Genomic DNA, 144,179 nt, shown 5'->3' with positions numbered 1-144,179 from the left:
TTGAAAAAGGGTAGATACTACTCGGTAAATTCATATTACTAATATGCTATGTGTAACACCCTCAAAGTGGGCCTAGCTGTTAGATTACTATTTTGCCCTCAGGTTGTGTGGTGTTATTATATGCTTTTATTCTAATTTTATATTTTGCATTATTTAATGTTGTGGATATGACCAGTTTGTGATAAGGGTCACAGAACATGTTCGTTTATTTAATTTGGACTTCGTTTGGGTTGCCAAACGATGTACAAAAGATATCAGATAACTGAAAAATACCCGTGTGTCACACATTGTGGGAATTATTTACAATTAAGTGACTAGAGGGCTGTGTTCTTGCCATTTCTAGACCCTTCTTCTCAAAACACTCCTGTACTTTCCTTTCACCTACAATCAAACCCTAATTTCTAATCCTTGTTTTAGAGCTCGAATCATTTACATCTTTGTGTTCCTTATGATTTACTGATTCTAACAAGGTAAGATTCATAGCTTTTCATGCTTTAATCTTCAAGAAAATGGAGTTTTTGTGTTAGTTTTTATAAAGTGCGTATTTTGGGTCAAAATGGTTAGGTTTGATGTTGTTTGAGTCCAAATCTTGTGGGTTTATATTTCTACATGTTTAGTGTCTTTGATTTGGTCAGTTTTGAGGTCGTAATCGAGCTCTAGAGCAAAAATTGGTCGATTTTGGGTGAAACCCGTCACTTTGTTCTTCAGCTTCTGTAGATAAACACAGTCGGCCGACTGTCTCTTGACAATCGACCGACTGACTCGACCATCGGCCGAGTGTGTCTGTGAGAGACCATCGACCGAGTGTCTAGACACTCGACCGACTGTCTCTGACAGTCGACTGAGTGTCTTTGGCAGTGTAAAATTTTACTAAGTGTTGATTTTTAGACGTTATGCTACCCGTTTGTATTTTGATGATCATAATATTATAACAAACTTGTGAGTATTGTTTTCAGGTGATACAGATGAGGAGAAGACTCGGTGACATTAGACTACCGAGTGATGTCAGTATCGGTGAGTGGGACTAACTGGAGAATATAGTATAGAGAAGCATGTTATAGTATGATTACCATGCTTGTTAGATATACTTATTAATGCGGTTCGTTAGTACATTGTGATGACTGCATGTTAGTTGATGCTTGTCTGCTAGAGCCCAGTGCGTCCCTATTGTGTGGTAGCCTCGGTAGGAGAGATCAACCTGCGGGTTGGGTTCCTCAAGTGGTAGCCTAGACAATCGTGGTGTATATATATGTGAATGACGCGTCCGTCGCGTGTGGATTATATATAGACATACGGTGGTAGAGGAACTTCTGGTAAGCCCCAGTCCGATCAGCTGGTGGTTAATGGTTTGGCCGAGCCGCCAGAGTCTCTGTAGACGGCACTTGGGTGATGTTTATGTGTTAGACTATGTGACATGATTAGTATGACGGTTCCTGTATACTATTGCATGTAGTTAGTTGCACTCACTTAGCTTCGTGCTAACCCCCCACATCTTCCCTGCAGGTTATGGATTTGTTGTATACTAGTTATCAGGGCGAAGATGGGATGTTGGAAGATATGTTTGACAAAGCCGGAAACTCTGATGTCGCGTCTTTTCTATTAAAGATGTATTTACGTTTTAATATAACACCTGGTCGTTTATTTATTAACGTGTTATCATTAAGTGGATTATATATATATATATATATATATATATATATATACATTTTTAACTTATGTATTAGTTAAATTGGTCTTCCGCTGTATTAAAAAAAAAATTCCGGGGTGTTATACGTTGGTATCAGAGCGTAGGTTTGGCAGCATGTGCACGGAAGTGACATGTTCCCAAACCGTGTGTCGAGTTAAACATATCTTGGGGTGGGTTAAGTGAGTGATGTAGGTATTGATGAGTTAGTTGGCGGAAACTAACAGATTATCTAATAAGCTTTGTGTGTGAGATGTTGTGTTAAGACAGGTATGAAGATCGATTTCACCCTACTGGTTGAAATGTCCCGTTCTTATTGATTAAAAACGTTCCATATTAATTGATTTCGTTGCGAGGTTTTGACCTCTATATGAGACGTTTTTCAAAGACTGCATTCATTTTTAAAACAAACCATAACCTTTTTTTTCATCAATAAAGGTTTAAAAAGCTTTACGTAGATTATCAAATAATGATAATCTAAAATATCCTGTTTACACATGACCATTACATAATGGTTTACAATACAAATATGTTACAACAAAATAAGTTTCTTGAATGCAGTTTTTACACAATATCATACAAGCATGGACTCCAAATCTCGTCCTTATTTAAGTATGCGACAGCGGAAGCTCTTAATAATCACCTGAGAATAAACATGCTTAAAACGTCAACAAAAATGTTGGTGAGTTATAGGTTTAACCTATATATATCAAATCATAATAATAGACCACAAGATTTCATATTTCAATAAACATCCCATACATAGAGATAAAAATCATTCATATGGTGAACACCTGGTAACCGACATTAACAAGATGCATATATAAGAATATCCCCATCATTCCGGGACACCCTTCGGATATGATATAAATTTCGAAGTACTAAAGCATCCGGTACTTTGGATGGGGTTTGTTAGGCCCAATATATCTATCTTTAGGATTCGCGTCAATTAAGGTGTCTGTTCCCTAATTCTTAGATTACCAGACTTAATAAAAAGGGGCATATTCGATTTCGATAATTCAACCATAGAATGTAGTTTCACATACTTGTGTCTATTTTGTAAATCATTTATAAAACCTGCATGTATTCTCATCCCAAAAATATTAGATTTTTAAAGTGGGACTATAACTCACTTTCACAGATTTTTACTTCGTCGGGAAGTAAGACTTGGCCACTGGTTGATTCACGAACCTATAACAATATATACATATATATCAAAGTATGTTCAAAATATATTTACAACACTTTTAATATATTTTGATGTTTTAAGTTTATTAAGTCAGCTGTCCTCGTTAGTAACCTACAACTAGTTGTCCACAGTTAGATGCACAAAAATAAATCAATAAATATTATCTTGAATCAATCCACGACCCAGTGTATACGTATCTCAGTATTGATCACAACTCAAACTATATATATTTTGGAATCAACCTCAACCATGTATAGCTAACTCCAACATTCACATATAGAGTGTCTATGGTTGTTCCGAAATATGTATAGATGTGTCGACATGATAGGTCAAAACATTGTATACGTGTCTATGGTATCTCAAGATTACATAATATACAATACAAGTTGATTAAGTTATGGTTGGAATAGATTTGTTACCAATTTTCACGTAGCTAAAATGAGAAAAATTATCCAATCTTGTTTTACCCATAACTTCTTCATTTTAAATCCGTTTTGAGTGAATCAAATTGCTATGGTTTCATATTGAACTCTATTTTATGAATCTAAACAGAAAAAGTATAGGTTTATAGTCGGAAAAATAAGTTACAAGTCGTTTTTGTAAAGGTAGTCATTTCAGTCGAAAGAACGACGTCTAGATGACCATTTTAGAAAACATACTTCCACTTTGAGTTTAACCATAATTTTTGGATATAGTTTCATGTTCATAATAAAAATCATTTTCTCAGAATAACAACTTTTAAATCAAAGTTTATCATAGTTTTTAATTAACTAACCCAAAACAGCCCGCGGTGTTACTACGACGGCGTAAATCCGGTTTTACGGTGTTTTTCGTGTTTCCAGGTTTTAAATCATTAAGTTAGCATATCATATAGATATAGAACATGTATTTAGTTGATTTTAAAAGTCAAGTTAGAAGTATTAACTTTTGTTTGCGAACAAGTTTAGAATTAACTAAACTATGTTCTAGTGATTACAAGTTTAAACCTTCGAATAAGATAGCTTTATATGTATGAATCGAATGATGTTATGAACATCATTACTACCTTAAGTTCCTTGGATAAACCTACTGGAAAAGAGAAAAATGGATCTAGCTTCAACGGATCCTTGGATTGCTCGAAGTTCTTGAAGCAGAATCATGACACGAAAACAAGTTCAAGTAAGATCATCACTTGAAATAAGATTGTTATAGTTATAGAAATTGAACCAAAGTTTGAATATGATTATTACCTTGTATTAGAATGATAACCTACTGTAAGAAACAAAGATTTCTTGAGGTTGGATGATCACCTTACAAGATTGGAAGTGAGCTAGCAAACTTGAAAGTATTCTTGATTTTATGTAACTAGAACTTGTAGAATATATGAAGAACACTTAGAACTTGAAGATAGAACTTGAGAGAGATCAATTAGATGAAGAAAATTGAAGAATGAAAGTGTTTGTAGGTGTTTTTGGTCGTTGGTGTATGGATTAGATATAAAGGATATGTAATTTTGTTTTCATGTAAATAAGTCATGAATGATTACTCATATTTTTGTAATTTTATGAGATATTTCATGCTAGTTGCTAAATGATGATTCCCACATGTGTTAGGTGACTCACATGGGCTGCTAAGAGCTGATCATTGGAGTATATATACCAATAGTACATACATCTAAAAGCTGTGTATTGTACGAGTACGAATACGGGTGCATACGAGTAGAATTGTTGATGAAACTGAACGAGGATGTAATTGTAAGCATTTTTGTTAAGTAGAAGTATTTTGATAAGTGTATTGAAGTCTTTCAAAAGTGTATAAATACATATTAAAACACTACATGTATATACATTTTAACTGAGTCGTTAAGTCATCGTTAGTCGTTACATGTAAGTGTTGTTTTGAAACCTTTAGGTTAACGATCTTGTTAAATGTTGTTAACCCAATGTTTATAATATCAAATGAGATTTTAAATTATTATATTATCATGATATTATCATGTATGAATATCTCTTAATATGTTATATATACATTAAATGTCTTTACAACGATAATCGTTACATATATGTCTCGTTTAAAAATCATTAAGTTAGTAGTCTTGTTTTTACATATGTAGTTCATTGTTAATATACTTAATGATATGTTTACTTATCATAGTATCATGTTAACTATATATATATCCATATATATGTCATCATATAGTTTTTACAAGTTTTAACGTTCGTGAATCACCGGTCAACTTGGGTGGTCAATTGTCTATATGAAACATATTTCAATTAATCAAGTCCTAACAAGTTTGATTGCTTAACATGTTGAAAACATTTAATCATGTAAATATCAATCTCAATTAATATATATAAACATGGAAAAGTTCGGGTCACTACACTGGTGCCCTGTTGACCCTCAGTACTGACAGAACTTCGGTGGATGCGTTTGATGCCGATTTGGATGAAGGACTTGACGCGTATTAGTTGACATGGCTCCAACGATGAGGATTCAGTTGCAGAGTTGATGAGGGTTAAGGGTGCGGGTGCGGGTGCGGGTGCGATCGAGGTGTTGATAGATACAGAAGATGTCATCTTATTCATAAAGGTACATTCTTGTTATATTGCTGTAATTGTTATTATTGTACCTGTAGATTGTGTTCATGCTTTTGTCTATTGTATGTTTGTTGTAATGATAATCTGTGACGATTAGTGTTTCAAGTTACGATTGATTAATTGTACTTGTAAGATAGAAGTAGATGATAGTTGATGGACACAGTTACGGTGACTGTGTCTAGAGCTACTCTTGCCACTATCGGGATTTTATTCCCTTAGACTGACTGCTATGTTCTGTGAGACTTTATAGACATGACCTTTGGAATATTGTGTCATGCTTTTGTGAATTGTTGTTATATGGCCTGTTGTACTATATGTGAGATTACTGTTGGCCTAGACTAGAAGAATTGAAGTGAATGATTTGTAGTATTAACAAAAGACGAATATGAAGTCATTTCCTGACCGTTGACTGATGGGACACACGTAGTGACCCATAAAGACTGATTAGAGTAGTGACCCCTTGATGAGTAGTGAAAGTCTCGAACCCTATTTTGTAACTATGTGAAGTGTAGTCTTCATGCTTGGCGACCGTGACTGAACCAGTAGATGACGGACCCTATGATATTATAGTATGACGGGACTTGTTGTGTTGGACTTAGGTGAAATGTAATTCTTTCCCATGGATCGACGGGACACACGTAGTGACCCTTAAGGATTGAAATAGAGTAGTAGTTTCCTTGTCTTCTCATAAGAGGATCTGGACCCTGTTTGTTGTTGTCATATGTAGGTGGTTTACGTGTCACGTATGATGTTGACTTTTGGTTTAGATGATTGTGGCCGTAGTAAGACTTTGAAGAATCGTTTTCCTACCATAGACTAATGTGAGTTAGTGGTGACCTTCTGGAAGTAAGTTTGAATGGAGTTTTCCATGTAGTCTTGACTGAAAATAGGAAAACCGTGTTTTGTCATTATGTGAGGAGTATTATTAGCCTGGATGTACTGTTGCAGGATTTGACTAGCTAAGTAGGACCTGTAGAGTTGTCCTGAGGAGTTGTTGATTTTTTTTTGTGAATTGATATGACTCATTAGATGTCAGTATGTAAGACGTTCGTTTAGTGACTTTCTTGAAAGTAGAGCAGACCTTAACGGGAATAGAAATTCAGTTCAAGCTGAATTATGATGAATCTTGACTAGGTCGGGAGAATTGATTAGAACATTGATCATATTACTGTTAAGATAGAAGCATTGATCTGGTAGTTTGATAGTGACCGTTGTGAATATTTTGTCTTTTAAAGATTTGAATATAAGGTCGAGGACGGACAATAATAGCATTTGCAAATACGACGAAGTAAGTAGGTATAGTTTATTGGATGTTGGATCAGAGTTACTAACGTGATTACTAAATAGGACTTAGTAGAATTAAGATCGAATTAGAACCGAGTTAGGTGTTTTCTTTCAAGACTTTTGCGGTTTTGATAGCCTTAGATTGTAAAATCTATTAGTTTGGGGATATAGTGGAGATTTATAACTACCGGTGACTTAAGAAGATAGGCCGTGTTGTTTTGATGAACTCGACTAAGATCTTGTTCCAAAATACTCGAAATGAAAGTGTGATTTAGAATGATGTACTACGTCTGGCCAACGGAAATACATTATAGTAAATCATACAGTAGTTTTGAGAGTCGAAAGAGATGTAACGAGTGTAGATCGGGTGTTATTTAACGATGAATGTGATTTTCGATGAACTGTTGACCGAGTGTAGACTTTTCTGACATAGTAATGTTAGTTGAACAATATTTGGACCTAGGCTATTGATGATCGAATAAGCCTTAGTTTTGAATTTTGATAAAGTTTGAAGCAAAATAAAGTCGATGCAGAGATAGTTTTAGTGGTGTCAAACGCGTGTATTGATATCATTTGACGGACTTAATTGTTAGATGGATGTTTATTGCTTGTGGTAGTGGATATTGTTGACTTGAAATCTATGTTCGAATGATTAATGTTGGGTTAATATTGCATTTGTAAGTGTTTCTTTTAAGGATGATATGAATAAAGTCATACTTTAAGTGATGAATTTTGGGTAAGTATCCACCTAGATAAGTGATTTATGACGAAACCCTTAAATATCGAACTTGAATTAGGTATTTAATTGTGTATTCTGGTAGCACTTTAACCAAGTGATGATCTTTCTGATGTAACTGTAGTAGTGTTGGGCATGTGTATTGATGTTACTTGAGGAAAATTAATACTTAGATATCTACTTTCAGAATGTGTGGACGATTATTCTTTACTCAAGATTTGTGATGTAATGATTGAATTGATTTGAAATTGGGTTGGTAATCATTTCTACTATGATTGAGTAGACCAGAATCACGATTTAGTCGTTGAATAATTGGGTGAATATTGAATCAGATAAGCGAATTTCAATGAAATTCTTGAATATCGGGATTGAAACAAGTATTAAATTACGGAGTTTGGGAAAATTAGTGTAATCCGAGTTGATTTGGCTATGTTGTAGTGATGAAACTAGCTAAGTTTGTGTATTCTAAGGTAAATGATAACCATTGTTCAGTGTTTTAGAGTGAGTTGATCTAGGAGATTCGATGATAGTGACTCGGGGATAACCTCAAATCATGATTGACAGATTTCAGGTAGTGGTCATTAGTAGTGACTCTAGAGTTAGTGTGTAAAATCTAGACATGAGATGAAATTTTTGTGGTATTTTGTAAGATTAATGATAGACCAAGTTTGGAATTTAGACGAAATTAGACTTGTTCAGTTATTAGATAGCGGTAGATTTTCAGCATTGAATTTCTTTAACTAGTGGTAAAGACTGTTTTCTAAGATCAGAATGTGAGGAACAGTGCAGATATCGTGTAGTGTGAGTAAGTAAGTTTGCAGATCGGTGTATGGCGGGTCTTTGACCCTTGGATAGTAGACTAGCAGATGGTGTGTTTGGCCTTAGATCGATAAGTTAGCTTTTGACCTACGAGAATGGACGGAGCTTTGTAAGGTATATGATCGTAGGATATGTTTTGACTTAGATTATGTTGTGGCCCGTTGTGGTGGTTTGTAATACCCATGACCTTTGTTGATTTGATGATGTAGAATTGTAGGCTTAATTGAGTTGTATCTTCATGCGACACGTGGGCAACAGACTGATGACTTAGAATAAATTGAATATAAGAGTTGATGGGTTAACTTTATGGGTAATCTCGAAATTTGATGGATTAGTCCGATTCAATGAAATTGACAGTGTATAACCGTTGGTATCTTCAGAAAGTGGGGTGTAGTGACAGTTTGATGTGAAACTTTTTGTGAAAGTCAATTAAGTTGATGATGGGTCTATATAATACTTTTGGGTTGTCTTGTATTTGAATGAATGTTGATTGCATCTAGTGTTGAATTGTTTAATCGTTATCGTCTTAGCATAGTGCTAGGATAAAAGATGAAGTGCACGGCCCTTGTTAAACAGTTGATTGTTGGTACTTGGTTACCCCTTCAAGAGATAATTGTGATGCTATAGACAATTGAGGGATAAATTATCTGAATGTTGTGTTGCATGATTGGAGTTGGTTGTAACAGGAAGGGTTAGCATTGACTTAGTGACGGTGAGTTTTAAATTAATGATTTTTGCTTATATGTTGGCAGATGAGAAAACTAATGAACCTTGGTAATGCTTGTTATCTTAGGATGTGTTTTGGTGTAGCTACAGGTGTGACCAATTATGTTGGTATTTGTTACTTGTGACCCGTGTTGGCTATGACTTAGTAGATTTCGAGGACGGAATCTCTTTAAGGGGGTAGATTTGTAACACCCTCGAAGCGGGCCTAGCTGTTAGATTACTATTTTTCCCTCAGGTTGTGTGGTGTTATTATATGCTTTTATTCTAATTTTATATTTTGCATTATTTAATGTTGTGGATAGGACCAGTTTGTGATAAGGGTCACAGAACATGTTTGTTTATTTAATTTGGACTTCGTTTGGGTTGCCAAACGATGTACGAAAGATATCAGATAACTGATAAATACCCGTGTGTCACACAGTGTGGGAATTATTTACAATTAAGTGACTATAGGGCTGTGTTCTTGCCATTTCTAGACCCTTCTTCTCAAAACACTCATGTACTTTCCTTTCACCTACAATCAAACCCTAATTTCTAATCCTTATTTTAGAGCTCAAATCATTTAAATCTTTGTGTTCCTTATGATTTACTGATTCTAACAAGGTAAGATTCATAGCTTTTCATGCTTTAATCTTCAAGAAAATGGAGTTTTTGTGTTAGTTTTTATAAAGTGTATATTTTGGGTCAAAATGGTTAGATTTGATATTGTTTGAGTCCAAATCTTGTGGGTTTATGTTTCTACATGTTTAGTGTCTTTGATTTGGTCAATTTTGAGGTCGTAATCGAGCTCTAGAGCAAGAATTGGTCGATTTTGGGTGAAACCCGTCACTTTGTTCTTCAGCTTCTGCAGATAAACACAGTCGACCGACTGTCTCTTGACAATCGACCGACTGACTCGACCATCGGCATAGTGTGTCTGTGAGAGACCATCGACCGAGTGTCTAGACACTCGGCCGAGTGAGTGTAGACAGTCGGCCTACTGTCTCTGACAGTCGATCGAGTGTCTTTGGCAGTGTAAAATTTTACTAAGTGTTGATTTTTAGCCGTTATGCTGCCCGTTTGTATTTTGATGATCATAATATTATAACTAACTTGTGAGTATTGTTTTCGGGTGATACAGACGAGGAGAAGACTCGGTGACATTAGACTACCGAGTGATGTCAGTATCGGTGAGTGGGACTAACTGGAGAATATAGTATAGAGAAGCATGTTATAGTATGATTGCCATGCTTGTTAGATATACTTATTAATGCGGTTAGTTAGTACGTTGTGATGACTGCATGTTAGTTGATGCTTGTCTGCTAGAGCCCAGTGCGTCCCTATTGTGTGGTAGCCTCGGTAGGAGAGATCAACCTGCAGGTTGGGTTCCTCATGTGGTAGCCTAGACAATCGTGGTGTATATATATGTGAATGACGCGTCCGTCACGTGTGGATTATATATATACATACGGTGGTGGAGGAACTTCTGGTAAGCCCCAGTTCGATCAGCTGGTGGTTAATGGTTTGGCCGAGCAGCCAGAGTCTCTGTAGACGGCACTTGGGTGATGTTTATGTGTTAGACTATGTGACATGATTAGTATGACGGTTCTTGTATACTATTGCCTGTAGTTAGTTGCACCCACTTAGCTTCGTGCTAATCCCCCACATCTTCCCTGCAGGTTATGGATTTGTTGTATACTAGTTATCAGGGCGAAGATGGGATGTTGGAAGATATGTTTGACAAAGCCGGAAACTCTGATGTCGCGTCTTTTCTATTAAAAATGTATTTACGTTTTAATATAACACCCGGTCGTTTATTTATTAACGTGTTATCATTAAGTGGATTATATATATATATATATATATATATATATATATATATATATATATATATATATATATATATATATACATATATATATATATACATATATATATATATATACATATACATTTTTAACTTATGTATTAGTTAAATTGGTCTTCCGCTGTATTAAAAAAAAAAAATTCCGGGGTGTTATACTATGATGTACATCCTTCATTAAACGACTTAACCATCGTTAACTACAATCTCTATTTCAACTCAATGAATTCCATTTCATAATAAACCAAGCATATTAATCAATTACATGTTTGATTTTACACTTTCATCTTCGATGTATTCGAAACTTTCTAGAAAACATCATTCGTACCTTGCGAAGTTCACAAAATTCCACAAGCACTAATATCCTTCACCGAGGAATGTCAATAAGAATAGATAATGAAGTATTGATGACATTAGTCAAATACTCCGCGAAGATTATGTAATCTCTAATGTATTAGAGATTATTCATTTCTAGTCCCAGCCGAAAATCAAATGAGTTTAATAGTATATTAGCTCATTAAATCTGTATTACATCTGAAGAAAGTATACATATATATATATTTTCATAAAGACTGTAGTAAAATTCTATTTTATAAAAATATTAATTGTGAAATTTTTTTAACGGGTAGGTAATACCCGAGAAATATATAAGTTCACAATTAATATGTTACACTGTACATTCTTAAATTACTTGATAATCATTAACCATACTCACAACTTTCATAACAATATATATTCTTTTATAGAAATCTGAGCAACCATACTCATTCAAATCCAATTACATATTCTGATTTTAACATATCAGAATCAAGTCGAGATATAACCGATATCATCACTCTAAAATCTCTACATCTTTCAAAGCCCTACTTTGACTTCAAAACTGTGATAGAACATCACATTTATTCATAAAACCCAGAAAAAATATTCGTGTCATTCAAAATTCTAGAACATCATATGTATATTGAAGATTACAATCTGCGTTCAAACTCTTCATGATTCTTGAAAACCCCTCAATTAAGAAACAATCGAGAGGATGATCCAACCACATGTTATCCACAGTCATGCACCTGGAAAACTCCTGGAACCTAAGTAGAAGTTTAACACAAATCCGTGACCCATTGGCGTTGTTATTATCGAAAATAACTTTACAATCCCTCTCCAAGGTAGCCAATTTTGTCACACCTCCAGCAAATCAACTTTGACTTTTCATTCAATATAACCTTATTGTAACCTTGATATATACGTCTGCCCTTTTCGTCATCGTTACCGGGGAACCGTTTATGTTCCACCACATTAGCAGTAAACTTACCAACAACTGTATTGATCTTTGACTTTCCAAAAACTCATTATATTTATCGAAACCTCATCATTTACTTATCTGCATCTTGTAACAAGAACTGCCATGCCAATTACCGGGAATCAGCAATCAGTATTTTGAAATCTCGCAGCATGTCTACATCAATAGTTATATGTATACATATAACATTTATCTCTTAGAATTATGATCTTCCATTTTGAAATTCTGAAAAGCACCCAGTCTACGAATCAATACTCTGAATGTTGAAAAAGTTAAATGAAGCAGCAAAAACTGTAAACGACCTTAGAATGATAAAGAATAGTGGCTGAAGAAGCTCAGAAGATGAGAAAATTTGGTACTGAAAAACGGATTGAACAAACCATGAATGAGGCTGTAGACAAATCATAAAGGCTAAACCTGCCTTCAAAGAATCCAAATGACTCAGCATCTGTTGAAGTCATTAACGAATACCTTGCTCCTAACTCTAAACCTTTGCGGACATATTTTCCTCATCAACCTTTGATTTTAGAAATTCTAAGATATCATCGTATCTTTCATTATAAATATTCTCGATATTTCTGAAGATATTTTCATAACTATTTTTAACTGAAATCATCTATCTCTTCGCACTATCTGCATTACATCATAAAGGAAACTGTTTAGTTTCTATATTTTATAAACTTTCGAGTTTAAATTATGAATGTTTTTGAAGTAGTGTTGGGAATTGAAGCATGAGTTAGTATAATATAATGACACTTGATCAACATGATTATATTACAATAAGTCATTCTGAGTTTCTAATGGAACGTGATGATTCACAGATCATAACGTCATCATGTGCCATGTTACACGACTCTTACATTCTACCTAATCTCCAAACATATTAAGAATATATTTTCCTGCTAGTTCTATTTTTTTTCTCGTGACTTCTGGTAATTTGACAAGTCAGATCGAGCTATCACAATTTCTTTCTTAGAACATTAGCTATGTTCATTTCAAATTTCATATCTATGAATTCTGGACCATTATTTGCTTGACTCGAAGTCGGGAAGAGGAGACAAAAGCATGGAACTCTTAAAAGGAAAATATAAAGCCGACAACAACACATAAATTACAAACCGTACATATCAATACGTATTGCAACGTAAAGGCACGGGAGAATTAAGAACACTATAACCCCAAGGTAACAATAGAGGAAAATAAATTCCTCCGGTGGCAGATGAAAAAGAAGAATGAAGGATACGATAGCCAGGAAAATATAAAAAATCAGAACTGGATTAAGCATATTGACGAATGCTTTAAAGTATGAATTGAGAGAGAAAGAAAAGAAGGTGTGATGTCAAAGCTAAGGGGTATAAAATACTATTAAATTTTAGCAGGAAATGCTATTAAATACGATACAATTTTACACAAGATATTTATTTATTTATAGAATGGATATACTTAAACCTTGCTACAACACTTATAGGCAGTGTACCTAATCGTACAGTAGTGTAGTTTTTAGTAAGTCCGGTTCGTTCCACAGGGAAAATCTTTAAACAAAGCTTAACGCTATATTAGTTTACTTTTATAAAAATACAAATATATATAAGTAATATTATTATTATAAAGGGGGGTTTTTACCGTTTAATGACCGGTTTGTCGATTTTAAAACTTTAGTCGCAGTTAAAATCAAATGTAAAATATTAAAAATAAATACAAGACTTAAATTAAAGCGTAAAGTAAATAACGATAATGAAATTGCGATAAATAAAAGTGCGATAAAATAAACTTTCGATAATTAAAAAGTACGAAAATTAAAGTGCAATTAAATACAATAACAATAAATAAAATGCGATAATTAGAAGTGCAATTAAATATAAAATAAAGGAAATAAAATATGAAATAAAATAATTATGCTTATTTAAACTTCCGTAATCATGATGTTTGACGTGTTGATTTTAGTTTTATGCCCATGGGTTAATTGTCCTTTGTCCTGGATTATTTAATATGTCCGTCTGGTTTTTGTCCATAACAGTCCATCAGTCATAAATATAGAGTGCGAGTGTCCTCGTCAAATTATTCTTATACCCGAAGTTAAATATTCCAACTAATTGGGGACTTAAACTGTAACAAGATTTTAATACTTTGTTTAATAATTACACCAGGATGTCGACTGAGTGTAACCCAAGGTTTTAATATTTTGTTATCAATTATACCAAGTGTCCTTGTACATAATTTCACCCCTGTTTTAATTATTCTAGTGGCTATTAATCCATTCCCGTGTCCGGTTAAATGAACGATTATTCGTACATATAAATACCCCGCCCATCGTGTCCGATCGAGTGTATATGGTAATTTATAGGGACGCCCAATTGTAAATCTTTATATTAACATTAACAAACTATCATTTAGTTAAACAAATATAAAGCCCATTAATAGCCCATAGTCTAATTTCCACAAGTGTCGTTCTTTTGTCCAAACTCCAATTATGGTACAAAGCCCAATTACCCAATTTTAGTAATTAGCCCAACATCATGATTACTTCGGATTAAATAAGCATAATAATAACTTAGCTACGAGACATTAATATAAAAAGGTTGAACATAACTTACAATGATTAAAAATAGCGTAGCGTTACACGGACAGAATTTCGACTTACACCATTACAACATTCGCTAACATACCCTTATTATTAGAATTATAATTAAAATTAAAATTAAAATATAAATATAAATATATTTACGTATACATATATAGAGAGAGATTGAATTTGGATGATAAAAATGATCAGAATTCGTTTGGCTTTATAGGGAATTGAGTTCAGGGGTACTCCGCGACTCGCGGCAATTTTTGCCTTCAAACTCCGCAAGTCGCGGAGTTTGAAAATACAGCTCACCCTCCTTTGGCTTCTTTCTTGCCGACGATTTATAAATATATTATAATATATATATTAATTTTAAGAATTAATTATATATTATATTATATTTATGTGCATAGTTGACTCGTAATTTTTAGTCCATTGCGTCGAGCGTTGAGAGTTGACTCATGTCCCGGTTCCGGATTTTCAAACGTCCTTGCGTACAATTTTATATTTTGTACTTTGCGTTTTTGAATCTTGTACTCTTGTAATTTAGAGGCGTTTCTCATCAATATTTGGAACCTCTTTGATTGTACTTTGTACTTTTGAGCTTTTTGGACCTTTGCGTCTTCAATTCATCGAATCTGTCTTTTGTCTTCACCTTTTATTATTTAAACGAATATCACTTGTAAATAGAACAATTGCAACTAAAAGCTTGTCTTTCTTGAGGAATAATGCTATGAAATATATGTTCGTTTTTAGCATTATCAAATATTCCCACACTTGAGTGTTGCTTGTCCTCAAGCAATATAGTCTTGAAATACTAGAATCACTTCTTTATTCTTCACACTTTGTACATCAGTGATTTCTTTACGGCGGTATAAACAATGGTAGTAACGTTGTGGTTTACAGTCCCACATGACTATATAAAAATTTAGATCCATTAAGGAAATTGGATCTTTATGAAAACATTTGATCTTTGAAAATTCAATCTAGATTTTACCCTAGATAAGTTTTCCGGAATAACCCTTCACCGGTGTTTGCAAAATATTTTTGTGGGTTTGGTGGGTTTCAGATTTGAAAATTTTAGCTCAAAACTTGCGGTTTTGTGTCACCCACTTGCTAACCTTGTATTAGGAAAGCAACACGTCCAGTTTACTTGCTCCGTATATTACCTTTCGATAAACTACTGTCCGGTTGTAAAGGAAAGCGTTGAACAAGCAACTGTTAAGGCAATGTCCCCTGACATGCTTTTAATTATGGTCTATAACGTGTCGGACGCAATTACTATCCTTGGTAGGAGCAATAGTAAAGCTCACCCTTATAATTTGTAGGTTTAGCACAAGGTCCTGTCTTTGACCACTATGCAACCACCGTTCTTACGGTTGACACCCGATTTAGTTCAGGTGACCTAATGAATTCCAGGTGAATTCCTAGGATTTTACGTTCAATGGTAATGAACGCATTGAAAATGGGTTTTTAGAAAACAAATCGGTTTATAATTTTGATCAAAATATTTTCTCGTTCAAGCTCGAGTTTAGATATCATTGAATTCCATGAATTAGTAATTCTCAATCTTTAAGGTCAATCTCAAGGATTGAGTAATATCAGTCTTAAAAGCTGATTTTTGATCTTTAAGGAGATTATCCTTTCTGGGGATCTGATTCATTAGTCTTATCAAGCTAATTTGCACGGTGCCTCCCAATTGTACGAGATAAATCCTTCTCATGGTTAGGATAAATCTGACCACTTGGCGACCCTGTTTAATGCTGAGGTCCGTGGATTTCCTGCTGATTTTAGTGATGACTTTTCTAGATTTTTCGTCAACCTACAGCTGGTCTGGATGACAACTTCATGACCTAAATCAAGAAGCGCGTGTCTTTTTCGGAAGACTTTACTTCCTTTTAGTGATGGAATTGATTCATCGTGTAGATCCATCTTTCTTACAGTAAATCAGGTAAAACTTTTTAGTTTAGTCCAAAGCAAAAGTATTTTCAGTTATTTGTACAAAAATATGTGACATATGTTTTGAATAAATTGGAGAATTTTCCCACACTTGGCTTTTATTTTTCCTTTTTTTGTTCTCCTCCATTCCATTCTTAAATGAATTTTAACATTTTGGTTTGTTTCTCAATTTATGTCCTTTCCGAGGTAACAATAATTTCGGTGTTAAAACCTAGTTTTATCATTCATAAATATGTATAAACATGATTTTGAGTTCATTTAATTGAAAATTTTGAAAAATTTTACTAGAATTGGGTAGCCAGTATATAAGACTAGGGCTGTTCTTTATTATCAGAGAGCACTATTCTAATACAACTACTACTTTACTAGTATTTCTAATGGTAACCAAGTATTTAAGATCAAAAAATTTTAAAATCCGAAAGAATTTAACCCCTTCCCACACTTAAGATCTTGCAATGCCCTCATTTGCAAGAAATCAGTAACAATTTAAATTATTGAGGGTGATTTGTGTGAAAATGATTAAATTTTACCAAAGTTTCCAAACATATTTGTGTTTGCTTGCTGAATGATAAATGGTGCATATCATTTGTTCATTCCGTCTTGTTGTTATTTCACATATATTTTGCATCTTGTCGTCAAAATTAGTTGCTTTTGCTGAACTTAATGCCAGTCTTTGAAAATGCGTTGTTTTACCCTGTTGTGTACATAAGATAAAATGCAAACATATATACATATTTTTGAAGTTTGGTATATTACCCCACATTCAAACATTATTAAAATCTAAAAATAAAAATTAGTAAAAAAAAAAAACTATTACAATATTAACATAAGTATTAAACGTATCAACATTACAAATTACAAAATAAATAAAACTAAGTAGACTAGGGATGATATTGATACCAGTAGGGGTTCCATGCATAACCATAGGTGCTATAGAATGCTTCGGCTGGGTTATACGTAGGATACGGTGGTTGAATCTCTATAGACCAGGGAGGGAATATGGGCGATGTAGTAGGAATATAGTTTCTACCTATATGTTGGCAATAAGCTATGATTTGGTTTTGATGAACTTGTCAATCTTCAAATGCTCTATGTCTAGCATTTTCATACTCTTGTGAAGCTATAAACCTTTGCATTTCTGCCATTTCATTTCCCCCTCCTACATTACCTTGCTGTTGGTTTTTCTCAACCTGTGGATGTCTACCATGGTATTGTACTGCGGTGTTATTTCGCCTCTTCAAAACCTTCGCACTATGGTATACATTTAAACCTATTGTATCGCGGGGTTCTGGTTCTTCGACTAATAATCCCCCCGACTTATATCCACACCGAGATATTCAGCAATCAAAGTAATAAATATACCACCTCCTATTATGCTATGCGGTCTCATCCCCCTAACCATAGCTGATAAATAATAACCCACACAATAAGGTATACTTACAGCGCTTTGTGGGTCTCGAATACACATGTGGTAAAACAAATCTTGTTCATTTACCTTTTCCTTGTTCTTACCTCGTTGTGTAATCGAATTGGCTAAAAACCTATGAATTACTCTTAATTCAGCTCTATCTATATCCAAATAAGAGTAATTTCCCCCTTTAAATCGGTGATGGCTAGTCATTTGACTCCATACACCATGTGTATCAAAATTTTCATCTATCTTTCTACCATTTAGTATCAACCCTCTACAATCGGCAGATGCTAACTCCTCAAGCGTATATATACGTAAAGCCTGAGCCATGTCTAGTAAAGACATGTGGCGCATCGAACCTCCTAACAAAAATCTAATAAAAGATCGATCGGTAATACTAGCTACCCGATCATTTATTTCTATACTACACAACAATTCTTCACACCATACTTTATATACAGGTCTACGCATGGTGAATAAACGTACCCAGTCGTTAAACGTAGAATTACCATACCTCTGTGCAAGTAATTCCCTAATTGGCCCGGCCAATTCTACAGCTTCTAATGGTCCCCATTCTATGACCCTAGGTACTTCAACAGCTTTAGAATGAAGAGTATGCAAACCCCTTTGGTATTTTGGATAATCTATCCAAAGTCTGTCAAATCTCAGGTTCGGGTGCAAATCTTCCAAGTGCATATCAGAAAATGTCATGACTGGATGAGGTATATCTTGTTTGTAGTAGTTATCCACCTCCTGTTGTTCCGCATTCTCAGCAGAAGCATTGCGAGCTTGGGATGAAGATACACCCCTTTCAGTCTGCAAAACACATCAAACACAATTTTTGTGCATCCAAATATGCATTAGTGTCAGCAAAATCATCAATCAAAATAATTACAATGACATGATCAATTTATATCAAACTTAAGCTTATTTTCATATTTTCATCAAATCTACACTTTTGCAAATAAGCATATACGAAAATGTTCACCAAGTTCATAAGCATTCAACTCAAATAACATGTCAAAATAATCATTACTAGCAATTAAACAAGTTTCAATGGCATTATCTCTCAAAAATCAAGTTCATGAATTTTAGACTTGAAAAAGTCCACTTTAATTCTCAAAATCATGTTTAGGCTCAAAGTTTGGATCATTTAACTACCTAAACATGTTACACTACTTAATTTAGCAACAATTCATGACAAAAATCGGCCATAACCTGTTTATATCAAAAAGCCCCAAATTGCTCAAGAACACAAACCCTAGATTATTCAAAATTTGAAGTTTAAGGCTTCTAATCATGTTAAATAGCATCAATCTAGGTTATACAAGCATAATACATAAACAATTTAAGCATAATTATACTAGAAAGCATCAAAATCGAATTGGGGAAAAAATTGCTCAAGAACACTAATTTTCGAATTAAATGGTGTTTAGGTGTAGAAATTTACCGTTTTTCTTGAGTAATTCCTTGATAGCATCCTTCTCAATATGATTTTAGTAAAAGATTTGATGATTAAAGGTGAAAAAATTCGATTTTTGTGTGATATTTTCGGGTTTTTTCGCAGTATGTTTTGTGGGTGTTATGTGGACTGAGCTGTTCCAGCTCCTTTATTTTTTTTCTGTAATTCGGTCCCTCCGCGAGTCGCGGGGTTTTTACCCTTCAAACTCCGCGAGTCGCGGGGGTTGTATTTTTTTTTTATATATATAATCTCAACTTATGAAACAATTAAGTAATTAATTTTAAAATTTTGTTTCCCTTTGTTTTAGGACGAGGTCGTTTCGGATCGATGTCCTAGTCCGTCCTTCGACAAAATTTTAAAATTTGTCTTTTTCAAGCGATTGTTTTAAAAGCTTAGATTTTTGGGGTTTTTTTTTTTTAATGTTTTTGGCATACTTTAATTCAATAAGATTAAAAATAATGATAATAAAAGTTCTCGTCCCTCCCTCGGGTAAAGCAGTTTCGGTTCAAAGACCTAGTCTTCAACTTACGACGAATTTTAAAAATCATATTTTTAACTTAGCGAAATAAAGTAAATTTTTATTTTTAAATTCACATCAAACTTAAATTAAAAATTCATAAAAATAAAATTCATATTTTAAAGATTAAAAATTCAAATATTTACAATTTTTAATATATTGATTTTACAAAGTTTACAATATTAATTTAATATTTATATATTAATTTTAAAAACATGGTAAAAATAAAATTAAAAATCTTTTTGGCTTTTATCCCACTTTAATCAATCAAATATTATCAAAAATATACGCCCCTCTTTTCGGTAAAGTAATTTCGGTTCCATGACCTAATTTAACTCATGACGAATTTTTGAAATATTTTGGGTTGATTTGATTAAAGATATTTATACCTTAAGAATAAACGTTAAATTTCGCAGTGATGTAATAAATTTTTGAATGATATCAATAATTTCGGTCGCCAAACCTAATTTTATTCAATACCAATTTAATACTTTTTAGCGAACAAATTAGCGTTTATTATCAAAAGGTTAAAAATAAAAATAAAAATAAAAACTGTACAGACATACCTGTGAAATAGATTTCTTAGTTATATGATCTATCCCATTCATAAGATAGTCGGTTTAATTGGTTTTTCATAGCTACAAAGGCGTAACCTCGAGCATTCAATGATTTTTCTTCTAAACATATGTACGGTCCGTCTCTGCATAAAGTAACAAATTCGGTGTTTGAATAGGTTTGATTATTTGAACATTTACCTCCATGTGACCATTTTTCGCATTTGTGACATTTTTCAAGGTGTCGTGCTCTCCTCTTCGCTGCGGATTTTGATTTTCCTTTACCAAATTGTAACTTATTATGTTCGCATCTGGATTCTTTTCTTACTCCGTCCAATCTTTCTCTGATTACTGATACTAGATCACTCGGAAGTGTGTCATTATTATGTTTAGTGATCAAAGCGTGTAGCATTAGACCATGGTTTAGTTCACAGGCAGTCTTCATTTTGTAAAAATCTAAAAAAAATAAAAATTCAGAATGGGGGGAGAAGACTAGTTCTTTAGGGTCTGCTAGGGAAAGACCATTCGGGTTCCATTTTCGAAACTACACGAAAACAGACAATCTAACTCTAACAGAAATACATATTATCCTTAAAAGACTTGATTCTCCCCACACTTAGTTAGCTGTGGTGTCGAAATTGTGATTAACTTCGTTGTCGACTTCCATCGGACTATCTATATAGTGTTTAACTCTGTTACCATTAACTTTAAATTCAATCCCATTTGAATTTATCAATTCTACTGTTCCGTATGGAAAAACTCTTTTAACTATGAATGGTCCAGACCATCTTGATTTCAATTTTCCAGGAAATAGCTTGAATCGTGAATTGAAAAGAAGAACTCTGTCTCCTTCCTTAAATTCTTTTGAAGTTCTGATTCTTTTATCATGCCATTTCTTCGTTCTTTTCTTATAGATCAACGAATTTTTGTATGCTTCATGTCTTAATTCTTCTAATTCATTTAGTTGACTTAATCGTAGACGTCCAGCTTCATGTAAATCAAGATTACATGTCTTCAAAGCCCAAAATGCTTTGTGTTCAATTTCTACTGGAAGATGACATGCTTTTCCGTAAACGAGTCTAAAAGGTGTGGTTCCAATTGGAGTTTTGTAGGCTGTTCTAAAAACCCAGAGTGCATCCTCCAATTTAATGGACCATTCCTTCGGATTTGATCCTACGGTTTTCTCTAGAATACGTTTTAAAGCTCGGTTGGTATTTTCAACTTGTCCACTTGTTTGTGGATGATATGCGGTGGAGATTTTATGAGTTACTCCATATCTTTTGAGAACTTTCTCAAGTTGATTATTACAGAAATGAGTACCCCGATCACTTATTAAAGCTTTCGGTGTTCCAAACCTTGCAAAAAGACGTTTTAAAAAGTTGACTACAACTCGTGCATCGTTAGTTGAGAGAGCTTGTGCTTCCGCCCATTTAGATACATAATCAATGGCTACGAGAATATAGAGATTATTATGAGATTTTGGAAATGGACCCATAAAGTCAATACCCCATATGTCAAATACTTCACATACTTGGATGACATTTTGTGGCATTTTATCACGTTGACTTATTTTTCCGGCCCTTTGACAAGCATCACAGGATTTGCAAAGAAGGTGTGCGTCTTTGTAAATTGTAGGCCAATAGAATCCAGCATCATAAACTTTTCTTGCTGTTAGTTGAGGCCCATAATGCCCGCCTGTTGGTCCTGTGTGACAATGGTTTAAAATTTTACTAGCTTCATCTCCGAATACACATCGGCGTATTATTCCATCTGGACAACTTTTAAACAGATGTGGATCTTCCCAAAAATAGTGTTTTATATCACTGAAGAATTTCTTTCATTTTTGGTACGATAATCCTTTTTCAAGGAATCCACATACTAAGTAGTTTGCATAGTCTGCAAACCATGGAATTTCTTTATAATCTATCTTCAATAGATATTCATCAGGAAAGTTGTCTTGTATGGCCGATTCATTTAGAACTTCTAATTCGGGATTTTCAAGTCGAGAAAGATGATCAGGCGAGATTTTCTGCTCCTCTTTTATCTCGGATTTCAATATCAAACTCTTGTAAGAGTAAGATCCAACGTATTAATCGTGATTTAGCATCTTGTTTCGAAAATAGGTATCTAAGAGCAGAATGGTCGGTATAGACCACCGTTTTTGCTAGAACGAGATATGATCGAAATTTGTCAAAAGCAAAGACAATAGCAAGGAGTTCTTTTTCAGTAGTTGTATAATTTGTTTGTGCTCCTTGTAACATCTTACTAGCATAATATATAGGTTGAAATCATTTTTCAATCCTTTGTCCTAAAACGGCTCCCATTGCAAAATCACTTGCATCGCACATTAGTTCAAATGGTAGATTCCAATTTGGTGTTATCATGATCGGCGCATTAGTGAGTTTCTCTTTTTTTAAGAATATTAAAAGATTTGATACATTCATCTGAAAAGATGAATGGAGCATCCTTTTCTAGGAGTTTATTCATAGGAGTGGCAATTTTAGAAAAATCTTTTATGAAACGTCGGTAAAAACCGGCATGCCCTAGAAAACTCCTAACTCCTCTAACATTGGTGGGATGTGGAATTTTAGCAATTACATCTACTTTAGCTCTATCCATTTCAATTCCTTCTTTTGAAATTTTATGTCCAAGAACGATACCTTCTTTAACCATGAAATGGCATTTCTCCCAATTAAGTACTAGATTTGATTGTTCGCATCTAATAAGCATTCGTTCAAGATTAGCTAGACATGTTTCAAATGTATCACCGAAGACTGAAAAGTCATCCATGAAAACTTCCATGCATTCTTCTATCATGTCGTGAAAAATCGCCATCATACACCTTTGAAAGGTTGCAGGGGCGTTGCAAAGTCCAAATGGCATGCGTTTGTAAGCAAAAGTACCATAAGGGCACGTGAATGTGGTTTTCTCTTGATCTTCGGGTGCTATTGGAATTTGAAAATATCCGAAAAATCCATCATGAAAACAATAGTAACTATTTCCGGCTAATCTTTCCAACATTTGATCAATGAAAGGTAAGGGAAAGTGATCTTTTCTGGTGGCGTCATTTAATTTTCTATAATCAATACATACATGCCATCCTGTTACAGTCCTAGTAGGAATAAGCTCATTTTTCTCATTTGTAATGACAGTCATGCCACCCTTCTTAGGTACGCATTGAACTGGGCTTACCCATGGACTATCAGAAATTGGATAAATTAAACCTGCATCTAGCAGTTTAATAATCTCCTTCTTAACAACATCTTGCATATTAGGATTTAGTCTTCGTTGGTGTTGCACATACATTTTATGACCTTCTTTCATAAGGATTTTATGTGTGCAATACGAAGGACTTATTCCTTTAATATCATGAATCTTCCATGCAATAGCTGGTTTATGAGCTTTCAACACAGAAATGAGTTGTGATTTCTCATTTTCAGTAAGAGAAGACGATATTATTACAGGTAATTCAGATTCACCATGTAAATAAGCGTATTCCAAATGGTTTGGAAGTGGCTTTAGATCTAATTTCGGAGGTTCTTCTATCGATGATTTATATCGATATCTGTCTTCTTCTTTTAGCATTTGAATTTCTTCTGTTGTTGGTTCATATCCATTAGCTATTAGTGTAGCTAACATTTCAGCTTCATCAATTTGTTCTGTTCCTTCTCCTAAAGAACATTCTCCTGTTCCTTGTAATTCTGGAAATTCTTCTAACAACTCTGCATGTGCATCTATAGTTTGAATATAATAACATGTATCATCTGCAGATTGCGGTTGTTGCATTGCTTTATCAACTGAAAAGGTAACACTCTCGTCCTCTATACTTAGGGTCAGTTTCTTACCGAACACGTCTATCATTGCTTTAGCCGTGTTTAAGAATAGTCTTCCTAATATGAGAGGAACTTGAGAATCTTCTTCCATGTCCAGAACAACAAAATCTACTGGAAATACTAAAGTACCAACTTTAACTAGCATGTTCTCCATTATCCCTCTAGGATATTTTATTGATCTATCGGCTAGTTGTATGCTTATTCTTGTTGGTTTCAATTCTCCAAGGTCTAGTTTAGCATATAGTGAATACGGCATTAAATTTATACTAGCACCTAAGTCTGCCAATGCTTCTATTGAACTAAGACTACCCAGAATACATGGAATTGTGAAACTTCCTGGATCAGATAGTTTTTCTGGTATCTTATTCAACAGCACTGCTGAACAATTAGCGTTCATAGTAACAGCCGAGAGTTCTTCCATTTTCTTTCTATTCGTGATCAGATCTTTCAAGAATTTAGCATATCTAGGCATTCCTGAAATCACATCAATGAAAGGAAGATTTACATTTATCTGTTTAAACATATCCAAGAATTTGGATTGCTCGGCTTCAAGTTTCTCTTTCTTCATTTTACTCGGGTAAGGAAGTGGTGGTTGGTATGGTTTAACATAAGGTTTAGCCTTAACTGTGTTATCTTCATTAACCTTTTCAACTACCGGTTCTGTTTCCTTATCTTGTTCAGGTTGTGGTTCTTGTGGAGTAGGAATAGTTTCATCAAAAGTTACAGGTATTTCAGGTGGTTTAAGTGTTATACCACTTCTTGTGGTAATGGCTTTAGCTGTTTCATTCCGGGGGTTAGCATTTGTATCACTAGGTAAACTTCCCGGTTTTCTTTCACCTATTAACCTTGCTAGGTTACTTACTTCTTGTTCCAGATTTTGAATAGAAGCTTGTTGATTTCTAAATGCTTGAGCATTTTGTTCATTAGTTTGTTTTTGAGATGTGAAAAACTGCGTTTGAGTTTCAACTAGCTTCGTCATCATATCTTCTAAATTTGGCTTTTTATCATCGGATTGTGGTGGTTTGTTTTGAAAATTAGGTCTTTGCTGGTTGTAAGTATTGTTAGATACTTATTGATTGCTAGGACCTTGTTGGTTGTTGTATGGAATATTTCGGTTATAATTCTGGTTTTGATTGTAAATCGGTCTTGGCGGTTGATAATTATTCTGATAATTATTTCCAGGCCTTTGGTTTATGTATGAAATATTCTCTCTTTGTTCCATTGTTAATTCAATACTGAGACAATCTTTTGTCAAATGTGGTCCTCCACACTGCTCACAACTAATTCGTATTGAGTGAATATCTTTAGTCATCTTTTCCATTCGTCTCTCCACAGCATCTATCTTTGCGGAAATGGAATCTAAGTCATGGCTAGAATCGGCTCTAGCTGCTTTAGATGATCTAACGATATCTTTTTCTTGGTGCCACTCATGTGAGTGGGAAGCAGTGTTATCAATAATTTTGTAAGCATCAGTTTCGGTTTTCTTCATAATAGAACCACCAGCTGCTATATCTATGTCTTTCCTTGTAGTGATGTCGCATCCTTGGTAGAATATTTGTACTATTTGACAAGTGTCTAAACCATGTTGCGGACATCCTCTTAATAACTTTCCACATCTTGTCCACGCCTCATATAGAGTTTCATTCGGTTTCTGTGTGAACGTAACAATTTCTCCTTGAAGTCTTACGGCTTTAGATGCCGGAAAGAATTGTTTAAGAAATTTTTCAACTAAAACGTCCCATGTATCAATCGCCCCTTCAGGTAACGATTCCAACCAATCTTTGGCTTCTCCCTTTAAAGTCCAGGGAAATAACATGAGATATATCTGTTCATCCTCTACTTCTCGGATTTTAAATAGTGTGCAGATCCTATTAAAGGTACGTAGATGTTCATTTGGATCTTCCTTCGGCGCACCACTAAATTGGCATTGATTAGTCACCATGTGTAGAATTTGTCCTTTGATTTCATAATCTGGCGCATTAATGTCAGGATGAGTAATTGCGTGACCTTGGCCAGTGCGTTTAGCTCTCATTCGGTCTTCCATACTTAAAGGTTCCAGATTCTCCATAATTGAATTTGTTGAATCGGAATCACTAGAGGATTCTGATTTAATGGTTCGTTCCTCAACAATCTCTGTTTGAATGATTGGTGGTTCCGGATGAAAATTTAATGGTTCAGGATCTATGAATCGTCCCTGAATATTCTCCGGATTCTCAATTGTGAGGTCGGGTTCAAAAAATGGATTATCGGAAATTTGAACTGGAGTACTTGGTCGACTGGATGACGATTCTAAAGAAAAATCAACGGCGGTAATATTTGCTAAATGTCTTGATCTAGTTACAGGTGGTGAACGTACAAAAGGTGGTGAACGTCTTGCTCGGTGCATTCACTGAATATCCTATTAGTTTTTAAAAAGGAAAGAAAAATTACATAAGTTATCCAATCAATAGACTTTTCTGATTTTGCCCACGTTTCGAATAGCCAAAAGATGCAGCAGAGGGGCAGGATTCGTTTGGTCTCAATATAATTGAGGACTGTTTGGCTCCAATAACCCGGTCCACGTACAAATCCAACTATTACTACGAACCAGAAAATTTTGATGTCTATCAATTTAACCACTTAAAATAAATTTTCGTAATTTTAAGAAATTTAGATAAGAAGTAGAAAAAATTCTAAGTCCTAAAAACTAGAATGACGAGAAATAAGAAAGAAAAAGAGCGTGTCGGAAAAAGATCGAAAAATAAAAATAAGAAAGAAAAAGAGTGACTTATAGAACTTAAAAACACTAGACTAACCCAACCTTATTACTATCACTAACTTAAAATTATAATCGCAAATTGAGATTACTAATTGGAATGATAATTGATACATAGGTAAAAGGTGTCTAAAAATATTAAAGCTTTTAAGTAAAACTATATCCCAAATGACAATAACTTAAAAAGAAACTAAAACTTAAAAAGGCGTCACAAAATTCTAAAGTACCTAAATCTTAGTCTAAAGAAAAGGCACTTAAGGGATTTTACGGCAAAGCCTAAAAATCTAGAAATAAAAATATAACTATGGCAAAAACTAAGTTTAAAACTAAAAACTAGCGAAAAATACAAATATTACGCTAAAACAATTAAAAAGGGACAAAATATAAAAATATACAAAAAGTTGTAAAAAGTACAATTTTTATAAAAATATTATTTTATATTATTTATTTTATAAAAATATTAATTTTATATTTTAATTAAACTAATTTAACTTTAAAATACAATTTAATTTAAAAACTTAAACTAATTATAATAATAATTAAGTAATTAGGGTTTATTAATAATAATAATAATTATCCGTAATAAATGCTGATTAGGGTTTCTGTCGCGGGTGTCAGGGCTGCTCCGCGAGTCGCGGTATTCGAGGCTGCAAACTCCGCGAGTCGCGGGGTTCCAATTTTCAACTCAGGTACAGTTTAAAATTGAAAATTAGACGCGTTTTTTTACTTTTTTTTATTTTATATTTTTTCTGTTTTCTGTTTTAAAATCTAAAATATTTATATAATAAAAACTTATATTTTAAAACTAAAATAAAAATAGAAAAAATATCTTAAAAATAGATTTATATATGTTTTTTTTTCGGTTTTTGTTTTTATGTTTTAAATAAAAATAAAATACTTAAATAAAACTTATATTTTTATAAAATAAAAATAAAGAAACTTTATAAAACTTAAATATTTAATAAATTCTTAAAAATATTTATATTTTTGTTTTCTTTTTATGTTTTCGAATAATTAACACGTATTTTTACAAAAGTGTATTTTTTTTATAAAAGTAAACTAAAAATGAAAATCTTTTTTTTTTAAATATTTAGCGTTGCGCTTTCGGCGTTTAAGAATCCCCGGCAGCGGCGCCAAAAATAACTTGATGTCAAAGCTAAGGGGTATAAAATACTATTAAATTTTAGCAGGAAATGCTATTAAATACGATACAATTTTACACAAGATATTTATTTATTTATAGAATGGATATACTTAAACCTTGCTACAACACTTATAGGCAGTGTACCTAATCGTACAGTAGTGTAGTTTTTAGTAAATCCAGTTCGTTCCACAGGGAAAATCTTTAAACAAAGCTTAACGCTATATTAGTTTACTTTTATAAAAATACAAATATATATATAAGTAATATTATTATTATAAAGGGGGGTTTTTACCGTTTAATGACCGGTTTATCGATTTTAAAACTTTAGTCGCAGTTAAAACCAAATGTAAAATATTAAAAATAAATACAAGACTTAAATTAAAGCGTAAAGTAAATAACGATAATGAAATTGCGATAAATAAAAGTGCGATAAAATAAACTTGCGATAATTAAAAAGTACGAAAATTAAAGTGCAATTAATTACAATAACAATAAATAAAATGCGATAATTAGAAGTGCAATTAAATATAAAATAAATGAAATAAAATAATTATGCTTATTTAAACTTCCGTAATCATGATGTTTGACGTGTTGATTTTAGTTTTATGCCCATGGGTTAATTGTCCTTTGTCCTGGATTATTTAATATGTCCGTCTGGTTTTTGTCCATAACAGTCCATCAGTCATAAATATAGAGTGCGAGTGTCCTCGTCAAATTATTCTTATACCCGAAGTTAAATATTCCAACTAATTGGGGACTTAAACTGTAACAAGATTTTAATACTTTGTTTAATAATTACACCAGGATGTCGACTGAGTGTAACCCAAGGTTTTAATATTTTGTTATCAATTATACCAAGTGTCCTTGTACATAATTTCACCCCTGTTTTAATTATTCTAGTGGCTATTAATCCATTCCCGTGTCCGGTTAAATGAACGATTATTCGTACATATAAATACCCCGCCCATCGTGTCCGATCGAGTGTATATGGTAATTTATAGGGACGCCCAATTGTAAATCTTTATATTAACATTAACAAACTATCATTTAGTTAAACAAATATAAAGCCCATTAATAGCCCATAGTCTAATTTCCACAAGTGTCGTTCTTTTGTCCAAACTCCAATTATGGTACAAAGCCCAATTACCCAATTTTAGTAATTAGCCCAACATCATGATTACTTCGGATTAAATAAGCATAATAATAACTTAGCTACGAGACATTAATGTAAAAAGGTTGAACATAACTTACAATGATTAAAAATAGCGCAGCGTTACACGGACAGAATTTCGACTTACACCATTACAACATTCGCTAACATACCCTTATTATTAGAATTATAATTAAAATTAAAATTAAAATATAAATATAAATATATTTACGTATACATATATAGAGAGAGATTGAATTTGGATGATAAAAATGATCAGAATTCGTTTGGCTTTATAGGGAATTGAGTTCAAGGGTACTCCGCGACTCGCGGCAATTTTTGCCTTCAAACTCCGCGAGTCGCGGAGTTTGAAAATACAGCTCACCCTCCTTTGGCTTCTTTCTTGCCGACGATTTATAAATATATTATAATATATATTAATTTTAAGAATTAATTATATATTATATTATATTTATGTGCATAGTTGACTCGTAATTTTTAGTCCATTACGTCGAGCGTTGAGAGTTGAATCATGTCCCGGTTCCGGATTTTCGAACGTCCTTGCGTACAATTTTATATTTTGTACTTTGCGTTTTTGAATCTTGTACTCTTGTAATTTCGAGACGTTTCTCATCAATATTTGGAACCTCTTTGATTGTACTTTGTACTTTTGAGCTTTTTGGACCTTTGCGTCTTCAATTCATCGAATCTGTCTTTTGTCTTCACCTTTTATTATTTAAACGAACATCACTTGTAAATAGAACAATTGCAACTAAAAGCTTGTCTTTCTTGAGGAATAATGCTATGAAATATATGTTCGTTTTTAGCATTATCAAGGTGTAAGCTGTGAAAATAAGGAAACGAAGGGAGTGGATTTATAGTGAAACATCCAACAGAGCAATCAAAACCGATTATTGCATCTAACCAAAGAAGATCCTAATTTCCTTAATTACCGAAGAACCAAATCTTATTACGAAGATTTCCTCTAAATTCCTTGAATTCCAGAAATCAACCGTGACTACGTCATCGGTTAAAACGAATCTGCATTTACTCATTTCACTCTTTTATGATAGCTTCACTTATACTCTTCGCGTAATCAAATTGTTTTATCCATATTACTCACTGATGATAAAACTCTATTTATTAACTCATATTCATCATGAAAACATTTTTATGGTTAGCCATGACGACCTCGATCAAATTTCGGGACGAAATTTCTTTAACGGCTAGGTACTGTGATGACCGGGAAATTTCGACTTATTTAAACCAATTCTCTATATGATTTAATATTTTCGTCATGATAAGCAATGCATTTTGACAAGTTTTATAACTTTTGTAAATGAGTTTTATATAACGGTTGACCACCCTGTTTGTCTAACGATTCACGAATGTCATAACTTGTGATAATTATATAAACGGAAACATGCGAATAATATTTATATACGAAATGATAAAAATTCACTATTGAATGATGCAATTTCAAATTAAAAATTTTACGTATATAATTGTTTTATTTTTATGATGTATTTTTTTTATAATTTATAAGAAAAACTCAATTAAATTAAAGATGTACAAGCTGTAAAGCACAATGTACAACAATGTAACTTAAATAGTTGAATCGAAATTAATTCATTTACTATTTATATGAATAGTAAATGAAACGAAATTAATTATTTTACTATTTACATGAAAGCGACATGATAGAAATTATTAATTATAAGTTACATAATATACCCCTAAAGTATTTGAGAAATACGACTTTTTAAATATTTACGATTCAAATTTGATTCAAAATTATTATTATATTATTATATTTTATTTCAATATTATTATATTATTATATTTATTTTATTATTATAATTAAATTAATATTATATTATATATCTTTGTTCAGTAAAAAACTAGGAAAATATGTATTACGCGTACAAACTTTATAAAAGAACCTTTTACAACTAATTTTATAAAACTTAAGACCAAAACAGATATATATGTATTCAAATAAAAAAAGTGGAATTTTTACTCATACTTTTACCCGTCAATTATTAGCAACAAGAGTACGAAATACCGGTCCGTGAAAACTGTCGGCAGATATTATTGAATTCTAATTCACACGTTTTATTTTTTATATTATTATATTATTTTAATATTATTATATTATTACTTTATTATATTATTATATTATATTATTATACTATATATATGACTCGATTCAATGTCTGCAATCGATCATTTTACACATACATACATATATATTACTCTGTAAGATCTTATCATTATTATTATTATTATTATTATTATTATTATTATTATTATTATTATTATTATTATTATTATTATTATTATTATTATTATTATTATTATTAAGATTATTAAGGTTATTATTATTATTATTAATCTTATATAATTATTTATATTAGTTATGTATACATAAAATACTACGACGGAGTTATGTTCGGGTGATTTACAAACGGGTTTTCAAATCGGTTAAAGTTAAGGAAATTGTGGTATTATCTAAGGAGGTTATGGGTATTGTTCGGGGGTATTGTTCGTGAATCAAAGGCCAACATTGCACTTATCATTTACGTTGCGTCTGCATATTTTTCCTGCAATATTGAACCACAATATTGATACGTGAGTTTATAGATCCCTTTTTAATTGCTTTTGCAATCTATATTTTGGGCTGAGAATACATGCACTTTATTTTATATGCAATGGACACAAGTACATACTTAATTCTACACTGAGTTTGAACCGAAAATCCCTTAGCTTCGGTAACTAGTAGCTGCCGGTTATAAGAACTGGTGGGTCTGAATAGTTGTATATGGATCCATAGGGCTTGACATCCCCGTCCGTTCCAGGTATAGAGACCCTAGCCTGAACTATAAAGCGGACGTATGCTATTTGAGTTAATACACGTTGGTTTGCGTGTATTGTACATGCTGGTTGCATGTATGTTAAAACATGGGTACTTATTATATATACGTTAAGTTTAGTTACCAAGGTGCTCAATTTCGTAGAATATTTTGATAAACGTTTCTGGATGAAACAACTGAAATCTTGTGATCCACCTTTTATATACAGATTATGCGCAACATTTAAAACTATGAACTCACCAACCTTTGTGTTGACACTTTAAGCATGTTTATTCTCAGGTTCCTAGAAGTCTTCTGCTATTTGCTTATACATTATAAAAGCTATGTGCATGGAGTCATACATGCTTTATTCGAGAAACTTTGCATTCACAAAATCATCACCATGTATCTTATTTTGATTACATTGTCAACGGATGTATTATTGTAAACTATTATTTACGGTGATTGTCTATATGTAGAAATCATCAGATGTCAAAAACCTTTGAATTAGATATTCATTTATGGTGTGCCTTTTCAAAAGAATGCAATGTTTACAAAACGTATCATGTAGAGGTCAAAACCTCACTATGAAATCAATGAATAACGTACTGCGTCAATAGCGATTTTGGAGGGTCGTTACAGAAGGAAAACACGGAAAAGCAACACGTAGCACCCCACCGATGCCACACATCATAAAACGCTGGCAGGTGGCAACGCTTGTGAAATGACGATCGTGACCCTAATTAAACGGTGGATTATAGCTACAGGTGGCATCGAGCATGAAATGACCGTTATATCCCTGGTTACTATTAACTCATTTTCACAATGAGAAGGTATGATAATTAATTTATGAGCTATTTACTTTTTTTTCTTGAAAATATAACAAGAATTGTATAATCTATAACTTCTATTAAATCTCTAAAATGATGATGTCATCATTTCACAATTTAACTCTTTATTTTGTTTAACTTGCCATGTATAAAAATATTGATGATGTCATTAATCTTAATTAATTTTAATTTAAAATTAAAATATAATTATTTATCAAAAATCTATAGTATTCAATAAATCTCTATAATAATAATGTCAAAAATAAGGATTATTTAAACTTAAACAAAATTTAAAAATTGCCATTCGAAAAAAAAGAAAATTAAAAATAATAAAAAAATATTCTACGACCCACATGATGATATCATTAATATGATTAATTTTATTTAATAAAAATATTAACATGTCAATTATATAATATATGAAGTATTATGTACAACCTTATGATAAAACATCCTCATAATCATATGTACAATATTTGAAACATTATGTACACTTTTATGGTAAAACACTCATAATCATATGTACAATATTTGAACCATTATGTACAACCTTATGATAATACACTCTTATGATCATATGTACAAACTTCAAAACAAATTGTACAATCTTTTACAAAACACATTATGAACATATGTACAAACTTTGAAGCATATTGTACAACCTTTATATAATAATTGTATTTTAATTTTTTAAATAAATTCAAGAGCCATTTGTTATTACTAATAATTATTATTATTAAAAATATAAATACTTCATTTTTAAGTAAACTTTATTATTATAATTATTATAACTATAATTATTATTATATTATTCAAATATGAGTTCTTTTTACGGAATTAATTACGTTACATATGTATGCGATATATATGTCTCAATATAAGGTTGTAATGTAGGCTTCTATGACAAGTAAAATAATAATTGAATGAAAATTGGAAGAGAATGTGAGAGAATAAATGTAGTTCATTTATCCTAACCAAATTAAGTACATTAATATGTTTGTAAAAATAACGAGAAGTTTCTTAATCGGAATCCGTACTTCCACGGGTCATTAAAATAAATAACTTTAACATCTATATTCACTTAATACTTAAAATATATCATTAAACTATTTCGTTTAATCAACCCCGTAATTTTACGGGTCATTTTACTGGTTAAAATAAAATCCCTTCGTCGAAAGATGCAAGTGACAAACAACGAAGTACGAGTAATTTACTTTACACTCAATATCCTCCGTACACGTTTCATAAAAAGAGTTAGATCCAGCAAATCCCGTTCGCCCACGTCTAAAATTACATGGAAAGATGACGTGTCACTCCTCCATTGGTTAAAACACGTAACTATCAGACATACTAAAGGGTTTTTCTACTCTGCACTCTCAACGTTTTTTCCATTTAATTTTTCATCCTCTCAACTGTGTGTGTTTACTGTGTGCAATCGCGTATCATGAATAAGTCGCCAAAGCTATTGATCTTAATTTGTTTCTTCTTTTTATTTTCAATTACTTCAAATTTAAATCTCGTTGATGCATTTTACGGTTCATCATCACCTGTTGTTCAGCTCACTCCTTCTAATTTCAAATCTAAGGTAACCTAATCAACCTTAAATATACATTTGATTACATATTCAGGTATATATATTATTTATGGTCTGATTATATGATTGACAGAGTGTTGATTGAAGGAATTTGAGATTTGTAAATGTTGTGATTTAGTAAATATGTAATTGAGTAATTGTGATATACTGATATACGTATACATTTATTTTTGTTTTTGTTTTTTTTTTAGGTTTTGAATTCAAACAGTGTTGTTTTGGTTGAGTTTTATGCACCATGGTGTGGTCATTGTCAAGCTTTGACTCCAATATGGGAGAAAGCAGCTACTGTGTTGAAAGGTGTGGCAACTGTTGCAGCTATTGATGCTGATGCACATCAAGCAATTGGTCAGGTTTGTAATTCTCTGTTTTTAGATTTTGTTTTGGATTCAAATTATTTTCACTTTGATCGTTTTTAGTTGTAGTTACTATTGGCTGAGCATTTTAAACGAATTTTGTACTGGCAATGAAAAGTTTCGACTGTAGATGCGTTGTCCTGTTCGTGTAAAAGTGTGATGAATGTTGATATGAATTGTATAGACCAAAGCTAATGAAATTGCTATCATGCGTAATCGACGACATTTTGAGAGGTGGACAGGATGATTGTTGTTTGTTGATGAATAAGCTTGTTAAATTTTAGCAAATGAAAGCATTTTAGAAAATTATATCCACACTACAATATTGATTAGGACTGTAATGACATTTCCTTTTAAAGACTGAAGTGCACCAAATATTATGTGAATTAGTTACTTAAGGAGTTAAGGATATGTTATATCACGAATTCAACGTTAACTTATGGATATCTTTCTCGTTGAAAGTAATTTTAACCTTGTGTAGATGTAAAAACTAAAAGCCGGTAGATGATAGCCGTTGACACATTAGTAATTACAAAGTTGAAATAAGAGTTTGGTTATTTCTATTCTAGAGTTTAAAGTCAACATATGTTTTTAAAATTAATAACCTTTTCTGTTTAGCTATTTACTCCTACAAGATATTTCTTTTATTAAGTTTCTTTTTGTTTCAATATTTGAATGACAAATGTACAATATGCGTGTCTAACTTATTAAGTTTCTCCAGGAATACGGGATCAAAGGGTTTCCAACCATTAAGGTTTTCGTACCTGGAAAACCTCCTATTGATTATCAAGGAGCTAGGGAAGCAAAACCAATTGCAGAATTTGCACTCAAACAGGTCATCATTTGAAATTAATGTTTGACATCTGCTTATAGAACTGGCACTATTCTCTGTTTAAAATGACATGTTATCTTATACAGTACTACATACTGAAAATAATTATAGATTTTAAGTAAGGTGTTCTGTTATCTGTAATCTCTATATGCGTGCTATAATGTATGAAGTATTCATGTATTGTGGTTCTTATACACAGGTGAAGGCACTCTTGAAGGACAGGTTAAGTGGAAAAACAACAACAGGAGGGTCAAGTCAAAAATCAGAATCAAGTGAAAAATCAGAGTATAGTGAAAAATCATCAGTTGAATTGAATTCACAAAATTTTGATGAACTTGTTGTTAAAAGCAAAGATCTTTGGATGGTTGAATTCTTTGCACCCTGGTACTTATTCTGTTCTTGTTCATAGTATTGCAAGTATGTTTTCCCGGTTACATGATGGATGTGTGTCATAGAATTGAATGTTAATATGCTCAAAAACAATTTGACTAATCATTTAAATGATATGTGAAGTATCAGAGCTTTAGTCCCTTTAGTGAATAAAGGTTTAATAACCACCATGGTCCTTTTTTTCTATATTTAAAGTTTTGGGACTGATGCCACATTGGTTTGTTTGCTGACTGCTACATTGTTTCTTTGTAATCTGCGTGGATGAAACATTCTTGGCGGTTGAATCTTACAATCTATTATTGCATAATGAAAAGTAGGAAAGTTACTCTTTATTGCATAATAATAAAATATATATATATATATATATATATATATATATATATATATATACATATATATGTATACATATACATACATATATATGTATAATATTATCATTTTATTATTATGCAATAAAGAGTAACTTTCCTACTTTTCATAAAGATTATGTCTTTTCTACAGGTGTGGGCACTGTAAGAAGCTTGCGCCCGAGTGGAAGAAGGCTGCTAAGAATTTGCAGGGGAAGGTGAAGCTTGGTCATGTTAACTGTGATGATGAGAAGGTAATATTGTAATTACAATTATCAAATTATTAATTATATTATTAATTTAAATTATTTAAGTAAAACTAAGAATTTTTTTCATATCCTCACCATCAAATCTGTTTCCCCATTAAATAGTTGTTACTGCATGTAAATGTTACAGATATCTTATAGTTACTGACGAATTATGGGTTTCAGTCATTAATGAGCAGGTATAAGGTGCAAGGTTTCCCCACCATTTTGGTATTTGGTGCAGATAAAGATAGTCCTGTCACTTATGAAGGTGCAAGAAGTGCATCAGCAATTGAATCATTTGCTCTCGTTCAGCTAGAAACTAATGTTGCACCTCCTGAAGTGACTGAGTTGACTAGTCCGGTTAGTTATTAAAATCTTTTAATTAATTTCGTATTTCCTTCTTTTGATCCTCAATGATTATAAAATATCAGTAATCGAAAGTCCCTCCAACTCAATCAATATCAACATGTCGTGACCAGTTAGGCGATAAAATATTTTTTCTATGTTCGAGCTCGATATTCGTTTATAATTCTTAACAACTCATTAAAGAAATTTTTTATTTTAAGCTTAATTCGCGTATTCAAGCTCGAACTCGTGCTCAATTAATCGTATTTAAGATCTTGAAAGATCCTTTAATAGCTAAAAATTAACTGATAATAATATCATGTAAAAAAAACTTTAAACTTAATTGAATTGACTAAACACGTACATGTATAAGTATAGCATTATTAGAAGTATGTATTGATGTAAAGTCGGCCGAGTCTGCCCACACGTCAATTTGGGGACTAGCCCGTCCTGTTTCCTCCAAAAACCTCTAAAAATCGATCAACGCTAAAAGTAGGTTCAAAGTCGGACTGAATCGGGTCTGAGTTGGTTAAATTCAAAGTTGGTCAAAGTTAAGTCAACATTTTAAATTACATTTTGTGCCCTATCTCTATGGTTGAAATATTTATGTTTCATGTTTGATATATCTATGCGTAATATATATATGCTTAACTTATTTATTAAAAAAAGTCAACGCTGGTCAACACCGGTCAACACCCGACTCGTCCTTATTTGTGTAGGATGTAATGGAAGAGAAATGTGGTTCAGCAGCCATCTGTTTTGTAGCTTTTCTTCCTGATATTTTGGACTCTAAGGCAGATGGAAGGAACAAGTATTTAGAGACATTACTATCAATTGCAGAAAAGTTCAAAAGGAGTCCCTACAGGTAAAAAAATCTATCTTATATTTTGTATTCTTTCTGTAATGGAAATTAGTTTAGTACTTAATAAATGGGAGATTGTGTTTTGTATATTTTTCAGTTATGTGTGGGCCGATGCTGGTAAACAGGCAGAACTTGAGAAACATGTTGGTGTTGGTGGTTACGGGTATCCAGCTTTGATAGCTTTGAACATAAAGAAAGCCGTATACGCCCCACTTCGTAGCGCATTTGAAAAAGACCAGATCATGTATGTTTTTCTTTGCCTTGCACTTTTGATAATCTATATGTGATGTGTATATATGGGTTGAAATGACCAAATCAAAAATATAGTATACACCCTCTGTCCCAAAATAACTACCTATTTTTGACTTTTGAAAGTCTTTCCTTTCCAACTGACTTTAAATATCTTTGTTTGTGGTATTTAATATTTGATGAAATTTATATGAACTGATTAGATTTTAAATGTGTTTTAAGTGCTATAACTTTTATCAAATATTTATGCGAAAAAAAAAAAAAAAAAAAAAGTTGAAATAGATAGATCATCATAAGTCAAAATGTGAGTTATTTTGAGATGTAGGGAGTAAACTTATATAAATGTATAATCTGACTTTAAATTTCACATAATTTTGATGATAATGATAATCTGGTTTTCAAACATAACAACATTAAAATGTTTTATACACGAAGTTTACGATTTGGCATCTTTTAAACAATTCAAACCAAATTTACCTATTCTCATTTGTGTTATTATAAAACATTCAATCCTAAGAGATAAAGCATTACCCAAATAACCCAAATCATGACCCGTGTTTGAATTTGCAGTGAGTTTGTGAAAACAGCCGGGCTCGGTGGAAAGGGTACACTACCATTAGAAGGGACCCCACCGGTTGTGAAAACCGAACCATGGGATGGGAAAGATGGAGAGATCATAGAAGACGACGAATTCTCCCTTGAAGAACTAATGGGTGATGATGTTAATCCTGGAAAAGAAGAATTGTAAGTTAAGAATATGAGAATTAAGTTAGAAAAAGGTTTTTGACCTAACGGAGTTTTGTGATTGTTACTGTAACAGTGGTGGTGTAAGTACTCATAATTTTAGAGGTATCCTTTAAAAAAAATGTATGTTACGAGTTTCTTAGATTTATCTTCTCGTTTTACACATTTACATAATATAATATTAATATTAATCAATATGCTAATTTAAAATTGGGTTTTGCTAAACGTATGTCCTTGTGGCATACGTTTAAGTTGCGTTTAGTGAATTAGAAGTTTTCTTATATATTATTATTTGTATTTGTATTTAATATTTAATAATTCAATATAATAATTTCTATTTTTATATGTGTACTAATTACAAATTTTAATATTCATAAACGTGGCCGTTTTATCTTCATTAGATTTTATGTCAGTTGGTACATCAACTAGGTGAAGTAGATCATTTTTAAGAACTTCGAATGAACTATGAACATTCATTTGTGTACTTTCACTCTTTCAAAGTTGACCCGTATATTGATCTCCTTTCACATTTACATCATTCATTTTCTTCACAGCCTCATCCCGATATGCATTGGAAGTAGGGATGGCAATGGATACTCAATTCAGTGGATATCCATCTGATCTACCCGATTATTCGTTGATATGGACGATCTAATGAATATGGATATGGATGAAAAAATATAATCCGTGGATGAAAAAATATGTTAAAAGCTTCGACGAGCCCAACACACCCACTATAGAGGATCTAGGTTATACTCACTCACTAGACTAACACTTTGACGTTGGTTAGCCTTTAATTATATGAATCCTTAGTGCACAATAATACTTAGGCGACAGTGTCGACCATATATCATTCAGGCGGTATAACCGACCATGTATCACTTAGGCGGCAGAGCCGACCATATAATAAGAATAACACAAGTGCACTAAGAACTTAAACACAAACTAAGGCTCGGAAAACTTAACAAAGAACACTTTTATTAATACAAAATACAATTACAATATTACTTACTTACAAGCTTTTCTTTTCTACTCACACTCTTCTCACTTCTTACTTCTTACTTCTTATCTACTTCTCAACTCACTCTTTTCACAACTTTCACAACTTAATTACAAATGAAACTCCTCACCCATATTTATACTTGTCCATGAAAGTTTCTACACACTAGATATTTTCATGGATAAATATCTAGATATTTCTCACCTACAAATATCTATATTATCTAGATTTTTCTACATATAAATATCTAGATATTTCTTTTACATATTAATATCTAGATATTTTCTTATACATATTAATATCTAGATATTTTTCCATACATATTTACAAATTTCATACTATTCCAAATTTGCATTGTATTTTAACACTCCCCCTCAATGCAAATATTCTTCCAACGATGATTTGCAGACCATTCCAAGTGCTTCTCTGAATTTTGTAAACTACAGTTTACTTAGGCTCTTGGTGAATATATCTGCAACTTGTTCATCTGTCTTTGTTGGCACCATTTTGATTTCCCCTTCAAGGACTTTCTCGCGAACATAGTGATAGTGAACTTCTATATGTTTTGTTCTTGCATGAAAGACTGGATTCTCTGCTAGACGAATAGCTGATAGGTTATCGCAGAAAAGCTTTACTTGATAATCTGTTGATTGATGAAGATCTTCCATTAGTTGCTTCAACCACATAATTTCTTGTGTTGTTGATGCTGCCGATCGATATTCTGCTTCAGTGCTTGACAAGGATACTGTTGGTTGTCTCTTGCTGCACCATGATATTACTCCCGATCCAAGACTAAACATGTATCCAGTTGTTGACCGTCGTGTATCATAGTCTCCAGCGTAATCGGCGTCACAATATCCAGTCACGTGACATTCTTTTGTTTTCTTGTATAAAAAGCCAAAGTTAATAGTGCCTTTAACATACCTTAAGATGCGTCGTACAGCATCAAGGTGAGGCTTCTTCGGATTGCTCATGTATCGACTAACCACTCTAACTGCATAAGATATGTCTGGTCGGCTTAGTGTGAGAATAAATAAGACTTCCGATGTCATAACCCGACCTTAACCATAAGGACGATTACAATAACATATGATTTCATCGCGAGGTATTGACCTCTATATGCGACATTTTTCAAAAACTGCATTCGTTTTTACAATACAAACCATAGCTTTTATTACAAATACAAGGTTTAAACAACTTAATAATGATTATCGTTTAGCGATAATCTTAGACTTACAAACTTTACATGTGATAATAACAATACGACTTCCAACATATTTTACATTACAAATCCTCCGATATGCAGTTTTATTTTTGACACAAATATGCATACTCGAGATCTTGCTTAAATTCAACATGTTACAGCGGAAGCTTTTAGTTATCACCTGAGAATAAACATGCTTAAAACGTCAACATAAAGTTGGTGAGATATAGGTTTAATGCCGGCAGCGTTATAAATATAGACCACAAGATTTCATATATAAACGTTTTAATAAAAATATTCTAAGTTGTTGAGCACTTGATAACCATACTTAACATTTAATCAACGTCGCATATTCCCTTTATTATGAAATCTTACTACACCGTACCAAGTGTAGTCACCGAAACGAAGTACTGTGCAACCGTTGAATACTGGTCGTCCAGTCCGGTTGGGGTTGTCAGGCCCGATAGATCTATCAACAGGATTCGCGTTTACAATACCTCATGTAAATAGTAGTTACCAAGTTACAGGGAAGTATGCCAGTGGTACAACTCAACGTAGAATATATATTTTTAATCACTTGTGTCCATAACGTAAATCATAAAATGCATGTATTCTCATCCCGAAATATTTAGAGTTTAAAAGTGGGACTATATACTCACTTTTGCCTTGAAGGTATTTATCACGACTTGGTCTCCGATAGATATCACGAACCTAACCATATATATAATATATCAACATATTTTCTTTTTAAGTAATCGTTATATATATATATATATATATATATATATATATATATATATATATATATATATATATATATATATATATATATATATATATATATATATATATATATATATATATACTTTTAATATTTTCTTAGTCCGTAGTTAGCAGTCCGATGTTAGTGGTCCACAATTAGTTGCTTAAATAAAATAAATAAAGACCCCATCGTATTCGTATTGATCAGAATTAATCTCGACCCATGGTACCATGTTGTCAAGTGACGTGTTGCGTACATAAAGTACCGTGTTGTCAAATGACATGTTGCGTACAATCATGAGGTCTTAGGATTAATCTTCTCGTGTTGTTTACGGGTGGTCCTGAAATATATAAAATCAAATCATAAGTAAATATATATGAAATATCATATTAATTAGAAATATATGATTAATTTAATTTTTCTCCAAATATTTTCGTAGCTAAACTAGCTTCGGATACCCGATCTTGTTTTAGTCGTAGTTTCTTCATTACAACTCCGTTTTTGTTGGTTCAACTTGCCACTTCCTTGGATCGAATCAAATTTTAAGAATATGAACTGAAAATACCTTAGGTTGTATTCGAAATCACAGGTTATAGGTCAAACTTTGGTGAAACTTATGAAAGTGATTATTTTCCATCATAAAAACAACATTTAATGATCATTTTTCTAAAAATACTTACACTTTGAGTTAAACCATAAAATTTTTATGTGTTAACATATTCATAAGAAATATCATTTTTCCAGAACATAAAATTCCAATTCAAAGTTCAAGATAGTTTTTAATTATCCAACCCAAAACAGTCCCCGATTGTACTCCGACGACGTAGATTCAGTTTTTAAGATGTTCTTTGTAAAACCAAGTTATATCTTGTTAAGTTAGCATATCATTATGATATATTACAGGTCTTGAAGTGTTTTAAAAGTTAAGTTAGAAGGATCTATTTAGTTTGCAAACAAGTTTGAAATCATTCAAACTATGTTCTTGTTGTTAAAATTTTACAACACAAAATAAGATAGCTATATAAATATGAATCGAATAAGGTTATGAACAAGGTTACTACCTCAAGTTACTTGGACAAAGTTACTGTAAGAGATGAGAAAAATCCTAGAATCAAAAGAGTGGTGGAGTTGGATTGAAAGGTTGGAAGTAAACTTGTTTACTTGGAAGGATTTTTGAAGTGTTCTTGAATGGATTTTCTTATGATGATTAAGGGTTGTTTTTGAAGCTAGATCTTCATGGTTATTTGCTGAGATTGTGAAAAACACTTAAGGTTCCTAAGAGTGTGTTTTTGGTTAGAGAAAATGTGTAGTAAAAATGAAAATGGAATGGAGTATAAATGGTGGTGAAAAGATGTATAAATTTGTAATATTGTGCAAAAGTCTTGTAATATGCCAAATTGATTAATCATGCATGCTAAGATCCAAAATTGGCTGACTCATGGCTGCTAATAAAGTGATTGTGATGTGTATATACCAATAGTAAATACGTATAGAAGCTGGGTATGATATGGGTACATATACCCTAGATATACGTATAAAAATCTTGAGAAAACGGAACGAGGATTCAAATATAGCTATCTTTTGTAAATATACTTATATTTTTTTTATGTATATAAATCCTTTAAAAGTGATAAAATACATATCTATACGATACATGTATAAGCATTATAAGTTTTAAGTATTTAAGTCGAAGAACGTCACATATAGTTATCGTTTTGAAAACTTAAGTTAGTAGTCTCAAAATATACTTATAACTCATTGTTATTAGTACACAATGAGATGTTAAAACATTCTTAGATCATGTTAAATATATAAAAATACATATATATACACAAACGTATAATTATCGTATGTTATATAGTTCGTGATATCATCGGTCAAATTGGACGGTCAAACGTTGTGTAAAACTCTTTTCAAAAACATAAGTCTCAACAATTTAGATTGCTTATCATGTTGGTAAGGTTTAATTTATGTAAATATTAATCTTATAAGTGTAAAACGATCGGAAAAAATCCGGGTCGTTACAGTACCTACCCGTTAAATAAATTTCGTCCCGAAATTTTAAAGTTGTACCTATTTTGCGTTCTCGGGAAACAAATGTGGGTACTTTTGTTTCATCTGATCCTCTCGTTCCCAAGTAAACTCGGGACCTCTTCGAGCATTCCAACGAACCTTAATGATTGGTATGTTGCTCTGCTTGAGCCGTTTAACTTCACGGTCCATGATTTCGACTGGTTCTTCTATGAATTATAGTTTCTCATCGACTTGGATTTCTTCAAGAGGAATGGTGAGATCTTCCTTTTCAAGACATTTCTTAAGGTTTGATACGTGAAATGTATTATGTACTTCGGCGAGTTGTTGCGGTAACTCGAGTCGATAAGCTACCGGTCCAATGCGTTCGATGATCTTGAACGGGCCTACATACCTTGGGTTCAGTTTACCCCTTTTACCGAAACGTATTACACCTTTCCAAGGTGACACCTTTAGCATAACCATGTCACCAATCTGAAATTCTAATGGTTTCCTTCGGACATCGGCGTAGCTCTTTTGGCGACTACGGGCTGTTTTCAATCTCTCCTTGATTTGTACTATCTTCTCAGTCGTTTCGTGTATGATCTCGGGACCAGTTAATTGTCGATCTCCTACTTCATTCCAACAGATAGGGGATCTACACTTCCTTCCATATAATGCTTCGAATGGTGCAGCTTTAATGCTCGCATGATAACTGTTATTATACGAGAATTCTGCTAATGGTAGATATTTATCCCATCCGTTTCCAAAATCGATCACACATGCCCTGAGCATGTCTTCAAGAGTCTGAATTGTTCTTTCACTCTGCCCGTCAGTTTGTGGATGATATGCGATGCTCATATCCAAACGAGTTCCCAGTGCCTCCTGTAGTGATTGCCAGAACTTTGATGTAAATCTACTATCACGATCAGATATAATGGAAATATGTATTCCATGCCTTGAAACAATTTCCTTTATATACAATCGTAATAGTTTTTCCATTCTATCCGTTTCCTTTATAGGCAAGAAATGTGCAGATTTGGTGAGACGATCAACTATTACCCAAATGGTGTCATAACCCCAAGCAGTCTTAGGTAACTTTGTGATGAAATCCATCGTAATACCATCCCATTTCCATTCTGGGATTTCTGGTTGTTGAAGTAACCCTGACAGCTTCTGGTGTTCTGCTTTGACTTTGAAACAAGTTAAACATTCCCCAACATATGTTGCAACATCTGTCTCTAAATTAGGCCACCAATAATGCGTCTTAAGATCTTGATACATCTTTCCAACTCCAGGATGTATCGAATATCTTGTCTTATGTGCCTCATTCAATATCAACTTCCTTAATCCACCCAACTTCGGTACCCAAATACGGTTTGCAAAATATCGAATTCCGTCTTCCCGTATAACGAGTTGCTTCTCATACTTCTTCATTATTCATTTCCTATGTTTTCTTTAGTAAGAGCTTCTCGTTGAGCCTCTTTGATTTGTGAGTTGAGATTCATGCGAATTTTTATGTTCATCGCTCGTACTCGAATTGGTTCTCGTTCCTTTCTGCTTAGAGCGTCGGCCACTACATTCGCTTTCCCGGGATGATAGCGAATCTCACAATCGTAGTCGTTTATCAGCTCAACCCACCTACGTTGCCTCATGTTCAGCTGTTTCTGATCGAAGATATGTTGAAGGCTTTTATGATCGGTAAACACAGTGCATTTAACCCCATATAAGTAGTGTCTCCATATCTTCAATGCAAACACTACTGCTCCCAATTCTAAATCATGCGTCGTATAATTCTGCTCATGAATCTTCAATTGTCGGGATGCGTATGCTATAACTTTCTTCCGTTGCATAAGGACGCAACCAAAACCTTGTCGCGAAGCGTCACAATATATCTCAAAATCATCGTTCCCTTCAGGTAACGATAAAATAGGCGCTGTAGTCAACTTCTTCTTCAGTAATTGAAATGCACTCTCCTGCTCAGAAGTCCATTCGTACTTCTTCCCTTTTTGCGTTAACGCTGTTAATGGTTTAGCTATTCGGGAAAAATCTTGAATAAACCTTCTATAATAACCAGCTAAAACCAAAAATTGGTGTATCTGCATTGGTGTCTTAGGAGTCTCCCATTTTTCAATGGCCTCAATTTTAGCTGGGTCAACCTGAATTCCTTTGCTACTAACAACATGGCCAAGAAATTGCACTTCTTTCAACCAAAATGCACACTTAAAAAATTTGGCGTATAACTGTTCTTTTCTTAACAATTCTAATACCAACCTTAAATGCTGCTCATGCTCTTGCTCATTTTTAGAATAGATAAGAATATCGTCAATGAAAACGATAACAAACTTATTTAAATATGGACTACAAACTCGATTCATGAGATCCATGAATACAGCTGGCGCATTCGTCAATCCAAACGGCATGACCAAAAATTCGTAATGACCATAACGTGTCCGAAAAGAAGTTTTCGGAATGTCTTCATCTTTGACACGTAGTTGATGATAGCCCGATCTTAGGTCGATTTTCGAGTAAACACATGATCCTTGCAGTTGATCAAATAAGTCATCAATTCTCGGTAGTGGATACCGATTCTTGATATTAACTTATTTAATTCACGATAATCTATACACATCCTAAAAGATCCATCTTTCTTTTTAACAAATAAAATTGGAGCTCCCCACGGTGAAGTACTTGGTCGTATGAATCCTCGGTCCAGTAATTCTTTTAACTGACTCTGAAGTTCTTTTAACTCAGACGGTGCAAGTCTATATGGAGCACGGGCAACCGGTGCAGCTCCTGGTACAAGATCTATTTGAAATTCTACAGATCTAAATGGAGGTAATCCCGACAACTCTTCACGAAATACTTCAGGAAAATCTCTTGCCACAGGCACGTCATTGATGCTCTTCACTTTTTCCTTTGTTTTGACTTTATTAACATGTGCTAAAATAGCATAGCACCCTTTCTTCAAGCACTTTTGAGCTTTCAAATAACTAATGAGTTTTAGCTTTGAGTTACCTTTCTCTCCATAAATCATTACTGGCGTTTTATCCTTACGAGGAATGCGAATTGCCTTCTTGGCCCACACAACTTCAGCTCCTATTTTGGACATCCAGTCCATGCCGACTATTACATCAAAACTTCCTAATTCTACGGGTATCAAATCAATCTTAAATATTTTTCCGGCTAAATTTATTTTACAATCACGGCAAATTTTATCGGCTTTAATTAGTTTACCATTAGCTAACTCAATCATGTACTTAGCATCTAGAGGTAATGATGAACAATTCAATTTAGCGTGAAAGTTTCTACACACGTAACTTCTATCGGCACCAGTATCAAATATAATAGATGCGGATAAATTATTAATGGTAAACGTACCCGTAACAAGCTCCGGGTCTTCGCACGCCTTTCTAGCATTAATAACAAATGCTCTTCCACGTGCAGATCCGTTATTCTTCTCTGGATTCGGGCACTGACTCTTATAATGACCATGTTTCCCACACCCATAACAAGTAACAGTGGCCAAGGCAGTTCTATTTGCATTGGTGGCAGGAGTCTTGGTACCGTTTGTATTTGTAGCGGGAACCCTACAATCTTCAGCAAGATGACCTTTTCAATTACAATTGTTGCACACCACATTACAATAACCAGAGTGATGTTTGTGGCATCTGTTACATAAAAGATTTCGTCCCTTGTAACCTGAGCTGGAACCACTACCCACACCTTGCGTGGTTTCTTGTTTCTTGTTGGATTGTTGATTACCTTTCCACTTTCTTTTGTTTTCTGATGTCTTGACATCGGTGTTCTTATCCAGAATAATCTGATCCATCAACTCGTTTGCCATGGTGATGGCTTCGTGAATACTCTTGGGTTTCGATGCTGTAACATTTGCTTTGACATTTTTAGGCAAACCATCTTTGTACAGTTCTATCTTCCGTTCTTCGGTTGGTACCAATTCGGAACATAGCAAAGCTAATTCCATGAATCGCTGATTGTAGTTGGTGAGTTCAGTACCAACAACTTTCAGGCTTCGTAATTCAGCTTCCAAATTCCTAACCTCGTTCCTTGGACAATACTCGTTGATTAGCATTGTTTTGAATTCTTCCCAGGGAGTATCATAAGCTACATCTCCTCCTACGGCCTTCACATAGTTTTTCCACCATGTGAGTGCACTATCTTGTAAGGTGCACGATGCATACTTGGTCATATCCTTCTCAATACAACCACTGATTTTAAACACAGACTCAATCTTTTCGATCCACCGGGTTAAACCGACCGGTCCTTCTGTTCCACTGAATGATGAGGGCTTGCAACCTTGAAAAGTTTTGTAAGTGCATCCCAAATGAGGATTTGGGTTAACTGCAGCACCTCTTGCAGCCTTGACCCATAACATTCTGTCATTCACTCGCTGATTGATGAGTTCCTGGATTTCTTGTTCCGTCATTCGGTTCAATCGCGCCATAATCTTCAATAAGAATGAAAAAAAATAATTATTCACATGGAATATTATAGATGTAGTATGTATTTACAGTACATCGTAGCTTATTAATAATATGAACCAGTTATTATTATAAAAGCCTTTTCTTCTTATTAGCGTTTTATAATTATATCTAGGGTAGTACCTACCCGTTAAAGTTCATACTTAATAGCTTAGTACAGAAATCAATTACTATCACCCAAATAATACTCAACCATGGAAAATTATTGCATTTCACACTTCACTATTTTACATATGCTTATCTTACATCAAACATTAAGCAAACCACACTAGTAATATTATACAAAACGTTATATGATCCCATGGTTTAAAACAACAGCGCATCATTTAACCCAAAACGTTTGTGTTCAAAGAAATCGCTTATAGGTTATCTTGACTGTCTCCCTGCGTTTTGGCGAAGGGGCTGAAGAACTGGATGCCGGGATAGAACTAATAGGAATAGCGGGAATAGGTGTGGAAGTATCTGGTGGAGTTGGTGCCACAACATCCTCACTAAACTTGGGATTTGGATTTTCCATTTCAGTAGCCTTTCGTTTCTTTCCTCGTTCGAACTTGTCTTTCGTAATTTCCTGTATTTCTTCATCCTCAGGATCTCTTTCCGGTTCCTCTTCAATTGATTCATTCGGAACTTGTGAGTCTTCCCCAAAGGTGTCATTTTCATCATCGGATAGGTTAATGACTGGAACACCATCTGAAGATTCTGGTTCGGAGTCGCTGAATGTGATAACAAGTTCTAAGCTAGACATCTATCACATAACAACTAGCATGTTAGTATCACATAATATTTACATATTAATTTTTTTTTAACCAACAGGGATAAGCAATAGTTTTCTAAATCAAACTGTCATAACCCGACCTTAACCATAAGGACGAATACAATAACATATGATTTCATCGTGAGGTATTGACCTCTATATGCGACATTTTTCAAAAACTGCATTCGTTTTTACAATACAAACCATAGCTTTTATTACAAATACAAGGTTTAAACAACTTAATAATGATTATTGTTTAGCGATAATCTTAGACTTACAAACTTTACATGTGATAATAACAATACGACCTCCAACATATTTTACATTACAAATCCTCCGATATGCAGTTTTATTTTTGACACAAATATGCATACTCAAGATCTTGCTTAAATTCAACATGTTGCAGCGGAAGCTTTTAGTTATCACCTGAGAATAAACATGCTTAAAACGTCAACATAAAGTTGGTGAGATATAGGTTTAATGCCGGCAGCGTCATAAATATAGACCACAAGATTTCATATATAAACGTTTTAATAAAAATATTCTAAGTTGTTGAGCACTTGATAACCATACTTAACATTTAATCAACGTCGCATATTCCCTTTATTATGAAATCTTACTACACCGTACCAAGTGTAGTCACCGAAACGAAGTACTGTGCAACCGTTGAATACTGGTCGTCCAGTCCGGTTGGGGTTGTCAGGCCCGATAGATCTATCAACAGGATTCGCGTTTACAATACCTCATGTAAATAGTAGTTACCAAATTACAGGGAAGTATACCAGTGGTACAACTCAACGTAGAATATATATTTTTAATCACTTGTGTCCATAACGTAAATCATAAAATGCATGTATTCTCATCCCGAAATATTTAGAGTTTAAAAGTGGGACTATATACTCACTTTTGCCTTAAAGGTATTTATCACGACTTGGTCTCCGATAGATATCACGAACCTAACCATATATATAATATATCAACATATTTTCTTTTTAAGTAATCGTTATATATATATATATATATATATATATATATATATATATATATATATATATATATATATATATATATACTTTTAATACTTTTAATATTTTCTTAGTCCGTAGTTAGCAGTCCGATGTTAGTGGTCCACAATTAGTTGCTTAAATAAAATAAATAAAGACCCCATCGTATTCGTATTGATCAGAATTAATCTCGACCCATGGTACCATGTTGTCAAGTGACGTGTTGCGTACATAAAGTACCGTGTTGTCAAATGACGTGTTGCGTACAATCATGAGGTCTTAGGATTAATCTTCTCGTGTTGTTTACGGGTGGTCCTGAAATATATAAAATCAAATCATAAGTAAATATATATGAAATATCATATTAATTAGAAATATATGATTAATTTAATTTTTCTCCAAATATTTTCGTAGCTAAACTAGCTTCGGATACCCGATCTTGTTTTAGTCGTAGTTTCTTCATTACAACTCCGTTTTTGTTGGTTCAACTTGCCACTTCCTTGGATCGAATCAAATTTTAAGAATATGAACTGAAAATACCTTAGGTTGTATTCGAAATCACAGGTTATAGGTCAAACTTTGGTGAAACTTATGAAAGTGATCATTTTCCATCATAAAAACAACATTTAATGATCATTTTTCTAAAAATACTTACACTTTGAGTTAAACCATAAAATTTTTATGTGTTAACATATTCATAAGAAATATCATTTTTCCAGAATATAAACTTTCAATTCAAAGTTCAAGATAGTTTTTAATTATCCAACCCAAAACAGTCCCCGATTGTACTCCGACGACGTAGATTCAGTTTTTAAGATGTTCTTTGTAAAACCAAGTTATATCTTGTTAAGTTAGTATATCATTATGATATATTACAGGTCTTGAAGTGTTTTAAAAGTTAAGTTAGAAGGATCTATTTAGTTTGCAAACAAGTTTGAAATCATTCAAACTATGTTCTTGTTGTTAAAATTTTACAACACAAAATAAGATAGCTATATAAATATGAATCGAATAAGGTTATGAACAAGGTTACTACCTCAAGTTACTTGGACAAAGTTACTATAAGAGATGAGAAAAATCCTAGAATCAAAAGAGTGGTGGAGTTGGATTGAAAGGTTGGAAGTAAACTTGTTTACTTGGAAGGATTTTTGAAGTGTTCTTGAATGGATTTTCTTATGATGATTAAGGGTTGTTTTTGAAGCTAGATCTTCATGGTTATTTGCTGAGATTGTGAAAAACACTTAAGGTTCCTAAGAGTGTGTTTTTGGTTAGAGAAAATGTGTAGTAAAAATGAAAATGGAATGGAGTATAAATGGTGGTGAAAAGATGTATAAATTTGTAATATTGTGCAAAAGTCTTGTAATATGCCAAATTGATTAATCATGCATGCTAAGATCCAAAATTGGCTGACTCATGGCTTCTAATAAATTGATTGTGATGTTTATATACCAATAGTAAATACGTATAGAAGCTGGGTATGATACGGGTACATATACCCTAGATATACGTATAAAAATCTTGAGAAAACGGAACGAGGATTCAAATATAGCTATCTTTTGTAAATATACTTATCTTGTTTTATGTATATAAATCCTTTAAAAGTGATAAAATACATATCTATGCGATACATGTATAAGCATTATAAGTTTTAAGTATTTAAGTCGAAGAACGTCACATATAGTTATCGTTTTGAAAACTTAAGTTAGTAGTCTCAAAATATACTTATAACTCATTGTTATTAGTACACAATGAGATGTTAAAACATTCTTAGATCATGTTAAATATATAAAAATACATATATATACACAAACGTATAATTATCGTATGTTATATAGTTCGTGATATCATCGGTCAAATTGGACGGTCAAACGTTGTGTACAACTCTTTTCAAAAACATAAGTCTCAACAATTTAGATTGCTTATCATGTTGGTAAGGTTTAATTTATGTAAATATTAATCTTATAAGTGTAAAACGATCGGAAAAAATCCAGGTCGTTACATCCGACCAACTTTCGATACATGGTAACATCTTGAAGACTTTTTCCTTCATCTGCTCGTAGTTTTGTATTCGGATCCATTGGAGTTGAGATAGGTTTGCAATTAAGCATTCCATACTTTTGTAAAAGATCTCGCGCATATTTCTGTTGTCCCAGAAATAATCCTTCTGTTTTCTGCTCTATTTCGAGTCCAAGAAAATGTTTGAGTTCTCCAAGCTCCTTCATATGAAATCTGATAGACAGATTCTCTCTTGTTCTTTGGATCTCCTCACAATGATCTCCCGTGATGATTAAGTCATCCACATATACTAGCACTATGGCTAGTTTTCCTTGATTTTGTTTCACAAATAAACTAGGATATGAAGGAGCAACTGTGAAACCACTTTGTACCAAAAACTCACCAATTTTCCCGTACCAAGCTCTTGGAGCCTGCTTCAAGTCGTACAGTGCTTTCTTTAATTTGCAGACATGGTCAGGATGGAACTTGTTCTCAAAGCCTCTTGGTTGCTCCATATAAATGTCTTTGTCAAGTTCTCCATGTAAGAAAGCGTTCTTGACATCCATCAGCCACAACTTCCAAGATTTGCTAATGGCTAAAGCTAGTAGAGCTCGAATTGTTGTGATCTTCGCCACTGGACTAAACGTTTCTTCATAATCCAGCCCATATTGTTGAGAAAAACCTCTAGCAACAAGTCGAGCTTTATACCTTTCAATGGAGCCATCTGATCGAGTCTTCACCTTGTAAACCCATTTACAAGATATTGGTTTTACATCTTTTGGCTTTGGAACTAAACTCCATGTCTGGTTTTCTTTTAGTGCATTAATTTCTTCTTCCATCGCTTTCTGCCATTCTCGACTTTGCGCTGCTTCTTCATAAGTAGAAGGCTCAATATGTATTGATTCATCCACATGAGCAGCATTGGCATACCTTGGATTAGGTTGTCTCGGCCTTGTGGATCTCCTTAATTCTTGTACATGCTCCTCGACTTCCTTTTGGCTTGGACGAACCTCCTCGGATATAGATTGATGTACACCAGTTTTCCATGGACTCTTTTCCTTAGAGTACGACCCTTCTCCTTCTTTTATTGGATCCAATATTTGCTCTTTAGGTTCTTCTTTTTCTTCTGGACCTTCTTCTAATCCATGAGATTCTGGAAGCTCTATCTTTTGAGGTGACCACCATGAAGACGCTTCATCAAATACCACATTTCTTGAAGTATGACACTTTTTAGTATTTGGATCACAACATCTCCATCCTTTTCTTGATTCATCATAACCGACAAAAATGCATCGAATTGCCTTCTTATCAAATTTGCTTCGTAGATGATCTGGCACGAAGACGTAGCATACACATCCAAAAACCTTGAGATGATTGACGGTTGGCTTGATCTTTCATAATTTTTCATAAGGTGAAATATACCCCATCTTTGTTTGTGAGAGTCTGTTAATCACGTACGATGCCGTTCTCATACATTCAGCCCAAAATCTTCCTGGCACATTCTTACCATGAAGCATACTTCTACAAGTTTCGGCAAGGTGACGATTCTTGCGTTCAGCGACTCCATTCTGTTGTGGAGTATTGGGACAAGTTAATTGTCTTCTAATCTTGTGCTTCTCAAGATATATATTGAACTCAGTCAATAAATATTCTCCTCCATTATCTGTGCGTAAGCACCTAATCTTATAATTGAGCTCACTTTCTACCTTATTCTTGAACTTTTTAAACTTCAAAAAAGTCTTCGACTTTTCTTTCATGAAGTAAACCCACACATACCTTGAGAAGTCATCAATGAATGTCACCATGTACTTCATTCCTCCAAGTGATGTTTGTTTCACTGGGCCAAAGACGTCTGAGTGTATGAGCTCTAGTGGTGTCTTGGACTGATGTTGTGACTCCTTGAATGGCAATTGGTGAGCTTTTCCAAATTGACATCCAGCACATATTGTATCTGTTCGGATATCAATTTGAGGAAGCCCATTTACTATGTGTTTTACCATCATCTCCTTTAACTTGTTGTAGCTCACATGCCCAAGACGTTCATGCCACAGATCAGCCGTCTCATTCTTTCGAGTCTTATCCACGTAAGCTGTTTCAGCAGATAATACATAGACCGATTCTATTCTTCTTTCATGCATAACTGGATTACCATCCACCTTTACTCTCTTGAATACGGACACATCTTCAGGTCCAAAGAGCACATAGTTCCCTTCTGCTGTCAATTGTGGTACTGACAGTAAATTCTTCTTTAGGCCAGGGACAACATACACCTTCTCGAGTTTGAGCTTATGAGAGTCGCCTTCATTTGGAATTATTGTCTTTCCAATGTGAGAAATAGACAACCTTGAATTATCGGCTGTCAACACGACTCTCTTTTCTTTGTAATCCTCCATTTCTTGCAGCTTCGTCCCATCGTTGGTCATATGATTTGAGCACCCAGAATCGATGATCCAATCATCTTTGTAGTTTATTTTTGACTTTAAAGTTGTTGTAAGAGCTTGATCATCTATGTCATCTTCAACAGAGAGTCCAGCTTCTGCATCCCATGTTTCCTCATTAATGGTTGCTTCGAATGTGACCTCTTTCTTCTCATCTCTTACTGCGGCCACATTTTCTTCGAAAGTTCACCTTCTGGGGAATCTACAATCTCGAGAAAAATGACCCTTCTTGCCACAATTGAAGCATTCACCATTCTTTCTCTTATCATTTCCCCGTATTGTTGGCGATGATCTCTTCTTCCTTGTTGAGCTCCCCTAAAGCGCCGCCTTTTGATTTTGGGTGACCCTTCCACCCATATGTCTTACTTTCTTTCATCGCCTCTTGTCTTCGATATGTTGCTTTCTTCTTATTGGTGAAGAGTGCATCGTCTCCGTCTTTTATGGTTACTTCATTCATCTGCTTGGCTAATGCCTCTTGATTAGCCAATAAATTCTCCAGCTCTATTAATGATGGTTGAGTAGGCCATCCTCTCACAGCGGCTATAAATCCATTATACTCGGATCTTAAGCCATGGATGATAATTCTCTTCATCCTTGCATCACTCACTTTCTTTTCAGGAGCAAGTTGAGATATCTCACGACAAATAGATTTCTTCTTGGTGAAATACTGAGAAATAGATAGACTTCCTTGTGAGATACATGCGAGCTCATTTTCCAAGAGTTGGAGGCGTGCTTCATTCTTCTTTGAAAATAATTTTTTGAAAGTTTCCTAAGCCGCCTTTGGTGTTCTCTCATCACGGATGTGCTCCAATAGATCCTCCTCGATTGTAGTCTTCAGTATAAATAAAGCCTTCCCAGCCTTGATGTTCCATTTTCTCAAGGCTTCGGCATTTTCTTTCGGTGGAGGCGTTGTGTCACTGCCAGCAACTATTTCCCATAAATCCTGTCCTTGTAGGTAGGATTCTATACAAGTTCTCCAATAACCATAGTTGTGGTTATTGAGACTCTTGATTCCACTGCTCGTACTTGCAAGATCTGCCATCATGACGTCCAACGTCCAATAAGCTTGGTCCCTGACCGACGAGCTTTCACAGTTTCTAACTGTGCTTCGACAGAATCTCCCTTAGAGCCTTGGTGAAAACAAGTCGATGTAAACGTCCAACGTTTACCGATTTCCTCCACTAGAAATGGTCCCGAATGACCCGCTCTGATACCAATTGTTGAAAGCTTCGACGAGCCCAACACACCCACTATTGAGGATCTAGGTTATACTCACTCACTAGACTAACACTTTGACGTTGGTTAGCCTTTAATTATATGAATCCTTAGTGCACAATAATACTTAGGCGACAGTGTCGACTATATATCATTCAGACGGTATAACCGACTATGTATCACTTAGGCGGCAGAGCCGACCATATAATAAGAATAACTCAAGTGCACTAAGAACTTAAACACAAACTAAGGCTTAACCGGAAAACTTAACAAAGAACACTTTTATTAATACAAAATACAATTACAATATTACTTACTTACAAGCTTTTCTTCTCTACTCACACTCTTCTCACTTCTTACTTCTTCTCTACTTCTCAACTCACTCTTTTCACAACTTTCACAACTTAATTACAAATGAAACTCCTCACCCATATTTATACTTGTCCATGGAAGTTTCTAAACACTAGATATTTCCATGGATAAATATCTAGATATTTCTCACCTACAAATATCTATATTATCTAGATTTTTTTACATATAAATATCTAGATATTTCTTTTACATATTAATATCTAGATATTTTCTTATACATATTAATATCTAGATATTTTTCCATACATATTTACAAATTCCATACTATTCCAAATTTGCATTGTATTTTTACAAAATATAATCCATGGATGAACCCGCTTTCACCCTAAATAACTAAATATATAAATTTATCACTCAAATTAGTATCATTTATGTAGTGATATTTCATTAATTATATTCATATTCATCTTTCTTTATATTTTCTCTAAAAATATAACTTTCTTCTTATATTTTGTTTTGTTTAAATAATCAAATGTATTTATCGTACTTTGGTGGTTCAAATGTGATTCCATGTAACTAAAAGTAAGCAACTTACGTGTCGATATCTTTACACGTTTAATAGGTTATCTATTGAATATTTGTTATATAGATTAGTAAAATATGATTTTCGGTCGCATAAACTATTAAAAATATTACTTTTGATCGTATATAGTGAACCACCACTTATAATTGATAAAAATAAAATAAATTTAAACGGATATGGATAATTATCCATTAACTCGCTTCACCCGACGGATATGGATATGGACGGATGAAAAGTAAAAAAAAATGGATATGGAAATGGATACGGCCTCACCGGATCCATATCCGATCCATTGCCATCCCTAATTGGAAGTAGCACGAGCATCCGATTCGTTATTTTTCTTATTTATACAACGATAGACAAGATTTGGTTTGCCTTTCCCATGAAAAAAGCCTTTTGTTGTATTGTAATCCATGAAGTTTTGGGTATCAATTTCTTATAGTCCCTCTAAAATTGCTAGTATTGTTCTTGAAGTTTTTGTTGTTAATCACTTTTGGCGCTTGGATTTTAGGTTGGATCCATTTGTATTTGATTTGTAGAGCACTTTTTGTCCTACGTAAATAAGTTTAATTGGGTGTTTCTTACATAAATTGGAAAATAATATATAATATATAATATATAATAAATATTATATATTATGTATATATAATAATAATAATAATAATAATAATAATAATAATAATAATAATAATAATAATAATAATAATAATATAAATTAACATTATCTATAACCTACAAATCAATTGATCAAAAACCCACAATTTGCGCTTTTCAAAAAAAAAAAAAAAAAAAAAAAACACCCACAATTTGCAAGACTAAAACATGATATATTTTTATTGAATATAATATATTATTTTAACTGATGATACGTATCATGATCCGTCTCAAAAAGACACTAATTAGCAGCATCCCGGCTAGGGTTTTTCCCAAAAAAGGACGTCTTCCCGGCATCACCTCAGTAACCCGACCAGAAGGTTACTTATGCATGCACCCGAAAAGGACCACGTCGGACAACGGCTAGCCGGGAACGCCATCCAGCCCGGATAAGCATACACGCTACCGACATCACCTAGCCGGATGCAGAGGCATTAAGAAGATATGGATTATATCATCACAAATAAGCCTGTTGATAAACCGACAATAATTTGCCCGGTCATGGCAAACACCGTGAAGAAACACTTAGAGTAAATACGAAGCAAAGCCCCTCCCGACTAATCAAGGCGTCACCCGTAATGACCCAGTCGGGGCCACACTACCGGAACTACACAGCTTTCCGGTTTAATATTTCGACCCAGTACAAGGATAACGTCCCAGGACAAGCACCTGTCTCGGAGCAAGTGCATTATCCCGGAACAGCCACTCCGGAGTGATTGCACTGTCCCGGAATGAGCACTTGATCTCGGAATAAACATACAAACAAGCTGAACGCCACGTCAGCCCATGAATCTGGGAAAGTTTGTTAGGATCTGATCGATTATTCTCATGAAAAAAACAGGTGCCACATCACCCCTCGAGATTGACAAAGTTTGTTACAACCATGAAAGGGACATGTGCCACGTCACCATTCCCTCATAACATCTATAAATACGTAAACAAGATCATTTATTTCAGAACACTGGATGCATTAATGTTACTCTGCCCAAATTAATTACAGTATCATTTCTGCAGTCGTTAATACAATTTCGATCAACACTCCGGTCGTTATCGGAGTTAATCCTCACTCTAAGATATTAACTTATTCAATCCCAATCGAATAAGGTTAATCTAATCGACTATTTTACGCCCTTGAAATCCAGATTTTAAATCGGGGTTCGCACAATTATTGGAGTTAAAACATTTTATCCACTCTTTTCTCCAAATCGAGCACTCAAACCTGAAATCTATTTACACCAAACGATTTTGGTTCGATCAAATGGCGCCACCTAAAGGTACGAACAACACAGTGAAACCAAGTAGCGAAACGGCAAGTAAGAAAGGTGCGACCGACGACGTCCAACCACCTTTGAACAAAGGAAGCTCGCCAATGGTGGAACCACCTCAACCCCAAAAGCAATCAATCGCTCACATTCACTCCGGTGAAGCGTCGGGAGACGAGATGAATGTCTCCGATGATGACGAAGACACACACGAGGGAACACAACCTAGTGGGGAGTGATTGAAGCTCGGCACCCTTGGTCTCAAAACTGGCGATTCGAGTGGCATCGGATTGTCTCACAATGATACCGACATGATCACCAAGATGATCTCAGCTGACGTCGAAAAACAAGTAATCGAAAAGCTAAAGGCTATGTTGAACGACAACATTAGTCTAGCAGAGAGGCAGCAATTGCAAACTCTTGACGTTCTGAATACCAGCCCACTGCTAAACATTGGCGCGGGAAGCGAGGGTGTCACCAAGGCTGCCACAAACACATGGTTAACCGAACTCCTCATGCAGGCTGAGCCGCCGGCGTATAAACACTCTCTGTCACAACCCGCCGTCCAGGGGACTGCGCTTGAGAATATGTTCGCCCTGATCACCGGTAATAAAACAAAGCGACCGGTTGAGATGTCAGCTACTAGCCAAAAGCTGTGCGAACGGATTGCCGGTCACTTTGGGGGTGTACAACGGCACTACTGACCCGGACGATTTCCTGCAAATCTTTGAGGGTGCCATGAAAACCCAACATTGGAGTGATGAGGTAGCGTGCCATATCTTTCCGACTGTCCTAAAGTCGGCTGCCAGGGAATGGTTCGCCAAACTACCACCAAATGGAATCACATGCTTTGTAGACTTGTGGGAAAAATTTCTCATGCAATATCAAAACCTCCGCCGACACAAGTTTACACACATGTACGCCTACGAAATACCAATGTATCGGGGGGAGAAAATTGAAAGCTTCATCACAAGGTATATGCTGGAGTGCCAAAAAATCCCAGGACTCTCAGAAACACAACAGATTTCTGGATTCATAACGTGTCTGGACAAAGACGCACACCCATCGCTCGTCTCTGAACTTCGATGGAACATCCCAAGTACATTTGCGGATGTCGTGACGGTAGCAAGGCAATACCAACACTCTGGATGAGAAAGGCAAGCTGGTAACCACCGAGAGGAGAAGAAGCGAGACAATGAAAGAAGAAGCGATAGTAGGCACCGTCATGATGAAAGCCGACGCAGTGACAGTCACCACAGAAGTCATAAAAGTCACGGAAAAAGCCATGATGGTCACATGCATGACAAAAGCAACCGAAGACCATACGATAAGGGCTCTCTACTTGACAGCTTAACCAAAACTCCAAGGGAGATACTGCTAACGGAGCCGGTGAAATCCAAATTCACTCCTCCGGCACCGCTTGAGAAGTGGGAGGGTAAAAAATCTGACAAGTACTGTGAGTTCCACGAGGATCACGGTCACGACACTGACGAATGTAAAGCGTTAATGCGAGAGATAATTGCAAAAATAAAGGCTGGTGAGCTCAATCACTTGTTGCATGGCAGGAAATTCAAGAAAGCTGATCCAAATAAGATATTCAGCTGGCAGAAAGAAGACGGCAAGAAGCGTGAGAAAGAAAAAGATAAGGTTGTAATTAACATGATCAGTATTGAAAAAGACGAGCCCAACCCCTGGAGAGACGCCGCAATCACATTCCCAAAGCTACAGGCACGCTACACTCGAGATGAGCCTGTGGTGATTGGCAGCTGATAGACGGCTTTCGGGTCCGAGAAATGTACACCGACACCGGGAGTGAGGTTGATGTCTTGTTTGCCCATTGCCTTTCCCAACTCCCAAAGTGTGTCGGAAGAAAAATGAGGCAGTCCAACGTTATCATGTCTGGGTTCACGGGTTTCACTGAAGAACCCATAGGTAAACTCAAGGCAACGGTCACGGTGGGCACTCAACCCTACCTCCGTAGCGAAGTCATCGACTTTTATGTCGTTAAATCTGTGACTGCCACAAATGTGATACTAGGAAGACAGTTCTTCAGGAAGTTCGGTGCAATAGCCTCTACCGCTCACGGTGTACTAAAACTCCCAACCCTGCAAGGCGTGGCAACGGTCCAGTCTACCAGGCACCCTTTCCCCGGGAATGATGACACTCGAGCTAGGCGATATCCCAAATCATGGAAGACACCACGCATCCCGGAGGAAAAACGTGTGTCTATTCTTAAAAGGCTAACTTACTCCTCCCCACTGGCACGCTCTACTAGCAAAAATCCAGTCATTGCCCACGAGGCAGAAAGGGTGGCTACTGGAAGGTGTCACCGGCCAGGATGGGAGAAACCGTTTAATGATGTGCACGAAGAGGATGAACCCTCAATACGGCACTCAAACGTTCCAGGACTGAAAGCTGTGAGAGCTCCAACCGGGACAAGACAACGATTGAAGGAAACAAAAGTGGCTAGATGCAACAACTGAGATTTAGATAGATACCGTGATTGAAACTGATCACTTCAACTCATGGCTATCTTGATGTTTATGTCTTTTTATTTTCAATAAAGAATCCATGTATGTTTTTCCTTCTTAGGAATGAATAAAAGCATTTTACCGTTTACAATAACTTGTTCATTATGTTATTTACAAACGATGTTCATATAATAATAACCTGCTAGCGGCAGATGGATTCCGGCATCCACGTAAGTCCCACACTAGTTATTCTGTACCCCCTCAAGAGGTGATTGTCTAGCCCTCGTCGGTACAAGTTTATACTGATAAACGGCCAATGAGTAGATGGCATAAACACGCGTGACTGCACGATGTTCACGCCAAAACTAATACAAATGTAGTCTAGACCTACATATGAAGATACGAACTAGTTCAATGGAAGAAAATTCATCACAAAATACTTGAAATCAAACTTTCATTAATTACATAAGATTTCATTACAAGATACCTCAAAAAATGTGCAACAACGTGCAATACAACAAGTTAAAATTCAAAATCTAACAGTTGTTGCACGGTTGTTGCCTCATCAAAGAAGAGGTCCTCAAAGCTTCCGAATCGGATCTCCTTCAATGCCTGTTGTGCAGTCTGGAGCTCCTGCACGGCGCCCGTGTTCACCTTCTCGGCGATATCCGGGTGCAGAGAGACGACCCCACCGGTATGATGCTTTTGCATCAACCGTACAGCCCGAGTAAAGTTAGCCACCCCAAAACTGTTCAGATAAGCCTTGAAAGGAGCCTTCACAATGCTGGAGTTAATAGCCTTCTTCAACACGGAGGGCAGACCACCCTGCAAATGCTTACACTCCGCCAAGGCCACCTCCTTGGCAGAAACAGCAGAAGAAACCTCCTTATCCTTCTCCGCCGACACCCGAACAAGCTCCTCCGTGGCAGCCCTAAGCTGGCTCTCCAAGCTTTTAATAGCCTCCCGGGTCATGGATGTCCGGGACAGCTCATCCTGAGCAGCTTTTAGTCGACGCTTCAGGTCCATCATTACCTGCTTGTCACGGTTAAAGTTGTCATACAAAAAAATGTTTAACGCCAAGATTGTCCGGGCACGGACAACCTTGGCGTCACCCGTAGGAAGGGTAGAGAAAGCTTGACGGAGGACCGGAGAAGACCCCTTCTCCAAAGAACACATGTAGGTAGGATAATCGATATCTAGCTGTGAGAAAGCACGGACAAGATCCTCCCCCGCAGGGACATTAAAGTGAATGTCGTCAAAACTCTCTAAGGACAAATGTTCACCCTCTCCACCACCCAAATCTATGGGCTCCGTCTCGGTTGCCCCGGCACCGATAGAAGGCTCGGAAACAGCGGCAAAAATTAAGATAGTCAAGCATGAGACAAGTCACGACAAAAAGTAAGACTGGCTTGTCGAAAAAAGGAGATTACCTTTGGCCTTCTTCATCCTTAGCTGAGGGAGATCGTAAATTCTCCTTTTCACAGCCGTGTGCCCCTCCGGCACATCCAGTCCCGGGAGGACCAAGTCGGCCCCATCACCGACACTTTGTTCCAGGTCTTGTGGAATGATATCCGGCTCGCCTTCCGGATTGACCGGGACGCTCTCAACCTGGATCTCTTCCAGATCGCCGAAAGCCATTTTGGTAGCAAAATCCATCACTGTTGCATAAACATAAACAAGGTTAGTATACAAATGATAAACTATGCGACATAACAGTTGGCTAAGATCAGTCTTCACCTGCTCCATTAAAATGAAGGACAGGCTTAGTATTCGGATCTGGCCATTGGTGGCTAACTCCTCCCAACACAAGCATGGCCTCCGGGTATGGCCGTTGGGGAAACTTGAACTCCCGGATGGCCAATATACATGCCTCCTCGGTAGCGTTTAGACATGGGATCTTATTGGCTCCCTTCTTCACGTTGACTGCCCATTTGCAACGCTCAACAAACTGTGGCGGTAGCCCCTTGCTATCAACAAAAAAGAACGACTCCCGCCGCTCTTTCAAAGAGGTATCTATATCCCCGGTAAAATTGAACAATGCTCTCCGTTTAATGATTAAGGTACATCTTGAAATGACCTGTCCTAATCCATTTAGATGAATACATTACATTTGGTTACATCGCGAGGTACTTGACCTCTATATGATACATTTTACAAACATTGCATTCGTTTTTAAAAGACAAACTTTCATTACATCGCAAGTTGACGGCATGCATACCATTTCATAATATATTCAACTATAATTGACTTAATAATAATCTTGATGAACTCAACGACTCAAATGCAACGTCTTTTGAAATATGTCATGAATGACTCCAAGTAATATTTCTAACATGAGCAAATGCACAGCGGAAGATTTCTTTAATACCTGAGAATAAACATGCTTTAAAGTGTCAACCAAAAGGTTGGTGAGTTCATTAGTTTATCGTAATCAATCATTTCCATAATTTTAATAGACCACAAGATTTCATATTTCCATTTCTCATAAACATCATGCATAAAAATAATTCATATGGATTGAACACCTGGTAACCGACCTTAACAGGATGCATTGATAATGCTAAAAACGAACATATATTTCATAGCATTATTCCTCAAGAAAGACAAGCTTTTAGTTTCAATTATTCTATTTACAAGTGATATTCGTTTAAATAATAAAAGGTGAAGACAAAAGACAGACTCGACGAATTGAAGACGCAAACGACCAAAAAGCTCAAAAGTACAAAATACAATCAAAGAGGTTCCAATTATTGATAAGAAACGTCTCGAAATTACAAGAGTACAAGATTTGAAATGCAAAATACAAGATATTAATTTGTACGCAAGGACGTTCGAAAATCCGGAACCGGAACCAGAGTCAACTCTCAACGCTCGACGCAACGGACTAAAAATTACAAGATGCACATGATTATAATATAATATATAATTAATTCTTAAAATTAATATATATATTATAATATATTTAAAAATCGTCGGCAAGAAAGGTTCCAAATTAGTGTGAGCTGGAAAAACGAACTCCGCGAGTTGCGGAGTTTGCAGTGCAAAAATTACGCGAGTCGCAGAGCTTCCCTGGACTCAAATCCCTATAAAAGGCAACACAGTTTGATCGTTTTTAAAATCATATAATCTATCTCTCTCTCAATATATACGTAATTGTAACATCCCGCATTTTTCCATTTACTTTTCCGTTATACTAATTTAAACTCCGTTATATGTTTATAACATCTCCCGTTAATACGCATTTTAAAATATTCCGTTTAGGTATTTTCCGCACCCGACTACAAACTCGAGGGACTAAAATTGACACGGGGCAAACTAGTTGACTAGGTCAACTAGTCCACCCCAATCACCACCATTCAACCATCTCCCTCTCTCTCTCTCTTTCTCTCTAGCAAGAACACACACACATTTACCAAATTCAATCAATCATCATCTAAATTCGACCTAGGAGGCTTACAACAAAATAAATTACATATTCGTGATCCTCTTTTCATCCTCTTCATTTTGGTACCAACTTCATCTCGTTTGGGTAACATTTCTAAAACTCTAGATTTCTCTAAATTCGTGTTTTTGACTTGAAATGGTGTTAGTTAGTGTCTATGGCTCATTGTGATGTCGTGTGTGTAATTTATATGCTCGATCTCATTGTTTTAGTGTAACTAGCATGAACTTGAATTTTGGTGTGTTGTTCTTGAATTTTGGATGATCATATGTTGTTAGATGTTAAAAGTTCATGTTCTAATTGTGTTCCTAGTATCACTAGCTTCAATTTGATGTGTAGGTTGCTTGAGAAAACTCCATAAACTTGATTAGTGATTTTGGTGAATTCGGGTTAGGGTTTGATAAGCTTGAAATGAATATTTGATGCATTGAATGACATGAATTGTAGTTAGTAAGTGATTAGTTAGATTGTATGCTTGATTACCTACGAAACGGCGTGTCATATGTATGCATTTAATTCCCGAATCCTATTTTGTGCATTTATGAACTTGAGTATTAATTAAGCATTAAATGTTGGAAAGTCGGTTATTGCAAATGATGTTTTTGGTTGATGAAATGTGTTTAGTTGTGTTCTTTGTCAAATTATCTTTCCAACGATATAAAATGCGTGTCATAAGTGTTTACGGTTTGTGATTTGTGTTTGTTCGAAGTTCGAAAAAAGACTTGAACAATTGAAACTAACCAGGCACCAGCACACGTTATGTGCCGCGGCGCGGCCAGCTTATGTCGCGGCGCGACATAAGCCGTGGTCAGGTTCTGACCTCCATGACCAAAATACGAAAAATATTTGGCATACTACGGACCTCCGATTCACATGAAACTTGTTCTAACATGCTCATATATGATTAAAAACCTCAGAAAAATAGTTCGGGACCCGACCCGAACATGTTGACTTTTTCGTTGACTTTGACCCGACCAAGTTGACTTTTAATCAAACTTAACCAAATATTTGTGCAATCGTTCTAACATGTTTTTATACTTGTACCTTGCATGAAACATGACAATTTGATTCACATGCTATTATGATCGAGTCTTAACGAGCCATAGGACTAATTGAACATCTTTGACGTATCGTGTTTACCGTTATTGATACAACCTATTGTTTAGGTCAAGATTAGCATTGTTCTTTGCACACGTTTACTTGTTGAAGTACTTTACTACTCGTGCACTCAAGGTGAGATCATAGTCCCATTTTTACTCTTTTGAACTTACATTTGGGATGAGAAAACATAAACATTTCTTTACTAAGTGAACACAAGTACAGGAAAACAAACATTCTACATACGAGTTTAGAACAAAATCCTCAATTCGATTATCATTAGTTACACTTGCCGGGTGTAAGCGAGAACTTATGTTGTATGGATCCATATGGGTTTGACAAACCCTCATTCAAACGGTTCGCTACCGTTTACGAATGAAATATATTTTCGAGAAACAGTGTATGTTCTAGCACTAAGTGATGGGGTTCTATGGAAGGAATGTTAAGCATTGATAATTGGGTGCTCGTGAAACAAACTTTTGGAATGTATTACTATTATTTCATTGATGCAAATCTTGTGGTTCACTTGTACTTACTTACTTAAACCTATGATTTCACCAACGTTTTCGTTGACAGATTTCTATGTTTTTCTCAGGTCCTTGAACGATACATGATACATGCTTCCGCTCATTATTTTGATACTTGCATTGGATGTCGAGTATATATGCATACACGGAGCGTCTTTTGGCTACTTTTTAATTGTGTCGCATAAGTTTCATTTGTACTTATAACTTTGTAACGTAACTTGTGGTGGAACTATTCTCGTAAACTTTGAACAATCTTTACATTTGAAATGAATGCGACATATCTTTTGGTCAAACATTGTTTTAAAGACTTATGACCACATAACGGGACCTAAGTAGATGGCGCCGTCAATGACGATTTTGTCGGGTCGCTACAGATGGTATCAGAGCGTTGGTTGTAGGGATTTAAAGTTCATTGGTGTCAACCTCGAGTCATAGGGTACATTGGTGAGTCTAGACTACAACCGGCATATAGACTTGAAGTAGGAATTACTTGACTACTTGTGCATTTATACTCGAACGCTTCTACTCATATCTACTCTTAGTTCATCTTAATCTCACGTTGTTTAATTTGATTGACACGCCACCTTGACTTTATAGAATAATGTCGAATGCACATATGAATCAGGGTAATATAATTTTCGGGATTATATTACGGTGACTCATATGAACGTTCCGACATTATGGCATAAAGAATTTAAGGCGAGTCGAGGAAAAACTTCTCTTTATCTTTATTCTATATCACGGTTAGTATTATTGAGAATACTAATCAATGATATTCTTGTGTCTTGAAGGAACAATGGCTCCTCGTCGTGTACGCCGCAATGAAACTCCCGAACAAGCTCTCGAACGGATGATAGCTACCGCCGTAGATGCGGCCATGGCCGGTCACTCATCCAACAACAACAATAATAACAACCACAACAACAACAACAACAATGGGGCCGGAAACTCAAACGAGGGATGCTCCTATAAAGCTTTTATGGGGTGCAAACCTCACACTTTTGATGGAACCGAGGGACCGGTCGTGCTCACCCGATGGTTCGAGCAAACGGAAGCCGTCTTTAGCATAAGCGATTGTCAGGACCAAGACAAGGTCAAATACTCCACTCACACCTTCGCCGGTGTCGCTCTTACATGGTGGAATACTTATGTACAATCGGTGGGTACCGATGAAGCTCACGCCCTCTCTTGGGCCGACTTGAGGGAAAAGATGATTGTCGAATATTTCCCTCGTGAAGAAAACCGAAGGCTCGAAAAAGAGCTAAGAACTTTAAAGGCGATCGGAAATGATCTCAAGGCTTATAATCAACGATTTTCCGAACTAGCCTTGATGTGCCCAAATCTTGTGAACCCCGAAGCTTTAAGGGTTGAACTTTACATGGATGGTCTTCCAAAGAGTATCAAACACGGAGTAATGTCATCCAAACCCACTAATCATCAAGAGGCCTTGAACATGGCCCGCAAATTGATAGAAATGGTGGACGAAATCGTAGTACCGGCACCTAAAGCCGAGGACAAGTCGGGTAACAACAAAAGAAAATGGGAAGCTCCCCAATCAAGCAACAACAACTTTGCCAAGAAATCTTTCACCTCCGACGGCAAGAAGGGTTATGCCGGAATTCTACCTCTTTGCAACAAATGCAACAAACATCACTTTGGCGAATGTAGTAAGCTAATTTGCCATCGGTGCCAAGGAATTGGTCATAAGGCCAACGATTGTAAAAGTGCCACTCCCGTCGCTCGAAAGTGGCCCAATGCACCAAAGACGGGCACTTGTTACGAATGTGGCCAAACGGGCCATTATAGAAATGCATGCCCGAAGAGGAAAGATAACCCCAATACGCGCAGCCGAGCTTTCAACATCAACACCGAGGAAGCCCGGGATGACACTGAACTAGTCACGGGTACGTTTCTTCTCAACAATTCTTATGTCTCTTGCCTATTCGATTCGGGTGCCGATAAATGCTTTGTATCCAAGACTTTGACTCATTCTTTTAGCACTCCACCTCTTCCATTAGATACCACTTATACCATTGAAGTGGCTAACGGGAAACTATTAAGTGCCGACACATATTACCGGGGGTGTACGTTAAACATTTTGGGTAAGGAATTTGAAATTGACTTGATACCCATGGAACTAGGAAGCTTTGATGTAATAATCGGTATGAAATGGTTAGTCAAAACGAAATCTCACATCCTTTGTGATCTTAACGCAATCCGAATTCCTATCGAGAATGGTGAACCTTTGATTGTTTATGGCGATAAGAGTTGCACCAGACTCAACCTCGTTTCGTGCCTTAAAGTTAGAAAACTACTCCGTAAGGGTTTTTTTGCGATCCTTGCCCACGTTAAGAAAGTCGAGTCCGATGAGAAGCATGTCGATGATGTGCCAATTGTTAGTGACTTTTCCGATGTATTTCCCGACGAATTGCCGGGTCTTCCACCTCATCGACCGGCTGAATTCCAAATCGATCTTATTCCGGGAGCCGCACCCGTAGCACGTGCACCGTATAGACTTGCTCCATCCGAACTGCAAGAATTGCAAAGTCAAATCCAAGAACTACTTGACCGTGGTTTTATCCAACCTAGCCATTCACCTTGGGGCGCTCCGATTTTGTTTGTTAAAAAGAAAGACGGATCCCTACGAATGTGCATTGATTATCGTGAACTAAATAAATTGACGGTTAAGAACCGATATCCTCTTCCTCGCATCGATGACCTCTTTGATCAACTACAAGGGTCTTGTGTATATTCGAAAATCGATCTCCGCTCGGGTTATCATCAATTAAGGGTTAAGGGGGAAGATGTCTCCAAAACCGCTTTCCGAACTCGTTATGGTAGTTATGAATTTCTTGTAATGCCATTTGGTCTCACTAACGCACCGGCGGTGTTCATGGATCTTATGAACCGCGTGTGCAAACCGTATCTCGATAAATTCGTTATTGTGTTCATCGATGATATATTGATCTATTCTAAAAATGAAGAAGAGCACGAACAACATCTCCGACTTGTGCTTGAATTCTTGAGACAAGAATGACTTTATGCCAAATTCTCCAAGTGTGAATTTTGGTTGAAGGAAGTTCAATTTCTTGGTCATGTTGTAAGTGATCAAGGTATTAAAGTCGATCCCACGAAGATCGAATCCATTAGTAAATGGGAGACTCCTACTACTCCTACTCACATTCGTCAATTCTTGGGTCCCGCCGGGTACTATCGTAGATTCATCGAAAACTTCTCTTTGGTTGCACGTCCTCTAACCGCATTAACTCACAAGGGAAAGAAATTCATTTGGGCGATCGAGCAAGAATCCGCGTTCCAAATCTTGAAGACAAAGCTAACCACCGCTCCTATCTTGTCACTTCCCGAAGGCAATGATGATATTGTTGTATATTGCGATGCCTCGAAACATGGTTTTGGGTGTGTATTGATGCAACGAAAGAAAGTCATTGCTTATGCCTCCCGACAACTCAAAATTCATGAACGAAACTACACGACGCATGATCTCGAACTCGGAGCCGTTGTCTTTGCACTTAAAATGTGGAGACACTATCTTTATGGAACCAAGAGTACTATCTTTACCGACCACAAAAGTCTCCAACACATTTTCGATCAAAAGCAACTAAACATGAGACAACGACGGTGGATTGAAACTTTGAACGATTACGATTGCGAGCTTCGTTACCATCCTGGGAAGGCAAACGTAGTAGCCGATGCCTTAAGTCGAAAAGAAAGAGCGGTGCCTCTTCGTGTCCGAGCTTTAAACATCACCATTCACAGCAACCTCAATAGTCAAATTCGTGTAGCCCAAGATGAGGCCCTCAAGGATGAAAACCTTTCACACGAGCTCTTGAACATTCTCGTCTCTCGATTCGAAATTAGGGAGACCGGACTCCGATATTACGCTGGAAGGATTTGGGTGCCTAGTTATGGGGACCTACGAAGCCTTATTTTAGATGAAGCCCATAAGTCACGATACTCGATTCACCCCGGTGCCAATAAGATGTACCACGACCTTAAACAACTATATTGGTGGCCGAACATCAAAAGGGACGTAGCTACTTATGTTTCCAAGAGTTTGACATGTTCCAAAGTCAAAGCCGAACACCAAAGACCGTCCTGACTACTTCAACAACCCGAGATCCCGCAATGGAAGTGGGAAAGAATAACGATGGATTTTATCACCAAACTACCAAAAACGACGGGCGGTTATGATACCATTTGGGTTATTGTTGACCGTCTCACCAAATCCGCACACTTCCTTGCCATGAAAGAAACGGACAAAATGGAGAAACTTGCACAACTTTACATTAAGGAGATCGTAGCCCGACACGGTGTACCTTTATCGATTATCTCCGACCGAGATGGCCGTTTCGTTTCTAGATTTTGGCGTACATTGCAAGAAGCGTTGGGAACGCGTTTAGACATGAGCACCACATATCATCCTCAAACCGATGGACAAAGCGAACGTACAATTCAAACCTTGGAAGACATGTTACGAGCTTGCGTGGTTGATTTCGGAAAAGCATAGGACAAGCACTTACCTCTCGCCGAGTTCTCTTATAACAATAGTTATCACGCGAGTATTAAAGCCGCACCTTTTGAAGCGCTATATGGCCGAAAATGTCGTTCACCTCTTTGTTGGGCCGAGGTAGGCGACGTGCAAATCACCGGACCCGAACTCATTCACGAAACCACCGAGAAAATCGTTCAAATCCGAGATAGGCTTAGGACGGCCCGAAGTCGTCAAAAGAGCTATACCGACAAACGACGCAACGATCTTGAATTTCAAGTCGGTGATCGAGTTATGTTAAAAGTCGCACCTTGGAAGGGTGTAATCCGTTTTGGGAAACGCGGGAAGCTAAATCCGCGGTATATTGGTCCTTTCAAAATCTTGGAGCGTATTGGAACCGTTGCTTATCGTTTAGATCTTCCGCCTCAATTGAACTCCGTTCATCCTACTTTCCATGTATCTAACTTGAAAAAGTGTCTTGCCGAACCCGATATCGTCATCCCTCTCGAGGAACTTACTATTGATGACAAACTTCATTTTGTGGAGGAACCGGTTGAAATTGTGGACACCTCCGTCAAGACATTGAAACAAAGCCGAATCCCGATTGTTAAAGTCCGTTGGAACGCCAAAAGGGGACCCGAGTTTACTTGGGAAAGACAAGATCAAATGCAAAGGAAGTATCCTCATCTATTCGTGAATTCAGAAACGCAAGATCTCGAGGAAGAAACAACGACTACTACGCCTACTTAAATTTCGGGACGAAATTTCTTTTAAGGAGTAGGTAATGTAACATCCCGCATTTTTCCATTTACTTTTCCGTTATACTAATTTAAACTCCGTTATATGTTTATAACATCTCCCATTAATACGCATTTTAAAATATTCCGTTTAGGTATTTTCAGCACCCGACTACAAACTCGAGGGACTAAAATTGACACGGGGCAAACTAGTTGACTAGGTCAACTAGTCCACCCCAATCACCACCATTCAACCATCTCCCTCTCTCTCTCTTTCTCTCTAGCAAGAACACACACACATTTACCAAATTCAATCAATCATCATCTAAATTCGACCTAGGAGGCTTACAACAAAATAAATTACATATTCGTGATCCTCTTTTCATCCTCTTCATTTTGGTACCAACTTCATCTCGTTTGGGTAACATTTCTAAAACTCTAGATTTCTCTAAATTCGTGTTTTTGACTTGAAATGGTGTTAGTTAGTGTCTATGGCTCATTGTGATGTCGTGTGTGTAATTTATATGCTCGATCTCATTGTTTTAGTGTAACTAGCATGAACTTGAATTTTGTTGTGTTGTTCTTGAATTTTGGATGATCATATGTTGTTAGATGTTAAAAGTTCATGTTCTAATTGTGCTCCTAGTATCACTAGCTTCAATTTGATGTGTAGGTTGCTTGAGAAAACTCCATAAACTTGATTAGTGATTTTGGTGAATTCGGGTTAGGGTTTGATAAGCTTGAAATGAATATTTGATGCATTGAATGACATGAATTGTAGTTAGTAAGTGATTAGTTAGATTGTATGCTTGATTACCTACGAAACGGCGTGTCATATGTATGCATTTAATTCCCGAATCCTATTTTGTACATTTATGAACTTGAGTATTAATTGAGCATTAAATGTTGGAAAGTCGGTTATTTCAAATGATGTTTTTGGTTGATGAAATGTGTTTAGTTGTGTTCTTTGTCAAATTAGCTTTCCAACGATATAAAATGCGTGTCATAAGTGTTTACGGTTTGTGATTTGTGTTTGTTCGAAGTTCGGAAAAAGACTTGAACAATTGAAACTAACCAGGCACCAGCACACGTTATGTGCCGCGGCGCGGCCAGCTTATGTCGCGGCGCGACATAAGCCGTGGTCAGGTTCTGACCTCCATGACCAAAATACGAAAAATGTTTGGCATACTACGGACCTCCGATTCACATGAAACTTGTTCTAACATGCTCATATATGATTAAAAACCTCAGAAAAATAGTTCGGGACCCGACCCGAACATGTTGACTTTTTCGTTGACTTTGACCCGACCAAGTTGACTTTTAATCAAACTTAACCAAATATTTGTGCAATCGTTCTAACATGTTTTTATACTTGTACCTTGCATGAAACATGACAATTTGATTCACATGCTATTATGATCGAGTCTTAACGAGCCATAGGACTAATTGAACATCTTTGACCTATCGTGTTTACCGTTATTGATACAACCTATTGTTTAGGTCAAGATTAGCATTGTTCTTTGCACACGTTTATTTGTTGAAGTACTTTACTACTCGTGCACTCAAGGTGAGATCATAGTCCCATTTTTACTCTTTTGAACTTACATTTGGGATGAGAAAACATAAACATTTCTTTACTAAGTGAACACAAGTACAGGAAAACAAACATTCTACATACGAGTTTAGAACAAAATCCTCAATTCGATTATCATTAGTTACACTTGCCGGGTGTAAGCGAGAACTTATGTTGTATGGATCCATATGGGTTTGACAAACCCTCATTCAAACGGTTCGCTACCGTTTACGAATGAAATATATTTTCGAGAAACAGTGTATGTTCTAGCACTAAGTGATGGGGTTCTATGGAAGGAATGTTAAGCATTGATAATTGGGTGCTCGTGAAACAAACTTTTAGAATGTATTACTATTATTTCATTGATGCAAATCTTGTGGTTCACTTGTACTTACTTACTTAAACCTATGATTTCACCAACGTTTTCGTTGACAGATTTCTATGTTTTTCTCAGGTCCTTGAACGATACATGATACATGCTTCCGCTCATTATTTTGATACTTGCATTGGATGTCGAGTATATATGCATACACGGAGCGTCTTTTGGCTACTTTTAAATTGTGTCGCATAAGTTTCATTTGTACTTATAACTTTCTAACGTAACTTGTGGTGGAACTATTCTCGTAAACTTTGAACAATCTTTACATTTGAAATGAATGCGACATATCTTTTGGTCAAACGTTGTTTTAAAGATTTATGACCACGTAACGGGACCTAAGTAGATGGCGCCGTCAATGACGATTTTGTCGGGTCGCTACAGTAATTATATATATATAATTTATATTTTAATTTTAATTTCAATTTTAAATCCTAATAATAAGGGTATGTTAGCGAATGTTGTAAGGGTGTAAGTCGAAATTCTGTCCGTGTAACGCTATGCTATTTTTAATCATTGTAAGTTATGTTTATATTATTTTCATTAATGTCTCGTAGCTAAGTTATTATTATGCTTATTTAAATCGAAGTAATCATGATGTTGGGCTAATTACTAAAATTGGGTAATTGGGCTTTGTACCATAATTGGGGTTTGGATAAAAGAACGACACTTGTGGAAATTAGACTATGGGCTATTAATGGATTTTATATTAACTAAACAATACCTTGTTAATTTAATATACAAACTTATAATTTGACGTATTTATATATAACCACATACGCTTGACTGGGTACGGTGGGCGGGATATCTATAAATACCAATAATTATTCATTTTACCGGACACGGAACTGGATTAATAGTTAATAGACTTGTTGAAACAGGGGTGAATTACATTCAAGGGTAATTGGTGTAATTGTTAACAAAGTAGTAAAACCTTGGTTTACACGCAGTCGATAACATGGTGTATTCATTAAACAAAGTATTAAAACCTTGTTACAATTCGAATCCCCAATTAGTTGGAATATTTGACTTCGAGAATAAGAATAATTTGACGAAGGCTTTTGCTCTTTATATCTATGACTGGTGGACTATTATGGACAAATCCGTATTGACATATTAAATAATCCAGGACAAAGACCAATTAACCCATGGGCATAAAAATAAAATCAACACGTCAAAATCATGATTACGGAAGTTTAAATAAGCATAATTCTTTTATTTCATATTTAATTTCCTTTATTTTATATTTAATTGCACTTCTAATTATCGTACTTTTATTTATTGTTATTGTATTTAATTGCACTTTTAATTATCATACTTTTTAATTATCGCAATTTTATTTTATCGCACTTTTATTTATCGCAATTTCTTTATCGTTATTTACTTTACGCTTTAAATTAAGTCTTGTATTTATTTTTAATATTTTATATTAGGTTTTAACTGCGACTAAATTTTTAAAATCGACAAACCGGTCATTAAACGGTAAAAACCCCCCTTTTATAATAATATTACTTATTTATATATTTGTATTTTTATAATTTAAAACTAATATAGCGTTAAGCTTTGATTAAAAGATTCCCTGTGGAACGAACCGGACTTACTAAAAACTACACTACTGTACGATTAGGTACACTGCCTATAAATGTTGTAGCAAGGATTAAGTATATCCATTCTATAAATAAATAAATATCTTGTGTAAAAATTGTATCATATTTAATAGTATTTTCTTGTAAAATCTAATAGTATTTTATACCCCTTAGCTTTAACTATCAAGTATTTTTGGCGCCGCTGCCGGGGAGACTTAAAAAGATTTTTATTTTTAGTTTACTTTTATAAAAATACGCTTTTTGTAAAAATACGTTTAAAATATTCGAAAACATAAAAATAAAACAAAAATATAAAATTTTTTAAGAATTTGTTAAATATTTAAGTTTTATAAAGTTTCTTTATTTTTATTTTATACTAATATAAGTTTTATTTAAATATTTTGTTTTTATTTAAAACAATAAAAAAAACAAAAAAATAAATATATATAAATCTATTTTTTTAGATTGTTATTTAGAAAATTATAAAGTATTCTATTTTTATTTTAGTTTTTAAATATAAGTTTTTATTTAAATTATATAAATATGTTATATAAATATTAAAACAGAAAAATAAAAAATAAATATATATAAAAAATAAAACCGAAACCTGTCAAACGAACCCACCAAAACTGAAATTCCAAACCCCGCGACTTGCGGCGTTTGTAGCCACGAGGCACCGCGACTCGCGGAGCCATCTGACACGGGTGACCAGAAACTCTAAAAAGCATTTATTACGGAGTAATTATTATTTATTTATTATTATTAACCCTAATTACTTAATTATTATTATAATTAGTTTTAAATTTTTAAAATAAATTGTATTTTAAATTTTAATTAGTTTAATTAGTTTATAAAATTAATAGTTTTATAAAATAAATAATATAAAAATAATATTTTAATAAAAATTGAACTTTTTACAACTTTTAGTATATTTTTATATTTTGTCCCTTTTTATTTGTTTTTAGCGTAATTTTTGTATTTTTCGCTCATAATTAGTTTTAAATATAGTTTTTGCCATAGTTATTTTTACTTCTAGATTTTTAGGCTTTGCCATAAAATCCCTTAAGTGCTTTTTCTTTAGACTAAGATTAAAGTGCTTTAGAATTTTGCGACGCCTATCTAAGTTTTAGTACCTTTTTAAGATATTGCCATTTGGGATATAGTTTTACTTGTAAGCTTTAATATTTTTAGAAGCAACTTTTAATTTTTAGTTTTTAGTGCCTTTTTAAGTTTCAACACGCTACTTTCTTATTTTTATTTTTTTGACGCCTTTTACCTATGTATCAATTATCACTCCAATTAGTAATCTCAATTTGCGATTATAATTTTAAGTTAGTGATAGTAATAAGGTTGGGTTAGTCGAGTGTTTTTAAGTTCTATAAGTCACTTTTTTTTATTATTTCTTATTTTTTGACGCCTTTTATTTTTTGATCTTTTCTTTTTCGACCTTTTTCGACGCGCTCTTTTTCTTTCTTATTTCTCGCTATTCTAGTTTTAGGACATAGATTTTTATTCTACTTCTTATCTAAATTTCTTAAAATTACGAAAATTTATTTTAAGTGGTTAAATTGATAGACATCAAAATTTTCTGGTTCGTAGTAATAGTTGGATTTGTACGTGGACCGGGTTATTGGAACCAAACAGTCCTCAATTATATTGAGACCAAACGAATCCTGCCCCTCTGCTGCATCTTTTAGCTATTCGAAACGTGGGCAAAATCAGAAAAGTCTATTAATTGGATAACTTATATAATTTTTCTTTCCTTTTAAAAACTAATAGGATATTCAGTGAATGCACCGAGCAAGACGTTCACCACCTTTTGTACGTTCACCACCTGTAACTCGATCAAGACATTTAGCAAATATTACCGCCGTTGATTTTTCTTTAGAATCGTCATCCAGTCGACCAAGTACTCCAATTCAAATTTCCGATAATCCATTTTTTGAACCCGACCTCACAATTGAGAATCCGGAGAATATTCAGGGACAATTCATAGATCCTGAACCATTAATTTTTCCTCCGGAACCACCAATCATTCAAACAGAGATTGTTGAGGAACGAACCATTAAATCAGAATCCTCTAGTGATTCAGATTCAACAAATTCAATTATGGAAGTAACAGAACCTTTAAGTATGGAAGACCGAATGCGAGCTAAACGCACTGGCCAAGGTCACGCAATTACTCATCCAGACATTAATGCTCCAGATTATGAAATCAAAGGACAAATTCTACATATGGTGACTAATCAATGCCAATTTAGTGGTGCGCCGAAGGAAGATCCAAATGAACATCTTCATACCTTTAATAGGATCTGCACACTATTTAAAATAAGAGAAGTGGAGGATGAACAGATATATCTCATGTTATTTCCCTGGACTTTAAAGGGAGAAGCCAAAGATTGGTTGGAATCGTTACCTGAAGGGGCGATTGCCACATGGGACATTTTAGTTGAAAAATTTCTTAAACAATTCTTTCCTGCATCTAAAGCCGTAAGACTTCAAGGAGAAATTGTTACGTTCACACAGAAACCGAATGAAACTCTATATGAGGCGTGGACTAGATTTGGAAAGTTATTAAGAGGATGTCCGCAACATGGCTTAGACACTTGTCAAATAGTACAAATATTCAACCAAGGATGCGACATCACTAAAAGGAAAGACATCGACATAGCAGCTGGTGGTTCTATTATGAAGAAAACAGAAACTGATGCTTACAAAATTATTGATAACACTGCTTCCCACTCACATGAGTGGCACCAAGAAAAAGATATCGTTAGATCATCTAAAGCAGCTAGAGCCGATTCTAGCCATGACTTAGATTCCATTTCCGCAAAGATAGATGCTGTCGAGAGACGAATGGAAAAGATGACTAAAGATATACACTCAATACGAATTAGTTGTGAGCAATGTGGAGGACCACATTTGACAAAAGATTGTCTCAGTATTGACCTAACAATGAAACAAAGAGAGAATATTTCATACATAAACCAAAGGCCTGGAAATAATTATCAGAATAATTATCAACCGCCAAGACCAATTTACAATCAAAACCAGAATTATAATCGAAATATTCCATACAACAACCAACAAGGTCCTAGCAATCAACAAGTATCCAATAATACTTACAACCAGCAAAGACCTAATTTTCAAAACAAACCACCACAAACCGATGATAAAAAGCCGAATTTAGAAGATATGATGACGAAGCTAGTTGAAACTCAAACGCAGTTTTTCACATCTCAGAAACAAACTAATGAACAAAATGCTCAAGCATTTAGAAATCAACAAGCTTCTATTCAAAACTTGGAACAAGAAGTAAGTAACCTAGCAAGGTTAATAGGTGAAAGAAAACCGGGAAGTTTACCTAGTGATACAAATGCAAACCCCCGGAATGAAACAGCTAAAGCCATTACCGCAAGAAGTGGTATGACACTTAAACCACCTGAAATACCTGAAATTTCTGATGAAGCTATTCCTACTCTACAAGAACCACAACCTGAACAAGATAAGGAGACAGAACTGGTAGTTGAAAAGGTTAATAAAGATAATACATTTAAGGATAAACCTTATGTTAAACCATATCAACCACCACTTCCTTACCCAAGTAAAATGAAAAAAGAGAAACTTGAAGTCGAGCAATCTAAATTCTTGGATATGTTTAAACAGATAAATGTAAATCTTCCTTTCATTGATGTGATTTCAGAAATGCCTAGATATGCTAAATTTCTGAAAGATCTAATATCAAATAGAAAGAAAATGGAAGAACTCACGGGCGTTACTATGAATGCTAATTGTTCAGCAGTGCTGTTGAATATGATACCAGAAAAACTATCTGATCCAGGAAGTTTCACAATTCCATGTTTTCTGGGTAGTCTTAGTTCAATAGAAGCACTGGCAGACTTAGGTGCTAGTATAAATCTAATGCCATATTCACTATACACTAAACTAGACCTTGGAGAATTGAAACCAACAAGAATAAGTATACAACTAGCCGATCGATCAATAAAATATCCTAGAGAGATAATGGAGAACATGCTAGTTAAAGTTGGTACTTTAGTATTTCCAGTAGATTTTGTTGTTCTGGACATGGAAGAAGATTCTCAAGTTCCTCTCATATTAGGAAGACCATTCTTAAACACGGCTAAAGCAATGATAGACGTGTTTGGTAAGAAACTGACCCTAAGTATAGAGGACGAGAGTGTTACCTTTTCAGTTGATAGAGCAATGCAACAACCACAATCTGCAGATGATACATGTTATTATATTCAAACTATAGATTCACATGCAGAATTGTTAGAAGAATTTCCAGAATTACAAGGAACAGGAGAATGTTCTTTAGGAGAAGGAACTGAACCAATTGATGAAACTGAAATGTTAGCTACACTAATAGCTAATGGATATGAACCAACAACAGAAGAAATTCAAATGCTAAAAGAAGAAGACAGATATCGATACAAATCATCGATAGAAGAACCACCGACATTAGAGTTAAAGCCACTTCCAAACCATTTGGAATACGCTTATTTACATGGTGAATCTGAATTACCTGTAATAATATCATCTTCTCTTACTGAAAATGAGAAATCACAACTCATTTCTGTGTTGAAAGCTCAAAAACCAGTCATTGCATGGAAGATTCATGATATTAAAGGAATAAGTCCTTCGTATTGCACACATAAAATCCTTATGGAAGAAGGTCATAAAACGTATGTGCAACGCCAACGAAGACTAAATCCTAATATGCAAGATGTAGTTAAGAAAGAAATTATTAAACTGCTAGATGCAGGTTTAATTTATCCAATTTTTGATAGTCCATGGGTAAGCCCAGTTCAATGCGTACCTAAGAAGGGTGGCATGACTGTCATCACAAATGAGAAAAATGAGCTTATTCCTACTAGGACTGTAACAGGATGGCGTATATGTATTGATTATAGAAAATTAAATGACGCCACCAGAAAAGATCACTTTCCCTTACCGTTCATTGATCAAATGTTGGAAAGATTAGCCGGAAATAGTTACTATTGTTTTCTTGATGGATTTTCCGGATATTTTCAAATTCCAATAGCACCCGAGGACCAAGAGAAAACCACATTCACGTGCCTTTATGGTACTTTTGCTTACAAACGCATGCTATTTGGACTTTGCAACGCCCCTGCAACCTTTCAAAGGTGCATAATGGCGATTTTTCACGACATGATAAAGAAGGCATCGTTCTTGGACATAAAATTTCAAAGGAAGGAATTGAAGTGGATAGAGCTAAAGTAGATGTAATTCCTAAACTTCCACATCCCACCAATGTTAGAGGAGTTAGGAGTTTTCTAGGGCATGCCGGTTTTTACCGACGTTTCATTAAAGATTTTTTCTAAAATTGCCACTCCTATGAATAAACTCCTAGAAAAGGATGCTCCATTCATCTTTTTAGATGAATGCATCAAATCTTTTAATATTCTTAAAGAGAAACTCACTAATGCGCCGATCATGATAACACCAAATTGGAATATACCATTTGAACTAATATGCGATGCAAGTGATTTTGCAATGGGAGCCGTTTTAGGACAAAGGATTGAAAAATGATTTCAACTTATATATTATGCTAGTAAGACGTTACAAGGAGCACAAACAAATTACACAACTACTGAAAAAGAACTCCTTGCTATTGTCTTTGCTTTTAACAAATTTCGTTCATATCTCGTTCTAGCAAAAACGGTGGTCTATACCGACCATTCTGCTCTTAGATACCTATTTTCGAAACAAGATGCTAAACCACGATTAATCCGTTGGATCTTACTCTTACAAGAGTTCGATATTGAAATCCGAGATAAAAGAGGAGCAGAAAATCTCGCCGCCGATCATCTTTCTCGTCTTGAAAATCCCGAATTAGAAGTTCTAAATGAATCGGCCATACAAGACAACTTTCCTGATGAATATCTATTGAAGATAGATTATAATGAAATTCCATAATTTGCAGAATATGCAAACTACTTAGTATGTGGATTCCTTGAAAAAGGATTGTCGTACCAAAAATGAAAAAAATTCTTTAGTGATATAAAACACTATTTCTGGGAAGATCCACATTTGTTTAAAAGTTGTCCAGATGGAATAATACACCGATGTGTATTCGGAGATGAAGCCAATCAAATCTTAAACCATTGTCACACAGGACCAACAGGAGGGCATTATGGACCTCAACTAACAGCAAGAAAAGTTTATGATGCTGGATTCTATTGGCCTACAATTTACAAAGACGCACACCTTCTTTGCAAATCCTGTGATGCTTGTCAAAGGGCCGGAAAAATAAGTCAACGTGATGAAATGCCACAAAATGTCATTCAAGTATGTGAAGTATTTGACATTTGGGGTATTGACTTTATGGGTCCATTTCCAAAATCTCATAATAATCTCTACATTCTCGTAGCCATTGATTATGTATCTAAATGGGCGGAAGCACAAGCTCTCCCAACTAACGATGCACGAGTTGTAGTCAACTTTTTAAAACGTCTTTTTGCAAGGTTTGGAACACCGAAAGCTTTAATAAGTGATCGGGGAACTCATTTATGTAATAATCAACTTGAGAAAGTTCTTAAAAGATATGGAGTAACTCATAAAATCTCCACCGCATATCATCCACAAACAAGTGGACAAGTTGAAAATACCAACCGAGCTTTAAAACGTATTCTAGAGAAAACCATAGGATCAGATCCGAAGGAATGGTCCATTAAATTGGAGGATGCACTCTGGGCTTTTAGAACAGCCTACAAAACTCCAATTGGAACCACACCTTTTAAACTCGTTTATGGAAAAGCATGTCATCTTCCAGTAGAAATTGAACACAAAGCATTTTGGGCTTTGAAGACATGTAATCTTGATTTACATGAAGCTGGACGTCTACGGTTAAGTCAATTAAACGAATTAGAAGAATTAAGACATGAAGCATACGAAAATTCGTTAATCTATAAAGAAAGAACGAAGAAATGGCATGATAAAAGAATCAGAAGTTCAAAAGAATTTAAAGAAGGAGACAGAGTTCTTCTTTTCAATTCATGATTCAAGCTATTTCCTGGAAAATTGAATTCAAGATGGTCTGGACCATTCATAGTCAAAAGAGTTTTTACATACGGAACGATAGAATTAATAAATTCAAATGGGATTGAATTTAAAGTTAATAGTCACAGAGTTAAACATTACATACATGGTCCAATGGAAGTTGACAATGAAGTTAATCATAATTTCACCACCCAAGAAAACCTTCAAAATGAAAACATAAATATGTTATCAACAACATATGAAAAATCAAAATTAGAATATAGGGAGGATTCAAATTTGAGTGACGAAGAAGAATTCTTATACAAACCTCCCATTCCAAGAAACGAAGAAAAATGTGAACAAGAAGTTCAAATAGAAGTGAAAGAACCAAGAAAAGAACACCCGAAAAAGGTTTACAAACCAACTCGACTTACTAAAGCAGGAGACCCGGGTGAATTTATCATTTCTTGCTTGCTTAATGATGGTGCTGTATATAATGGACTCGCAGATTTAGGAGCAAGTGCAAATATTATGCCTCTTTCCTTATACAAAAGATTAGGAATGGGTAAATTAAAACCAACCAAAATAGGTGTTCAATCATTTGACCAAACCATTAAACACCCGGTTGGAATAGCAAATAATTTACTTGTTAACGTGGGAAGTTTAACCTTTGTTGAAAACTTCATAGTGATTAAATATTCCTCTAATTCTAGGTCACCCATTTTTAGCAACCACCGAGGCATTCATTGATGTAAGAGAAGGTAGAATGACACTTAGGGATGGTGATACATCGATCACCTTTGTGAACCGAAAGTTTAGATCTCCACCAACCAAAACTGTTAGACCAATAAAAACGCATAAGTGTGGGGAAGATGAAGAAACACTTAATGATGATCCAATCACAAAGAATGCCGTTGATGATACGAAATTAGATGAACCCATTTTTAACAGTTCAACGAAGAAACTTTATAAACGGATTCACGATGCTAAGATTAAAGGAAACTTTAAGTTATGTAACCGATTAATATCCAATTTATCGTCAAAAGAAAAGGCGATGTTAGTTGAATTTGTGAAAGTTACGGAGGAAATCAACAAATGGATTAAAGTAAAAGTCAAAGATATACAAGTTGTTGATGATTCAATTGAAAATAATGTTAATCACAATTTCAACTAAGTATAGGGAGGTTTATGTATTTCTGTTAGAGTTAGATTTTCTGTTTTCGTGTAGTTCTCGAAAATGGAACTCGAATGGTCTTTCCCTAGCAGACCCTAAAGAACTAGTCTTCTCCCCCCATTCTGGATTTTTATTTTTTTTAGGTTTTCACGAAATGAAGACTTCCTGTGAACTAAACCATGGTCTAATGCTACATGCTTTGATCACTAAACGTAATAATGACATACTTCCGAGTGAAATAGTATCATTAATTAGAGGTAAATTGGACGGAGTAAGAAAAGAATCCAGATGCGAAGATAATAAGTTACAATTTGGTAAAGGAAAATCTAAATCCGCAGCGAAAAGAAGAGCACGACACCTTGAAAAATGTCACAAATGCAGAAAATGGTCACACGAAGGTAAATGTTCAAATAATCAAACCTATTCAAATACCGAATTTGTTACTTTATGCAGAGACGGACCGTTCATATGTTTAGAAGAAAAAACATTAAATGATCGAGGTTACGCCTATGTAGCCATGGAAAATCAATTAGTCCGACTATCTTATGTGTGGGCTAGAGCATATCACTAAGAAATATATTTCACAGGTAAGTCTGTACAGTTTTTATTTTTATTTTTATTTTTAACCTTTTGATAATAAACGCTAATTTATTCGCTATAAAGTATTAAATTGGTATTCGATAAAATTAGGTCTTGCGACTGAAATTATTGATATCATTCAAAAATTTATTACATCACTGCGAAATTTAACGTTTATTCTTAAGGTATAAATATCTTTAATCAATCAACCCAAAATATTTCAAAAATTCGTCATGAGTTAAATTAGGTCATGGAACCGAAATTACTTTACCGAAAAGAGGGGCGTATATTTTTGATAATATTTGATTGATTAAAGTGGGATAAAAGCCAAAAAGATTTTTAATTTTATTTTTACTTTGTTTTTAAAATTAATATTAAAATAATATTGTAAACTTGTTAAAATTAAATCAATATATTTAAAATTGTAAATATTTGAAAAAATTAATATTTTTAATATAAGTTTGTATGTATAAAAGTAAAAATATAATTTAAGTTTGGTGTGAATTTTTAATTTTAAAATATGAATTTTTAATTTTATGCATTTTAAATTCAAGTTTGGTGTGAATTTAAAGACAAAAATTTACATTATTTCACTAAGTTAAAAATATGATTTTTAAAAATTCGTCGTGAGTTGAAGACTAGGTCGTTGAACCGAAATTGCTCTACCCAAGGGAGGGACGAGAACTTTTATTATCATTATTTTTAATCTTATTGAATTAAAGTATGCCAAAAACATTAAAAAACCCAAAAAATCTAAGCTTTTAAAACAATCGCTTGAAAAAAGACAAATTTTAAAATTTTGTCGAGGGACGGACTAGGACATCGTTCCGAAACGACCTCGTCCTAAAACAAAGGAAAACAAAATTTTAAATTTATTTTAATTAATTGTTTTATAAGTTAAGGTTTTTATAAAAAAAAAGGCCGCGACTCACGGAGTTTGAAAGAAGCAAACACCGCAAGTCGCGGAGGATGCAAAATACAAGAAAAAAATAAAACGGCCAGAACAGATCAGTTGCACCCACAACCACACTCCAAACTGCGAAAAAACCCGAAAATACACACACAAACACATCTCAAATTCGCAATTTTTGGCCGTTTTTCATCAAATCTTTCACAAAATCATGTTGAGAAGAATGCTATCAAGGAATTACTCAAGAAAAACGGTAAATTTCTACACCTAAACACCATTTAATCCAAAAATTAGTGTTCTTGAGCAATTTTATACCCAATTCGATTTTGATGCTTTTTAGTGTAATTATGCTTAAATTGCTTATGTATTATGCTTGTATAACCTAGAATGATGCTATTTAACATGATTAGAAGCCTTAAACTTCAAATTTTGAATAATATAGGGTTTGTGTTCTTGAGCAAATTTGGGGCTTTTTGATATAAACAGGTTATGGCCGATTTTTGTCATGAATTATTGCTAAATTAAGTAGTGTAACATGTTTAGGTAGTTAAATGATCCAAACTTTGAGCCTAAACATGATTTTTGAGAATTAAAGTGGACTTTTTCAAGTCTAAAATTCATGAACTTGATTTTTGAGAGATAATGCCATTTGGAACTTGTTTAATTGCTAATAATGATTATTTTGACATGTTATTTGAGTCGAATGCTTATGAACTTGGCGAACATTTTCGTATATGCTTATTTGAAAAAGTGTAGATTTGATAAAAATATGAAAATGAGCATAAGTTTGATATAAATTGAACATGTCATTGTAATTATTTTGATTGATGATTTAGCTGACACTAATGTATATTTGGATGCACAAAAATTATGTTTGATGTGTTTTGCAGACTGAAAGGGGTGAATCTTCATCCCAAGCTCGCAATGCTCCTCCTGAGAATGCGGAACAACAGGATGTTGATAGCTATTACAAACAAGATATACCTCATCCAGTTATGATATTTTCAGATATGCACTTGGAAGATTTGCACCCGAACTTGAGATTTGACAGACGTTGGATAGATTATCTAAAATACCAAAGGGGCTTGCATACTCTTCATTCTAAAGCTGTTGAAGTACCTAGGATAATAGAATGGGAACCATTAGAAGCTGTAGAATTGGCCGAGCCAATTAGGGAATTACTTACACAGAGGTATGATAATTCTACTTTTAACGATTGGGTACAATTATTCAACATGCGTAGACCTGTATATAAAGTATGGTGTGAAGAATTATTGTGTAGTATAGAAATAAATGATCGGGTAGCTAGTTTAACCGATCGATCTTTTATTAGATTTTTGTTAGGAGGTTCGATGCACCACATGTCTCTACTAGACATGGCTCAGGCCTTACGTATATATACGCCTGAGGAGCTAGCATCTTCCGATTGTCGAGGGTTGATATTAAATGGTAGAAAAATTGATGAAAATTTTGATACGCATGGTGTATGGAGTCAAATGACTAGCCATCACAAATTTAAAGGGGGAAATTACTCTTATTTGGATATAGATAGAGCAGAGTTAAGAGTAATTCATAGGTTTTTAGCCAATTCGATTACACAACGAGGTAAGAATAAGGAAAAGGTAAATGAACAGGATTTGTTTTACCACATGTGTATTCGAGACCCACAAAGCGCTGTAAGTATACCTTATTGTGTGGGTTATTATTTATCAGCTATGGTTAGAGGGATGAGACCGCACAGTATAATAGGAGGTGGTATATTTATTACTTTGATTGCTGAATATCTCAATGTGGATATAAGTCGGGGGGGATTATTAATCGAAGAACCAGAACCGCACGATACAATTGGTTTAAATGTATATCATGGTGCAAAGGTTTTGAAAAGGCGAAATAACGCCGCATTAAGATATAATGGAAGACATCCACAGGTTGAGAGAAATCAACAACCAGGTAATGTGGGAGGGGGAAATGAAATGACAGAAATGCAAAGGTTTATAGCTTCACAAGAGTATGAAAATGCTAGACATCGAGCATTTGAAGATTGGCAAGTTCATCAAAACCAAATCATAGCTCATTGCCAACATGTAGGTAGAAACTATATTCCTACTCCATCGCCTATATTTCCTCCCTGGTCTATAGAGATGCAACCACCGTATCCTACTTATAACCCAGCTGAAGTATTTTATAACACATACGGTTATGCATGGAACCCCTACTGGTATCAGTAACAACCCTAGTCTACTTAGTTTTATTTATTTTATTATTTGTAATGTTGATACATTTAATACTTATGTTAATATTGTAATAGTTTTTATAATTTTCTAACTTTTATTATTAGATTTTAATAATTTTTGAATGTGGGGTAATATACCAAACTTCAAAAATATGTATATATGTTTGCAGTTTATCTTATGTACACAACAGGGTAAAACAATGCATTTTCAAAGACTGGCATTAAGTTCAGCAAAAGCAACTAATTTTGACGACAAGATGAAAAATAAATGTGATGTAACAACAAGGCGGAATGAACAAATGATATGCACCATTTATCATTCAACACAAACAACAATATGTTTGGAAACTTTGGTAAAATTTAATCATTTTTCTGCGCTAATCACCCTCAATAATTTAAATTGTTACTAATTTCTTGCAAATGAGGGCATTGCAAGATCTTAAGTGTGGGAAGGGGTTAAATTCTTTCGAATTTTTAAAAATTTTTATCTTAAACACTTGGTTACCATTAAAAATACTAGTAAAGCAGTAGTTGTATTAGAATCTAGTGCTCTCTGATAATAAAGAACAGCCCTAGTCTTATATACTAACTACCCACTTCTAGTAAAATTTTTTAAAATTTTCAATTAAATGAACTCAAAATCATGTTTATACATATTTATGAACGATAAAACTAGGTGTTAACACCGAAATTATTGTTACCTCGGAAAGGACATAAATTGAGAAACAAACCAAAATGTTAGAATTCATTTAAGAATGGAATAGAGGAAAATAAAAAGGCAAAGAAAAGAAAATAAAGGCCAAGTGTGGGAAATTTTTACCAAGTTATTCAAAATATATATCACATATTTCTGTAACAAATAATTGAAAATACTTTTGTTTTGAACGATAATTAACTATTTTACCCGATTTACTGTAAGAAAGATGGATCTACACGATGAATCAATTACATCATTAAAAGGAAGTAAAGTCTTCCGAAAAAGAAACGCGCTTCTTGATTTAGGTCATGAAGTTGTCATCCAGACCAGCTGTAGGTTGATGAAAAATCTAGAAAAGTCATCTCTAAAATCAGCAGGAAATCCACGGACCTCAGCATCAAACAGGGTCGCCAAGTGGTCAGACTTATCCTAACCATGAGAGGATCTGTCTTGTAAAATGGGGAGGACACCGTGCAAATTATCTGGATAAGACTAATGAATCAGATCCCCAGAAAGGATAATCTCCTTAAAGATCAAAAAATCAGCTTTTAAGACTGATATTACTCAATCCTAGAGATTGACCTTAAAGATTGAGAATTATAAACTCATGAAATTTGATGATATCTAAACTCGAGCTTGAACGAGAAAATATTTTGATCAAAATTAAAACCGATTTGTTTTCTGAAAACCTATTTTCAATGCGTTCATTACCATTGAACGTAAAATCCTAGGAATTCACCTGGAATTCATTAGGTCACCTGAACCAAATCGGGTGTCAACCGTAAGAACGGTGGTTGCATAGTATGGTCAAAGACAGGACCTTGTGCCAGACCAAAAAATTATAAGGGTGAGCTTTACTATTGCTCCTACCAAGGGTAGTAATTGCGTCCGACACGTTATAGACCATAATTAAAAGCATGTCAGGGGACATTGCCTTAACAGTTGCTTGTTCAACGCTTTCCTTTACAACCGGAAGGTAGTTTATCGAAAGGTAATATTCGGAGCAAGTATACTGGACGTGTTGCTTTCCCAATACAAGGTTAGCAAGTCGCATAATTTTTGCAAACACTGGTGAAGGGTTATTCCGGAAAACTTATCTAGGGTAAAAGCTAGATTTAATTTTCAAAAGATCAAATGTTTTCATAAAGATCCAATTTCCTTAATGGATCTAAATTTTTATAGTCATGTGGGACTGTAAACCACATCGTTACTACCATTGTTTATACCGACGTAAAGAAATCACTGATGTACAAAGTGTGAAGAATAAAGAAGTGATTCTAGTATTTCAAAGACTATATTGCTTGAGGACAAGCAACGCTTAAGTGTGGGAATATTTGATAATACTAAAAATGAACATATATTTCATAGCATTATTCCTCAAGAAAGACAAGCTTTTAGTTGCAATTGTTCTATTTACAAGTGATATTCGTTTAAATAATAAAAGGTGAAGACAAAAGACAGATTCGACGAATTGAAGACGCAAACGACCAAAAAGCTCAAAAGTATAAAGTACAATCAAAGAGGTTCCAATTATTGATAAGAAACGTCTCGAAATTACAAGAGTACAAGATTCGAAACGCAAAATACAAGATATTAATTTGTACGCAAGGACGTTCGAAAATCCGGAACCGGAACCAGAGTCAACTCTCAACGCTCGACGCAACGGACTAAAAATTACAAGATGCACATGAATATAATATAATATATAATTAATTCTTAAAATTAATATATATATATATTATAATATATTTAAAAATCGTCGGCAAGAAAGGTTCTAAATTAGTGTGAGCTAGAAAAACGAACTCCGCGAGTTGCGGAGTTTGCAGTGCAAAAATTACGCGAGTCGCGGAGCTTCCCTGGACTCAAATCCCTATAAAAGGAAACGCAGTTTGATCGTTTTTAAAATCATATAATCTATCTCTCTCTCAATATATACGTAATTATATATATATAATTTATATTTTAATTTTAATTTTAATTTTAAATCCTAATAATAAGGGTATGTTAGCGAATGTTGTAAGGTTGTAAGTCAAAATTCTGTCCGTGTAACGCTACGCTATTTTTAATCATTGTAAGTTATATTTATATTATTTTCATTAATGTCTCGTAGCTAAGTTATTATTATGCTTATTTAAATCGAAGTAATCATGATGTTGGGCTAATTACTAAAATTGGGTAATTGGGCTTTGTACCATAATTGGGGTTTGGATAAAAGAACGACACTTGTGGAAATTAGACTATGGGCTATTAATGGGTTTTATATTAACTAAACAATACCTTGTTAATTTAATATACAAACTTATAGTTTGACGTATTTATATATAATCACATACGCTTGACTGGGTACGGTGGGCGGGATATCTATAAATACGAATAATTATTCATTTTACCGGACACGGAACTGGATTAATAGTTAATAGACTTGCTGAAACAGGGGTGAATTACATTCAAGGGTAATTGGTGTAATTGTTAACAAAGTAGTAAAACCTTGGTTTACACGCAGTCGATAACCTGGTGTATTCATTAAACAAAGTATTAAAACCTTGTTATAATTCGAATCCCCAATTAGTTGGAATATTTGACTTCGGGAATAAGAATAATTTGACGAAGGCTTTCGCTCTTTATATTTATGACTGATGGACTATTATGGACGAATCCGTATTGACATATTAAATAATTCAGGACAAAGAACAATTAACCCATGGGCATAAAAATAAAATCAACACGTCAAACATCATGATTACGGAAGTTTAAATAAGCATAATTCTTTTATTTCATATTTAATTTCCTTTATTTTATATTTAATTGCACTTCTAATTATCGCACTTTTATTTATTGTTATTGTATTTAATTGCACTTTTAATTATCGTACTTTTTAATTATCGCAATTTTATTTTATCGCACTTTTATTTATCGCAATTTCTTTATCGTTGTTTACTTCACGCTTTAAATTAAGTCTTGTATTTATTTTAAATATTTTACATTAGGTTTTAACTGCGACTAAAGTTTTAAAATCGACAAACCGGTCATTAAACGGTAAAAACCCCCCTTTTATAATAATAATATTACTTATTTATATATTTGTATTTTTATAATTTAAAACTAATATAGCGTTAAGCTTTGATTAAAAGATTCCCTGTGGAACGAACCGGACTTACTAAAAACTACACTACTGTACGATTAGGTACACTGCCTATAAGTGTTGTAGCAAGGTTTAAGTATATCCATTCTATAAATAAATAAATATCTTGTGTAAAAATTGTATCATATTTAATAGTATTTCCTTGTAAAATCTAATAGTATTTTATACCCCTTAGCTTTAACTATCATGCATATAGAATATCTCCATCATTTCGGGACTCACATCGGACATGATAAATCGAAGTACTAAAGCAGTTCAAATTCTCTGACTGGGGCTTGTTAGTGCCCATAGATCTATCTTTAGGATTCGCATCAATTGGTGGCAATTATCATAAATACCAATTCTTAGGCTACCAAGCTAAAAAGGTGCATATTCGGTTCAATAATTCAACCATAGAATGTAATTTAGATTACTTGTGTCTATTTCGTAAAACATTTATAAAATCAGCGCATGCATTCTCAGTCCCAAAAATATATATTGCAAAAGCATTGAAAAATGGAGCAAATGAAACTCACAATACTGTATTTTGTAGTAAAAATACATATGATGAAATTGAACAATGCAAGGTTGGCCTTGGATTCACGAACCTATATCATTCATATATGTATTAAAACATATTCTTGTACTCAAATAAATCTATATATTATCATTAGTGATGTAATTGTTATATTTATTATTTTATAAGTTTCATTATTTATTTATATATTTTCATTTTGTACATAATAATATTAATATAGTTAGGTTGTGTATCTTAAATATATCTTTAAATATAACCTTCAATTTTATACTTATAATTTTAACCATGTCTTATAATTATATTTACCAATTTACTAATGTTTCATTAATCTATATTAAGTATATATTTATTTTATATAAAATTCTCATTTATAGTCGTAATATATTTTGTACTTTAATATATGCATAATTTATATGTAATTAATATTTACACCGTAAAGTTATAATAGTCAGTATATATTAAAAGTAGGTTCATAGTAATACTCATATTAAAGTTTAAACTTTTATGATTTTTCTATACATATATATATTTATGTTACATATAGCTATATATTTTTAATCATCGCAAATCCTAATCTTCAAGCTAACTTATCATAATATTCGTATTATATTGTAAACTTTATACACTAATCATATTACTTATCATATGTACACATATATTTTCATAATCAATTCTACTTATCTTTTATTTACATTCATATTCATATTATAAATTCATTATATTACAAGATAATATTACTTATCATACTAATCTCATATTCATTTCTATATCATAATATTATCATTAACATTTACATTTACAATAATAATAATAATAATATAACAATAATAATGATAATAATAATAATAAATATAGAAGTAGAAATAAAAAAAATAAAAATAAAATTTGCTACCTTTAGAGTAAGCCTTCTAAAAAAAATGTCATTGCCCAGGCTCGAACCCCCGACCTCCCGCTCATACCAAACACTCCTAAACGATCCGGCTATTTCTGTTTTTCTGACTAATAATACGTTCCAAATATATATAACCCATTTCTGTTTTCTTTCATCATCTTCTTCAAATTCAAAAATCAATTTGACCAGAAATCAACTTAATAACCATGAACTAATTTGAGACTTGTAATATACACCGAAACAAACCCAATCGCTATGTTGTTGATCAACAAACATCAAAAGTTTAAAAAAAAATCGAATTAACAGTTATGAAAAACACCCGTATAAACTCAAAATCAAATTCGATCTTTTCGAATGTTTTAGGCTATACTTATAACACGAAAAAGTTTTCAAATCATTGTTAGAAACTATCTGAATCGTCAATTTGAATTAAAACATCAACACGATTACAAATTTTACTATGAACAGATTATTTGACTTTTTTGAAAATCGACTTTGACTCGAAAATTAAACCTTGATTTCACGAATTAAGATTTGAAATTTTGCAGATAGAATCACGACTGGATTTAAATCACTTCTGTAATTTTACATTTTGAAAAACGATTCAATTTTTAGCTATTGACAAAATTGGACACGAACATAGGAAAAGAAAGAAAAAAAAATGTTGGAGTTCTATTTTTCTGTTAAATCTGTCGACTTGCAGTCTGGACTACATAATGAGCCATCGAATAATTGAGGTAAAAACATGAATTGATTTCTTGAAGTCGACTGGTAAAGATATTAGACAGGAAGTACAATAATTTTTCAACCAAACAATTAAATAGGAAAAAGTAATAGAAAGGACGATTAATTCATAACAGAATTTGTTTGTATTTGCTAATTGGGATCGAGTTAATTAATCTAGTCGACAAATTTTGCAGTTTGGATAATGATTTGTAACTGAATACATAATTATTTGTATATATATATTTGTATATAACAGTAATTGTATCTACATGTATCTGTATATGTAATTAGATATATATAACTGTATTTATGTACGTATAATTGTATCTGTATATGAACCTGATAATAATCTGTATTACTATATACGTATATTAATAATAATATCAATACTAATAATAATTATATAAATAATAATAATAATAAGGTAATAATAATGATAATAATATCAATAATAATAATAATAATAAATATATTAATAATAATAATAAATAATAATGATACTAAAAATGATAATGTTAATAAGTTTAATAATAATAGTCATAATAAAAATGATATTACTAATATTATAACTAATACTAGTAATAACACTACTTATACTAATATTAAAAATGATATTACTAATGATAATCAAAATAAATTGTATTACTTTTATAATAATGATTCTTAATGGTAATGGTAATAAAAATATCTAATAATAATACTAATATTAATCATAACATCTAAAATTATAATTTTACTACGTAGTACTAGTTATGATAATATTAGCCATGGTAACAATAATATTAATAATAATGATACTATAACAAATCAAATGTATCAAATTTCATATTATAATTTTAATAATGTCAATAGTACTGATATTATTATTAATAATAATAATGGATGTAAAAATAATGTAATGACCATAATTAAACTCGTAATTACATTTAATATATTAATTTTACAATTTACTACATATGTAATGTTTACTAATTATACAATATATAATTGAATTATTACATATAATAATACTTATACATAGAATTCCTATATATTTATGTGTATAGATTTATTACAACATACATATTATATTAATTGAGTATAGGATTCATATATATATATATATATATATATATATATATATATATATATATATATATATATATATAACATCTTAATGATTTTGTATATTACTCTACATATTTAATTCAAATGATTAAATGGTCTTATATTAATTCAACTTAATATATACACTTTTATTTATATTTACATATATATTTTTATTTACTTATTTATTTACACACAATTGTTAGTGAATCGTCGGGAATAGTCAAAGGTTAACTGAATTCATATAAATAGTTCCAAAATTTTGAGACTCAACTTTACAGACTTTGCTTATCATGTCGAAATCATATAAAAATAAAGTTTAAATTTGGTCGAAAATTTCCGGGTCGTCACACATCCCCCACATTATCAATTTCTGGTACGCATGGGGATGTACCTGAGTAAGCGTTATTCCATAATGTGTAAAGAATTGGAACATGAACTCAGAATAGGGCAACCGAAAATTGCCCACGGTGATGGCTGCACCGTACATGGCAACCATGCCCTTTGGGGGCTTGGGGCCTGGTGGATGGCGTCAGGCACCCTCAAAGTATAACGGGTTAAAAATGGGTACTTACGTACCAGTTCGTCAAGGTATTGGTCACACACTTGACTCATAATAGTACTAACATCTACAGAAGGCCTGGATGATGATTCAGGAGCATCTACGCTAGTGGAAGTGGAAGACTGATCCGCCATATATAAGAAAATACAAAAGTATAAAGTAATTAAAGGAAGGAAGCAGAAAAGGTACCTTCTTTCGTAAAAAACTGTTGGTTTTTTGAAGAAGAAATGTTTAGGGTATGAAGGCAGTAAAAAGTGAAAATATCGGAAAAAGAAAGCTATTTATAGGTTTCAAGGAAATTGATCCAACGGCTCAAATCAAAGGAGGGATCAACAAAAGTAATGATTAAAATTGCAAAAAGAAGTTCCTCGAACACCGTTCTAAAAAGATGAAAAATGGAAAAACACAAAAAGGGGGAGTATTTGCAGAAACTGTCTTTTCACCCTGACAAGCATTAAATGCACATCCAATTGGAAGCATGGTTTCGTTTTAAAAGTTTGACGACGGCAACTGTTCCGGCTACCATCATCAAACTGGGGGGACTTGATGATACGTATCATGATCCGTCTCAAAAAGACACCAATTAGCAGCATCCCGGCTAGGGTTTTTCCCGGCATAAGCCTATCCCGAAAAAGGACGTCTTCCCGGCATCACCTCAGTAACCCGACCAGAAGGTTACTTATGTATGCACCCGAAAAGGACCACGTCGGACAACGGCTAGCCGGGAACGCCATCCAGCCCGGATAAGCATACACGCTACCGGCATCACCTAGCCGGATGCAGAGGCATTAAGAAGTTAAGGATTATATCATCACAAATAAGCCTGTTGATAAACTGACAACAATTTGCCCGGTCATGGCAAACACCGTGAAGAAACACTTAGAGTATATACGAAGCAAAGCCCCTACCGACTAATCAAGGCAGTCACCCGTATTGACCCAGTCGGGGCCACTACACTACCGAAACTACACAGATTCCCGGTTTAATATTTTGACCCGGTACAAGGATAACGTCCCAGGACAAGCACCTGTCTCGGAGCAAGTGCATTATCCCGGAACACCCACTCCGGAGTGAGTGAACTGTCCCGGAACGAGCACTTGATCCTGGAACAAACATACAAACAAGCTGCACGCCACGTCAGCCCATGAATCTAGGAAAGTTTGTTAGGATCTATCGATTATTCCCATGAAAAAGAAAGGTGCCACATCACCCCTCGGGATTGGCAACGTTTGTTACAACTATGAAAGGGACAGGTGTCATGTCACCATTCTCTCATAACATCTATAAATACGTAAACAAGATCATTTATTTCAGAACACTGGATGCATTAATGTTACTCTGCCCAAATTAATTACAGTATCATTTCTCCAGTCGTTAATACAATTCCGATCAACACTCTGGTCGTTATCGGAGTTAATCCTCACTCTAAGATATTAACTTATTCGATCCCGATCGAATAAGGTTAATCTAATCGATTGTTTTACGCCCTTGATGTAGTGACCCGGACTTTTCCATGTTTATATATATTAATTGAGATTGATATTTACATGATTAAATGTTTCCAACATGTTAAGCAATCAAACTTGTTAAGACTTGATTAATTGAAATATGTTTCATATAGACAATTGACCACCCAAGTTGACCGGTGATTCACGAACGTTAAAACTTGTAAAAACTGTATGATGACATATATATGGATATATATATAGTTAACATGATACTATGATAAGTAAACATATCATTAAGTATATTAACAATGAACTACATATGTAAAAACAAGACTACTAACTTAATGATTTTTTAAACGAGACATATATGTAACGATTATCGTTGTAAAGACATTTAATGTATATATATCATATTAAGAGATATTCACACATGATAATATCATGATAATATAATAATTTAAAATCTCATTTGATATTATAAACATTGGGTTAACAACATTTAACAAGATCGTTAACCTAAAGGTTTCAAAACAACACTTACATGTAACGACTAACGATGACTTAACGACTCAGTTAAAATGTATATACATGTAGTGTTTTAATATGTATTTATACACTTTTGAAAGACTTCAATACACTTATCAAAATACTTCTACTTAACAAAAATGCTTACAATTACATCCTCGTTCAGTTTCATCAACAATTCTACTCGTATGCACCCGTATTCGTACTCGTACAATACACAGCTTTTAGATGTATGTACTATTGGTATATACACTCCAATGATCAGCTCTTAGCAGCCCATGTGAGTCACCTAACACATGTGGGAACCATCATTTGGCAACTAGCATGAAATATCTCATAAAATTACAAAAATATGAGTAAAACAAAATTACATATCCTTTATATCTAATCCATACACCAACGACCAAAAACACCTACAAACACTTTCATTCTTCAATTTTCTTCATCTAATTGATCTCTCTCAAGTTCTATCTTCAAGTTCTAAGTGTTCTTCATATATTCTACAAGTTCTAGTTACATAAAATCAAGAATACTTTCAAGTTTGCTAGCTCACTTCCAATCTTGTAAGGTGATCATCCAACCTCAAGAAATCTTTGTTTATTACAGTAGGTTATCATTATAATACAAGGTAATGATCATATTCAAACTTTGGTTCAATTTCTATAACTATAACAATCTTATTTCAAGTGATGATCTTACTTGAACTTGTTTTCGTGTCATGATTCTGCTTCAAGAACTTCGAGCCATCCAAGGATCCGTTGAAGCTAGATCCATTTTTCTCTTTTCCAGTAGGTTTATCCAAGGAACTTAAGGTAGTAATGATGTTCATAACATCATTCGATTCATACATATAAAGCTATCTTATTTGAAGGTTTAAACTTGTAATCACTAGAACATAGTTTAGTTAATTCTAAACTTGTTCGCAAACAAAAGTTAATCCTTCTAACTTGACTTTTAAAATCAACTAAACACATGTTCTATATCTATATGATATGCTAACTTAATGATTTAAAACCTGGAAACACGAAAAACACCGTAAAACCGGATTTACGCCGTCGTAGTAACACCGCGGGCTGTTTTGGGTTAGTTAATTAAAAACTATGATAAACTTTGATTTAAAAGTTGTTATTCTGAGAAAATGATTTTTATTATGAACATGAAACTATATCCAAAAATTATGGTTAAACTCAAAGTGGAAGTATGTTTTCTAAAATGGTCATCTAGACGTCGTTCTTTCGACTGAAATGACTACCTTTATAAAAATGACTTGTAACTTATTTTTCCGACTATAAACCTATACTTTTTCTGATTAGATTCATAAAATAGAGTTCAATATGAAACCATAGCAATTTGATTCACTCAAAACGGATTTAAAATGAAGAAGTTATGGGTAAAACAAGATTGGATAATTTTTCTCATTTTAGCTACGTGAAAATTGGTAACAAATCTATTCCAACCATAACTTAATCAACTTGTATTGTATATTATGTAATCTTGAGATACCATAGACACGTATACAATGTTTCGACCTATCATTTCGACACATCTATATATATTTCGGAACAACCATAGACACTCTATATGTGAATGTTGGAGTTAGCTATACAGGGTTGAGGTTGATTCCAAAATATATATAGTTTGAGTTGTGATCAATACTGAGATACGTATACACTAGGTCGTGGATTGATTCAAGATAATATTTATCGATTTATTTCTGTACATCTAACTGTGGACAACTAGTTGTAGGTTACTAACGAGGACAGCTGACTTAATAAACTTAAAACATCAAAATATATTAAAAGTGTTGTAAATATATTTTGAACATACTTTGATATATATGTATATATTGTTATAGGTTCGTGAATCAACCAGTGGCCAAGTCTTACTTCCCGACGAAGTAAAAATCTGTGAAAGTGAGTTATAGTCCCACTTTTAAAATCGAATATTTTTGGGATGAGAATACATGCAGGTTTTATAAATGATTTACAAAATAGACACAAGTACGTGAAACTACATTCTATGGTTGAATTATCGAAATCGAATATGCCCCTTTTTTTATTAAGTCTGGTAATCTAAGAATTAGGGAACAGACACCCTAATTGACGCGAATCCTAAAGATAGATCTATTGGGCCTAACAAACCCCATCCAAAGTACCGGATGCTTTAGTACTTCGAAATTTATATCATATCCGAAGGGTGTCCCGGAATGATGGGGATATTCTTATATATGCATCTTGTTAATGTCGGTTACCAGGTGTTCACCATATGAATGATTTTTATCTCTATGTATGGGATGTGTATTGAAATATGAAATCTTGTGGTCTATTATTATGATTTGATATATATAGGTTAAACCTATAACTCACCAACATTTTTGTTGACGTTTTAAGCATGTTTATTCTCAGGTGATTATTAAGAGCTTCCGCTGTCGCATACTTAAATAAGGATGAGATTTGGAGTCCATGCTTGTATGATATTGTGTAAAAACTGCATTCAAGAAACTTATTTTGTTGTAACATATTTGTATTGTAAACCATTATGTAATGGTCGTGTGTAAACAGGATATTTTAGATTATCATTATTTGATAATCTACGTAAAGCTTTTTAAACCTTTATTGATGAAATAAAGGTTATGGTTTGTTTTAAAATGAATGCAGTCTTTGAAAAACGTCTCATATAGAGGTCAAAACCTCGCAACGAAATCAATTAATATGGAACGTTTTTAAGCAATAAGAACGGGACATTTCAGTTGGTATCCGAGCGTTGGTCTTAGAGAACCAGAATTTTGCAATAGTTTGTCTTATAGAGTTGTTAGGATGCATTAGTGAGTCTGGACTTCGACCGTGTTTACTTGAAAAAATGATTGCTTAACAAATTTTGTTGGAAACTATATATTTTTAACATGTGAATATTATGTGATATATTAATCTCTTAACGCGTTTGATATTATGTGATAGATGTCTACCTCTAGAACAAGTCCCATTGACTCACCTAATAATAATGAAGAGTCAAATGTAAATTGGAATGATTCGTGGACTGATTCACAAGTTCCCGAAGAGGAACTTGAAGAAGAGTCGGAACCGGAAGAAGAATCGGAACCGGAAGAAGAATCGGAACAGGAAGAAGAATCGGAACCGGTGGGGGAAATAATAAAACGGTTAAGTAAAAGAAAATCCTCAACCAACCGACCAAGGTTAATTATGGTCAATGGTGTTTCCGCCAAGGAAGCAAAATATTGGGAGGATTACCAATTCTCCGATGAATCGGATTCCGACGAGAATTCCGATGATGTTATAGAAATTACCCCAACTGAATTTAAAAAGGCAAAAGAAAATAATAAGGGAAAGGGCATAAAAATAGAGAAATCTAATTCCAACCCCGATGAACTTTATATGTATCGTCAAACCCAGAAGTCCTTAAGTTGTAACAATGACCCGGGAACCTCTAAACCACCAGGTTTTTCTAAACCAATGTGGAAAACGACGGCTCGTATTAGGGGAACATCATATATCCCTAGAAACTTGGCAAAACGAACCAAAACTGAAGAAGAAGAAACAAGTGAGTCGGAATAAGATAGTTGTATTCGTGTGGTGTAATATATGTAATATAGTGTGCTTATGCTTTATGATATATGTAAAAATTGCTTGTATTAATAAGTATTTTTTTATGAATCTAACTCTTGTCTATTTTACAGTATAAAAACACAAAATGGATAGACAACCCAATATTTTAAGAGACCTACCTGGAGACATGATTGATGAAATCTTGTCTAGAGTCGGTCAGAATTCTTCGGCACAACTATTTAAGGCGAGATCAGTTTGTAAGACATTCGAAGAACGTTCCAAGAATGCCTTGGTTTATAAAAGGCTTTCGTTCGAAAGATGGGGGATATCACATTGGGAAATCCATAAGTTACGATGTGTTTACTTTGACGCATATATTGCGGGGAACCCAAATGCTATTTTACGCAATGGGTTAAGAAATTATTTTGACTCAATATATCCGAATATTGGACTTCGTGATTTAGAAAAAGCGGCTAACATGCAACATAAAGAAGCATGTTATGCTTACGGATTAGTAATGTTCGCTTCTCACCAAAGTGAGAACAAGAACATCGGGCTACAACTATTAAACAAAACGTTCCCACAAGTGACGGAGTCGGTAATTGGGGTAAGAAATGAGGTTTTTAGATTGTTACGGGACTGTTGGACATTACGTAACCCTCGTCCCTTTGACGATGTTACAACACGCTGTCTTATCAACGGCAATAACGGTTATGTTCCACAAGACCAAGGATGGGAAGTAATCCTAGTAAAACCAGAATGCATGACTTGTTTCTGGACGTATGAATTACGTCTCTTTATTGCCTTTGCTGAACGACTTGTGTACTAGCTAGAATTATCTTCACAACCATCTTGTATCAAATTTATTGTGTGCTATATTTCATGCTATATGTAAAATAAGCGGTATTGTAAGTTTGTAAAATATTGTGTAAAAGTTTGAACGCGAAATATTATTATAATCAGTTTTTCATATAGAATTGTAGTAGTTGAATTGTATATTAGCTACTAAGTATGAACTTAACGGGTAGGTACTACCCGAATTTAAACTTATAAAACGCTAATATGAAGAAAAAGCTTTTATAAATGAGTTCATATTATGCTACGAAATACTATTAACTACTCTTAATATTCTGTATGATTAACTTGTTCTATTTGACTATTTTGAAGGAAATGGCACTAACTACTCGACACACCGTGAATATGAATGAAGAGGAATTCCGTACTTTTCTAGCTTCAAACATAGCCGCAGTACAGGCTGCGCTACATACCAACAATAACCTTGGATCTAGCAGTACAGGAAATCGTGTAGGATGCACCTACAAAGAATTTACTGCCTGCAAACCTTTGGAATTTGATGGAACCGAAGGACCGATCGGATTGAAACGGTGGACCGAGAAGGTCGAATCGGTGTTTGCCATAAGTAAGTGTACTGAAGAGGACAAAGTGAAGTACGCTACGCATACCTTCACAGGTTCTGCGTTAACATGGTGGAATACCTATCTAGAGCAAGTGGGACAAGACGATGCGTACGCACTACCGTGGTCAGCATTCAAGCACTTGATGAACGAGAAGTACCGTCCCAGAACCGAGGTCAATAAGCTCAAGATAGAACTTAGAGGGTTACGAACCCAAGGATTTGATATTACTACGTACGAAAGACGATTCACAGAATTGTGCCTATTGTGTCCGGGAGCATTCGAAGATGAGGAAGAGAAGATCGACGCGTTTGTGAAAGGATTACCAGAAAGAATCCAAGAAGATATAAATTCACACGAGCCCGCCTCCATACAACAGGCATGTAGAATGGCTCACAAACTAGTGAACCAGATTGAATAAAGAATTAAAGAACAGACTGCTAAAGAGGCCAATGTGAAGCAAGTCAAAAGAAAGTGGGAGGAAAACGGTGATAAGAATCACCAATACAACAACAACAACAATTACAACAATAATCGCAACAATTATCCCAACAATCGCAACATCAATCGCAACTACAACAAACGGCCCAACAACAACAACAACAGCAACAGTAACTATAACAATCATCCCAACAACAATAATAACTGCAACAACAACAACAATCAGAAGCAGCTATGTCAAAGGTGTGAAAAGTATCACTCGGGGTTCTGCACCAAATTTTGCAACAAGTGTAAAAGAAATGGTCATAGCGCGGCGAAGTGTGAGGTCTACGGACCAGGGGTTAATAGAACGAAAGGAACAAATGGTGTCGGAACGAGTAATGGCGGAGCAAGTTGTGTCGGAGCAAGTTATGCCAATGTAGTTTGTTATAAATGTGGAAAATCGGGCCACATTATTAGAAATTGCCCAAACCAGGAGAACACGAATGGACAAGGCCGCGGAAGAGTTTTCAATATTAATGCGGCAGAGGCACAGGAAGACCCGGAGCTTGTTACGGGTACGTTTCTTATTGACAATAAATCTGCTTACGTTTTATTTGATTCGGGTGCGGATAGAAGCTATATGAGTAAAGATTTTTGTGCTAAATTAAGTTGTCCATTGACGCCTTTGGATAGTAAATTTTCACTCGAATTAGCAAATGGTAAATTAATTTCAGCAGATAATATATGTCGGAATCGAGAAATTAAACTGGTTAGCGAAACATTTAAGATTGATTTGATACCAGTAGAGTTAGGGAGTTTTGATGTGATAATCGGTATGGATTGGTTGAAAGAAGTGAAAGCAGAGATCGTTTGTTACAAAAATGCAATTCGCATTATACGAGAAAAAGGAAAACCCTTAATGGTGTACGGAGAAAAGGGCAACACGAAGCTACATCTTATTAGTAATTTGAAGGCACAAAAACTAATAAGAAAAGGTTGCTATGCTGTTCTAGCACAGGTCGAGAAAGTACAAACTGAAGAAAAGAGCATCAATGATGTTCCCATTGCAAAAGAATTTCCCGATGTATTTTCGAAAGAATTACCGGGATTACCCCCACATCGATCCGTTGAATTTCAAATAGATCTTGTACCAGGAGCTGCACCAATAGCTCGTGCTCCTTACAGACTCGCACCCAGTGAGATGAAAGAACTGCAAAGCCAATTACAAGAACTCTTAGAGCGTGGTTTCATTCGACCAAGCACATCACCGTGGGGAGCTCCTGTTTTGTTTGTCAAGAAGAAAGATGGTACATTCAGGTTGTGTATCGACTATCGAGAGTTGAACAAACTTACCATCAAGAATCGCTACCCACTACCGAGAATCGACGACTTATTTGATCAACTACAAGGCTCGTCTGTTTATTCAAAGATTGACTTACGTTCCGGGTATCATCAAATGCGGGTGAAAGAAGATGATATTCCAAAGACTGCTTTCAGAACACGTTACGGTCATTACGAGTTTATGGTCATGCCGTTTGGTTTAACTAATGCACCAGCTGTGTTCATGGACCTTATGAACCGAGTGTGTGGACCATACCTTGACAAGTTTGTCATTGTTTTCATTGATGACATACTTATTTACTCAAAGAATGACCAAGAACACGGTGAACATTTGAGAAAGGTGTTAGAAGTATTGAGGAAGGAAGAATTGTACGGTAAGTTTTCAAAGTGTGCATTTTGGTTGGAAGAAGTTCAATTCCTCGGTCACATAGTGAACAAAGAAGGTATTAAGGTGGATCCGGCAAAGATAGAAACTGTTGAAAAGTGGGAAACCCCGAAAACTCCGAAACACATACGCCAGTTTTTAGGACTAGCTAGTTACTACAGAAGGTTCATCCAAGACTTTTCCAGAATAGCAAAACCCTTGACTGCATTAACGCATAAAGGAAAGAAATTTGAATGGAATGATGAACAAGAGAAAGCGTTTCAGTTATTGAAGAAAAAGCTAACTACGGCACCTATATTGTCATTGCCTGAAGGGAATGATGATTTTGTGATTTATTGTGACTCATCAAAGCAAGGTCTCGGTTGTGTATTAATGCAACGAACGAAGGTGATTGCTTATGCGTCTAGACAATTGAAGATTCACGAACAAAATTATACGACGCATGATTTGGAATTAGGCGCGGTTGTTTTTGCATTAAAGACTTGGAGGCACTACTTATATGGGGTCAAAAGTATTATATATACCGACCACAAAAGCCATCAACACATATTTAATCAGAAATAACTGAATATGAGGCAGCGTAGGTGGATTGAATTATTGAATGATTACGACTTTGAGATTCGTTACCACCCGGGGAAGGCAAATGTGGTAGCCGATGCCTTGAGCAGGAAGGACAGAGAACCCATTCGAGTAAAATCTATGAATATAATGATTCATAATAACATTACTACTCAAATAAACGAGGCGCAACAAGGAGTTTTAAAAGAGAGAAATTTAAAGGATGAAATACCCAAAGGATCGGAGAAGCATCTTAATATTCGGGAAGACGGAACCCGGTATAGGGCTGAAAGGATTTGGGTACCAAAATTTGGAGATATGAGAGAAATGGTACTTAGAGAAGCTCATAAAACCAGATACTCAATACATCCTGGAACGGGGAAGATGTACAAGGATCTCAAGAAACATTTTTGGTGACCGGGTATGAAAGCCGATGTTGCTAAATACGTAGGAGAATGTTTGACGTGTTCTAAGGTCAAAGCTGAGCATCAGAAACCATCAGGTCTACTTCAACAACCCGAAATCCCGGAATGGAAATGGGAAAACATTACCATAGATTTCATCACTAAATTGCCAAGGACTGCAAGTGGTTTTGATACTATTTGGGTAATAGTTGATCGTCTCACCAAATCAGCACACTTCCTGCCAATAAGAGAAGATGACAAGATGGAGAAGTTAGCACGACTGTATTTGGGTAATAGCAGATTTATTTCAAGATTCTGCAGACATTACAGCAAGCATTAGGAACTCGTCTAGACATGAGTACTGCCTATCATCCACAAACTGATGGGCAGAGCGAAAGGACGATACAAACGCTTGAAGACATGCTACGAGCATGTCTTATTGATTTCGGAAACAGTTGGGATCGACATCTACCGTTAGCAGAATTTTCCTACAACAACAGCTACCATTCAAGCATTGAGATGGCGCCGTTTGAAGCACTTTATGGTAGAAAGTGCAGGTCTCCGATTTGTTGGAGTGAAGTGGGGGATAGACAGATTACGGGTCCGGAGATTATACAAGAAACTACCGAGAAGATCATCCAAATTCAACAACGGTTGAAAACTGCCCAAAGTCGACAAAAGAGCTACGCTGACATTAAAAGAAAAGATGTAGAATTTGAAATTGGAGAGATGGTCATGCTTAAAGTTGCACCTTGGAAAGGTGTTGTTCGATTTGGTAAACGAGGGAAATTAAATCCAAGGTATATTGGACCATTCAAGATTATTGATCGTGTCGGACCAGTAGCTTACCGACTTGAGTTACCTCAACAACTCGCGGCTGTACATAACACTTTCCACGTCTCGAATTTGAAGAAATGTTTTGCTAAAGAAGATCTCACTATTCCGTTAGATGAAATCCAAATCAACGAAAAACTTCAATTCATCGAAGAACCCGTCGAAATAATGGATCGTGAGGTTAAAAGACTTAAGCAAAACAAGATACCAATTGTTAAGGTTCGATGGAATGCTCGTAGAGGACCCGAGTTCACCTGGGAGCGTGAAGATCAGATGAAGAAGAAATACCCGCATCTATTTCCAGAAGATTCGTCAACACCTTCAACAGCTTAAAATTTCGGGACGAAATTTATTTAACGGGTAGGTACTGTAGTGACCCGAACTTTTCCATGTTTATATATATTAATTGAGATTGATATTTACATGATTAAATGTTTCCAACATGTTAAGCAATCAAACTTGTTAAGACTTGATTAATTGAAATATGTTTCATATAGACAATTGACCACCCAAGTTGACCGGTGATTCACGAACGTTAAAATTTGTAAAAACTGTATGATGACATATATATGGATATATATATAGTTAACATGATACTATGATAAGTAAACATATCATTAAGTATATTAACAATGAACTACATATGTAAAAATAAGACTACTAACTTAATGATTTTTAAACGAGACATATATGTAACGATTATCGTTGTAAAGACATTTAATGTATATATATCATATTAAGAGATATTCACACATGATAATATCATGATAATATAATAATTTAAAATCTCATTTGATATTATAAACATTGGGTTAACAACATTTAACAAGATCGTTAACCTAAAGGTTTCAAAACAACACTTACATGTAACGACTAACGATGACTTAACGACTCAGTTAAAATGTATATACATGTAGTGTTTTAATATGTATTTATACACTTTTTAAAGACTTCAATACACTTATCAAAATACTTCTACTTAACAAAAATGCTTACAATTACATTCTCGTTCAGTTTCATCAACAATTCTACTCGTATGCACCCGTATTCGTACTCGTACAATACACAGCTTTTAGATGTATGTACTATTAGTATATACACTCCAATGATCAGCTCTTAGCAGCCCATGTGAGTCACCTAACACATGTGGGAACCATCATTTGGCAACTAGCATGAAATATCTCATAAAATTACAAAAATATGAGTAATCATTCATGACTTATTTACATGAAAACAAAATTACATATCCTTTATATCTAATCCATACACCAACGACCAAAAACACCTACAAACACTTTCATTCTTCAATTTTCTTCATCTAATTGATCTCTCTCAAGTTCTATCTTCAAGTTCTAAGTGTTCTTCATATATTCTACAAGTTCTAGTTACATAAAATCAAGAATACTTTCAAGTTTGCTAGCTCACTTCCAATCTTGTAAGGTGATCATCCAACCTCAAGAAATCTTTGTTTCTTACAGTAGGTTATCATTCTAATACAAGGTAATAATCATATTCAAACTTTGGTTCAATTTCTATAAGTATAACAATCTTATTTCAAGTGATGATCTTACTTGAACTTGTTTTCGTGTCATGATTCTGCTTCAAGAACTTCGAGCCATCCAAGGATCCGTTGAAGCTAGATCCATTTTTCTCTTTTCCAGTAGGTTTATCCAAGGAACTTAAGGTAGTAATGATGTTCATAACATCATTCGATTCATACATATAAAGCTATCTTATTCGAAGGTTTAAACTTGTAATCACTAGAACATAGTTAGTTAATTCTAAACTTGTTCGCAAACAAAAGTTAATCCTTATAACTTGACTTTTAAAATCAACTAAACACATGTTCTATATCTATATGATATTCTAACTTAATGATTTAAAACCTGGAAACACGAAAAACACCGTAAAACCGGATTTACGCCGTCGTAGTAACACCGCGGGCTGTTTTGGGTTAGTTAATTAAAAACTATGATAAACTTTGATTTAAAAGTTGTTATTCTGAGAAAATGATTTTTATTATGAACATGAAACTATATCCAAAAATTATGGTTAAACTCAAAGTGGAAGTATGTTTTCTAAAATGGTCATCTAGACGTCGTTCTTTCGACTGAAATGACTACCTTTATAAAAACGACTTGTAACTTATTTTTCCAACTATAAACCTATACTTTTTCTGATTAGATTCATAAAATAGAGTTCAATATGAAACCATAGCAATTTGATTCACTCAAAACGGATTTAAAATGAAGAAGTTATGGGTAAAACAAGATTGGATAATTTTTCTCATTTTAGCTACGTGAAAATTGGTAACAAATCTATTCCAACCATAACTTAATCAACTTGTATTGTATATTATGTAATCTTGAGATACCATAGACACGTATACAATGTTTCGACCTATTATTTCGACACATCTATATATATTTCGGAACAACCATAGACACTCTATATGTGAATGTTGGAGTTAGCTATACAGGGTTGAGGTTGATTCCAAAATATATATAGTTTGAGTTGTGATCAATACTGAGATACGTATACACTGGGTCGTGGATTGATTCAAGATAATATTTATCGATTTATTTCTGTACATCTAACTGTGGACAACTAGTTGTAGGTTACTAACGAGGACAGCTGACTTAATAAACTTAAAACATCAAAATATATTAAAAGTGTTGTAAATATATTTTGAACATACTTTGATATATATGTATATATTGTTATAGGTTCGTGAATCAACCAGTGGCCAAGTCTTACTTCCCGACGAAGTAAAAATCTGTGAAAGTGAGTTATAGTCCCACTTTTAAAATCGAATATTTTTGGGATGAGAATACATGCAGGTTTTATAAATGATTTACAAAATAGACACAAGTACGTGAAACTACATTCTATGGTTGAATTATCGAAATCGAATATGCCCCTTTTTTTATTAAGTCTGGTAATCTAAGAATTAGGGAACAGACACCCTAATTGACGCGAATCCTAAAGATAGATCTATTGGGCCTAACAAACCCCATCCAAAGTACCGGATGCTTTAGTACTTCGAAATTTATATCATATCCGAAGGGTGTCCCGGAATGATGGGGATATTCTTATATATGCATCTTGTTAATGTCGGTTACCAGGTGTTCACCATATGAATGATTTTTATCTCTATGTATGGGATGTGTATTGAAATATGAAATCTTGTGGTCTATTATTATGATTTGATATATATAGGTTAAACCTATAACTCACCAACATTTTTGTTGACGTTTTAAGCATGTTTATTCTCAGGTGATTATTAAGAGCTTCCGCTGTCGCATACTTAAATAAGGATGAGATTTGGAGTCCATGCTTGTATGATATTGTGTAAAAACTGCATTCAAGAAACTTATTTTGTTGTAACATATTTGTATTGTAAACCATTATGTAATGGTCGTGTGTAAACAGGATATTTTATATTATCATTATTTGATAATCTACGTAAAGCTTTTTAAACCTTTATTGATGAAATAAAGGTTATGGTTTGTTTTAAAATGAATGCAGTCTTTGAAAAACGTCTCATATAGAGGTCAAAACCTCGCAACGAAATCAATTAATATGGAACGTTTTTAAGCAATAAGAACGGGACATTTCACTTGAAATCCAGATTTCTAATCAGGGTTCCCACAATTATTGGAGTTAAAACATTCAATCCACTCTTTTTCCCAAATCGAGCACTCAAACCCGAAATCTATTTACACCAAACGATTTTGGTATGATCATTAACCAAATAAACCCTTGTACCATTTTTTAGCTATTCATAATGGGCTTTTTGGGTTTTTATTCCTTTATCATGTTCGGCCAGTACCTTGGAAGCTTTATTAACGAATGCAATGATAGAACCCTATATTTTTAGGGTATACGGATACACTATAATTATATAGCTCTCATCATACAAAACATTGATCGATAGCGTGAGTTAAGTTTAAGGTAAAATTCAAACTTGTAATTAGTTTGATTTATGATTTATTTGTGAAGGAGAAGGAGATGAAGTCCGAGTTACCTGCAGAGTTGATTCACCTAATACAATCGTTTCTGTCGGAGAAAGTCACTGGTCGCACGTGCGTCTTGTCTAAATCATGGCTACATGCTTGGTATACAACCCCACACCTCAGGTTTCACAATAACAAGTTGATCGACATTACTCTTGAAAGGTACAACCGTCACAACTTGCCAATTCAGTCTTTAGATATTCGAATGGACATTAGAAACCATGAATACACTCCTCTAACACGTTTGATTCGACAAGTAACTTCTAAAAGTTGCCTAAATGAGCTTTACCTTTGTTTCAATGATCCTTTTATTGATATGTTCACATTGGTGAAGATATTCTCAGGTGAAAACCTCACTATGATCAATGTAATAAATGAAGCTTACTTTCTTATTAGTATATTTTCCACCACAGTCACTAGCAAAAACAACGTGATCAAGTGTGTGTCTCTCCATCTACTTATGTTGAAAAATGTCAATATAAGTGAAGAGTTATTTAATAGCTTATTGTCTACTTGTATCTTGCTTGAGAGGATTGAACTCTCTCTTTGCAACAGATTGAAGACCGTTAAGGTTAAAGATCTTCCTCGTCTTAGGGAATTGGAGATAGAGGGGATTAAAGAAGATTGTGTTTTGGAAATCAATAATGTCCCAAGTCTTGTTTTCTTTCATTACTGGAGATCTTTCACCAACAACAACATGATCAAGTGTGTGTCCCTCCGTGCACTCAAGTTGATTGAAGTGAATATAAGTGAAGAGGTATTTAATAGCTTATTGTCTACTTGTATCTTACTTGAGAAGATTGAACTCCATCGTTGCAACTGCTTGAAGATCGTTAAGGTTAAAGATCTTCCCGGTCTTATGGAATTGAAGATACATTTGAATGAAGAAAATTGTATTAAGGTTAAAGATCTTCCTTGTCTTACGGAATTGGAGATAAGCCCATCCTATGATTTTGTTCTGGAAATCGATAATGTCCCAAGTCTTAGTATTTTTCGTTACTGGGATGAATGGAAGATGCCTCTAACTTTGAGCAACATGGACCAAATAGCAAGAGTGAGACAACTTCAGATACATGGATTATGGATTTCGAATGATGAATTTACTGATATGATCAAGTCAAAATTTCTTTTTCTCATGGATTTGGACGTTGAAGTTGAGTATTGGGGAAAGTTATGGAACAAGGGATTGATTATCACTAATGCTACACTCCAGAGGCTGACCCTAAAGTTGATTGATTACATCCATAATGACGTACAAGTTGATGCACCGAACTTACTTTACTTTTCTTATGAAAGTGATAAGATACGCACTCTCTTGTTTCCAGTCGTTGCTCCCACGAAAATTGATCTTAAAATCAACTTGATCAAACCCATGGATCTCTCATTCTTTCTTAAATTGAGGGAAGTACTCAATTTATCAAGCACTTTTGACATATATATACGCGGAGCTACTAATGATACATTACTGACATGGGACGACACAAATGTTAAGGATATGAGAACAAGGATCTTGTTTCCTCCGGCAACAAACGTGAAACAACTACATATTGAAACATATGAACACGTGTGGAAACACATGACACTATATTATGATTTGTTTTTTCCTATTTGCCATCCCAGTGGATTAAGGGTTGAACTAGTTGCAGTGAAAGCTGACAGTAATAACGGGCTCTTCTCTAATCTGATGGTTAGGGGCATTCTCAAAAATAAGAAAAAGAGGGATCTAAAAAATGTTCAAATGCGAAATTCTGATGATGGAAGATGGGAAGATGTTACATTAAGATCTTGGAAAACCATTATTGACCCAAGTCAACCTTATTTTGTCGACTTCAAACTGGAATGGTTTACTCAATAGATACTTGTTGGGTACATTCTATGTATCATTTCGACTTCAAACTAGGCCGTAGGTTCTTTCTGATTAGACTCATTTTTACAAAAATGTCTTGCTGAGTAGAGGTGACAATTTTGACTCGTCTTAATTGCAAATTGATTGAGATAGGTGATGGTTCATTTAACAGCCGTTTAAACTGTATTCAATGTGCAGGAATGATTTTTAATAGGATATAAGATTCAAATTGGATTGGATAATCAGATATGTGACATATGTTCTTATTATTCAAAATGTTGGTAATTATTAGTTCTAACTATTTGCTAGGATATATTTATAACACAATATTGATGAACAGATAATTCAATCCAAACTATAAACTAAATCAAGTTGATTCAGATAAATATCATTTAACAATAATTATAACTAAATTTTAAACATACCCATCATCTCTGAGTATATACACGACAGAGTATATAGCCAAATTTACCTATTCTCATTTGTGTTATTGTAAAACATTCAATTTCAATCCTAAGAGATAAAGCATTACCCAGATAACCCAACTCGTAGGTGAATAAGTTAATCATGGCCCGTGTTTGAATTTGCAGAGAGTTTGTGAAAACAGCCGGGCTCGGTGGAAAGGGTACACTACCATTAGAAGGGACCCCACCGGTTGTGAAAACCGAACCATGGGATGGGAAAGATGGAGAGATCATAGAAGAAGACGAATTCTCCCTTGAAGAACTAATGGGTGATGATGTTAATCCTGGAAAAGAAGAATTGTAAGTTAAGAATATGAGAATTAAGTTAGAAAAAGGTTTTTGACCTAACGGAGTTTTGTGATTGTTACTGTAACAGTGGTGGTGTAAGTACTCATAATTTTAGAGGTATCCTTTAAAAAAAATGTATGTTACGAGTTTCTTATAATATACTTTAAGGCGCGTTTAATGAATTAGAAGTTTTCATGTTGGAGTTTTATGATTATGTCATTCTCATCAACTACACATTTGGCTTTCTACACCTCGGATCTTGATTCGAGATGCTTAGTGTTTCAATTTACTCAGTGGCGAATCTATGTGTTGATCGTAGGGTCACGGGACATCACTTGTTTAAAAACTTTTAGTTAAAAGTATAAATTGTATATCATACCACTAATAACTTTTCCTTTTATATTTTATAAAACACTATCAAATTTAACTACTCGTACCACATATATTTTTAAAATTTATAGTTATTTAAAGGTAAACTTCCACTAAAATATCATTCAAATCCAATTGGTACTGAAAAAATTAGGGCTTTTTAAGACCCATTTGTATTGTAAATATTTATATTATATTATTAGACCTTAAAAAGGGGTTTCATAATCTTAGTTGAGATATTAGGACTTTTTTAATGAATTCTAATATATGTTTTAGGAGCCATTTGTATTGTAAATAATTATATTATAAGACTCTAAAAATGATATCATCATCTTGATTAGAATATTAGGACTTTCAATTACAGTCCTAAAAAAAGGTTCCATAACATATTAGGGATAATAGGTTCATTTTTAAGGGTTCTATTATGTTAACAGGACCCTACACTATAAGATTAAAGGCCTTTTAAATCCACTAAAAGGTCCTATAATGTACCTTTATAGGACCCATATTTTTAAAGTTCTCTCACACCCCGTCCCAATAAGGTTTTGTAGTGTCCTAATAGCCTAACCTATTATGACCTCATTAAGGGTTACATGAAATATTAGGACCTTTATTCATGGGTTTCATATCCTTATTTTGGATATTATGACCCTTTTTAAGGATCCTAATAGGACCTAAAACTACATATTTGATAAAGTCCTTAAATGTTTTAGGATTTAGAAATTCGACTATAAGACCCATGAATAAGGTCCTAATATGTTTATAGAACTCTTCTTAAGGTTCTAATAGGTTAGGCTATTAAGACACTTTAAAACCCTATTGGGATGGGGGTGTGGGAGGACAAAAAAATAAGGGTCCTATCAGTCCAAAAGTCCTATTAGTATACATAATAGTAGGACTTTTTAGTGATAGAATGACTTTCTCTTATACTTATATACATACATTTGTTTTGTCTTATGACCGATGTAAGACTTTGGTTTGCACCCTTACACATACCATCTTTGTCTAACCATCTGACACAAGCTTGTGATTGACCTTAGTGTTAACAAATGTGACTTTAAAACCGTGCTTAATTAAACGTTGTGGTAGCTCCATCGTATGAATTACACAGCCTTGTGCTGAATATGGTATAATTAGAACATGATGTTTCTCCATGATATGTTTTTTAAATGTTTGTTTTTGATAATAAGTATTGACTCTTGAGTCTTGAGCTTAGTATTATAAATCAGGGTAAATTTCCGAGGTAGTTACATTTGTTGTACCTTTTTTTCAGATTAAAAACGGATGAACTTTATTAATCAAGAGACGGTTCATTAGGAAATGAAACATTCTTGAAACAAACCAAACAAGCAGAGCATTACAAAACTAGACCAATACAAAGCTCGCTAAACCATCTAAAAAACACAAGTTTTACGAATCATAGAAGGACAAAAGATGATAACCTATCTAACCGATCAACGGAAAATAAAGAATCATCTAAACACACAATGAGATCAAGCATCTTTGACGAAGTCACCAAACACTTCCAACTCCTCTTTATAAGAAATCTTCTTTTTTCTTTCCTTTCTTGGCTTTTTATCAAACGATAGTTCGAAATCTGGTACTTTAGAGTTGTTAGCGACACCCTTTTGAACACCTTCCATATTGTCCATTACCTCACAAAAAGCCGCAACAGGATCAGAGCTAACCATATTTCTACCATTAACACTGTCGACCTTGGACGCGATAGAATCAAAACTGCAAGCAACCTTGACCAGGCCCACCTTTGATCCAGTGACTTCATCATGACTCGGCCCAACAGAGGATGAGCCTAACTTCTCAGGCCCACAAAAATCACCAGAGCCCTCAACGACATCAGAAGGAATGAAAACATTGGCCACATCTTTCGACTCCAAAACAGGAATCACATCAACCAAGTCATCTTCAAGTTCTTCAGCATAATCGAAAGCCGGAAGCATACTCTCGATAGATGAAACTTTGTCGCGTATAAAAGTTTCCGAAACTGAATGCACACCAACCGACGTGGGAATGCGAACACTGCCTACAAAAAAATCACTAGGCACCGGTTGAATCGGGTCCGAGGTAGACTTGTTCCTGTTAACAACACTATCGGAAGAACTGTTAGCCAAACAACAAAATGGAATGTTATAGTTCCGGCAAAAATTCCACGATTTCAAGCAATTTTTAACGCATGGTTTACCAAAACATGGAAACTCCAATTCAACATCAAAAGAGGCAGAAACATTAGAACCTGCCATAGCACTTTTAACCTTCTCTGAAACGGATTTAAGATTGACATGATGACTCGAATCAGCGGGAGTGTTAGAAACATTCACATCATTAAAGGTGGTCTTTGAGTTAGCACAAAACATTCGATCAACCAAATGATCGCCATCAACGATAACATCGCCTTCGCACATAGCCCGATTCGAATTAGCTAACTCCGATGCTGGAAAACCGTCTTGAAAAACTCTGTCATAATCTGTTGAGGCAACTTCGCACACTCGAATAAAAAAAGAATCCATTCCCAAATTGTTTCTAACATCTTTAATCACATTGTCGATCAACGAAACACAGTCTAATTCAATAAAAACAAAAGCAGTTCCAATTTGCTTCAACTCAGCAGAAGATCGAGCAACATATAATGCCTTGCCGAACCCTGCTGCTAACTCTTTTATATTGCTTTCCGAGTAATACTTGGCAGGGACACCCGAGATTTCGATCCAATTAAACCGAAAAAAACTCTCAGCACGAGAGGATAAGGGAGCAATTGAGATCAATCCGTCCCTATGAGGATGATCGGAGCAGATTTTGATGAGGTTATCTTCATCAATACACATCACGACATAACCGAAACTTCCCCATTTGAAAACTTGATTCGCGAGTACCCCTTTACGGGTTAAACATGAAATCAATTTATGATAAGAAAAAGGCTGATGATCAATTAACAGGGCACACAAACGAAGCTTGTTCACGATGTCAAAATTAACGCAAAGATTAGCCCGCAAAACGCAAAGAACTGACCCGCAAAACGCAAAATGTCTGATAGCATATTTGGTGTCGGGTCTGTGTCACGCTTAATAATATAATATATGCTACATTTGTTGTACCTGGTGGCCCTGTTGAAGTAAAACAACCCTCAAGTTATTCAATTTTTGTAAGTCCTGATGACCCAGTACGTACTGACCTGGTCTCATGCATCAAGTGGCTTTACACTTTTACAACATCACATGTCACAAAACAGGACTTGATGGGGCCTACATGATAGTACTCCGTTATTTTGTACTCGTAAAAGTTTGTTACTGCATGTACATATGATTCTACTTGTTACATTGTGAATTTGTGATTAAAGTCTTCACCTAATGAAACAAGAGATGTCAATTAAATAGCAATCAGTAGCCCATGTTACAATTCTGAGTTAACAGTTTGGCAGCCTGTAGACGTGGTTCATGGACAGTGGAGATCGAACTTTATTACAAACTTTGGAGTAGTTAAGTTGGAAATGATCGAGTGCCTGTAAACTTTAAGTCGAGTTCTAAAAAGATACATGTATTGTTAGTTGTTTGGAAAATTATGTAAAATCATTCTTTAAATGATGGCGCGATACAATTCTTTTGGGTATTAGTTTCATACATTCTTTAAAGTGGTATTCTCTAAATTTCAACTTGTCATTTCTAATGCTTTTGAACAAGATACATGTAGAAATTTACATAATAATACAGAAAACAATTACCAACACAATCAATTGAATCAACAAGAAGATGAAACACAACGAATTTATCAACAATTACTTTATAACCACAATTTCATCAACAAGATGAATATCAACAGAGAATCATATGCCTTAAACAGGCTTTAATCACCAGATCAATTTTACAGAAACTTGAGAGAATTAAACGAATGACTTGAGAGAATGTTGTGTACAGGAAACCCTAATTTCTATCTATTTAACCAAACTTAACCGACACAGATAAGAACAATTGATAAATGACACAACTGGTCCCTCAAGTATGGAAATCAAACCCAACTGTGTCCCGTCTTTGTATAATGACTTTTTCACCCCCATACTAGGTATGTTAAATACTAAAGCATTATACTCGATCCACAAAGAGTTTGATTCTTCACTCTAAACAGCCAGCTACACTTGAATCACTTGAACATCTTCAGTATGCTCTAATCAACACAAAAAATAACCTGCACATACTCAACCAACAATAAGAAAAATATATAAACTAAATAAAGCAATTAGATTGATTGTTTAAACACCCCCCCCCCCCCTCAAACTAATTGCTAAAACAGTCTTTTAAACCAAATTTGTTGCAGAGTAAGTTGTGTTGATAAGAACATAGACCTTTAGTGAAAATATCAGCAACGTTATTTTCAGAACAAACTTTTCAGTACTAAGAACACCTACACTAATTTTATCTCTAACAAAATGCAAGTCTATTTCAAAATGTTTGGTTTTCTCATGAAAAACAGGATTAGAAGCTATCTTAATAGCTGTAGAATTATCAGTGTACATTTTAACAGGCAATGAACTCTTAACATCAAAGTCTTTTAACAGCTTAAGAACCCAAATAACCTCACAAGAAGCATCTGCCAAAGCTCTATTTTCAGCTTCTGCTGAAGATCTAGAGATGGTAGCCTACTTCTTACTTTTCCAGGCTATCAAAGATCCATTAAAAAACAAACAATAACGCGTTATAGACTTTCTTATCATAATTCTTTTACCTCAATCAGAATCAACAAAAGCATTCAGACTGCTATTGTCATTTTTATTAATACACAACCCTTTACCAGGTGTACCTTTCAAGTATTTTAGAACTCTTAAGGCACATTTAAGATGAGATTGTTTAGGAGAATGCATGTGTACTGACTTAGAACATGTACAGAATAAGAGATATCAGGCCTTGTTAAAGTTAAATAAATTAACTTACCAACAAGCCTTTGATATTCACTAATATTTTTTAAAGGTAAGTCATCAACATCACTATTAACATCACTAAAAACATTAGGTTCAATGGGAGTTTGAACTGGTTTACTCCCAAGTAAACCAAATTCAGATAAAAGATCCAAAGTATACTTTCTTTGAGACAAACAAACATCACTATTAGGTCTAACGACTTCAATACCAAGAAATTATTTTAACTTTCCTAAATCTTTGATCTTAGATTTTGAACTCAGAAAATCTTTAAACTTCTTAATTTCATCAACATTATTTCCAGTGACCACTATATCATCAACATAAACCAACAAGGCAATAAAAATATCATTTTCAGATTTTATAAACAAAGAATAGTCATTTTTACTTTGACTAAAACCATTTTCAAATTAAGGCTGCAGTAAGTTTTTCATTCCACTTTCTAGGGGCTTGTTTAAGCCCATACAAAGATTTCTTTAATTTGCAAACCCTAGTATCATTTTTATCAAAGTACCCAAGAGGTAAATACATATAAACAGACTCATCTAACTCTCCATACAAAAAAGCATTGTTAATGTCAAGTTAAAATAAGTCCCAATCATTTTGAACAGCAATGTTAATTAAACATCTAACTGTAATCATCTTAACAACAGGAGAAAATGTTTCATCAAAATCTATTCCCTCTCTTTGGTTAAAACCCTTAGCTACAAGCCTAGCCTTGTACCTATCAATTTCCCCATTAGATTTATATTTTATTTTATAAACTCATTTAGACCCTATTGGCTTTCTATCATCAGGTAAATCACACAATTCTCAAGTACCATTTCTATAAAGAGCTTCCATCTCTATATTCATGGCATCAATCCAATGTTTACTTTTACAAGCTTCCCAATAGGTATTTAGTTCAACACTTTTATTTAGGGTAGTAACAAAACACAAACTTTCAGAATTTAACTTTGTATAGTTAATGAATTTTTCCAAACTATATTTTGAATTACCTCCTATAATAAAATCATTGTATTTTTTAGGCATTGAACTCTTTCTTTGACTTCTCCTAGGAGTAAAACTATTAGTTTGAGTAACATTTTATGTGTTTTGAAAACTGCCCTCAGGTTCATTAACATTAACATCTGAAGTTGCAACAGGACAAGATGATCTGGTATGTTCAGAGTTAGTGTCCCCAGCATCACTAACATCTCCTGAACTATCCAAGACCACCTCATCACTACTGCCATCATCATGATTAACATTATCTTCCCCTTCATCATTGGAAATTAAAGAAATTTGGTTGTCATTTTGAACTTCATCAAAAAAGTTTATCTGTGCGACTCATTAGCTTTTAGTTTAAAAGAAAAAATGTTCTCAAAAAACTTTACATCTCTAGAAATAAAAACAGTTTTATTTTCTAAACTATATAGCTTGTAACCCTTTTTAACAGAAGAATATCCCATAAAAACACACTTATCAGATCTTTCAGAGAATTTGTCACTATTATTTAAAACATGAGCAAAAGCAAGACAACCAAACACCCTTAAATGAGAAAGATTAGGTGTTCTATTGTAAACACATTCAAAAGGACATTTCCCATGTAAAATAGAAGAAGGAGTCCTGTTAATCAAATAGGCAGAAGTAAGAATGCATTCATCCCAAAACTTTAAAGGAATCGCCCCTTGAAACATAATAGCTCTTGTAATATTAAGCAAGTGCCTATGTTTCCTTTCAACAATACCATTCTATTGTGGAGTATAAACACATGAGGTTTGATGAATAATACCATTTTGTGAAACAAAGTCTGAAAATTTAGTGTTTACAAATTCAGTTCCATTGTCAGACCTTATCATCTTAATGGTTTTATCAAACTGATTTTTTATCAGATTAAACAGATTTTCAAAACATGAAAACACTTCTTCTTTTGTTTTTAACAAGTAAACCCAAACATCTCTGGTGTAATCATCCACAATTGTTAAGAAAAACCTAAAACCTTTATAACTTTGAACTTTATAAGGTCCCCATACATCAAGATGTAATAATTCACCAAGAGTTTTGGATTTATGATCACTAAGAGGAAAAGCCTCTCTTGTTTGTTTGGCCTTGTGACAAATATCACGAGGAAGTTCTTCAATGCTACTTTCTTTAATTAACAGGTTGGTTTTAAGATGCATTAAAGCTTGTTCAGCTGGATGTCCCAGCCTACAGTGCCATAAATTCTTATTGGTATAATTAGAGTTATTAGTATAAGAATTCTTTATACTACCTTTTTCATTTCCAGTAAGATAATACAGCCCATCACATTGATCACCAGTCATTAAGGTCTTCTTGGACACCAAGTCCTGAATGTGACATTTATTTTCATCAAAGCCAACAAAGAGATTATTATCTTTTACCAAATAATGCACAGACAAAAGACTCACACAATAATTAGGAATGACTAGTACATCTTTAAGAATAACATTTTCAGAAATCTTTAAATTTCTTATTTTAGAAATCCTAGCCATAGTCCCATTTGGATGTCCAACAGTTAGATTAAGATCAGTAACATTAATGTAAGAGATAAAAATTTTCAGTTGTATTTGTCATGTGTTGGTTAGCTCCTGAATCAACTATCCAACCATAATGAACTTTATGTAATTCTTTTGACATGTTTGACACAAAGAATTTTTGAAAATTTGAGTTAAAGAAAACATCATAGTTGAAAAAATTACCTGAAACATTTGATACAACAGATTTGTTCCCATTTTTATCATCCAGAAGACTAAGAAGCTTCATTACTTAGAGTTGCAGAAAATGTACTGGTACTTCCCTGAATATCATTGGAAGTTTGGCTTGAATTCCCTTTATAATTGTTATTAAAGTTTTTCTTTTTAAGATTGGAGGGATATCAATAATTTCAAAGCATTTATCAACAGTGTGATTAGTCATTCCACATTTTGTGCATTTTAGATTACCAGCCTTTTAGGGAAATCCAACAAGTTTAAAGCATCTTTCAGTTAGATGATTGTCTCTTCCACATTCAGCACATCTTTGATTATTACCAGAGTTAACAATTTTAGGTTTGAAATTGTTAGAATAAAAAGCAGATGTTTCACTAGTGCTCTTCTTTTCTAAAAGATGTGTACCTTTATGTGATTCTTCTCTAGAGATAATAGAGAAAGCAGTTTTAACAGAGGGCAAAGGATCCCTCGTTAAGATATTACTTCCTATAGGAAGATAAACATCATCCAATACCATTAGAAATTGCATTAGCTTTATCAAGTTTGTATGATCATTGAATTCTTTAGATGCTGTGAGGACACAAGTAGGTAATTGAACAAAGGTGTCATATTGTTTCCATAGAGAATTTAATTTGTGATAATATTCTGAAACAGGAGTTCCATTCTGAGTAATTGAATTAATCTTTTGATATAGATTAAAAAGAACAGAACCATCTACTTTATCATATGTCTCCTTCAATTCATCCCATACATTCTTAGCAATTTTGGAGTAGATTTGACCAATATGTAATTCATCAGACATAGATCCAAGAATCCAAGAAAGAACAACAGCATTACACCTTTCCCATTGATTACCCAAAACAACATCAGTTTCATTCTTTTTAAAATCACCAGTAATAAAACCCATTTTATTTTTGGTTTGAAGTGCTAATTCCATAGCACAAGCCCATGATTTATAGTTTTCTGTACCCTTTAATTTGAAAGTAATCAAGGGAGTACTACTAATGTTACTAGCATGCAAATAAAGTGGGTCACCAAAGTCCAATTTACTGATTTGAATAGCATCAGTACTTGGACCAGAATCATCATCTTTAGCCATTATATGGACAAAGACAACAAAAAACCAACAAGATTAAATAACACTATCAAAAATCTAACCACAACTTGATCAGGTTTCAGTTGATTTCAAGAATCAAGGTCAAGAGTTGGGTTGTGGTGATCTTAGAAGTGTTCTTTAATCAACATACAATAAAAGAAGAATATAAGAGGATAGAATACGCCCCTTGATATCTCTGACAGCGGAAGAATGATGAAGATCAAGTTCTGGATGAGCCAAGAACTTGAAGAAACAAAATTAGGGTTTCAAGATGTAAACCCTAAAAACCACAGTGAAAAATTCCTCAGATCGTATCGCCTGAAGATAAGAAACCACCACACAAGAATGATCAGTTCACCCTTATTGATTTGATAATCCCCAATTTTGATTGAAGAACACAAACCCTAATTTTCAAAAAACCCTTTTAATCAACGAACGTCGATCAAAGAAACCAAATCAGATCAACAACAGCTCTGATACCATGTAGAAATTTACACAATAAAACAGAAAACAATTACCAACACAATCAATTGAATCAACAAGAAAATGAAACACAACGAATTTATCAACAATTACTTTATAACCACAATTTCATCAACAATATGAATATCAACAGAGAATCATATGCCTTAAACAGGCTTTAATCACCAGATCAATTTTACAGAAACTTGAGAGAATTAAACGAATGACTTGAGAGAATGTTGTGTACAGGAAACCCTAATTTCTATCTATTTAACCAAACTTAACCGACACAGATAAGAACAATTGATAAATGACACAAGTGGTCCCTCAAGTATGGAAATCAAACCCAACTGTGTCCCGTCTTTGTATAATGACTTTTTCACCCCCATACTAGGTATGTTAACTACTAAAGCATTATACTCGATCCACAAAGAGTTTGATTCTTCACTCTAAACAGCCAGCTACACTTGAATCACTTGAACATCTTCAGTATGCTCTAATCAACACAAAAAATAACATGCACATACTCAACCAACAATAAGAAAAATATATAAACTAAATAAAGCAATTAGATTGATTGTTTGAACAATACAGTTATAACTAATGTAATGGAATCTGTCAAATAAATGACATGTAATAAGTCCAATAAACAACACTAGTAGATATAGATATATAGACATAGTCTAGGGTTTTTTCGTTGCATGCTTATTTATATTTAGATACTATTTTAATCAATCTAAATCTCAAAGGTGTTCATACATTTATAACATGGAACATTACAAAAATAATCATACTTGCATAGAATCAGATTGATCCTTGCATATATCTTTATCTTGTATCCACTGAATAAATCTGTTAAGATTTTTGTATGAGTGTCTACCTTCTGTCACACTACTTGTAACCTTTTCTTTAATATCCAACGCCTTTTCTCTAAACGTCTCATCATTGAGTAGCTGCTCTACTTTGCTTTTTATTTCTCCCGAGTGATGATACCAGCTTCATCTTTATTAAACCCTAGCCCTGTTTTCCAGAAGTCACAAATGTAAGTCTCATTGTAAAATTGATCACCGAAATCTGGCCAGCAGAGAAATGGGAGTCCGTTTGTTACACCCTCTAAAGTAGAGTTCCAACCACAATGACTCACAAAACAAGTTATAGAAGGATGAGCTAACACCTTCTGTTGTAGTGCCCAACTCACGATTCTACACCGAGAGCCCACTCGATCTATATAACCATCTGGGTAAGCAGGTGTAGTCTCTTTAGTCATACCAGGCCGCATCACCCATAAGAAGGGTCTGTTGCTAAGTTCAAGACCAAGTGCCAGTTCTTGAAACTGAGTTCTATAAAAAATAGTGAGACTCCCAAATGCGATATAGATCACTGAACATTCTGGTTGTTGATCAAGCCATGTTAAGCAGGTGGGGTCCTCTTGCCATAGTTGGCCTACTTGGTCACCAAGCCGGTTGCATGCAAGTAAGGGGCCGATCGGCAATAGTTGCGGGTACAAACTGAATGCTGCATGTTCTAGCTCTATAGCTGAGTTGCATATTAACCATTCTGTCACTGTAAAAGCTTCGTTGAGTGATATTACTATTTGGAACATAGCTTCAACTGTTGGAAGCTTCGATGAGCCCAACACACCCACTATAGAGGATCTAGACTATACAAGACTCACTACACCAACACTTTAGCGTTGTTTAGCCTTTAATTTTATAAATCCTTAGTGTACAATGTACTTAGGCGACAGTGTCGACCATATATCTTTAGGCGGTATAACCGACCATGTATTACTTAGGCGGCAGAGCCGACCATATAATAAGAACAACAAAAGTGCACTAAGAATTTAAACACAAACTAAGGCTTGATCGGGAAACTTAACAAAAACACTTATATTAAATTACAATTACAATATTACTTACAAGCTTTCTCTTCTCTACTTTCGCTAACTCACACTCTTCTTCTCTTCTTCACAACTCACTTCTTATTTCACTCTTACTCACAACTCTCACAACTTACTTCACACTCTACAAATGAAATCCTCACCCTTATTTATACTACTCCATGGAAGTTTCTAGAAACTAGATATTTCCATGGATATATATAAATATCTAGATATTTTTATACATATAAATATCTAGATATTTCTTACACACATAAATATCTAGATTTTTCTTTACATTTTAATATCTAGATATTTTTCATATACATATTAATATCTAGATATTTTACCCATATACATATACTAATTCCATATTATTCTAAATTTGCATTGTATTTTAACACTCCCCCTCAATGCAAATTTTCTTCCAACGATGTCTTGCAGACCATTCCAAGTGCTTCTCTGAATTTTGTAAACTTCGGTTTACTTAGGCTCTTGGTGAATATATCTGCAACCTGTTCATCTGTCTTTGTTGGCATCATCTTGATCTCTCCTTCAAGGACCTTCTCGCGAACATAGTGATAGTGCACTTCTATATGTTTTGTTCTCGCATGAAAGACTGGATTTTCTGCTAGACGAATAGCTGATAGGTTATCGCAGAAAAGCTTTACTTGATAATCTGTTGATTGATGAAGATCTTCCATTAGTTGCTTCAACCACATAATTTCTTGTGTTGCTGATGCTTCTGATCGATATTCTGCTTCAGTGCTTGACAAGGATACTGTTGGTTGTCTCTTGCTGCACCATGATATTACTCCCGATCCAAGACTAAACATGTATCCAGTTGTTGACCGTTGTGTATCATAGCCTCCAGCGTAATCGGCGTCACAATATCCAGTCACGTGACATTCTTTTGTTTTCTTGTATAAAATACCAAAGTTAATAGTGCCTTTAACATACCTTAAGATGCATCGTACAACATCAAGGTGAGGCTTCTTCGGATTGCTCATGTATCGACTAACCACTCCAACTGCATAAGATATATCTGGCCGGCTTATTGTGAGATAAATAAGACTTCCGACCATCTTTCGATACATGGTAACATCTTGAAGACATTTTCCTTCATCTGCTCGTAGTTTTGTATTCGGATCCATTAGAGTTGAGATAGGTTTGCAATTAAGCATTCCGTACTTTTGTAAAAGATCTCGCGCATATTTCTGTTGTCCCAGAAATAATCCTTCTCTTTTCTGCTCTATTTCGAGTCCAAGAAAATGTTTGAGTTCTCCAAGCTCCTTCATATGAAATCTGATAGACAGATTCTCCCTTGTTCTTTGGATCTCCTCATAGTGATCTCCCGTGATGATTAAGTCATCCACATATACTAGCACTATGGCTAGTTTTCCTTGATCTTGTTTCACAAATAAACTAGAATCTGAAGGAGCAACTGTGAAACCACTTTGTACTAAGAACTCGCCAATCTTCCCGTACCAAGCTCTTGGAGCCTGCTTCAAGCCGTATAGTGCTTTCTTTAATTTGCAGACATGCTCAGGATGGATCTTGTTCTCAAAGCCTCTTGGTTGCTCCATATAAATGTCTTTGTCAAGTTCTCCATGTAAGAAAGCGTTCTTGACATCCATCTGCCATAACTTCCAAGATTTGCTAGCAGCTAAAGCTAGTAGAGCTCGAATTGTTGTTATCTTCGCCACTTGACTAAACGTTTCTTCATAATCCAGCCCATATTGTTGAGAAAAACCTCTAGCAACAAGTCGAGCTTTATACCTTTCAATGGAGCCATCTGATCGAGTCTTCACCTTGTAAACCCATTTACAAGATATTGGTTTTACATCTTTTGGCTTTGGAACTAAACTCCATGTCTGGTTTTCTTTTAGTGCATTAATTTCTTCTTCCATCGCTTTCTGCCATTCTTGACTTTGTGCTGCTTCTTCATAAGTGGAAGGCTCAATAGGTATTGATTCATCCACATGAGCAGCATTGGCATACCTCGGATTAGGTTTCCTCGACCTTGTTGATCTCCGTAATTCTTGCACATGCTCCTCGGCATCCATTTGGCTTGGACGAACCTCTTCGGATGTAGATTGATGTACCCCAGTTTTCCATGGACTCGTTTCCTTAGAGTACGATCCATCTCCTTCTTTAATTGGATCCGATATGTGCTCTTTATGTTCTTCTTTTTCTTCTGGATCTTCTTCTAATCCATGAGATTCTGGAAGCTCTATCTTTTAAGGTGACCACCATGAAGACGCTTCATCAAATACCACATTTCTTGAAGTATGACACTTTTCGGTATTTGGATCACAACATCTCCATCCTTTTCTTGATTCATCATAACCGACAAAAATGCACCGAATTTCCTTCTTCTCAAATTTGCTTCGTAGATGATCTGGCACGAAGACGTAGCATACACATCCAAAAACTTTGAGATGGTTGACGGTTGGTTTGATCTTCCATAATCTTTCATATGGTGAAATATATCCCAACTTTGTTTGTGGGAGTCTGTTAATCACGTACGATGCCGTCCTCATACATTCGGCCCAAAATCTGCCTGGTACATTCTTACCATGAAGCATACTTCGACAAGTTTCGGCAAGGTGATGATTCTTGCATTCCGCCACTCCATTCTGCTGTGGAGTATTGGGACAAGTTAATTGTCTTCTAATCTTGTGCTTCTCAAGATAGATATTGAACTCAGTCGATAAATATTCTCCTCCATTTTCTGTGCGTAAGCACCGGATCTTAGTATTGAGCTCACTTTCTACCTTGTTCTTGAACTCTTTAAACTTCAGAAAAGTCTCCAACTTCTCCTTCATGAAGTAAACCCACACATATCTTGAGAAGTCATCAATGAATGTCACCATATATTTCATACCTCCAAGTGATGTTTGTTTCACTGGGCCGAAGACATCTGAGTGTATGAGCTCTAGTGGTGTCTTGGACTGATGCTCTGACTCCTTGAATGGCAATTGGTGAGCTTTGCCAAATTGACATCCAGCACATATTGTATATGTTCGGATATCAATTTGAGGAAGGCCATTTACTATGTGTTTCACCATCATCTCCTTTAACTTGTTGTAGCCCACATGCCCAAGACGTTCATGCCAAAGATCAGCCGTCTCATTCTTTCGAGTCTTATCGACATATGCCGTTTCAGCAGATAGTACATAGACCGACTCTATTCTTCTTCCTTGCATAATTGGATTGCCAACCACCTTCACTCTCTTGAATACGGACACATTTTCTGGTCCAAATAGCACATAATTCCCTTCTGCTGTCAATTGTGGTACTGATAGTAAATTCTTCTTTAGGCCAGGGACAAGATACACCTTCTCGAGTTGGAGCTTATGAGAGCCGCCTTTATTTGGAATTATTGTCTTTCCAATGTGAGAAATAGACAACCTTGAATTGTTGGCTGTCAACACGACTCTCTTTCCTTTGTAATCCTCCATTTCTTGCAGCTTCGTCCCATCGTTGGTCATATGATTTGAGCACCCAGAATCGATGATCCAATCATCTTTGTAGTTTATTTTTGACTTTAAGGTTGCTGCAAGAGCTTGATCATCCATGTCAGCTTCAACGGAGAGTCCTGCTTCTGCATCCCATGTTTCCTCATTAATGGTTGCTTCGAATGTGACCTCTTTCTTCTCATCTCTTGCGGCAGCCACATTTCCTTCAAAAGTTCGCCTTCTGGGGAATCTACAAACTCGAGCAAAATGACCCTTCTTGCCACAATTGAAGCATTCACCATTCTTTCTCTTATCATTTTCCCCATGTTGTTGGCGATGATCTCTTCTTCCTTGTTGAGCTCCCCCTGAAGCGTTGCCTTTTGATTTTGGGTGACCCTTCCACCCATATGTCTTACTTTCTTTCATCGCCTCTTGTTTTCGAGATGTTGCTTTTTTCTTATTTGTGAAGAGTGCATCTTCTCCGTCTTTTATGGTTACTTCATTCATCTGCTTGGCTAAGGCCTCTTGATTAGCCAATAAATTCTCCAGCTCTATTAATGATGGTTGAGTAGGCCATCCTCTCACAGCGGCTATAAATCCATTATACTCGGATCTTAAGCCATGGATGATAATTCTCTTCATCCTTGCATCACTCACTTTCTCTTCAGGAGCAAGTTGAGATATCTCACGATAAATAGATTCCACTTTGGTGAAATACTGAGAAATAGATAGACTTCCTTGTGAGATACCTGCGAGCTCATTTTCCAAGAGCTGGAGGCGTGCTTCATTCTTCTTTGAAAATAATTTTTCAAAAGTTTCCCAAGCTGCCTTTGGTGTTTTCTCGTCACGGATGTGCTCCAATAGATCCTCCTCGATTGTAGTCTTCAATATAAATAAAGCCTTCCCGGCCTTGATGTTCCATTTTCTTAAGGCTTCAGCATTTTCTTTCGGTGGAGGCGTTGTGTCACTGCCAGCAACTATTTCCCATAAATCATGTCCTTGTAGGTAGGATTCTATACAAGTCCGCCAATAACCATAGTTGTGGTTATTGAGACTCTTGATTCCACTGCTCGTACTTACAAGATCTGCCATCATGACGTCCAACGTCCAATAAGCTTGGTCCCTGACCGATGAGCTTTCACAGTTCCTAACTATGCTCCGACAGAATCTCCCTTAGAGCCTTGGTGAAAACAAGTCGATGTAAACGTCCAACGTTTACCGATTTCCTCCACTAGAAATGGCCCCGAACGACCCGCTCTGATACCAATTGTTGGAAGCTTCGACGAGCCCAACACACCCACTATAGAGGATCTAGACTATACAAGACTCACTACACCAACACTTTGGCGTTGTTTAGCCTTTAATTTTATAAATCCTTAGTGCACAATGTACTTAGGCGACAGTGTCGACCATATATCTTTAGGCGGTATAACCGACCATGTATTACTTAGGCGGCAGAGCCGACCATATAATAAGAACAACAAAAGTTCACTAAGAACTTAAACACAAACTAAGGCTTGATCGGGAAACTTAACAAAAACACTTATATTAAATTACAATTACAATATTACTTACAAGCTTTCTCTTCTCTACTTTCGCTAACTCACACTCCTCTTCTCTTCTTCACAACTCACTTCTTATTTCACTCTTACTCACAACTCTCACAACTTACTTCACACTCTACAAATGAAATCCTCACCCTTATTTATACTACTCCATGGAAGTTTCTAGAAACTAGATATAACCGACCATGTATTACTTAGGCGGCAGAGCCGACCATATAATAAGAACAACAAAAGTGCACTAAGAACTTAAACACAAACTAAGGCTTGATCGGGAAACTTAACAAAAACACTTATATTAAATTACAATTACAATATTACTTACAAGCTTTCTCTTCTCTACTTTCGCTAACTCACACTCTTCTTCTCTTCTTCACAACTCACTTCTTATTTCACTCTTACTCACAACTCTCACAACTTACTTCACACTCTACAAATGAAATCCTCACCCTTATTTATACTACTCCATGGAAGTTTCTAGAAACTAGATATTTCTATGGATATATATAAATATCTAGATATTTTTATACATATAAATATCTAGATATTTCTTACACACATAAATATCTAGATTTTTCTTTACATTTTAATATCTAGATATTTTTCATATACATATTAATATCTAGATATTTTACCCATATACATATACTAATTCCATATTATTCTAAATTTGCATTGTATTTTAACATCAACAGCATCCACGTCCTTAAAGCATACCCATGTAAGATTCTCGGGTTTTATTGGTGGCATGGTTTCTGATAGTTGAATTATTTGATCACTCAGAGGCAAGCCTACAATAAAACATTCAGAAAGAATAACTGAATATCTTACTATCTTTATTTGATGAAATTAGATTGGCACAAGATGGCTAATTTTATCCAATTGTGTGTAGTATAACTAGATTATCCCGTGACTATTTTCGCCCATTCTCATGCCACTTGAAGATGTGCTAGTAGGGAGATTTGAAACTAAGACCCTTTAAAAGGATATCACAAAACCAACTGCTAGGTTATCTTCTGAAAGTTCAGGTTAGAGAACCAGTGATTTCTAGTACAGGTTGCAAAATAAGGTTGGGTTGTTCAAGAAACGATTTCTTGTACTAATTTCTATAACTTGTTTATCATAATCAGCACAATATAGCTTAGTGGTTGGTGTTTCATGTTCAAACCTAACTAGCAGCTCATTTTTGGGTGGACAATGAAAGGGTCGGAAATAGTCACAGGATAACCCGATTACGCCGCGTACAAATTAATAAAAATACCCACCTTCCATGAGTACATAACATGAAACGCCGTCCGTTTAACTGTGATACCATGAGAATAATATTACAATAAATTATATATCATTAAATACGGAGTAAGATAGTTTATGTGTTCATATGCATTTGAGTAGGATTTTGACAACTTTCAATTTCTTGACCCCTTCCTTTGCTGCTAACTTGTAACTTGACTAGTTTGAGATAAACTCACACATATCATACCATTCAAAAGTAGATCGGAAAAGAGTTCACCTTCAAATGAAACACTCGTATATATGATTATATATTACTCACCTTTGTAATTTATTATTCCATCGTCTATCAGTTTCTGAACGCTTAGTAATGAGGCCAATGTAGCCGCTGAGGCAGGCCAGAAGGCTGCTGTTCTGATTCCCATCGTGTTTCCACGTTTAATGGCTCATTCCAAGCAACCATCAGCAATAACACATGTGATTTTATTATTTACATCTTCATTGTTAAGCGTCTCTATGTCTCAAGCTTACTTGGCATGGTTTTTAATATTGACAAGGACAGCTTATTAGAAATATCAGCCCTGTCCTCCCACGGTTCAAGCCCATCAGGAATACAGACCATCTGTATTAGCTCCCCAAAACCATCTTTTTCCAACCAATTACTTGTAACAAGCTTGTGGTTGAACTCAGTGTTTGTGAAAGTAACTTTGACTCCATGTTTGACTAAGCACTCAGTAAGCTCCATCATAGGAATTACATGGCCTTGTGCTGGATATGGTATGACTAGCACATGAGGTTTTGCCATGTTTTTTCTTTATGAATGCTTTGTGTGAGTTTGATACTTTTTACAATCGATTGTTGGATACTTTAAATAATGACCTTGTACACCTTACTTATTTTGTTCTTTTTTTATGAATGATTTATTTTATCCTTTATGTTGAGGCCTTGTTGGAGCTAATCTGACCTCAAACTAGGTAACCAATTTTTTAATTAATGTTTCAATCTAGAGAGTGATTATTATTATTTTTATGTAAAGCTACATGTGATTGTATAATTTAATAATTTACATTTAGAGGTTATGAATGATGGCGTCATCTACCTTTGAGTAATGATAACATCACTCTCATACACAACACACTTCAACTCCAGAAGAAGGTATCACATTAATGTCAGCTCAATACTTTCTATCTAAATGACAATTGAACCACCGACACACATCATGTTGGAAAAACTTGATGAAAAATGTGTTTTTTCACCAAATTTTGGACACAAATAATTATATAGTCGAGTGACATATAATAGTAACTATTTAGTGTGTTTTGTAGTCCTTGACGAGGGCTTTAAAACGAGTTAAAGAGTGTCCAAAACGGATTAAAGGTGAATGAGATATCGAATCTCGAAGTTGCTAGTTTGGTGCAAAATCTAAAAGTTTTAGTATTTTGTCCCACATCGGTTGTGGGAACAAACCTAAGGCTATAGTCTCCACCATAAATAAAGGCCTTACGCTTTGAAGAAAGATACACTAAAAATTGTATAGGCATTCTTATACAATATGAGGTTTTCCTCTTAGCCGCAACAAGGTCTCCTCATTCCGGTTACCTTTCAGGCAAGTGTTCAAGTCCGGCAGTAATTGTGTCAAACACAATCCCGGTTCAACCTAGTATCGGTTAAATCGTTTTTAACTTTCGCTTTTTAATTATTTATCAGCGGTTATTATTTTGTGATAACATATTTAGTTATTTCAGTTTCGTATACTATATTCCTACCCATAACACACTTCAAAAAAAAAAAAAAACGATGATGAAACGCACTATATGATTTAGGTCAGACAACTAACATTCTTTAAAATATGAAAACTTTTTTGAATTTACATAGCATTACTTTAAAATTAAACTGAAATTAACATTACACGAATAATCTAAAAAACGATACAACAAAAATGAAAAATCGAAAATTAAACAAGCAATACAATGTAAACCACTGCCATTCATCTTCGGGATTGTCTTGTAACTCCTTAGCATATCGGCGTTTGATTTTCTCTCTAGCTTAAATCATCATTCTTTGTTCGCTTAGTGGTAAGTCATTTGACACCGATTTGAAATAAATAAATCTTGAAGCCTTTAAACATGTTTTTATATTATTAAGGGAGGCTCTAATATAGTGACACTCACCTCCTTTCCATGCTACTTCTTTCTTTTCCACTTCATAACCAAGGTCGGCATTTCTTTCAAGAAAAGGAGTCAGAATAAACTACTCGATTTTTCTAGTAACTAATTAATCATTTGTGTTTTACGTATTAATTTAATATATTCCTTAAAATACATTGTTAAATCCTAAAATATTATACCTATTTAAAAACTTTTCTTAGAATACATTAGGTCTTAAGTCAAAGTCTAATCTAATACAAGGATATATAGTATTTCATATGGAAACAAAGAAATGAAATTTGCATTAGGTAATGATTTTAGATTAGGTAAAATCAGTTAAATCAAATGAAATTTGGTGAAACTTAAAATAAAATGAGTTATCCAGTATATGTTAATAATACGGAGTATCTTAATAGAATAGAATGGACCAAAGTGTTTGACGGATCATTTATAAGGGAGGTTAGATTAAAGATATTTTACTATAGTAATGGACCGGGCTAATTGATTTTCTTTTAACATCAGCTTGGGATCATTCAGAGAAGACTTAATCACTCACGCGTTCATCTCCTGTAGTTGCATAACTCGCCCCCAACTACTGCCCTAGAGAAAACCCGGACCAATCCAAGGACATGGCCGGTAAAACCCCCATCCCCGCTGCCTCCGCACTAAACGAAAAGTGACCTGGATGGATACTTCAGGTCAGAGATAACATTAAGTGCAATGCTGTAGCCCAGCGGAGTCGAACTCCTGACCTCTCGCTAAGAGAGGCAGACCACTACCAGCTAAGCTACAACTCAATGTTACTGGGCTAATTGAATTGATAATTAAGGGATGGTCGGCCTCCTAAACCCTCTACTTGCTTCGCTATTCAGCTACTGCAAAATCAAAAAGTTATTGTCTGACATCCTCAACCAACAAACGTGGTGATGTCGACGTACCCGAACTCTTTCAACTCTTGGCATGACCCGGTGGACAGTGGATGAGTTCTTCTTGAAATAGATTCTCAACTCGAGTTGGTTAGTTGTCCCAAGTTCGATTATAATCTAGGTTCGTTAAGGATAAATTGTAAGCAATCTAAAAATAGTTATCAATGTAATAGATAATAGTCACTAGTTTGTATTATACTACATTCCTTAAATATTTTAATGCTTACATATTTAAGCATTATGGACATCAGGCTACTAGCAAGCAATTAACCAATTACTCCGCATAAAATCTCGTATAAAGATCACATTGATGAATTAGATTACGGGAACACAATTCAAAACGTGTTTCATGGGATCTCATGACGGAAGAGACGTTGGTTCATCAGTAAACGAGAAAGGATATATGTCTGTGGAGACTTTCGCGGCATTCAATGAAATGATGATACGTCTGGCTGAGATGTGCCAATGTGTTATCTTACAAGATAGAGAATCGGTCCAAAAAGAACACCTCAAAAGAGACGGTTAATGGTAAGTTGAAAAGGTCGAGACCTAGAGGTTGATAGGTTGAGTTTGTCACGTGCTTTACTTTTTTCTGTTTGTTGATTTCACTTAGTTCGTTTCGTTTGGTTCATGTTATTATCGTGTAGCATTCGAATTAGTATTGGTTAGTTTGTTTTAAGATATATCGGGTTGTTAGGGGAAACTCTTTTATAGATAATTTTTATTTAGATAGTTGTTTTTTAGGTGTGAGTTTTTTCATTTCCTCTAAGAAAAATGCACTCATTTCTATATGAGTTTTTGTTATTTTTGTCAAAAAAAAAAAAAAAAAGAAAGAAAGAAGAAGAAGAAACACTTGGCAGCATGTGGATGTACGTGGCCCCATCGCCCTTAATGATAAACTAGTGAAATGACCCATGGAACCATGTGTTAGTTTAAACGAAACAGTTTAATGATATATTTTAGGTATTAAGTGAACGTAAATGCTAAAGTTATTTAGTTTAATGATCCGTGAAACCGCAGAGTTCGACTAAGTAACTCGTCAGCTGAACATTTCATCAAACACCTAAAATGCATATTAAACAATCCACATCCAATCATAAGAGATAATATTGGTTGTCATTTTATTTTAAAAGTGTAAATTAAAATATAAATTTAGAATTGGTTTCCTTCTGCATAGCTTTTATACCTTTTCGTACTCAATTCAAAATTAATTAATTAAATAATTCAAAATTATTTAATTTTAATAATTAAAATAATTATTAATAAAATTTAATAATAATAATTAATTAATAAGATTTAGTTTTAATTTAAAATTATTTAGATTAATGACATTGCTTAGATTTTTCCTTTTTCTTTTTGATTTTTCTCAATAAATGAATTAGTCTAATAATGACATTATCATTATATGATTTTAATATTAACTATAGATGTTCTCTTGTTTAATTCATGGACCTTAGCTCGGTATCAGCATCACCAAATTTTTTTTTCTAGGAAAAACAGAAATTAAATTAAAACAAATCAAATGATCTAAGTGAGTTATAGTTGATTCAGACTCATCCGCATCTAACGGATAAAATCTTATGATCTATTTGATAATTTGAAACTCGTAGTTAAGCTAGACTCAAATACATTAAACTAAACTAACTCAGCATAAATAGCAACAAACCATACAACAATTGATATAAACAAATGAATCATCAATACTTATATCCTTGCATAGCACCAACCGAATGATACACTTAAAGAAAGTTAACGATTTGCAATTGATGGCTACTGGATTCAAACCAAAGTCTCACATCGAATATGAGAAGAAACAAATGTATGTTTATAAGTCTAAAGAAACATCTGTTTACTATCAAATGGTTTTAGAGAACTAATAGACTCAAAAGCTTTAGACTTAATAAATCATCGATCCCCATCGAATAAGTCTACATTGTTTGTTACCAAACGCGTAAATACCAAACTTTCAGACTCATGATCGTCATCAAACTTTCAAAATCACACTAATGCAATTGCTATACGTATATTAAGTGTTACATTTTCATCATTTTTACCAAACATGTAAGTATCAAACAAGTAAATGAATTATACCACGTCACTCGTATTATCTACACCATTGTAATAAATTTGCGGTGCTAAGTGGGTAAAAAATCAAAAAATATCGGTCCCGTACCGGTACCGTATTGAAATTTCGGTACGGTTTCGGTTCTCCATTTTACCCAATTTCGCTACCATTACTAACCGGTTCCGGTACGGTTCAGTACGGTTTCGGAACTGATTTCATCCATAATTTGTATGTCAGCTTTTATCCTATTTCACCATTTGTAAAGGAATGGTATTAGGATATAAATCCTTCTCACTTAGATCATAACTTTAACAACATAACAACACCTACACATATATCTTGATCACACACATGTAAGTAACTCTCTCAAACCTTAATAACTTGTAACCTTTCCAATCTATGAATTTCGATACATTGTTAATGAATTGCATCTGTTTATCTTCATAATCATAACAAGCTTCATCATCAACACGATATATACGCATATACTTATATTGTGATATTCGATCAACAAGGATTAACACGAATTCAATCAAATCATAGTTAAGCATGTGGTATCAGAGCGTAAGTAGCTAGCCTACATCGATCCAGATCAAAATTAGTGTTTAATTTCACTCAGAAATTCAGATTTTAAATTTTCAAGTTTCAAATTGATTTTTGGCAGTTTCAGATTTCAAAGAGTTTTGAACAAATCTGTTCAGGAAAAACGTTTCATAATCATCTCGTGCAACTTCGATCTAAATCTCAGAAACTAATTCATTAAATCGAGTTCTAATTTCGAAAAATTCTGTTTGAAAGACTTCAGCTCAAAATTGATTTCATTTGATTCATTTTGAGTTTGAATTGAAAAACTAAGATTATAGTTAGGTTTAAATAGATTAAACGTACCTTTCTACAATTTTTCACTGCCTAATTCGTGTTTTTGACCTTATTTTTCATCAATTTGAGAGTTTTTTTAGATTTGAAAAAAGTTTCAAGCTGTGGCGACATAAAATTATTTGCAGTCCGTTTTTTGGGTGAATAGAGGCTTGAAATTATTGGATAATGGTAAATGGGGACGGATGTGGATGAAGTAGGAAAGAATGGAAGCATGTGGAAAAATGTGGAAATGATATATGATACGAAGTGTAAGCATGAAGGGTATTATGGTCAAGGAACAATTATTGGTTGTATGTGTAAATGTGTGATTGGTTGTTAAATAAAAATTGAGAATAAAAAGAATAATGACTTTGAAGGACGAAAGCTACAGTGGATATAGAGGGTGTAGTAGTTACTATGGGGAGAACCAAGTCGAAGAACATATGAGCAGTCTGTAGACGACGATGACCTATTTGAGAGTTTTTTTTTTCTGGATTTGAAAAAAGTTTCAAGCTGTGGTGACATAAAATTATTTTGTAGTTCATTTTATGGGTAGATGGAGGCTTGATATTATTGCATAATGGGTAAACGAGGAAGGATGTGAATGAAGTAGGAAAGAATGGAAGCGTGTAGAAAATTGTGGAAATGATATTATCCCTATATGTAAAAACCCAAACCAAACCACGACAATTCCTGTTAAATTTCACAACATAAAAAAAATTTTCTGGTGCAGTTAAATTGCGCGGCGCGCCAGGTGGGTGCGCGGCGCGCCAAACCACCTGGACAGCCCGCTGTCCCCAGAAGTCAATTTAACGAAAATGTTTGACTAGTTCCCGACATTTTTAGCCAAAACGCTTTTAACCATAAATTCATATATATAAAACTAGCACGTTTAATTAATAAAATTGAGTTTACGAAGCGGGTCCCACAACGACCCATTTTACCACCTTAAGTACCGAAATACAATATTTGACCAAAAGACTTTTAATACAACAAAGCCGAGCATGGCGATTGGGAATACGCTACCCAATCCTAAATGATCCAAAAGTAAGTCACTAAAGCAACTATGCACGTCTTCTAGTCCTCGCGCTTACCCGAGCCACCAATCCACATGCGATCTATAAAAAGAGTCAACAACGAGAGGGTAAGCTAACGCTTAGTGAATGATAATATACTACATACATATATATGCATAAAATGGACACGCCACATAAATAAACAAATACCGCATACCGGAGCGTCCAAGCCTAAAGGCAAGCTAATCTAAGTATACCATACGATCACTAAGCAACAAGCTAATAATACCATCAATAAGGTAAGTTCACCAACGTCAATGTGAACAACGCCAATAACTACCCCCGGAGGGTTAACTACATCACGACAACACAACATTAATCACGAATTAGCAATTCGACAATCATGCAACATATCGTGCATATACCAATAACCGCAAGTCCACAATAGCTAGCAATACCAAAAGCATATAGTTCATAATTAAATATGCCAATACATAACTCATACAACCATGGTTAACCAAGTACACAAGAGAACGGTACATGAAAGTCCGTTGGAGTTCATAACATCTGTAGCGACCCCGACAAATCGTCAAGTGACGGCGTCGGCTACGTGGGTCCCATTACCTGATTATAAGTCTTTAAGATAACGTTTGACCAAAATATGTCGCCTTCATTTCAAAATAAAGATTGTTTCAAAGTTTACAAGAATTGTTCAACCAAAAGTTAAGTTACAACGTTATAAGTACGATTGAAATCTAGGCGACACGGTTTAAAGTAAAGTCAAAAGACGCTCCATGAAAAGCATGTATACTCGACATCCAATGCAAGTATCAAAATAATGAGCGGAAGCATGTATCACATATCGTGCAAGACCTGAGAAAAACATAGAAAAATCTGTCAACGAAAACGTTGGTGAAATCATAGGTTTAGTAAGTAAATTGTATTGAACCACAAGGTTCTTTAAGAATTGCTCAACCAGAATCATTCACATTCCAAAATAGTATTTGTATCACGAGCACCCAATTATCAAGGCTTAACCGAATCTTCCCTCTGAATTTTGAATTTAGTGTTAGAACTTACACTATACATTGTTGAAATTATATTTCATTCACTAACGGTAGCGAACCGTCTGAATGAGGGTTTGTTAAACCCGTATGGCCACACAACATAATTACACGCTTACACTTACACCCTGCAAGTGGAACTAATGATAATTGGATTGAGGACTTTTGTTCAAACTCGTATGCATCTTTGTATTCGTATTTGTTCACAATGTAAAAGCATGATAAGTAAATAAGTATGAAATGTATGTGTTTCTCAGCCCACGATGTAAAGAATAAAAGTGATTGAAAAAGTGGGACTATGATCTCACCTTTGATTGCACGGGTATAAATGTACTTCACAAAGTAAACGTGTGCATGAATGTTGCTTAGCCTTGACCTAAACAAATAAGTTGTATCAATTAACCGGTTACGACACAAGGTCGGGTGAAATGTGTTCAATTAGTCCTATGGCTCAATACGACTTGAATAGTATAGCATGTGAATCACGTTGTCAAGTTTCATGCAAGAATCAAGTATAAAAGCATGTTAGAACGATTGTAATAAAGTTTGAGTTGACATTTCAAAACCTTACCATTAGAAAGGAAATCTTATTACGTTTCCAACGATATTTGATTCATCGAAAACGGAGTTACGGTCAAAAAGTTATGGCCAAAACAAGTTTGCTGAAGTTCGGATGAAACAGGCAATTGTCACGGCGCGACAAATTGCTCCGCGGCGCGACAAATGCCTATGTTGAAGGTCAGAAAGCTTGAAAAACATGTTCTAAAATCACCCTTTGGGCCACGGCGCGACAAATTGCTCCGCGGCGCGACAATGGCCGTGGCCTGGTCCCTGGCCTGTTTCACTTGTTCAAGGCTTGGTAAAATTTCAAACAAACGCAAAACTCAAACCGTAAACAACTAGAAGACGTATCTTATACCGTTGGAAAGCTATTTTGACAAGGAACACAACTAAACATGTTTCACCAAACAAAAACATCATTTATAATAGCCGAAAACTCATCAAGTGATCATTAAACGTTCATTTTTAAGGTTTCAAGTTCTTCAAATGCAATTTGAGTTTCGGGAAACCAATTCACACATATAATATGCCGTTTTGAAGGTAATGAAACATACATTACAACTAAACACTAATAATTAACATTCCATGGCATTCAAGCATCCAAAAATTCATGTCAAGAACTATCAAACCCTAGTCAAACATCACAAAATCAATATTCATGTTTTTGAAGTTTTCTTAATCAACCTACGCATCAAAACGAAGCTAGTGATACTAGTAACACAATTAAAACATGCACTTTAACAATCTAACAACATTAACTCATCCAAAATCAAGGATTAAGCACACCCATTTCAAGTTCATGCTAGTTACTCCAAAAACAACAAATCGAGCAAACCAAACATATATTCATGTTAGACTCGAGCCATAGACACTAACTAACACCATTTCAAATCAAAAACATGAATTTAGAGAAATCTAGAGTTTTAGAAATGTTACCCAAACGAGATGAAGTTGGTATCAAATTGTAGAGGATGAAGAGAGGATTCCAAATATGTAATCGGATTTGTTGTGAGCTTCCAAGATTGAATTTAGATGATGAATGAATGGAATGGGTTTGTGTGTGTGTTCTTGAGATGGAGAGAAAAGGGATGAGGGAGATGATGGAATGGATGAAATGGGTTGACTAGTTGACCTAGTCAACTAGTTTGCCCATTTGGCAACTCCGGTCCCTCGAGTTTCAAAGCGGGTGCGGGATTTAACCGATCGAATATTTTTAAAACGCAAGTTAACGAGAGATGTTATAATTAAATGACGGAATTATTATGAACGTTAGTCAACGGAAACTACGAATTTAAATAACGAAAGGTATTATTTAAAAGAAAAAGACGGTGTTAAAAATAAATTTAACGGAAAAAAAAACGCGGGATGTTACATTATCCACAACTCAAAAGAAATTTCGTCCCGAAATTTAGTTGGAAGTAGTAGTCGATATCTCTTACTCGAGACTTTACGTTGTCAATGCTATGAATAAGTGAAAGTACGTTCTTGAGGGTTCTCATGAATTTGGATAGTCAGGGTTTTACGTTGCATTAAGGTTCGGTTTACGATCCCCGGTTTCAACTGGTTTTCCTATGAAGAGAAGTTTGTCATCGATAGTTGATGTATCCAGCAGGATTGCACGTTCCTGTTCCGCAGGACACGTTTCTAAGTTTGTTACACGAAATGTAGGGTAAACGGAAACTTAATTGAGTCGGAAGTTCTAAACGGTAGGGAACGGTTCCAATACGCCCCAAGGTTTCAAAAGGGTTAACATGTCGCGGGTTTAACTTTCCCTGATTCCCGAAACGGATTACACCCTTCCAAGGTGCGGGTTCTCAATATTACGCGGTTACACACTGGGATTTGTGAGGTTCTCCTCTAAGTTTGGTATAACTCTTCTGGCGACAATGGGTTGTCTCGAGCCCTTCTCGGACTTGAACGATCTCAATTGTTGTTTCTTGATGGAGTTCAGATTTCGGTGGTTGATGCTTTGGTTAGATGAACAGGGGTATGACATTAGCGGTCATATAAGGTTTCGAAAAGTGCGCGTGAACACACGAGTGGTAACTACTGTTGTAAGAGTGATCTACTAAAGGTGACAATACGAGTTTGTGAGATGTCTTTCCAAGACGTAAATCGTTCGTTTGCTCGGTTCGTCAGTTTGTGGGTGGTACGCGGTACTCATGTCTAAGCGGGTTCCCAAGGTTTCTTGTAAAACTAGAAGTGAAACGAGTATTTCGATACAGAATAATTGACAAAGATACACCGTGTTGGAATAGAATCTCCTAAGATATGTTTGAACAAGCCAGTTAGGGTTCGAAAAATGTTCGTTAGGACTATTCACCCTCGTGGCGAATACTAATATAATATGAGGAATTTCTCTATCCATGGAGAAATGTCACAAGGAGTTTCCTTAAACGGAAATGCGAGCGATAAAGATAGGAGTGAAATGAGGACTGAGAATAGGATGAGCTTACATCTCGAGGTTGCCATAGCGCGCCTCTAGTTGTCGAAAATTGAAGTCTGGGAGAGAAACAAGATAGTACACGTAGTTGTATAGTTCGGGGTTGAATAATAGTTGGCCGATTATCAGAAACACAAGGACGTTAAGTCAAAGAAGAGTGAAGTATCGTTGGATTGTGTGTTATCTTAAATTCCAGTAATATCAGACAGTAACGGTGAAATAACAGAGGTATGTGTGTGGTACGTGATGACGAGAAAGTTGATCGGATCTACAGTTTAATATTCGAATTCTTCGTGCAAAATAACGAATTTTAGTTACGTTAATTTTGAGTCGAGAGAGTATGCCTTTCGGCGTTCATGTAGAAATATTTCCATGTTTGAGTTCCATCTGTTGCTATACGATTTTAACTAGAAATGTTGGTGTGAAGAATTGTAACGACCCGTAAATTTCCGACCAAATTTAAACCCTAAACTCTATATGGTTCCGACACGATAAGCAAAAACCCTAAAGTTGAGTCTAGAAAGTTTGAAATTGTTATTCGGATGATTAGTTACCCTTTGACCATCTATTTGTCCGACGATTCACGAACATCATAACTTGTATTAATTATATACTTATGTATATATACGGATATATATGGATTATATCTATCTTGAATATATGATAATTAAGTATCTCATTAAATATATTAACAATGGATTATATACATAAAATTGGACTACTAACTTAAGGACTTCGAAACGATATATATATATATATATAAAGCTTAACGACGTTATAACTTCTAAGTTAAAATAAATATATATGTATTGTATTAAGATGTATTTACTATTGGAATATACTAGTAGGAAAACATCATTTTCAACCTTTTATCATGGAAAATGACATCTTTGTCATTATATATGATTCATGAAACATCTTTATATATTTTATACCCGTATTATACTCGTACTATACACAGCTTCTAGAAGTATTTACTATTGGTATATACCAATAGAAATCTTCAATTATTGGTGTAATATGTCATTCATGACATAATATATTTTAACTTATCTTAGATATTTTCACTAAAAACCAAATTTTCAAGCCTATAAATAAGCACCATTTTTAACTCATTTTTACACATTCATTTTCCAAATTTTACTTTCAATTTTCACACACACTTGCAAGAACTCTCTCAAATTTATTTTACTACTTCTTTCCAGCAACTTTACATTTTAAACTTAAGGTAAAAACTCTACTTCAACTCTTGTTCAATTCATATGTTTATAGTTATCTATATAAGAATTTATAAACTAGAACATAGTTTGAATGATTTCAAACTTATTCGCAAACTAAATAGATCCTTCTAACTTAACTTTTAAAACACTTCAAGACCTGTAATATATCATAATGATATGCTAACTTAACAAGATACAACTTGTTTTTACAAAGAACACCTTAAAACTGAATCTACGGCGTCGGAGTGTAACCGGGGGCTGTTTTGGGTTGGATAATTAAAAACCATCTTGAACTTTGATTTAGAAGTTCATGTTCTGGAAAAATGATATTTCTTATGAATATGTTAACACATAAAAATTTCATGGTTTAATTCAAAGTATAAGTATTTTTAGAAAAATGACCATTAAATGTTGTTTTTATGACAAAAATGATTACTTTCATAAGATTCACCTAGAGTATGGACTATAACCTGTGATCACGAATATAAACCATGGTATTTACAGTTCATATTCTTAAATTTTGACTCGATCCAAGGAGATGGCAAGTTGAATCAACAAAAACGGAGTTGTAACGAAGAAACTACGACTAAAATAAGATCGGGTGTCCAAAGCTTGTTTAACAACGAAAATAATTGGAGAAAAATTAAATAAATCATATCTTTCCTAATTAATATGATATTTCATATATATTTACTCATGATTTAATTTTATATATTTCAGGACCACCCGTAAACAACACGAGAAGATTAATCATAAGACCTCATGAACGTACGCAACACGTCATTTGACAACACCGGTACTTTATGTACGCAATACGTCATTTGACAACACGGTACCATGGGTCAAGATTAATCTCGACCAATACATATACGATGGGGGTTTTATTTATTTCATTGGGGGTTTATTAAACAACTAAATATGAACCATTAAAATTGAATTACTAACATCGGACTGCTAACTACGGACTAAGGAATTATTAAAAGTATTAAAAGTATTATAAGTATATATATGTGACGATTGTTTAAAAAGAAAAGGTATTGATATATTATATATGGATAGGTTCGTGATATCAATCGGAGACCAAGTCGAAATTACATATCTTCAAGACAAAAGTGAGTATATAGTCCCACTTTTAAACTCTAAATATTTCGGGATGAGAATACATGTATTTTATGTTTTACGCTATGGACACAAGTAACTGAAAAATATATTCTACGTTGAGTTGTACCACTGGCATACTTCCCTGTAGCTTGGTAACTAATATTTACAGCGGTATTGTAAACGCGAATCCTGTTGATAGATCTATCGGGCCTGACAACCCCAACCGGACTGGACGACCAGTATTCAACGGTTGCACAGTACTTCGTTTCGTGACTACACCTTGGTACGGTGTAGTAAGATTTCATAATAAAGGGAATATGCGACGTGATTAAATGTTAAGTATGGTTACCAAGTGCTCAACCACTTAGAATATTTTTATTAAAATGTTTATATATGAAATCTTGTGTTCCATTGTTATAACGCTGCTAGCATCAAACCTATATATCTCACCAACTTTATGTTGACGTTTTAAAGCATGTTATTCTCAGGTATGAATTAAGTCTTCCGCTGTGCATTAGCTCATGTTAAGGATACTACTTGGGACCTTTTTAAGCCATGATACAAAGACGTTGCATTCGAGTCATTGGAGTTCAATAGAGAATATAATTAAGTAAATGACAGATTAGGTCATTTGGATATTATGAAATGTTAGACGAAAATGTCAAATATTGATGTAATGATAGTTTGCCTTTTAAGAATAAATGCAACGTTTGTAAAATGTATCATATAGAGGTCAAGTACCTCGCAATGTTATCATATGTTATTGTATTCGTCCCTATGGATTGGGTCGGGTCGTCTCATGTGGTATCAGAGCGTTGGTCTTAGCGAACCAGGCCTTGCATTAGTGTGTCTAACTGGTAGTTGTTAGG

At 34.5% G+C, this 144,179-nt stretch overlaps 2 protein-coding genes and 1 pseudogene across 3 annotated transcripts; 1 reads left to right on the top strand and 2 right to left on the bottom strand.

The window, feature by feature from the left end:
• The first annotated feature begins 34,584 nt into the window (after positions 1–34,584).
• On the top strand, positions 34,585–112,345 carry LOC139897911 (protein disulfide isomerase-like 2-3). 2 transcript variants are annotated; one of them, XM_071880625.1, is made up of 9 exons: positions 34,585–34,772; positions 34,973–35,131; positions 35,856–35,969; positions 36,166–36,350; positions 36,858–36,957; positions 37,135–37,311; positions 38,016–38,161; positions 38,256–38,402; positions 112,057–112,345. In XM_071880625.1, exons 1-9 carry the CDS (start codon positions 34,632–34,634, stop codon positions 112,232–112,234), a joined length of 1,347 nt encoding a protein of 448 aa, XP_071736726.1. In that variant the 5' UTR covers positions 34,585–34,631; the 3' UTR covers positions 112,235–112,345. The 2 variants fall into 2 exon arrangements, with proteins under 2 accessions (XP_071736726.1, XP_071736725.1); XM_071880624.1 differs by lacking the exon at positions 112,057–112,345 and adding an exon at positions 38,978–39,266.
• An 8,115-nt stretch (positions 112,346–120,460) lies between these two features.
• On the bottom strand, positions 120,461–121,318 carry LOC139901503 (uncharacterized). The gene has a single exon (XM_071884207.1). It carries the CDS (start codon positions 121,316–121,318, stop codon positions 120,461–120,463), a length of 858 nt encoding a protein of 285 aa, XP_071740308.1.
• A 1,247-nt stretch (positions 121,319–122,565) lies between these two features.
• Positions 122,566–130,714, bottom strand: LOC139901502 (UDP-glycosyltransferase 83A1-like; annotated as a pseudogene).
• Positions 130,715–144,179: the final 13,465 nt, after the last annotated feature.

This window comes from Rutidosis leptorrhynchoides, chromosome 3 (assembly GCF_046630445.1).
Source record: "Rutidosis leptorrhynchoides isolate AG116_Rl617_1_P2 chromosome 3, CSIRO_AGI_Rlap_v1, whole genome shotgun sequence".
In the NCBI taxonomy this organism is placed as follows: Eukaryota; Viridiplantae; Streptophyta; class Magnoliopsida; order Asterales; family Asteraceae; genus Rutidosis; species Rutidosis leptorrhynchoides.
Note: the sequence above shows the minus strand (reverse complement) of the source record. Positions and strands in the feature narration are given on the sequence as shown.

What these genes read in the sequence shown, in the direction of transcription:
- LOC139897911 (XM_071880625.1), top strand. Translation starts at nt 34,632, where the DNA reads ATGAATAAGTCGCCAAAGCTATTGATCTTAATTTGTTTCTTCTTTTTA. An exon ending in CTTCTAATTTCAAATCTAAG is followed by an intron (nt 34,773 to 34,972) that starts GTAACCTAATCA and finishes TTTTTTTTTTAG; the next exon opens with GTTTTGAATTCAAACAGTGT. An exon ending in TTTGAAAAAGACCAGATCAT is followed by an intron (nt 38,403 to 112,056) that starts GTATGTTTTTCT and finishes TTGAATTTGCAG; the next exon opens with AGAGTTTGTGAAAACAGCCG.
- LOC139901503 (XM_071884207.1), bottom strand. Translation starts at nt 121,318, where the DNA reads ATGGCTAAAGATGATGATTCTGGTCCAAGTACTGATGCTATTCAAATC.